At 45.5% G+C, this 144,179-nt stretch overlaps 2 protein-coding genes across 3 annotated transcripts; one reads left to right on the plus strand and one right to left on the minus strand.

The window, feature by feature from the left end:
- Positions 1 to 1,333: 1,333 nt before the first annotated feature.
- On the plus strand, positions 1,334 to 16,182 carry SYT13 (synaptotagmin 13; the record flags this gene model as incomplete). Of its 2 annotated transcripts, none has more annotated exons than XM_080345844.1 (6): positions 1,334 to 1,516; positions 6,690 to 6,912; positions 8,803 to 8,943; positions 10,543 to 10,856; positions 15,479 to 15,608; positions 15,878 to 16,182. In XM_080345844.1, the coding sequence occupies 6 exons, from the start codon at positions 1,334 to 1,336 to the stop codon at positions 16,180 to 16,182; spliced, it is 1,296 nt and encodes a 431-aa protein (XP_080201970.1). The 2 variants fall into 2 exon arrangements, with proteins under 2 accessions (XP_080201970.1, XP_080201971.1); XM_080345845.1 differs by having other exon boundaries at positions 8,809 to 8,943.
- Positions 16,183 to 33,431: 17,249 nt separating this feature from the next.
- PRDM11 (PR/SET domain 11) lies at positions 33,432 to 59,184 on the minus strand (the record flags this gene model as incomplete). The annotated part of the gene is made up of 7 exons (XM_080345681.1): positions 33,432 to 35,596; positions 36,428 to 37,078; positions 40,117 to 40,304; positions 56,201 to 56,268; positions 57,232 to 57,494; positions 58,388 to 58,491; positions 59,069 to 59,184. 7 exons carry the CDS (start codon positions 59,182 to 59,184, stop codon positions 33,432 to 33,434), a joined length of 3,555 nt encoding a protein of 1,184 aa, XP_080201807.1.
- Positions 59,185 to 144,179: the final 84,995 nt, after the last annotated feature.

A 144,179-nucleotide genomic window follows, 5' to 3' on the forward strand; every position in this document is an offset into this window, starting at 1 on the left:
ATCATAAAAACTGGATTTCTAAACATTTCTGTGTACATAGTTGATTTTTTTTCCTGATCCAGAGGCATCGACTCTATTCCAAAACAGAAAGACAAAGAAACTCCCAGTAGAACTGGGTATTTTTTCCAGAGCCTTATAAGGAATATTTTGCTTCTTGCTTGCTAGTTGCACTCTGGACCAGATAGATAATGACCCAGCATTGTAATAATCTTCTGGTCTACTAGGTACTCCTTGTGAAGTATTTGGGAAACAGTTGTACGTGTCACAGGAAACACATCAAAGGATGGAATTTATTCTCTTCCTCAAGTTGGGCAGTTTGAGAAATAACACAAAAATAAATGAGTCAGGGAAAGTTAATCACTCCATCACCTCCAGAGAGAACTGAGATGGATGTGTAGCCCTTCAGGTCTATTCATGTAGGTTCTTCTACTCTGCTCACCAGCCCACTGCCTGACACCGGTGTAGTAAGCAGTGTGACTAATACCAAGCATATGTTGTTTGCTCTCTCAGCCTCTCCAGAGGAAGCAGCATATATGCCAGTGTGTCTTGTTTGATAGGATTTTCTGCTGTCTTTTAAAATAGAACTGCTGCTCTGTGTTGATGCTACAGAAAGCGGCCCCAAAGGGTTCAGACCCTGCACTTTGAGGGGAACCTGGTGAGAAGTGGGACGGTGCTTAATTCTTGCATGTGTTTGTTCCCCAGCCTCTGAAGGATTGCCAAGTTTTGCCTGACTTACACACAGGCTTTATTTTGACTATAGTGCTATTGTATGTATAATGCTACTACGACAGGGATTCTCAGGCCAGCACTTTCTGGCAACTGATATCTTTGCCTTAAGACAGCAAAAATCAGCCTCTCGAGTAAATTAGCAAGGTAGCCCTCAGAAATATTGCTAGAGAGTTGATCAAACATTTTGGATGCACTTTCTGTGAGTTAGCTAGCAAGGCCCAGCCCCTTCTGCTGACGTCTTTCCTCTCTATCACACATCAGACTTTTCCCAGTGGAGCTGGAGAACAGGCTTCAATGAAAACTGCCTGTTTACAGCTATATGGAGATTGCAGGCACCACAACCACTCTTTCCTCTATCTGACTTGGAGCAGAAACCCCATCATCAGGACAGAGAGGTAGCCTTGTTGCCTAGCAAAGGTGGGATGATTTATCTCTGCCTCTAGATTGGTCCCTTTTTCTTCGCTGCACGAGAGAATTGTTTTCAGACTTCCAAGGAGAATGAAACCAGGCTAGAAATCAGCGTGGATGTGTGAGAGCTGCTCTCTCAGGCAGAAGAAGGAGTCACAGGGTTTCTGTGCTTTTTGTTCCTGTGCAGTGCAGGACAATGGTTCTATCTGCCCCAGTTATAGCCCTGGGGGCTACCTTAGGGACTGCAACTAGCATCCTTGCCCTCTGCGGTCTCACCTGCTTCTGCAAATGCAAGCAACCTGGGAAAGGACTCTCAGAAAAGGACCAAGAGGAGGACACAGAAAATACTAAGCCCAGTGTGCTTCAGCCAGTCCAGCAAGTAAGACACAGTCTCTTAATTTACTCTGTGATTTTTCTTTAAATGAAGAGGGTGGGAATGCGACTTGCCTGTTTGGCTAATCAGCATGTGATTTATGCTGCCTATTTATCTGCTTACAGTGTTCAGAATGTAACAACATGTTAATGGGAGGAGGATTGCAGGAAAAAGAGAGACAGGAGCTGGGTGACCCACAGAATTACTGGAGCAGGAGACAGCTGCCACATTGCCAAAGAGAAAGCTGCTAGTTGCAAAAATAAGGGAGGAGGACTGGAAATGCTGCTTAGCTGTCAAGCTAGATCACAAGGGAAATAATTTCCTGAGGAGAGAAGACTGGACTTTACCAGGTGGCATGCAGCATTGTAAAGAGGAGATGACTCCTGCTGGGATCTCCTATAACAGCTGTTTCTCTAACTCTATTCAGATATCTTATGGTTCATACAGGATAGTTCCCTGTCAACAGCTGGTTTCTTGTAAAAACCATCCCTCCTCCTTCCTGCCCCTCTGAGGAGATTAATTATCTGTGAAGTTAAAATGAGTCATTGAAATGATAATAAAATGCAAGTGAGAATCTAGAGTGTGATGACCAGACAATCTCATCACACTGTGAATTGCTTTTTCACTTACTGTAAGAGCAATGTGGAGTATGGATAATGTCAGGCATCCCTGTGTGGTCTGTCTTCCTTGCTATCATCAAAAAAACCCTGATTTACTCCTGAGCTCATTGCAAGAGAGAACAAGAAGAACTACAGAAACCTTCTAATATACTTATTAATGGGAAGACCTCCTTTAAAGGGAAATGTTTGACTTATTTCTTTGGTTGACTACAATCTTTAGCATGAGCTGCAGCACTGTCCAGTCTCTGAAAGTATTACCTGTTGGTTGTTGCTCTTGATGTTTGTATATGCCTACATCCTTTTTGCTTTCATCTAGCCATTCAATCAAATGTTATGCCACAGCAGCCTGTTCCAAAGGCCAGTGATCCATTGTGTAAGTCTTTATTTGTCTTTTAATTATCTGAGCTGCCTATTAGTTTTGTATTATAAAGAGTGTAGCAGGAGTCCTAACTGAACTTCTCTGTGATGTTTACATTTATATATTCAGTCTCTCTCTGGCTAACACTGTTAGGGTCATTAGTGGAAAAGAGCCCCTGTACCCTCATGCTCCTGTTGCAGTTTGTTCTCAGGAAAGATGACCAAATCTACCAATTGTATTGTGAGATCTGGTGCAGATACACAGAATGACATTACCAGAGCTTCTGGTTGCTGGAGGATGGCTCCACTGACCATGGATGAACATCTACACTGAATTTAGGACTTCTCAAGAGATTGCTGCTAATTCTAAGTGTTCATCCATGAGCACGGTGAATCCCTCCTAGTACCTGTTTGTATTTTGCTAGGATGATTTTCACCTGCTGTCCTGTTTGATAGCTTTGTCATGTCCTTTCCAGGCTCCTTTTTTTATTTTCTAACCCATAGAGAGGATTTGCCAACTCCTCTGAGTTTTGCTGAGTTTTTCCAAGTTTACTGTTAAAATGAATGAGAAGTATATCACTTTGACAGTCATGTCACTTTGCATAGCATTTTTTCTAGCTGTTGTCCAGAACAACCCTACCCATAGATAACCTCACCATCAGTCCATTTTTACAAGATGCTTTTTGTTGTTGTAATCTTAAGGCTCACAAACTTCCCAAATATTTACCTGAACTCCATCCTTGGACTGGACATTTTTTTTTTTATACAGCCTTTAGTGAAATTTTGGAAAAGTGTTAATCTGTCCTGGAGCTTTTCCTCCAGGGTGTCACCCTACTTGCATGACTGAAATAAGCACTAAGTGACCCTGAAGTCCAAATAAGCTTCCAGTACCCAGCAGCTATTAGGTTATGGTCCTCACAATATTTCTGCATTCATCAAGCTTTGCTGTGACTTAATCTGGTATTTGACCAACAGGGGATCAAATTATTCAACCTGGCCTCAGTGTATCACTGTTACCTGACTGATTGTATTCTTTTAGCATTGTAGACTTTCTCGTTATAAGTATTATTTCTAATGTTACTGGGTTTGGGTGTTTTTTGAAAGAAATAGAGCCAAATTACAGCAGCTGAATGAACATTCTGTCACAGAAAGTGCAAAATGTTCTTAGTTTGCATATTCCGTATGTTTAACAATTCTTTCCAATTAAAATAGTTTTCTTGCCAGGAACATGTTTTCTCATATGCTGTCACTGATTCAGAATCAGTCTATATACCTTGAAGGAATTAATCTCAAATTGAGTTCTGAGCTTGTGAAGTTTTATCATCTCTGTCTGTGTTTATAAATTGACCTGTTGGGACTTTTTTCTGATTACATTAGTACACTGTTTGTCCTAGCCAGTGCTTGGCATACTTAATTATTGAAGCCTGTCAGGGCCACTGATTCTGATAAACAGAGATGACAAAAGAAAGATGAAGCAAGACTGCATTTTATTGACTTGGCATGTCTCCCATGACAGTGATGCTTGTATTTGCGATAGACAGAGGCTCCCCATGGACACGCCCTGTATACGTGAGAAGGAAGTGTTCAAACACAAAGATATATCTGCAGATCACTTAAAACCCACTGTATATCTGCAAAGTCTCAGAAAAGCATGCAGAATGAACATTACTGAATGCATCCAGCAGTGGCAACAATCTGGTGCATTGTTTGAGTGACACTGAGCAGGGACCCAGAAGAATCAGTTGCAACCTCCTTGCTACTTTCATTTTTTTTTTACTTTCACATGTTTTATGCACAACTATCTGAAGTCTTCTGCTCACCTCTTTAAGATACTGCTGCTGGTTTGCAAAGGGAACTTCCGTAGGGCACTGCTATGAACTAGATCAGCAGACAGCACTGGGGAACAGAGCTGGCAGCAAAAATAATAAACAGAGGCAGATGCAGTTGGAAGAGGGGGTGGGCTAGTCCCACTGTGCTTGCATATGTCTCTCATCTCTAATTCTGTAGAGCAGACAGACAAGAGGAATATTTAGACCCAGTGAAGCTCTATTTGCTGTGTGCTGATGGATTTCCTGGCTAAATGTCTGGCTTTTAGCAAGTGCAAGAAAAGATTCTACTAACAGCAACTCAGCTTTGTATGGTGTTTTTCTTCCCCAAGGATCCCAAAGTGCTTCATGTGCTAGCAGCACACAGCAATGCAGGCACACTGCCCTGGTGTGACAGTCAGTGACTGGTAGGACAACAGCCTTATACAAGAGAGAAGGAGCAGCAGAGACTGAGCAGCATGGCAGGCACTGTGTGCATGTCAGGAGTAACAAAACAGAACAAAAGCAACCTCATTTTTCAAACTGTTGTGTAGTGACTCCTATTCACTTTGTCGGTCTGCATTAATTTTAGAAGAAAGGAAAACTGCATTTAAGGTTTGGATGAGTAACTTCAAATTTCCTATATATTTTAGGACTGATGAGGCTCACGTCCCTAAAAGCGGGATCTCGCTTACAGACCCGCGCCATACGTCTTACATAATATCTGAACTCAGCTAAATTCTAGGTGGGGATCTGCACACAGTGATGTCTTTCTTTCTCAACCCACTTCTCTTTCAAAGCCCCTAAATTTAGACAAGACAAAATGCTGTGTTATGTAGTGCGCTTCTTAAACACTGATGCTGCCTTGGGAAGATGGAGTCGCTGACCTATTTAGTTCTTTACCACTACCAAGTGCATATAACCATAGTGCTATGATCTCTGTAAGCAGAGGATGACTAAAGAGCTCAAAGTCCAAGACTGCTCTCTTTCTTCAGCTCTCTTTCTGGAGGAATAGGTATGCTCCCTCAGGACACGTGAACTGGAACCACAAAGTCCCAATGCAGACAAGTGCTTCAGGGCATCATCTACATTCATTATTAACAGGAAACAATGAGACTAATGAAAAACTTTAATTACAATTACAAACATTTTCTGGCTCACCCTTGATCTGAACTTAACACAAAACAGGTTGGCAGGCAGCGAGGTTGGAGAGAATCCCACTGCACAATAATCAACCAGAATGGCAGTTTTACTTCTACTTTTTGTCTTTCATGTTCTGGAAACATTAATAAAATCTGTTGCAAGGGCTGGGGTCATTTAATAGTCAGCTCTTGTTCTTTCCTATTGATGAATCCAAATATAAAAGAATCAAGAATTATTTCAGTTGTAAGTAGACAGGATCTTTTCTTGGGACACAAGGAAAAGAGGAGTGTTGTATTCCACTAAAATATTTTTCATTGTTTTGGGAGAACAGTAATGCCTTTGTGACAAACTTTGCTTGGGCTGCCTGAGCATTATACAGTCTTTCAGGTTCTTCTGCTCATTCCATGTTAATGATTCAGCAGGGGATCAAATGTTAACATCAAACTTAGTATAATAAAGGGGAAATGTGTGTTTGAGGGTCAGGTGGAGCCAGGAGATAGTCCAAGAGGCTGAGATGACCAGTGAATCAACTACTTTTGGTTTGCCATTGCAGGGCTTATTTGTTCAACCAGTTCTCCGTTGTCTTGTTACACCATGGTCATACTAGCACAAAATGGCTGCATGAGCCACATCTTTTCTTTTCCAATGCTTACTACATACTCACATAAAATGTTATTAAACCTGTGGATAGCTATACCCTCTTGATCTTGGGTTTGACTTCAAACATCAGGGTAAAAAATACCATACCTCAATCACAGCAAAATGAACTTCATGGTTGATTTCTATGCTAGGAGAAAACAGACTTAGAAAAGAAGGATTAACTGGTACAGGAACAGAGGAATAATCAAACAATAAGGGCATATATTTTTTTCATGGCAACCAAACATCTGTAGAGGCATAAATCTGAAAAGATATATACCAGGTAGAAGGGTGTCAGCTTTGACAAGAAAATCTCTGAACATGCAGGCAATGGTTTCTAAAACCCAAGAAACACAGGTTGGCAGGCAGCGAGGTTGGAGAGAATCCCACTGCACAATAATCAACCAGAATGGCAGTTTTACTTCTACTTTTTGTCTTTCATGTTCTGGAAACATTAATAAAATCTGTTGCAAGAATGGTAAGAAAAAATCTGTTGCAAGATGGTAAGAATGATCAGAGGCACTGTATTTTCTCCCTTTGTCTCAGCTCATTTAACATTAAGAGAATCTGAAGAATTAGTCTAATTAGTGCAAATAACAACCTTTTAATTTTCAGTTCAACGTTAAGAAAACTGCAGAGCCAGTCCAGCCTCGAGCACTCCTGAAGTTTCCCAACATTTATGGCCCCAAACCAGTAGTAACTTCACCTGAAATCGTTAACTACACACAATACTCCCTGAAGACAACAGAAGAACCAGATGCTGGAAAACATACTGGTTTGGATGAGAGCAGGATGAAGATACAAGTCAATGAAGAGCTGTTTGTTCTCCCTCAAAACGGTAGGAGTATTTGGTCTTCAAACCAATAACTGCTTTTCTAGGTGTAGATCAGCAATAGTTCTGAGCATAATGTGGTTGTAGTTAGATAAATAAATGTGAAAATGGATATATAGGATTCTTTTCACTGTCTTATAACTGGCATTATAAGTGAGTTCTGTCTTCAATGCATGTGTTTAACAGAAAGTAGTCATGGAGTTCATCATGACATTCAGATAACAAAGCTGTAGTTGTGTCTGGTTGATTTTTTTCTTTTTTTTACCTAAACATCTTTTATTTTGAAGAATCCGTCTCACTGGAGGCAGGTAGAAAAACATGTATTTAGTGTAGTTTTACTGAAAGTGGTTGACAGACTATGGCTGAAATATCTGGCCAGAACTAGGCAGAGTATCTCCTCCAGGACAAATGCTACCTGTCCAGTAACTGTCCTTGTCAGGGACTTGCAGCAGGGGTTGCATCTTCTGCTTCATTTTCCCTACTGCTTTTTTTCCAACAGTTTGGTGAAATGGTCTTGGCTTGTTGTAATGTGCAGTGAAACCAAAGGCTGACACCTCAGACATTTTTGCCAAACGCACTTCTTGTTTTCCAGCCAGCCCAAAGGGTAACATGCCAAAGCCTGGAACAGAAGATTCCTGGAGCCTGGGAGAAAATGCAATGATAATTATATACATCTGGCAGCATGTTTGAGTTGCTTCCATACTGATTTTTACCTTCACAGCTGCCTTTTAACTCTTCTGGTTACCACATTAATAAAACCTTCCTGAAGGTTTGCCAGACACATCATGCCATCTGTTATATTTTTTTTTCAGGGAACTCTTTCTAGTTTTTTTAAATTAGTTGAGATTATATTTTTTTCCTTTTGGGAGAACAGTTGCTACATTCACCCTTCCACCCTGAGACTTGTGAGTATGGAAAAGAAAGTACCATGGGAAGCAGCTTGATTGGAGGAAGAGACTGTCTGTGCCACATCCTTATGTGTCAGGGAGAAGATTATAGGGTGGAGAGGCTGAAGGATGGTGGCTGCATGTAGGCTAAAGCTTAATATAAGTGTGTTGATCTAAGAGCCTCTCTGTAGTGCTAGTGGCACAAGCAAGTTTGCTTCCTGCTGTGACTGATTTCAGAGCTCAAGTGTTACTGAAAATAAAGCAAGAATTGTTGCATTCGCCTTTTGGTGTCACATTGAACTGGTCTGGACTGTGGCTGAGATTTTTAGGAGGAAATGTGCTGGTGCCACTACTGCTTTCTGTGTGAGTCAGAACTGACCTTGCAGATAGCAGCTTCTGATGAGAAAAAGCTGTGGCTTCTCTTTTAGCCTTGCAGCTTGCTTTATTTCAGTATGAAATAAGTGCTAAGCTTCAAAATCACATGTGGAGAAACTGCCTCACAGCTTCTTATGCTCATTATCTTCAACCTGGTCAAGCACTATGAAAGTTGACATCTTCTGCATGACAAAGATTGTATTGTTGAAATTTAAAAGAGATCTGAACCAATGCAGAGTTGCATGGCAGTTCAAAAGCAGATTAAAGTTCTCATTCCAAGGAACACAGGATTTAATTCACCAACACACGTTAAAAATTATATGAAATAAACTTACAAGTAATGAGTGTAGTTTAGACACCTTGGCCTAGGCATAAGGTGAAAGAGCAAGTGCGTGAACCATCTTAGAGTACAAAGAGATAAAGAGCAGAAAGCTTGTCCAAGTGCTGTAGAAAGAGCTGAAAGTGAGAAGACAGAGCAAAAAGGATATATGTTGATGGAGGAAGAAGGAACACAAATTATATTCCTCCATACAGGGTGCAGGAATAGTAAGTCATTTAGAAAAGTCAAGTCAAGGCAGGGTGGATTTGTTCTCCTTGGAAGGTGAAGACTTGCTTGCTAAAGGGGTTATTTCAGTTCCAGGTGTGGTAAAGGATGTGTGTGTCACGGAGCACTTGAACCCCGAGAGGGCAGCGAGCTGTAACCAGGCCCCTGAGCTGCACTACTCCCTCACATATGATCGACAAAAAGCTGAGCTGCGTGTGACCCTTCTAGAAGGTAAGGGGGAGAGGTCTTCCACTGGTGGTTCTCCATCTGGATGGTACAAGGCATCCACTGATTTTATAGAGAGGTCCCTTCCTGCCTTTAAAATCAACATGCGACCCCAGGATCACTGGATGTTTCATTGGTTCTGGGCTTGCAGAATAGAAATATCTGTTAAAGTAACTGTGCAAGACATGGCTTGGGAACAATTGTTTGCACAGCTCAAAAGCCAAAGCCAGGAACCGGGATGGGCTCCTTCAGTCCCAAACATGGTGCAAAGCAACCTCTTTCTTTTTTATCTTTTTTTCCTTTGAAGGCAGGGCTATCTCCCTTCTCTCTATAACCTTCATTCTTCAACTTGACCCACTCCCTACTGTCTCTGCCTCAAGTCAAGGGCTGAGCTGGAGATATATTATCTTGTTGGCCACTAAGGAAGGTCCCTGTGGCTGCATCTGGCCAGGCAGCCAGGCTCTGTGTCACTCTCTGAAGTGGGAACTGACAACTGTAACAGCTTCTCTGCTCAGGGCTGGAGCACCATCAGTTCCTCTGGGAAAGTAAAATAAGCTGACTGAATAATTCATGCACAGTGCAGATCTCTGTGGAAGCCTAATCAAATCACACCCTCTGAAGCGAGAATTGAAGGGGTGCTAAATGGCAGCTGCTGCTGTGGGCTGTCTGCCAGCAGCAAGCCACAGCTCCCTTCCAGGTTGGACACCCGTGACTGTGGGATGCTACCCTGGCTCTCCTGCACACGTGCTCCTCCATGGGTGCCCCACTACCACACAGGCAGGACCCAGCTCTGCTCCGCAGCTCTGCTCCCGCAAGAAACCAGGAGACCCCTGTGAATCATGGGACCTGGAAGCTCAGGAGCAGCTGTCCTTGGAGTGGCTGCAGCAAGGACTTCAGTTTTGCCCACAAAGCCGTTCTGTTTCATGACCCCTCAGAGGAAGGCATGCTCCTCTTCCTGTGGAGATGGCAGCACAATTCTGATGATGCAACTGGAGTATGAAATGCAATTCACACTCTAGACTTTTCAACATAAAAGGGATATAAAATCAGGGGCGAATGTCTCTTGACACAGATCTTTTGGGCTGTGGGATGGCTCCTGAAGAAGTCATTTACCAGAGGCTGGACAAGCAGCATGTAAACCCCATATCCACGCTGGCTTGCAGGGGTGGATGTGTGCCAGCAGGGAGGTCTCTCCCATCTCTTATGTCTGTGACTGGCCATCCTGCTTTTAAAGCCTTTGTAAGAAGCTTTCTTTGTATGCTAAGGTAAAAGTAAATGAGAGCTGCCCATCCCTGTGCCATACGGTGTCTCATCTCATTGCTGTTCTTTATCTTCCAACAGAGCATGTTTCCTTAAACTCAGCTGCTGGGCTCCCAAACACTAACAGGTCCTTCTGCAGTGGCAGAAAGACAAGGACAATGTGCAGCATGAGGAAAATACCAGAGTATGGGCTCATGGGTTAATCTGCCCCATGCAAGCAGGAACAGAGGTCAATGTCTATGTAGCTGTTTTATTTTATGACTCTCATGAAATAAGCAATTAAGCCACAGATATTTCAAGACTGTGTTTTATGAAAGGTCCTTACAATCAATCTTTCTTTTCCAGCTATGCATGGCAGAATGAGTGGGGACCAAGATGCTGGCTGCCATTGCTACATACTGGGCACACTGGTGAGCAAGTCTGGTATTGCTGAGGCCCAGACAGAGCTGAAGAAGAAGATGCTTCACACCCTCTGGGAGGAGGTCCTGAGGTTCCCATTAACAGAAGAGGAGATGCCAGAGGGGACACTGACTCTTACACTGAGAAACTGCGACAAGTTCTCCAGACACAGCATTGTGGGGGAACTCAAACTGGGCCTTGCTAACATGGAGGAGTCCTTTGGGGTGGCCCAGTGGGAAAGGCTAAAGACCCCAGAGAAGGTATGGACTGAGTTTGTGTCTGCAGTACAGAAACTCTAATGATTAATTGTTCAGACAAGAGAAGCCCTCTTCCAAGACGGCTGCATGTCAGTGGGTGGCTTTATTTGTTTGGAGCCAGGTTTAGAGAGGTGATGTGTGACTGCAGAGGTCACTTGGCACTGCTCTTCGTTGGTCTGTAGCTAATCATTTCAGAAAGCAATCAAAGGCCCATCAACCCAGCCCTTCCATCTACAGCTCCTGGCAGTTAAGACGTGTCTAAACTCCCTCTCCTCGCTCAATTACATGACAATCAGACACTGATATCTGTAATTCAAAGCCTATATCTAGAATAAGTTCTAGAAGTGCATGAGGTCCTGCGAATTAGCGATGCAGGACAGTAGTGGCAAGAGCTGAAAAAACAGAGAGTGCCTACAGAGCAGGACAGAGGGACTCTGCAGAGCTGGCTGTGGGTAGGGCATACAGTGGCACCTCAGTGAGCTTTAAGCTAGGAGTGAAATACATTGTTGGGAATGAAATGTTCGACTGAAGACCACTTATCCTTACTGGGATCAATACAGCAGTACTATTCATTCTTGGAGATGTCAAAATATGACTAATTTCACTGGTTTGGTTTATTTAAACATCAAAACAGCCCTCTCCTTCCTTATCCACCCCTTCCTGTCTGCACAGGCAGGGAAAATAGAAGGAAGGACCCCAACGGTATTCAATGCAGGTACAGGGCACTAAATGTGCACTCAATTGTTGCACATTTCTTCAGGAGCGTTTTCCCTGCCATGAACTAGATTATTCTTCTAGCAGCAGCAATACACTTAACAACATGGCAGTAGGGCACTGCCGTTGTTGCTACTACATCGCTACAAACAGGTACCTATTGTATTCTGGTGTGGTAGGGGGTGAGCAATGCAAAACAACAACAGCATTGTCACTAAGCATGCTGAAATAAATGATTGCGTGTCACTGTCAGGGGTGAGGGCTCTCCACTGAGTTGGCCAAATACAGAGTACAGAGTTAGCATTTCTAATTTCCAATAATGCTAATTTATCTGATTGCCGTTTGAATGCTAATTGGGCTGGCCACTCTAAAAAAATTCTGGCAGAGAGAAAGGCAGCAGAAATAAATGGGTGATCTGAATTAGCTTAATAAACTTCAAGCACAAAGCTAAATATTTGTCTAATAGCTGTAAATTGAACTGAGTTCCCAGTTCACTGCTGCATAAAAAAATATGTCCAAAAGTAATTATTCCAAGATAATGATTTAAATTCCTAAACTGAGATAGATGGAGGCCCCGCATCCCCCTAATCTACTGTAGTATCTGCTTTGCAAGCGATACCCAAGGAACAGCCTGTTCACAGCAATGGTCAGTTATCACTCAGTACACCTGATGCAGTCCTGACACACTGGGTACTCTGCCGTTGTCCAGTTTCACAACCGTGCATATAAGCAGGGCAGCATTCATTTCTTCTGCATGCTAACAGCACAAGGTTAACACTAACAGTACTGCTGAACAGTGCCCCAGTTTGAGCTGAGGATGTGCAGTGAAAGCTGAATTTGCGTCATCTGGGACCTGAGAGAGCCAACCGTTACACAGATAGCTTATATACAGATCCTGAATCATTCATAGAGAAGCAGAGAGGGAGAGAGTGAGGAAGAGCTGATCAAAAGAAAAAAAAAAAAAAAAAAGAGGAGCTATTTTTGACAGCATCCATCCAGGAACAAAGTTACTGGTCTTTGTTTAAAGTCTGACATTTCCTTGAAAAGCCACAAGTGGCAGAAATGTCATTCCTGCCTTCCCAGTAAGTCTCCCACACATAAGGGAAGGAACTCAGAGAGCAGCTTACAGCTAACCAGATAATGTAATTAGTATTCAGGAATTCATGAAGTCCTGGGAGCAATGCAGAGTGTAGATACTGCAGACTGATATCCTTATCTTGTCTTCCTTCCCTCCAACTGCTTTGCTAATGACAGTGATAATAGTGGCTTCTTGCACAGCACCTTCCCTTTTGTGATTTCACAGTGCCCTGCACACGTAATTCATTGATGACCCCCTGATGCTTTTTATCCTTATCGGGCAGAAAGGAAGACTAAAGCTCTGGTTGTTATGTGAATTTGCAAGGTTGCAGCACAAAGTGCAGGTTAGGGATTTAATAGGAAAAAGAAAACAAACAAAAACTCCAACAAAGACCCAAACAAAACCCAGAAGGAGGAGCAAGGAAAAGTACCTCTGGCTTGGTCTCTTCATGCAAAACTCCAGCAGACACCAACCATTGTAGGTTTCGGGTTTATGTGAATACTGGCTGGTCAAAAACTTGATCAGAATATTAGGGGCTAGAAGGCCATAAACACAAGATGTGACGTGTGCACAATGTGTGCGTGTGTGTATTCCCGTTTACAGAGCCTTGCCACCCCAATCTCCACTTTATCTATTCATGCCTGGAGCTACAGGAAACAAATTCTAGCCAAGAGCTATAGAGTGGGACCTGGTAAACTGTAGAATGGATAAATAAATAAAAGCAGCTTATAACTTGCCTGAACTATGCTTTAGTATTGAGGCAGTATTTGTACTTGTCCCTCCATGTACAAACACTTATTCTTTTGTAGTCGACTTACAGTCATTTGGATTTGCCTCTGTTTTTATGTGTGGGAATTTTTAACATCCACTTAGATTTAGGATAGGATTTATGTAAGACAAATGTGTACGAGCCCTTTGTTGCTACCTGAGTGCATGAAAAAAATATTTACTTGGGTTGCTTTGGGATTGAATTTCAGGCTTCCTTGCTAATGGCCTCCCACCTGATTTGTGCATGACAAATAAGTCATTCAAACCAGACAGCGATGACAGCCATGTTTTCTGGAGACTCAATCAGCTCATACGGAGCACACAGGGGCCTGTCCTTGCCTGTTGCAAGTAACTGGGTGAAAACTTAATTTGAAATATTTATGGCTCACTCAGAAGCAAGAGTGCAGAGCACAGAAATGGCCTGGAGAAGGGCTGTCTGTCCTAAAGCGTGTAGATCATGCTAAGGAGTCCAAAGGGAGTCTGTTGAATTGACATTGGCTTTCGGGGACTCTTCTGGGTCATTAACCTCGCACTAAACCAGATTTCTGTCACAATCACCTACTCGCTGAGAGAATAACTGCTCCCCTTTTGGCACTCGCCGCAGGCTGGCAGCTCTGCACACACCAGTGGGGACTTTCTCTCCTTACCACCCACTCCCAGGAGGAAATGGCAACTGCTCTCCCAGGGGAGAGCGACGGGCCCTGTGCTCCTGTCCCTCTGCTTCCCAGGTGCTTGTCCATGGCAAGAGGGAAGGAAGGGGAGAAAGGTCAGGAGGCTAAGAGTCCCATCACTAATGGGAAGAAAGGAAGGGAAGGGAAGGGAAGGGAAGGGAAGGGAAGGGAAGGGAAGGGAAGGGAATGGGAAAAGAAGAGAAAAGAAAAGAAAGGAAAAGAAAAGAAAAGAAAGGAAAAGAAAAGAAAAGAAAAGAAAAGAAAAGAAAAGAAAAGAAAAGAAAAGAAAAGAAAAAGAAAAAAAAGAAAAAAAAGAAAAGAAAAGAAAAGAAAAGAAAGAAAAGAAAAGAAAAGAAAAGAAAAGAAAAGAAGAAAAAAGAAAATAAAGAAAAAATAAAAGAGAAAGGAAGAAAAGAAAGAAAAGAGAAAAAGTGTGGCCTGCTGAAGTGAGGCCCTGATGGCTCAGAGCATTTGCCCCAGAGGAAACCCTACAGGGGTGGCAGGGAGAGCTGCTCGCAGGCCTGAGGGAAGACAGGCTAGGAAGGAAGAGAAAACGCCAGGCGTGGGGCCATGACTACCTCCCTATGGGACCTGTTGAGCACTGGAACAGGCTCTCCAGGGAGGTGTCACAGCCCCAACCCTGGCAGTGTTCAAGAAGAGACTGGACAACGCTCTCAGACACATGGAGTGAACTGTGGGGTTGTCATATGCAGGGACAGGAGTTGGACTCGATGATCCTTGTGGATCCCTTTCAACTCAGGACATTCTGTAAAGTGCTGTGCCAAGCTCATGGAGGATTTCAGGCTGACTGGGTTTTTCCCATATCAGCCAAGTGTATCAGAGAAGGTTCAACTCCAGCTCCAGGGTCTGTCTGTGTGGCACAGACCCGAGAATCACCTACTCTTTCCCAGGGAGCCCTACACTCCTGCCAGGCAGCGTGGACTGGGTGGGATCCACGTCTGATCAGAGCCTCCTTACAGATAGAGCAGCTGAAATGCAGAGTGAATTATGAAAAGCAGGAATGGAAGCAGGAGATATAAAAAATAACCTCTCAGTAAAGGGATATCTGACTACTTGCATGTAGTTCAGCCTCAAATCCTCCTCTTCTGACTAAATATTACACTAAAAGGAGATGCTGGGAAGCAGTTACTCTCCAGCGAGAAAAGCAAGCAGTAACTGACATGATCAAGGACTCATGAGTGGAGGAGTCCTCTCAGACATCTTTGCCAGGTTCATTCTCATCCAGTGTAACTGGAAATATCTCCTGTACAAAGACAGTGACACAGCTTGGTTGGTTCACAACTGTCCACTCATCACCTTGTACTGTTTAGTTTTCCTAATGTTACAGCCAAGATTGTATAAAAAATTAACCCTTCCTGTGTCTCCATTTCCAGGAGCCATCTACAGGCCATGGAGAGGTTCTGCTCTCTATCAGCTACCTGCCAGCAGCTAACCGCCTGCTGGTGGTGATTATTAAGGCTAAAAATCTCCATTCCAAGCAGCTGAAAGATCTACTTGGCAATGGTGAGTAGAATAGCAAGAAAACAGAGATTCTTGTTTCCGCTATTATGTAAATCTAGAAATAAAGTGGAAAGGGTGGTTTTCAGCAGAAAAAAATAGATGTTTGGCTTAGAAAGCCAAAGAGATTTGAATAATTTCTAAAAAGTGAAAAACAACCCCCCAGGATCAATGTTTCTTATGTTCTCTCAGTCTGATGGCACCAGTTAAAATTCTCTTGCACATATTTTGTTACATGCTCATTAATATGGTGCCTCTCTCAACTTCCTACACAGATGTTTCTGTCAAGGTGACACTGAGGCATCAGTCCTTGAAGCTGAAGAAGAAGCAGACCAAACGTGCAAAACACAAGATCAACCCTGTGTGGAATGAGATGATCATGTTTGAGGTGCCTCATGAGCTCCTGCGTGCTTCCAGTGTGGAGCTGGAAATGCTGAGCCAGGATGGTGCTGGGCAGAGCCACGTGCTCGGCAAGTGCAGCCTGGGCTTGCACATCACGGGCACGGAGAGAAACCACTGGGAAGAAATGCTGAGGAACCCCAGGAGACAGATAGCCATGTGGCACCAGCTCCACATGTAGGCTCATCATGATTACTGCTAAACAGATTTCCACCAGGCCTCTGAGCCTGAAGGAATAAGCTGCATTTCACCTTCCATCTTCCTCTCCACAAAGTTGCTTGGCACAGCATTCTTCTTACACCACGTTCTCTGATTTTCCTGCTTCATCCTAGCCAGGGAAACGGTCTGGAAAACGTGTTTAAAGGACAATCACCCACCTCAAGTGGTTCTCAGAAACAAGGGATTTGGTTGTCTGGATGATTTGAATTGGTTTTATTAGCCTGCCCAGTGTAATTTCTGAGAGGTCCCTGTATCTGTGGAGAAGCAGAGGGGAGCAAAGGTATCATGGAAATGTAAGCCACTCCTTGACATCTAGCACTGTCATCCAAGTCCCTTGATGAGTGCTGGCTCCATAATCACAAACATGTGGCAGATGTTTTACCAGTCACTGTTTTTGATAATACTTCACAAAGCTGTGAGAAATGTCACTGCATCAGTATGAGAGAGTGAAGCCAGCATGCAGTAGATGGATACCTAGAGAAAGATACAGAACTAAGGGAGAAAACAGAGGAAGAAGAGAGAATGAAACAGTCAACACTATCATCCTGTGTAGCCTTTGAAGCAAACACTGCCGAACAAGAAATCAAATATCTTCCTTCACTTTTATTTCCTGGAATGTTTGATACCTTGTATTCAGGATTCATGAAACTGTGTTTCAGGATCCTTTAGCAGAATACCTATATCTTTCTGCAGTGTCATCCAGGAAGACCCTAAACATGGATAAAAGTTATCGGTGATGTTATTTCCAAAAACCTGGAGCAAATCTTTCTGCATACTGCCATCTTTTCTGTTGGGGATTTTGAGCTAGAAAATTTCAAATACTTCAGTTATATTCCAGGCAACATCTAAGTCTAGACAAAAGAAGTGGGATCATTTCATACCTTAGCAGTTGATTGATGGTTTTGGTTTGACAGTTAACTATCGCACTCAAATCCTCATACCAGCATTAGTCAAAGACTACTGTTTAGAACTGCCATGCATTTCATCACTTCCAGACAGAAGGAATTCACTGACCAGACAGACTCTCCAGGGCTTGTTTTTTTGTGTGCGCTTTCAAGACTCGACATAGCTTAAATGTTACTGTTTACTGCCCTTTTTTTTTGTCTATATGGATTGAAAGTCTGGCATTGGCAGTGTTGATTTTATGACCCCCATACGCACACTGCCTGTCCTACCACTTTATTTCAAGTAGTAGACACAGTGTTAAAGGACTTGCATGGGGATAAGATATCACAAAATCTAAAACCAGAACCATATATTTTATAACACTGAAAAACTCAGAGTTCATTTCTGCAGGGTCAGATTGATACTTGTTTAAATCAGAATATGAAGCTAGGCTTTATCTAGCATCCATCCTATTTTGATGACTTAGTCAAAAGAGTCTAATAGACTGTCAAATGAAGGCTGCCAAACTGATGGCACAGGAAAACCACCAGAAACAGTATCTGGAAACTGGCTGATGTGCCAGGCACAGAGAGCTCTGAACAGGGGAATGAATTTCAGCTGGAAGCCCATCATTAGTGGTGGCTGGTGCTGTAGTGGGATTGATGCTGATTAACATCTTCATAAGTGACCTGGACAATGGGGCAGAGATGCCCTCAGCAAGTTTGCAGATGACACAAAACTAGGAGTAGTGGTTGATACACCATGCGGTTGTGCGGCCATTCAGATGGATGTGGAAAAATGGGCTGACCTGAACCTTCTGAAGTTCAACAAGAAGAAGTGCAAAGTCCTGCACCTGGGGAGGAACAAGCCCATGCACCATTGCAGGGCTGAGGGCTGCCCATCTGGCAAGTGGCTTTGCAGAAAAGGACCAGAGTGCCCTGGTGGACATCAAGTTGAACATGAGCCAGAAATGTGCTCTTGCAGCAATGAATGCCAACAGTGTCTTGGGTTGCCTCAGGAAAAGCATTGCCAGCAGGTCAAGGGGAGGTGATCTTTCCTCTCTACTCAGCACCAGTGAGGGCATATCTGGCATGCTGTGTCTAGTTCTGGGCTCCGCAGTGCAAGAAAGATACGGACTTACTGAAGAGAGTGCAGCGAATGGCCATAAAAATGGTTAAGGGACTGGAGCATCTTCTGTAAGAGGACAGGCTGAAAGAGCTGGAACCGTTCAGCCTGGTCGAGAGAAGGGTCAGGGTGGAACTTATCAGTATGTATAAACACCTGATCTGGGAGAAAAGAAGATGGAGCCAGACTCTTCTCACTGGTGTCCAGTGACAGGACAAGAGGCAAGGGCACAAACAGCAATATAGGAAATTCCATATGAGCACATTAAAAAAACAAAGGAAAAAAAAAAGCTTTTTTTACTGTGAGGATGGTCAAAAACTGGAACCGGTTGCCAAGAGAGATTGAGAGTCCCCCTCCTTGGAGCCGCTCAAAATCTGATGGGATACAGAGCTGAACAACCTGCTGTAGTTTATCCCACTTTGAGCAGGGGTGGGTTTGGACAAGATGAACTCGAGAGGTCCCTTCCATCCTCAGCAATGCTGTGATTCTGTGAAGAGACTGACAAGGCTGATGTACACTGAAAACTCTGCTATCTTGACACTGCTATTCCCTTTATAGGTGGTATAGCCAGGAGTTACAGGATCACTTTGAATAGAGTGATAAATCCAGCTTTGACCACACAAGCAAACAAACAGAAAAACAAAGTATGTCAATGAATCTTATACCCAATGTTTTAATCTCTGATATTGCTTCAACTGGCTAAAGGGGATTTAAACAAAAAGAAATTTGACTTCCTGTTTTGCTCTATGGGCTTTTGTTTATTAACAAAAAGCCATAGGATACTGTGAATTAAATTGACACAGGGTTTTAGTTGATAGTGAATTCTTAATAGCTGCTGTGTTCATGATCTACCTGTAGATATTCCTATAGATTTGGAATCATTATTTCCATTTAAGTGCAAAATTCGTTGTGATATTTGCCTAATACATATAGATTCCTGGCAGTGTTAGGATTCTTTTTTTTTTTAGAGTAACTATAAGAAGGATAACTTCATGGTATGATGCTACTTGGCTGGCACCGGAAAGCCTGAAGGGCCAAATATTTGCCTTGCTGCCAAGAGATTTCTCTAGTTCTGCCTCCTGCTTATTTTAATGAGCCTTTTATAATGTCTTGGTGACTGACTGTAAACAGCACTATCTGCCTCTGCCCCTGGTGATTTTGGCACACCCTGTAATTAGATAGCAATCCTATAGCATCTAAAGGAATAGCCTCTCGCAATCTGATTTTGCTGTGACAAAATAATGTCCTCTTTTACAGCAGAAAAATACCTGTATACACATTACTTAACCACAAATCTGTCTTACGTGTGAAGTGGTGCCATTAGTGTTAAAGGAGGGTGTTGTTCCCTCCTTTGCTGCAATGGGATTTAAATGGGGAAGAGAGGAAGAGGGAAAATGCATGCATCTTTCCCGGCTGGATCATTTTTGGTGTCTGGCATTTCAGCCTGGAAAGAATGTCTCTCGCATTCAGTGCAGCCCGAACAAAGGCTGCCAGGTGGTTATTTAACGAGGCAGCCATTTGCTGAGCAGGGGCTGAAAGCAGGCGCAGTTAAGGGTGCTGGCTGTCCTGAACAGGAGGAATGCTGCGTACGTGTGGTACCGGAGGGGCTGGGACGCTCAGACTGGGCCCTTTTGAACTCTCTGAATAGGAGCTGTTTGTCATCGCATTCCAGCTCTGCCCTTATCCCTCTCAACCTCCTGTATCACCTGTTTAGCAATGCCTGTGTGCCACTCAGCCCCAGTACCCCAAGGGCTGGAGGTGCTACACTGGCCCAAGCAGACAAGCTGCAGGGGGCTGTTGTAGGGGACGACAACATCATGAATACAAACGCAGAGTATCTGGAAATGCTCAGTGCCATCAAATCAAACAGCTTCAGCAACACAAGCTGTTAAAGTATTGCTTAAGCACAATAAGGCCAGAGAACCCAGCCGGGCAGCTCCATGGTTTGCAGCTCCTGAAGCTGTAAATACAGGAGCAGTAGCAAGCAACACTAACACAAATTAAAGGGTGCTGCTTATAAGCTGCATCATAAGAAGCAAAAAAAGCCTAGTTATGGTAATTAATGTTCTTTAGGTATGTGTGTGACCACAAATAGCCATTAGAGTCCCCAGTGGCTATTCAGTGGTTGCACTGATTATTATGTCTGCTATAACCCATTAATGTGAAGCTGGAAGCTAAGAGACTGTAGGGAGGCCAGAGAAAACAAAACAAAACAAAACCACAACAAACAAACAAAAACCACAAACAAAACAACAACAACAAAAGCGCAAAAAAACGGGGGCTGGTGGCAGTCTACCTGATCAGAATGAACAATCCTTTTCACAAAGGGCCAGAGAGCTGTGAGTTTAAGGACAAAGATTTACTGTTTCTCATCCAGTGACAAAAGCCAAACAACATGACTACTGTAGATCAGAATGAGAAATGCAGCTCCTATATTGCATCCAGCATTGCCTGGGAGAGGTGCTTTCCTGCTGTGGCCTCTATTCAGAAGAGGGGACTGAGAGGCCAGAGGAAATAATTTGTGACTTCATTAAGGAGTTACCTGCTTGAAAAATAGATCGTAGCCATACGTTGCTTTGCCTTGACCTGCCCTCAGAGCTAGATCTTCCCAAATAAATGATCTAGTTTGATTTTCAGCATTTTGTGCTGCAGTAGAAGAGATTAAAAAAAACACAGATCATCGGTAGTCACTGAAGCAGCTCTGGGATGTTATAGACTCATTACTACCCTTCGTCCCCTTCTCCATTTATAACAGGGAAGTGGTTGCAGCTGGTCTCCTGTAAGGGTAACACTTTTTCAGTGCACAATTTTCCCCTCACTTCTTGTCTCAAATATCCTCCATTGAATGGTGATAGGAACCATGTTTGCTTTGCAAAGAGGTAATACATCAGAAAAGAATGGAAAATTCCCTTCAACAGGTCTGGGAAAATTTTCAGGCTCGACTAGTCTCCCAGGCATTATTGCGCTTTCAACATCTTGAACACAAGTACCTCGCATTTTGCTGGCGTCTGTCATCAGTATTATCTGGCAGTAGTGTCCAAAGACACCTTTTTTTTTTTTTTCCAGAATGGAGGACATAATATTTTGGGCTCTACAAATATAGCCCAAGGTTTGCCAAAATTCTGCTGATGTCTAAGATAAGCTGAGCATGATGACATTTAGTGAGATATGGGAGATAATGTGGCTTGGACCACACTTCCTGCACTCTTTTGAAGGTCTGATTGAACTGAAGGACAGAGCTTTGGCAGTATTACTTATATGTTTCAGAATTTAACTAAGTATCAAAATATATTTGGTTCATTTACCGAAAGGTTAGCATGATGAGTAAATACTAATACTTGACACTTTATATTGTTTTTTCTGTTGCTAATAATCAAATCGCACAAGAATAGTAGCGAAGTGAAATAGTGTTTTGTGGCCTTCCAGCATGAGAAGGCTTTTCTGCTTACTTGGTCCTTCAGTGTTCCGGTGTGTTTATTGTACAGAGCAAGATATTGTTTGTCAAGACTCTATATTGTTTGCACAGTCCAAAGCACAAAGACAGAGCATGAGGCTCAGCCATTGTGTCTAATGTTACAGCACAATATGTAAATCACTGCAAGTAAATAATTCCAAACTATATCAACAGCGTGTCTACATTGCTTACTCTAGGGTAAGTCCCCTCTGCTTGCAGTTTCTGACAGGGGTATAAAGTGCTGGGGTGAGTCAACAGAACGTCCTCTGAAGAGTGTTGTCAAGGGATGGGAGTACAATGAGAAGGGGAGCAGTCAGCAATGGAGTCCTACCCTGGTCAAGCACAGGCTCTTTACTGGCTATTTTCAGCAAGGTGGCAGCTCAATAAAGCTGTAAAGGCTTTCTTCCAGCTGCCAGGGGCTTAGGGAATAGGATCTGGGAATCAGGTTCCTCCCAGATACTGGCTCCATCTCTGAAACAAAACTAAGAAGTTAATTCGAATTCAGAATTTCTGCTGATCTTAGTACTTTAAAGGTGATGCTGATGATATTCTGTAAACAGTGCATCTGTAAGAAGGAATACCTACTTAGCTGACCTAATACCGTCACTGGAATTAGCTAGTTCCTAACAAGACATAGAGATCAAAAACTGCACATGAAAGTAAGAGAAACCAGATTGGGGGGCAGGAGTGGGAAGTATTTACCACATTGACAGTTTGGGGGCACTTGCTTACCCATCACAAGGGTAAACAACAAAGTGAGTCTGCCGGGGCCACAGGCTGCTGCTGGCTTTACAAAGAGAGTTGCTGCCAGCCTGTCAGCTGCACAGCCAGGCTGATGCTACTGAAGCATTCACCATAGAGGTGGGGGGAAAGAAGATGTACTTTTGCTGCATAGGGAGTCAAATATGGATGGTGCATTTGCCAGGGACAATCCTTCCCTCCCAGAATCACTCAGTGATTCCCACGCCAGTACATTGAAAAGCAGCAATAGCTGCCACAGAATCATTTTTCTCTTAACCCTGCTATTCATTGTCACTTTGGGTTTATGAGAAGCTTTTTTCCTCCGAGGTATTTAAAATTTCAAATGGAACTGGCCCATAATCCTCTATCCGTTAGGAGAGAGTGGCACCTAATCCATCAGTTGTGTTGCAGCTATTATCAATAGCTGGAGGTTTGCAGCCGGTTCCTCTGCTTCCCTGAACTCTTAGTGACTGCTGAATCTGGGATAAACACAGCAAAGAAAGGGCTTCAAGATGCCCCTGAGAAGACAGCTCAGACCTAAAACCCACCTGCTACCCAGTTTTCCAGTACAACTCTCCCAAGCAACTTGAGTTCCCGTGGTGGCTAGGAGCACAGCTCTGTAAACCCTGTCCCTACCACTCATGGCTCTCTGTCCTGTCCCTGTCCTGTCAACTGTGTCACCTCTATACTGCTCTCCCACTCTGCACATCTTTGAGGGGCCACCAGCCTCCCCAGAAATGGGGTGATTGAAAGCAGTGCAGACAGCACACTTGCTTTTCCCCTTGGATCAAAACAACTTCAAACGGGGGACTTCTGAGAGCTGAAAAGTCTGGTTAGCGCATATGCTGTTCTGTGGGACCCTTTGATTATCCTTCAGATATTTTTAGAGTCCCTTGTAAATGAGCTGCGGCTCTGTTCATGTGGCAACAGCGCTGCAAGAAGCAGCCTCTGGTCCCCTGTGCTCACCACTCTGTGCCATGGTGGAGCCAGACCCAACGGCACCACCCCAGCCCTCCACTGTAAACACCCTGTGTGGACACCTGCTTAGACCCACTGATTTGCATGGCTACCCATGTTTCCCTCCTCACCTCAGGAGAGGCAGACAGGGAATCAGCCCCCAAGGGACATAAAGAACCCCCTCTGGTTATACTTGCGAGGTCTCAGCATCGCAGGCACCACAGTCCTCCCATTTCTAGGAAGGAATAACACATGATGGTTTTTTGCTAAATCGGGTTTTAAGTGCCAGCTGCTGACAACAGCCGTCTCTGTGGAGCGTGTTCAGGACACCAGCAGAGCTGGGGAAGAGCACACCAGGCTTTAATGCTATGACAACCATCACAGACTAATTTTTCAATTTCCTTTTCACTCATATTGACATGAAAGTCAGTGGTCCTAAAAATGAAAAGCACCTTTAGCCCTAGATCAGATAAATTCATGCAAGCTTCCCCTCCTGATACCGGCTCCAATCGTGCACTCGGCTTGAAGGGATCTTGCTTTTAAGTCCTTGGACTGAAGTCATCAACAAGGAGGCTGATCACTGCCAACAGCAGTGGTCAAGTGTCCACAGCACAAAACCACTTACAGTAAATTAATTACAAATCAGCAATGAATTTCGCATGCTGATCTTACTCTTTACACACGGTTTAGCTGCTCAAAGTGAAGCATCGTCCTGCTTTGTGTGCTTGTAACTGACTCGCAAAGGCAAAACTGCAGAGGTGAGATTTCTACTGCTGGCTGCTGGGTGCTCCACAAACCTGGAGCCTGTTAAGTTGGACCTAAGCCCTGACAACCACCAGGATTTTGTTGGGCTTGCTCACTGCTCAAAAAAGAAGTTATTGTAAATCACTACAGTGAAGGCTGCCAGAAAATGGCAAATTGTTTGTAATACTTGGACAGCTCATTGACTTTGAGGAAGTCACTAAAAACAACCTTTTCTATTGGATCACTAATTTTGGGTTATTATAATTTCTGAGTCTGGAAATTGCCTCTTGCTTCCAGCCTCTGTGGTTACTGTCCCTGGCTAAAATCGTGGGGTATTCACTCTGAAACTAAAGCTTCTGCACAGCCCATCACCCACAGGGACTGACATGTCTGCATGCTCCCCCAGGTCCAGAGCTCTCTAAGCCCAAATCTCCCTCAAGGCCAGAATTTCCACGCAAGTTTCCTTTCATTCTGGGAATGTAGCACTTGCCAGAACAGTCACCACTGGGACACAGCTGGGCACCAGGTTAAAGTCCAAGATTATGAGCATCCAAACCTATGAGCATCCACATGAAAATGGAACCTTAAAGGGGGAGCAAAAAACTTTTATACTACATGCATCAATTACATTAAACTTTTGCTAGAGGGCTAAACTGCTTGCCCACTTCAAGTAACACTGGCTTATCTGCTCATATTCATTCCCAGGTATCCACACCCAGGATCCATTGGAAAACCGAGGTCCTTCCAGACCGAGTTAAATAAAATAGGCAGTCCTGTTTATGAGAGCTTTCACCTCTGCATATTGAAACTCAGCAATACTATCAGTATCAATACTTGCAGTACGTACTGCCACATACAGGATCCATACAGTGGCTGCACAGCTTCCTCCTGTGTTGTCTGGTTCCTGCCATTGACACACAGACACATTTACAGCTGAGCAAGCAACAGTTTGAGCTGGAAAGGTGGTGTTTGTTTTTTTTTTCTGCCTATGTTTCTCTTTAGCTGTGGTTGGCCTAAACCTTTGCAATGCCCTGCTCGCACTGGCATGCAAACCTGAACTGCAGCGGAAGAAGGTTGGCCCATGGTCCCTGCTGTGCCTTGGCTGTGGGGTGCTGCAGCCAGGCTGAGCCCGAGGAAGCAACAGAATCTATGATTCTGTGAAGCAGTGTTTTCAGCCTTGATAGGTGTTTGGTCATAAAACACAACTCAGAGCCCAGTGCTAACCCTTGGACACTTGCACTTGTTTCAGAGGTTGGCTCTCTCAGTCACGCTGATTTAGCAGATGTAGGAACCTCTGTGTACAAAATTACTCCTATTTCACGGAACTGTTTTAAAATCGCACCTTTAGTTAATCCACCCAGACTCAACCAAAACTTTCACAGCAAAGAAAAATCCAAAGTTAAAACAGCCTTTTCTTTTAAGGGTAGTAAAAGTTCAGCTTCCTCTAGGTTTTGGAACACAGAGAGCTCAGGAAAAGACTCTCTCTTTCAAACCAATCCAGGCACACACGCAATTTTGTCCATGTGTATTAGAAGCACAGCTCCTCATAGCGAGGCCAGTGATACTGCTGCTGTACTTGACTTGAAGGGAGCACAGAGGCTGCAAGGACACCCACTCTGCGCCCCTACCCAAGCACAGCATGTGCTGCCAGACTGATCAAGGGCAGCCACAGGCTCCTAGGAGGCAGCAACCCCTCCTCTGAGCTGCTGCAGCCTCAGCACAGCACTGGTGTAACCCAGAACATGCTGAAGTGATGAAGCTCCACCACAGGACACGCTGGACCTGCTCATGGAGGTGTGGGCATTGAAGGGCTGCAGCTGCAGCCAGTACGAGAAGGGAGGGAGCGAGTCACCCAGAAGGGAGAGCTGTCAGCACCTCAGGGGGCTGCGAGTGACCCTGCTGGATAAATCAGCACTGGACCCACTCCTTCCAGTTGTGAGCTGGGGAAGGAGTGCATCAACTTAGATGCCCTGGCTCTGGGAAAATGATGTTAACCCTTTAAGAACAACATAAAGAATTAGCAACCCAACTTGATAAATTTAATTTTTTTTTATTAACAATCATTTTACATTACAAGGATAATATGACAAAAGGAAGGTTGTCGTGTACATACTATGATATATCAACATAGCTCTATTCGTATCCAGTGTCCTAGGTCCTTTCACACAGGTACTATAAAGCATAGTCTGTAAAGTAATAACATTTTAATGTTCTCCAAAAGAGTGATATTAACATATTAATACATATGTAGTAATAGACATCTAGATATTTTTCTCTCATTTTGTGTGTGTGTGTGTGTGTGTGGTGGGTGAGTGGGTGAGAGATCGCTTGAAACAGTTCAGCAGGGCTGTGCTTGTATCTGGATATGGAGAGGTCTGAGAAAATCTCGTTTTCTGGAAGTAGAAATGCATTTTTGCCAACAGTCGGGTGAGTCTATGAGGATGCCATGACTGGCAGAAAACTCTGTAGCCCTCCTATAGCAATTGGGATATTACAGCATATGAGACATGGTTCCCCCACATAGCCCAGCGAGCTTATTCGACATGAGGTGCAGTGCATGGGAGCCCCTCGCCAGGTGACAGCACCACCGGCACGGGCGGTGAGGCCACGGGCTGAGCCTACGCAAGTGTCAGTGGCATCCAAAGGAGGGGGCTGGGAGCGAGGAAACCATCTCTGAGGTTTGTGAGGAACACGTGCCGGGGAGCTCCCCGCTGGCGCTGCGTGCCCGAGGCTGCAGCAGCACCGGGAGCCACCGGCGGGTGGGTTGCGGCTGAGGTGGATTACCAGTTGTGTGGAGGAGAGGCCTGGGAGAGGGCGCTGAGGTGTGTGACAGGGCTTGGGGGGAGCTTGCACAGCATCTGCTCATGCAAAACCAGTGTAACGAGTCATTCGGCTGTCAGAATTACAACTCACCCTCCTCCTGATCGAAGCCAACCATTAAAACGAATGGCGAGGAGCACAGTTATTGCCAGGCCTGGCGTGGAGCTGCAAAGCCAAACTTCCATGTCGCCCCTTTGACCCTCATGGGGAAGCAGCACAGTGACCCACCACTGGCTGCCAGCCTGGCCAGAGGCACTTCTCGGGTCCCTCCCGTGTGCCAGCCAAGGGCTTTACCCAGCAGCAGGGTCAGTGTCCTTCAGCAGCTGTGCAAAGGGAGGGAGGGATGGAGGGACAAGGCAGTTGTCCATCCTGCAGGCATCAGCACTCAGGGAAGGCTGATCCATTGCCCAAATCCACCCCTAATCGCAGCATGGAAATGCCTATCATGCAAAAATAAGTGTCTCTTTGCACGGGCAAGGCAAGAAGGCTGCACCCTTCAGTCAGGCAAGGTCAGCACGCCACATGTTGGGGCCCAAAGGCCCCACACCGTCCAACCGTATCTTCCACGCAATCACATCATTCCCTTTCCTCCAGAAAAACCATCTGGGCCCCCGGCCAGGCAGGCTGCTCACCAGCTGAGGGGCGGTTGCGAGACCTGAGAGAGTGAAGCAGCTCCTGCAGCAGAGCAACAGCCAGCCCGACCCGACAGAGCTGCACGTGCCTCCCCAGTGGGGCTTGCACGCTCCTATCCTTATCAATCCAAATTCACAGTCTCCGCTCACTCACACTGCTCCAGCTCTGTACGCCATCCCTGCCACCTCCAACTGCGTGGCAGTGACCTTCCCTCCGCTCAGTAACGCCTTTGCACTCCTGCTGCCATCACCCAGCGCCATGGCTGTCGCCGACCGATGCTGCGAGTGAACCCACGCTCTTGCTGGGTGCTGCACAAGCACCTGCTGGCACAGGGTCTCCCTGGCAGCATGCCAGCGACAGCCAAGGAACACAGGTGGAACAGCAGAAAGCACCAGTACCCACAGTTGCCAAATGCATCCGTGCAGAGAGAAAAGTGCATATGAGGGTGGGTTACATATCTGTCCAAGTGTGAACACACAGGACCTCAGGCAGAGGTTTACTCAGGAGAAGACAAGGACACTTGAGCATTTTCCCCCACCAAGACATTCCTCTATTACACAGACCTTACTTAGCACTTGGTTAACATGCCAGCAAGGAAACTCCTTGCCCTAACCACAACAAAGCCCCTCTCCATAGAGTGCTATACACATAAATGTAGGCCTCAGTGTATGGCTAAAACTATCCCAAAGTCCAAAGTCTTCAGTGTTACGTGCCTTGTGCCAGAACACAGGGCCAGCCTTACACAAGGGTGGTTGAGTCTATCTCTATATTATATCTTTATATCTATCGAAAACATAGAAATATATAAATATATAAGATTTTATTTATAGATATATAAGCATGTGATTTTTAATCTTTTGTACTGTGTGTATATGTACTGGGATGTGCGTATATACAATATATAGACCATATGCATATGTACTGTATACATACACTAGCTTACATGCACACACATCATATGTGTCTCCAATTGAGACAGGAATTGCATAGGCATTACTGCGTTGAATATAATGGCCGGGGGAGCAACGTACCATTTCTCTGCTTTTAAGACCTCTTTCGACAGGGCTGAGAGGGGAATATGCAAAAGCAGATGCTGCTTATTTGCAAGTCAGCTGTCTAGGTTGTCTTACCCACTGGTTAAACAGCAATCCTCATGAAATAAGAAAGAAATGGGACCCCGAAGACCCTGCGGGCCACCTGGTTGAGTTTGTGCTGTAAGAAAGAGATGGACTGAGTCTGAATCATGTCTGAGGAGTCCTATCAGCAAAAGCGCGACCAGCACAGGGGACATCACCATGCTCAGCTTGAGACCCAAGGCAGACGACACACCAGGACCCTGCCCACCGCGTCTCCTCATAACCTCCTGTGGTTCCCATGTGCTTTTGCTGGTATGGGAAGAGCTTTGGTCTCTTGTGAGGATTATCCCTGCTGAGTTCGGTCTCGTGGCTGGAGGCCCCGGACCCCTGCAGCCACTGGCAAGCCCTGCAGAAGGACATGTCTCCCATGTGCTTCACGGATTTCTGCTTCACAGCAGGGTAAGAGAGGCAAGGAGCCTGGGCAGAAAGTGGGGAGGGGAAATTGACAACGAAAAAGCCCATGGGCTAGAAATACAAACCCCAAGAGTCTGAAGAAGTGTGCGTTGTTCACAGGCAGATGCCATAGCTAAGATATGGGAGGAAGGAGAGAATAAAGAGCTCATTTCAGAAAAACTAAATCCTTCTCTCTTTGCAGCCAAATCAGTTCAAGATGCTGTGAGCAACACATTCAAAACAACCTCTTCTTGCTTGCTCAGCACAGCAGGAAAGGCATCAACTAAACTCAATGCATGGCAATCTCTGAGCTAAGCCGTTTTCCTTCTGCAGCACGCTGAGCCCTCCCCATGGCCACTGCTGCCCCCTGGCCGGGCCCTGGGGTTTGCAAACAGGGCACAGAAACGCACCTGCTCCCAGGCAAGGCTGGGCAGGCGGGGCACTGGGAAGCCAGGGGCACTTTGCATTGGTATTCCTCCCTATCTTGCTCGTGCTGGCAGTCACGTTTCCATCCACAGACCATCCATGGGAGTAACAGCTACAGATCTGAGATAGGCAGGTAAACCTAGAGGAAAAGCTTGCAAAGCACCTGTGTTGGTCTAGAACAATACTGTGTTTATTTTCTGACGTGAGGGAAACGGGGAATTGTGTTGGGGGAGCTGGGCTGGGCCAGGACGGCTGCTCCACCAAGCGCTCGTTTCCCTCCATGACCCACGCAAGACGTCTCTGACCTTTCCCATCGTGGGCGTCTGCAATATCCCACGCAGGGACCCGCGCTTCCTACCGACACCACTCACAGGTCCATGCAGAGTTACTTGCAGAAGAAACAAGTGCCTTCCCTTTGCTAGATGACTGCCTGAAGATACAAAACACCACTCACAGCATGTTTCACTGTGCTATCAGGAATAAGAGCAGCCAGGGAAAGATGTCACTGATAAAGGCAGGATTTGCAAACGAACCAAAGGAAAGGAGTGGCAAATTAGAGGACTAATTTCTGAACAAGTCTCTAGTAGCTCTTACCTTGCCAACAAGGCGAAGCACCATTTTCTCCCCAGTGGCAAAAGTCAAGAGGCTCAGAGCAGGAGTTGTTAACAGGCCCCTGCTGCTCCTGTCTGCAAAGGTGTCTGGAGACTGTCCACAGGTGTCTCTTGCCTCCGCGCAGCCCAAGCGCTCTGACAGGCCTCCGTGACAGGGCCACGTGCCAAGGAGCTGTCACTGCTGCAACAGAAGGGCACATGATTTTTTTGCCAAAACAAAGAGCTATGGAGTTGAGCAAAGAGAAAATAATTACCAAAAAAGAAAAAAAGAAGAAGGAAGCTGTCTTTACAGCCTTTCCAACAGCCACAGCAGCTTGCATCAAATATCTTTGTTACTTTTGCTCCTACTGTCACATGCATGCTTGGCAAGGAAGACTCTACCTCACCTGCCCATTCCCCTCCGGTGCGTCAGTTCACTGCTTCTCTCCAACATCTACCTTCGCCTTGCCCATCTCCAGGTCAGAGACTAACGGAGCAGCAATTCTTCTACCATTTTAATCTTTTTTTATCTCCTCAAATTTTATCCAAGGAGGGTGCCTGCCGCCTCCCTGGCCGGGAGCAGCTCTGTGAGCTTTGTGGCAGCACCCTGAGCAGAGCTGACTCATCAGGCCTGGCGGGATACAGGCACCTCGTGTGGAGAGATCCCTGTTTTATGGTCAAGCAAACAACCTTCCAAGTCTGCACAGCTGGTGGAGAGGTTCCAGTTTAATTTTTACTTTTCTAGATGAATGGGTCAATTTTATCACCTAATTTATTGGGAAAGACTGGAAAAAAATGCAAACAAAGCCATTATTTTGCTTGCTAGGTGTTGCATATCAATGCCCCGGCACAATGCCCTGAGCTAGCTCATGATGTTTCCGTGAAGACCGCAGGGAGAAGCAACCCCACCAGCGTTTCGGCAGCAGGCGGGTGGCCTTGGTGCAGCCTGTGTGCTGCACTTGCCATCTGAGGTAGGGCAAAGGGGCAGGGAGTAAGTGCTGCAGAGGGTACCCCGCCTGCCCAGCCCTCACCGATACATTCGCGGGGTCTGCTCTGCTCCCCTCGGACCATCTGGCCAAAAAGCCTTGTTTTACGGCAAAGGGGGCAGAGTCAGGACGCAAAGACTGATCACCACTAGTGCTTTGGATGGGCTCAGTCCCTCCCCAGTCCCACAGGGACAGAGGGGAGACACTTCCAAAACTCTGGTCAATACCAGTCTAGCTGTTCCCATGGGGTCCAAAAGCGGAGCCGGTGTACAGCGGCTAGGCTGCACGCCTCTGCCCAGCGCCGGCTGCGTAGGGCAAAGGGGTTAGCGGGAGGTGAGTGAGGCCCAGGCAGAAGTGCGTGTTTTCCTGGAGAAGACAGTGCGTGAACCCTGGCAGTGGAAGTGACTCCGAGAGAGATCGGTTCCAAACATGCTACATCTCCATTGAAAACAAACAAAAAAGTTTAAAAAATAAAATAATATTATATATATAGATATTTATATAAATGAAAAGCTATCAACTAGCAGCAACGGTTCTAGAGATATCTTAGCACCAAGACCAAGGGCAAGGGTATAACAGGAGAAAGGAAAGGTTCAGTGTTGCTGATACCACCATCATGTTTCCAAACAACACAGCTTGGCACAAAGCTCATCCCTCTGAGAAGTTAGAACATGTTGGCTCAGATACCTTCTGGACAACAGGTTCTCACTTCCACGATGGTCTGGTCAGGTTGGTGCTGTCCATGCCACATCAGCGGGGCAAGGCACTAGCATCTGTGGAGTTTTTGCACCTTTTTTTGCGTGTTTTTTTTTTCTTTTTTTTTTTTTTCCTTTTTTTTTTTTTGGTTGCCTTTTTTTTTTCTTCTAACCTGAAGTGATATTGTGTGAATGGCTGGAGCTCATTTACTTTAAAAGAATAAAACAAAGAAGAACCCCAAGCCCACAGAACAATCTCTTTGTGATGGAAGGTGCAAGTCCCCCATTCACATGTCAGCTGGACTCCACATCCCTTCAAGAAAGGAAGAAATATTTTGCAGGAAGAAGCCAAGCATCCCTTCTTCCTGCTGTCATCAGTCTGCTGTGCTGTGGAACATGTTACCTTGGTCAGAAGAGAATACATGAACCTTTATAGGACATCATCACATGAATAAAATCCAAGATAATCTTGCATTGATAGCTCCTGCCACCAAACCGCAGCAGGGTTTTTTTTTTCAGTCATTCCAATCAAAACAAAACAAAACAAAAAACCCACAACAATCTAGGATTATAAAGACATAGTATAAATAATGTAAATTAGAATATAATTTTTTAAGCCTTTGAATCTCCACCCAGAGAGGGCTCTTGACTCATTGGCTGTCTAGCTTCCACAGCAGCCCTGGTTTTGAATGAATAGTTGTATATATATATATATATTTATCTCCTACAATATAAAAATATAAATGCAAAAATTTCCCCCTGCCTTCTCTATTTTGCTATTTTATAGTCTGCACATGACATCATGTTACAATATACGGATGATAGACTGGTACTACGGTTATCATAAAAGGAGCTGAAAGCCAAGTATTACTCTACAGCCCAGAAGTAAGGAAAACTGAGAAAAGGGGCATCACAGTTTAGTGGAGGCATTTGTTTCTAAATCAGAAGAAAACCCCAAAATCATGCCCCCAGCCCTCCCCTCCTGCCAGTAAGCTCTGTGAGTGAAGAAAACCCCCACTTGAGCAAAGGGAACTGAGTAGAGCTGGAGAGACAGGGGCAACAGAAACGCACGGGATGCTCTGTCGGGAATCAGAAATGTGACGGTCGTCAACAAAAGGTTCAAATGGCTCAATAACTGGACTGAACAATGGAAAGAGAGGCAGAGATTAAAACTGAGGGAAAAAGAAAATAACAAAAACCAACCAACAAACAAACAACCCCAAAACAAAACAACACAGAAAACAACCCAGCAAACCAACAACACACATACAAAGGAAACTGCCGAGAGGATGAGGCTGACAAAGACCCGTCGTCTAGCTTATAGATCATTAGGTTTGAACATGTAGAGTATGGCCCCAGCACATGCTTCTAAAGAATGAAATGTTGCCACCTACACTGCAGCTGCCATGGTTGGAGACACCAGTGAATGTCTAAACATTGTCTCAATCTTTAAAATTCTGCTTAGCTTCTATCAGACGCACATCGTCTTAACTTTTAAATTTTCAGTGTGGGTTTTTCCTTAATATATATAATATATATATATATATATTTTATATAATATATCAAAGTTTAGAGTATAGATTTAAAAAAATTATTCAACAGCTTTCTGATCTGAGGCATTCCTTCCTAAATATCCGGGTAGAACTCAGAGCCGTGGTCCATGCTCTGCAACATCGGCTTCTGATCAAGAGACGACATCCTGCTCAGCATTTCGGCTGACAGTGCGTAACTATTGCCTGACTTCTCTTCGAACCAACTATCTAGTGCTCTCTTGCAATCAAAGTTGGCAATGGGTGGCCCGTTCACGGCAATTGTCAAAAGATCACTGAGCTGCTCCAGCGTGAGTCGGGAGCGGTGGTTTTTGCGCACTCTTTGCAGGGCGGTGCGCCCCTTCTCACAGCAGGCTGATGAGGTGGGAAGGACCTTGAGGATCTGAACTATTTTATTTAGGAGGGGGAATCTCTGTTTGTATTTACAAATGTGACTGAGCAAGTCTTTAAAACCATTTTTGGTATAATAATCCACCTTGAGTTCTCGCCACTCCATCAGCAGACTCCCTCGGGTGTCCATCCCCTCTCTGCAAACCTCTCTGGAAAATGATGGGACCGTCTCCAGGTGTTCATATATTTGTACCATATCCTCCTTCCCATAGCTCATGAGCTCATCAGTGCTTCTGGGCCAAGCTGCAAGATCAAATACCTGGCAGGCCTTCACAAATGTCCTGCTACGGGAATCAAACCTTTGGGCTAGGATCACCTGGGTCTTCTGGCAGATCTTTTCTCTGATCGACTGGAATTTGGCTTCAGCCACCCGTAGGTTTTTCACAGCAATGCCATTAAAGCTTTCACGGAAGTTTTCCTCAAATTCCTGTAAGTACTCCCCAGGCGAGTCTGCTAGCCGGCTGATCTCCTGGATGGCCTCCTCTATTTTATCGTCCACCTGTGACACAAGAAGGTACTCCCCTTGGAAGACGTAGGCAAGGCGTGACAGCACAGCAATCACATCCAGCAGGAAGTAGATGAGTTTAATCGACTGGTAGTCCATCAAGAACTGCAGGAGGGCCAAGGCAATGGCGGAAGCATCCGCCCGTTGGGTCTGTCCACTGACGTCTTTGAGGTGGGCCACAACCTCAAGATAGTCCTTGATTAGAGCATTGAGCACATTCTGCTCCCCAATGATCCACTTCACTGCTCGAATGTCTCCCAGGAACTCAGTCTCCTCACACAGAGTGGCAGCAGTGACCCTCAACTCGCACATGAGTCGGGGAGAGTAACGATAGAAACTGAGCAGTTGCTTCAAATTGTTTTCCAGCTCCTCCAGGCACGGCAGTTCCTTCCCACTGATAGCATCCAAAATTTCCAAGTGAGGCCTGTGCACCATAAAGGGCAGGCAGAGAAGCCAGGGCAAGGTCTTTCTGATTGTCATGAACAAGTTGGCTCTCAGGCTAGCAGTAATATTAGCACCATCAACTCCCAAGCCAATAGTTGGCTTCTCATCCTGCAGTCGTATTCCCAGGCTGGAAAAAGCTCTGTCTAACGCTTGGAGGTAACTATCTGTTGTAGAAAAGCCCAGTTCCTGAAGAGACAGGAATTCAGTTGCCGGAGGCCCATCACTGCTTGTGTACTGTACATAAACCGCAACTGTGTCTGCAAGCAAGTCATCGCTCTGCCCATCCAGAATGATGCTGAGGAAGGGAGACTGTCGGATGCGTTCAACCAGGTCCTCTCGAAGAGCCTGGGCGATATGGTGGATTAGGATTTGGCAGTCTCCCTCATTCATATATTGATCCACCACCTTGAGTTCACACTTTCTCAGTAGTTCTGCCAGAGGCCGAAAGTCATAGTAGGGCCTTCCCTCCAGGGCCAAGTGGTAGGCTGTATTGAAGAGCAGGGTCATATTTCGGCACATCTCTTCTGTCTTCTCTGGGTGCATCCTGAGCTTGTAAAGCTGCAGGCACTTCTTGTGGAGGTTGCTCTGGCTGTGAAGCTTTATTGTGTGTATCTTGAACTGCTTTGAGCCAATGATGAAGGCTGAAGTCCGAGAGGATTGCACTGTGTACTGCCTACAAACGTGGCACCACATTTCATTCAATGTTGGAGAGTACCGCAGAAACCAAAACTTTTTAAGCCACTCTTGCTTGAACCGCCGTATCCTTCGGCCCGTTGCAGAAGACATCTTGGAAGGTTCGTCTGTAGCAGCAATCATGTCATTGGACACCGATTCATCCGCAGAATCCACCTCTTGGTCATCGTCCTCCATGATGGTGGGAACTGAGATGATGCTTTCTGAAGCTGTAAGAAGAAAAAAGAAAAAAAATATGGTATTTACAAAGTTGCTGAGCTAGAGAAGGATCCTACTGGTGACAGTAGAGCATTGCTTGACAAGCTGGCCACAACCTGCCCTCTCCTGCCCACAAGGCACTATGGGTAGAATTGGAATAATGGCTTTGAAGAGAAAATAAAGCAATGTTTCTTGCATATGAACTTTGTCTCCAACATGCCACAATGGACAGCAAGAGAGGACACTACATCCTGGCCATTTGCACAATACACAATGTGACACAAATATTCCATTTGGTGAAGGCTCCTGGCTGCTTGACAGCATGTTCCTGGAGGAAATGAAACATCTTCAGAAAGGGACACATGGTTGTGTTAAGGCAGTGGAGCAAACAGAGAGGGCTTTCCAACAAGGAACACAGCAGGACATAATTTCATACACAAAGAGCGCACATTTCAGTGTTACCACAGTCATTCAGACTTTCTTGGTAGCATGTGAGGCACTGTGGAGGGGCTTCCGCTGAAAGAGAATGCATCAAAAATACAGAAAACAAACTGTCTGCAATGGAATGTCTTTTTTATTGGCAGTGCATTATCAGTTACAATGGCAACAAAGAGAACAAGTTGTCATACAGAGTCTTTCCCAGACAGTGTTTTCCACTGTGATCATGGCTGTGTCAGTTCCTGACCCACCCGGCCACAAAACCTGACAATAAACCTTCCACAGAACCACATGTTCACCTGAATACTCAGAGCAAAATGCTTTAGATGGGTACACAGCACACAGGCATCTCACTACTCTCCTTAGGCAGGGTCTGGAGAATGCCGTTACTCGGCAAGGCTTACCTGTGGGGTCCGAGAACTCTTGGAGCTCAGGTACCTGGGGCGGTAGCACGGGTGGCTCAGGTAACTTCCCAGATCTCAGCATGTCTAACTCGGCCTGCAGCTCCCGGATCTTCTTCTTCAGCCGTATGCAGTTGGGGCAGAAGGAGGTGGTGGGGATTTCATGGGAGTCACCTTGTGCAGAAGCCAGTGACAGCTCAGTTGGGCTGTCTGCTTTGAGTGACAGGGGTTCTTCTTCCTCATCTTCAAGGATGCCCACATCTTTGGCTAAGCTGAAAGAGGAACCATGGGGGAGCTTCCATTCCCCCTCACTCCGGATTCTGCTGAGGTTCAGGGAGCCATCCTGCATGGCACTGCCACACCTCTCAAAGATGTCTTCAGCCTGGTATTTAGATGCTTTTCTAATGGAATGCGGCGTACTCGTTGCTAACTGGTTCTCTTCAAATTTGGCGGACTCCAAGGAAGCCTCCAGGACATCCTTGAAGATGAGGTCAATCTTTTTTTTCTTTGTTTGTGAATGGGATTCCACCTCATCACAGCTGCGCTTGTAGGGACTCTTCCCTTGCTTTAATGGGGTGAGCTGGAGTGGCCCCCTTGCATCTTCTTGATTTTCCACATTCTTTTCTGACTTTTCCCTCTGCAACTTTTTATCTCCTGGAAAGGAAAATGAGGGGTGGGGATTATCACCGGGAACCGAGCAACATCCCTCAATCTAAAACTCAAACAAAAAAAGAACCAAAATGCAGGCTGTATCCCTGCAGGTCTGCACATCATGTTACAAACCAGGGAACTGACACAACTCAATGGAAACCAAGGCTCACGAGAGGAGGAGCCCTGCTAATGGGCACGTCAGCAAAAACAGAGGTAGTCCTGGGTAGCCACAGCGGAGTAGGACCCTCACATTTTTAAGAGAAGAGAAACTACAGGCAGCTTGTTTAACCTAAAGATATAACCAACCTACAATGTGAATGACTATGAGGTGATTGATTGATCACAGTGGAACCTAATGCCCAGAGCCCAAGCGCCGTTTCGGCTGGCTGGAAGACCTGCCTGTGCCTGTTTTGACTTGGTAAAAGGTATCAGGTTTACAGCAGTGCAGTGAGAGATTTGGACCGTTTCATGACAACCCCAGCGTCTGTGCACAACACAGCACAAAGTTTCAAGCCCCTTTACTCTCCTTCAGTTTGGAGGCTGCTCCAAGTAAAAGCAACTTGCACTCTTAAACCCCAAGGTACTCATTGTTAACTGAGCTACAATGGGTGAAAGCCCTCGAAGGATGGGACATCTAGCTTGTCCCGGTGGAGTCTAAGAGTGTGGCCATTCAGTGATTAAAAAAAGAAAAACAATAACAAAAGCAACCTCATACAAATTATTAATTGCTTAAAATAAAGGGAAGAGCCAGATTTCCTTACCTGGAAATTCAAAAGACGATAGGTTTGGCTCAATTTCCATCATTCTTCTATCTTGTAAATAACTTCAAGCATTGATGGCTTCCCAAACAAGACGCTGCTTTATGCTGATTTTTGGTTTTGTTTGCTTTTAAAGTGCATTCATGCTTTCATAAGAGTTATGGAGCAAAAGCTACCTCTAAGGAGAGTAATGCTAAGAATGCAGAAAAGATGCAAGACTCAGAACAGCTAGAGTAAGGCACCGTAAAAAAAGGCTGGCCCAAATGGCAGTGGGTTTTGATGTTGGCTGGCAACCCTAGCCACTTCTTGAGTGAATCCATAACAACAGATCTCATTGTCAACAAATTGCCAAGAATTTCTATGGGCAAAGTTTTGAGTCTCTGTCCTAATATTTCCCCTGTTATGCACTATAACGACTACTGGCAGAAGTGGGAATTTAGAGAATGGATTCTTCTTCTTCTTTGGTTGTTTTTGCCCCCAACTGAGTGGTTCACCTCTATGGAGAAGCTAGAAATGACAAGACAGTCCCTCAAATTATTGGTCTCAACTCCATTGACGAGGTGGGTCAGAAACAAAAGCTAGACACCATGTTATTCTTCTGTGAGTTAATAAATCATGCCACTTCACTCGACAGGCTCCTCTGCAGGGAATTTGAAACCTTTTAAATAGAAAGTGACTCAACAGATTTAGGTGCCGCTCCCTGACTGCCTCCCAGTGCCCTCCGAGCTGAGGTCGTGTTGCCTTGCAAATCTAGCAATAGTCCAAGGGAGGCTCCTTGTTACAATGTCTCCGCGCTGCTTTTGCGAATGCAGGCTGAGCCCAGTTTGCTGCAGGATGAGTTCACCAAGACGCCAGGGGGTTCCTAGGATGACCTCTGCAGCCACGTGGGATTCTCCCTGAGCGTGCAGTAGTCTCTGGTGGGTCCTGAGGAGCCCAGAGGCAGATCTTCACCACATTCATGGCACAGAGCAGGCTGTGAGTTACCATTTCAGCTGACAAAAAACATGACACCACCACTAAAGGCATGTCTGTATGGCAGGGCAATCGTTCGTGGCCTTGATGTCCCTCTAGAGCAGCTGCTCCAAGGGCATAGTCTTTCTCTTGCTGTACTTTCAGAAAGGGCTAAGCCATCTGGACAACTAATGTGTGCATGGGATGCACCGGCATCACTGCAGTCTGTACCTAATCACTCAGTAATGTTTATTAACATAAAAAAGCACATTCATGCCAATGTTAATTCAGAAGTGGGAATTGCCCAAGTACAGTCATCAAGATTTAACACTGCAAGTGCATAATAACTCCAAGGTGATGGAGGATAACCAGCTTTTTCAGGACATCTTGTCCACCCCATGATTAAAGAGGAGACACCTTTTACCAAGTCAAGGCAGCAACAGCAGCTGTGTAATAATATACATGGGAATCTTGATTAGAAAGTTATATTTAGTGTGGCTGCTCCTCTGAGGCCCTGCCATTCTGTGGCCAAGCCTGGAAAGAAATGCCCCTAATTAACTTCAGGTCTCAGTATTGTGTAGATGAACAGATGCATTAAGAATTTTTGCCTTCCTCTAAAGCTTCCTGTATTGCTGACATTACACTGACCTAAAGAACCGCTGGGTTTGTTCCAGCACAGCTACTCTTAAGATAACAATTTTTATCCAGGGAAGAATCAGTCTGACAAGTACAAAGCCTCCTGTACGTTGTACGCTAAGGAGTCTCTAGCTGATGTCGCGCTGATCCCAAATTATCTTTCTGAAGAAAGAGGAGATAAATTAGGCGAGGAAAATGGACATACAAACACACCGAGGAAATCTCTCTTTCATATGCACACAAAACCAGCCAGAGCTCCCTCAAACAGGCTGCTCACAGGAGCCAGAGAAAGCAGTATGTTCAGAAGAAAAACCTAATGCCTGTCTGTGGGACCACCAGCCTGGCAATCTTCAGGCCAGGGAGTCTCGTGACAGAGAAGCTCTGTGATCCCTGGGCTTTGCATCAGGCCCTTGCAGCACACCCACGATATGACACGACACAACACGACACAACACGACATGACACAACACGGCACAAATCTTTCTTTTATGATCTCCATGACAGCGGTTATATTCTTCTTCTTGTACATCCATCCATCCATGTCATGCAGAGTTCTCACCCAGAGGTGCTCTGCTTCCAGAAATGCAGCTCTCCTCTCACAGCCTGGGCATCACCTACTTCACCCACCACACTCGGTCCAACAAGTGTGGCAGCCCAAGGGCATCGGGGGAGAGGGTGGAAAGGGAGGGGACTCACCGCTTGTGAGATTTCTGTTGATGGTCTCCTGGGACATACAATGCAACCGCTTCATGTAATCCTCACTGTACCAGACCCGCAGCTTCTCCCCAGGGTGGATGTCACGGCAGGCACGGAAGTAAATCCTCTCGCTGTGCTGGAAGGCCATCAGGTTCTGCTCCCTCTCCTCCCGAGAGATGATCACGTACCTGAGGGCAAGGTGACAAGGCAGGCATGAAACACAAACGTTTCTCCTGTGCCTGCCCTTGCACCAGAATGACAAGCATGAGGAAGCCAGAATGACCTTCAGAGAGAGACATCAACACAGCCAGACTGGAAAGCATGGAGCTGTAAGTAATGGTGTGCAAATTGCCAGAGGTACAGGACAAAGAGCATGGACATCCAGGGAACACTAAGACAGTGGGTCCATTTCTGCTGTGGAAGGAATGACAGCAATGTGCATCCATTCTGAAGGACTATCTCTGCCAGTAATGGTGACACAAACACTCATGGGCACAACTCTTTTTGCCTAGAGATGGAAACAAGGATTTCTGGATTCCCCACCATCACTTCACATTCCAGGGCCTCCTCGTTTATTCTCAGGAGCATCCAGAGTGTGGCAGGGTCCCTCCGTCTGTCTCTTTCCCGAAACCACCATCCTTCTTTTTAGCATAAATCAGATTGCCTTGCTTCTCTCCTCTCAGACAAGCACAAGTGAGATAATCAGGGCAGAAACAGGGACATCTAATGTGCATGGGGGTATTATATGGTTGTCCAAAAGGAAACTAAGGACTGGAAGGTTTTGCACTTTGGCTTTCAGCAGGGTGTGACATAAAAATACAAACAGACCTGCATGTCTCAGGAAAGCCCAGCACCATGTTGTGGGGATCTCATGGCAGTGCTGACAGAACGACTGCTTTCTGAGCACGGGGTTCATTTTCCCAGTTTAAAACAGCTAAATTTCAGCTCAACAGAAATGCATTAATTCACAATCCAAACAACTGTCCTTCTGTGCAACCTGGAAAGACAGAGATCTATAGCTAGGATGGTATCATTTGCTCGCACACTCCCTGTGCTCTTGCTAGAGGACATGGAAAAGGTTTTGTAATACTGGTTCCAGCTGCCACCAACATGAGCTTGTCACACCCACCCAGGACCAGGAGGAGTCCCTGTCACAGTATGTACAGACCCGAGAGCAGATATGAAGAGTTCGCAGCTAAAAGCTTTTTCTTCTCCTGTGCCATTTGCCTCTAGTATTCAGCACTCCCTGCCACAGCAACATTAATGAAGATGAGCTGCATATGGCTCCTCTGACATCTGCTGCCACTAGGCCTTGCCTAACATTCCCTTTTAGTTCATGAGTATTTCTTCATCTTAAGAAATCTGTCAGTTTTTCCCTGAATGCTCTCCCCTTCTCCAGCCATGTGCATGCACAGATAAAAGCCCACCCACATGTGACCTCACTAACCCACACTTCTAAGGCCACAATCTTGGTGAAATTCCCTGCAAAACACAGAAAACAAGTCTGCAGTGGCTCAGACGGCCCATAGCTCCAGCAATTCTGGTTTTAATGTTAAGCAACTCTGCATCTGCCTGCACTAAGCTGTATTTTTCCTAACGTGTGCTAACCAGCATGTTCCACAATCTTCAGTAATTATTTAAACAGCAGGCTCTGGCATTGCCAAAATTAGCAAAACATTGGCTTTTGTTAACCCTTATTCTACTTTTGATCACAAAACAAAAGAACTTTTAAATGATCATTTTGTGTATTTGAGAAGGAATGGAAGCCTGGACGAGCGTGGTAGGAAGGAGGTCCTGGAACAGCAAACAGCTAGTGCTGCCAGGCTGTCACTTCTGGGTGTAAGTGATCACTCCACAAAATGTGTATCAGACATTCAGTCACGAAAGACACAACCCCTGAGATAAAGCAATATGCTGTGGTCTGTCTGATGCCCAGCAGCACAGGACATCCTAGAAGATGCTCACCCCAGTCCAAACAAATGCTTGGATGCTTCCTAGCGCCAGTTAAGGAGAGCCCCTGTGGCCACTCTCCACCCTGCTGCCCAAACATCAGCTGGAACAATGATGAGATCTGGCTGCCCCTGCCAAGGAGCCCAGTTAACTGCAGAGATTTATCACCCCCCAAGTCACTCATAGCCTCTTAACACAATATACAGGACTCTCACCCCCACAGCCAGAGGCCCTGACGAATTCATGGGCCAGCAACAGTACTGTCCAGTGCATCCACCAACTGCATTTGACAGTGAGATTTAGAAAATTCTCTAAACCACAGTTTTGTGTGGGAAGGGAAAGCCTGGTTAACTATTCCCACCAGGGCTCACTTTAATTACATAGTATTTTATTAAACATAAGCATGCTTTTCCTGTTTGCTCTGCTGCCTGTAAACCCTTCCAAGTTCCTGCCTGAGACTGTCCTTGAGCTCTGCGTGGCAGGGAGCGGGGAGGAGAGCGCAGGCTGGAGGGTGCGAGCTGCAGCACTGCTGCAGCCATGCAACACCCTGCAGCCCTGCCACTCTCTGCTGACCTTCAACACGCTGCAGCCCTGCAATACGGCTGCAGCCCTGCAGCATGCTGCTCGCTCGCTCCCATCCAGCCTCCTGCAGCATCCAGCGCTGCTGATCTCGCCAAGAGTTATGAAGAAAGCCCTTAACAGACAGTTGTGGAATAACACAGTCACAAACACTTTCCTTACAGCTGGTGGTTTATGCTCTGAGAGGAAGTTTACATCTGTGATACTTCCCTGAGGTAACGTAAATGGGGATGAGATCATCAACACAAATGAACCGCTTTCAAACCAGCACTGCCCAGCCACAGCTTCAAGGGCAGAAATGACACAGGTTATGAAGGACTGTGTAAACCCCAAATTCCACCTGTTGGTCTAAGACACCTCATGCTGCTGCACACCACAGGTTAGAGGCAGGTGCTCTCGCAAGGACAGAGTCAGTCTCTCCACAGAAGAGCAGCCTGCTTGGGGAGGCAGGGGCACAAACTGCCAGCCGAGAAGGGAGACTGTACAAGTCTGCCTTCCTGAGTAACCCTTCCTGCAAAGGCTGGGAAAGCAGCCAGTCCCCCTGTTGATGCCAAACACTCAAGCTGAGCTGAGGCAAGGCAGCCACCTCCGTTCAGATGCTGAAGACAGGCACAGCTAGGCTGGCACAGCAAGGCTGTCACAAGTCCTGCACACAGACAGGCACGGCCCTGCTTGCACAGCAGGCTTCCCAGGGACCGCCATCCCCTGAGGAACAGCAGGGTTAGGACCACCTTTGGGGCAGAGCCAGCCACCCAGAGCCGCTCCTGTTCTTGCAGACAGGCACTGCCATCAGTGGCAAATAGGACATTTCATGACCTGCTTGGTCCCTGGGATGAGCCAGGCTCAAGAACTCCCCAGACTCTGCCCAGGCTACTCAGGACTTGCTGTTGCACCAATGGAGACCATTTATGACACATCTGCAGTTATTGGGGCTTAGATCAACCCCTTGCATAGGCACGGCTCCTTGTTCCACAGGGCCACCTTTCTCATAGCCTTTCTAGCTAGCAGCAAAAAAACATCCTTGTCTCCCTTTCTTCTAAGCCACAGCCCACTCAGGACACCAAATTGCTAAGTTTTGGAAAAAACATCACGGTATTTTTTGGCAGCCAGGACCACTCCTCCCCAGGAGGTGAACGGAGCAGCCAGGAAAGACAATAGGGAGGAAGGAGAGCCCCACAGCTGGTGGATCAGGTTTATGTCACTCCTCCTGCCCACCCTCAGATTTGCCCCATGCCTCCCCGCTGCCCCTGGGGGTGCTCCACTGATGCCCCGCCAGGGCAGAGCACCGCAGGGAAAAGGCCGCTGGCTCCCCCAAATCCAAGTCAGGCGCAGAGGCAAGGCAGGAGATCCCGTGCCAGAGAGCCGCCACTAGCCCAGGCAGATGCCACGGGGTGCCATATCCACAAACCCTGCCCCAGCTCCCCAACACCCAGTGCCTCCAGGAGACCTCGCATCTGTGACAGGCTTGTTACCAGTTCAGCCAAAAATTCTCTGAGAGAAACAAATGACTCAACAACAACTGTGTTAAGAGTTATATATTTATTGTATTCTTAACAAAAATACTTTTTAAGATAATTTTTCGGCATGTGCAGGACATGGAGATACTGGGGTTGAACACAGCAGTTTGCCTTGACAGAAGCACTTACTTCAACAGCCAGTTAACATGATGGGTGCAAGAGGAAGCATCCTTTGTGAGCCAGTACAGAAAAACCACTCCACTGAGGGGCCTACACAGGGCAGGAGATACGGCCGCAGATCTGGGCCAATCTGTAATAGTTCACAGAGGAAACTGGGAGACATTAGGTGGTTAATAGTGCAAGGTCTGTTCTCCTGACCAGAGCCCAGCCTTTGGGGGTTTGCATTGAAGGCTGCGCATCCTGTGTCAGGACAACGGGGTTCTCTCTCTAAATGCATCTATCTGGGCAAACTGATGGCAGCAACAAGGGCAACTCCCTCCAGTGCCCAGCATCCATGGGAGTCTTCTCCTCTGCAGACCTGAGGGTTCCTGGAATAGATCCACCCAGACATCAGAGGAGCTAATCCTATCAGTACATCCATGGGAGAACATCAGTAGGGACCAAATATTATAAAAATATAAAATACTATTTCTGGTATATAGCAGCAGTACTGTATTGACTCAGAAAGCCTTTAAAACATATCACCATTTTTTCAGTTCTCTGTGATTCACAAATTAGATCAACTTCTACCAGATTTCCCAAGCTTCCCTTCAACTGAAGGGAGACCGTGGCTTTTGCAGAATACAAATCTAACAATAGAAGTAAAATGACATTCTCATAAAAAGGTGAGCAAGTACTGCCCTGGTCTTGCACCAGCACTACGAGGAACATATTCTGAATGAAACCAGTGTGGTCATTCCTCAGAAAGTTTTTTCTCCTTGCCAGACCTCTACTTCCTTGCTCAAGGGCCTTTTACCACATCACTGAAAATAAATTACTTGAATAAGAATTACAGAACAATTAAAAAGAAAAAAGGGAAAGCACATCAGGAACGCCTGACACAGCAGACATACAGTGAGCTTTCCAGAAGAGAAGCTAGTGCACTATACTTTCAAAGGACAGGCCAGATAGATTAAAGAAGATCCTTCAAGATCACATAAACCAAGCTATCTTTATGCTATACTGCGCTGTGTTCAATTCCCGCTGAAGTATATACAACTTTTTGGCCAAGTCTGTAGCCCGGACATGGCATGATGACAGGCATTCATATTAACTTGAGTATTTTGCTGTAACCCACCTCCACATGCAACGGAACAGCCCAGAGAGCAGCAGCGTGCTATCTGTGCATTGGCCCTTTTCCCTGCTGAAGAATGACATGATAATGGTCCAGATTTTTCCAGAGATGGGGGCAGCATGCTAAGTGCAGATGTGCAAATCAAGCAAAAGACAGACATATCGTAAAATAGCTGCCATGTGTATGTTATCACCACCTGAGGCAACACTATTAAAGCAGAGTTTCAGAATCAGGGTTGTACATGGAAAGCTTCTGCAGCATTAAAGCAATTCAAACATTACAACACAGTTCTTTCTTGTGTCTGTATGTGGAAAGAAAGCAGTACAAAACCACTATGTCTAGGATTTTAACCTATATAGATGTGAATTTAGATTGTAAACTCTTCACGATAGGAGAACACAGTACAGATCCCACGCTCAATACCACTGAGTAAGTGCAAAGTGACTGTACTGGACCTGACAGAGTTACAGTGATACAAAACCAAACTGTTCCCAAGGTAAGAAGGCCCTATATTTTTCCTTGTTTCTGTGCAGTCTCACATTTTGAAGAGGGCGAGGTGGTTCAAAACTGAACATTATAACATGCAAGAAAATAATATAATACAATTCTCTTTAAATGTTGTCATATTAAGAAGTAACCGTATTTTAACAGCAATTGTGAAGGATAGGTAGGGGTTTCAGACTCGAGCAGCCGAAGATTAAACTCTTTGTGCATGTGATACTGCTGGATCAAGGCAAGTGCCATAGCAGCCCTTCTTAGAGTCTAAAACCACACAGTGCTCAGATCTGTCCTGAGCATCAGCCCTTCCTCCCTTCCCTGTGCAAGCTCTGCTTTTACATCACTCTTCCCAAACCTGTGTGAGAGTCACCGCGAGCCCAGGACTGCCCATTATTGCTGAACATAAGATAAAAACAATGAGCCACTAAAGTCTTCAGAGTCATAAGGATGTATTTATGCACAATGCATATACTAATTTGCAGGAAGATGACAGGAAGGCAGTAGCTGGGTAAATTTGTGGGTTGATTGCAACGGGAGCTCTGTAGTACAGTGTCTCGGTAAATAAGATTTCACAGGCATGGGAAGAGAGCAAGATAATGCTTCCTATTGCATCTCTTAGCTTACAGAGCATGCAAAGCATGGGGAAGACAGTGCAAATTCCTAATCTCTATTAATAGAAAGATGTTCTACATCCCAAGCTCTGTAAGATTTGAGATTCCTCTTTGCCACTGCAGATGGCCAGCCCTACTATTCAGCTGCCATAGTTCATACTGGTCTGTTAGCTAGCAAAGGGATGGACGGGTTAGGGCGTCTGTTGACCTGCCCTGCAGAGTACTGATACACATGGAGATGCCATGTGAGCATGCAGCAGCTCAGGAAGGGGCACCCTTCTTTATAGGAAGCAGGTTAAAAATGGTGCTTTCTCTTTCGTGACCTGGTAGTCCGTGCAGGAGGAGTCTGTTTTGGTGGGTTTTGGTTAGACTCTGCAATGGGCTCAGGGGGCTGTTTTGAGCAAGCTGCTTGCAGAAGAGACCCCTGCATGACACTAGGATCCTGTATCCTATGGAAAGCCTGGACCCCATCACGGATTTCTGACAGAGTCTGGCACATCTGGCTGACCTGGCTGGTGAGGTCAGCCATCCTCTGACTGATGACATGCATGCTGTCTGCCATGTCCCTGTGAATGGCCACCAGCTCCTTGCAGAACTGCCTGAACAGGTCTGTTTGCTGCACGTGGGAATGGAGAAGCTGGCGATCGAAGCTGGAGAGGGGTGGGCTCCTTGTGCGGGGATGCGGGGGTCTGCAGGACGAGGTGGTGCGTGGGGATGGACGGCGCAGTTCCTGCCTTTGGCTGGTAGCTTCTGAGTGCTCTGATGAGGATGAAGTGTGGAAGAAGGAGGGCCCAGAGAGCTGGCTGCCTCCTGCACTGGCCCTCTGCAGCGCTGAGAAGCGGTGTGCCCGAGAAGTGCCTGGCATCTCTTCATCTTCGTCAGCTTAAACAGAAGAGAAATCATGAATTATTAACATGAAATCCTTTACAACTCTGACTTGTGTTTCATGGTATCTCAAAGCACATGGAAAAAGGGTTTTTCCCTCCTCTGAGTCTGCCAGTTGAGACAAGCCTGTAGCTCCTGATACATCACTCAACATGCACGTGCAGCAACATCAGAATATGAGTGACAAGTTTAGCCGTGAGAGGCCTGAAGAGCAGGCAAACTCAGTCAGCGCAGGAGGGGTCCAAGCTGCCATGGTATCGTGTACACAGCATTGTTCATTACTAGAAGATGAATTAATTTCAGAGAGTAGCAATGACTCTCCTTCCCCAAAACCACAACTAGCTAGAACACTCCAACGTTTTGGAGGGACAAAGGCTTCCCGTCTTTGGTTCAGTCTCAGAACACCCTGACACATTTGGTTCCTCATGCCAAAACCCTGCTCCCATGTCATTTCTTACACCCTCCACACTGAGAAAAGCATAGACACAGTCTTTGCTGCTTGCAAGGTCTATACTGCAAGGCAACTACATGGCTTGGCATCACTAAGAGAACCAGGCACTCAGGCATAGCAGCAACAGGATCCTATATTAATCAAGCATGTACACTCGATACAAAACCAAAACCAAAGCAAAACTCACTGTAAAAGTTCTCATTAGTCTGATATATATCTAGTGATGTGCCAGTTCACAGGTACAGGCACATCAAGTGTCAGAAGGGATGATACTTCACATGTTGCTGCTGCCTGCTATCTCCTTGCACAAGCTATATTCATTTTACCTCTGAACTAGCACAACTGGCTTCCAAGATAAATGCAAAGAATGATCAAGTCCCACTTTGTCAGTTCTTGAAGATTTTTGTCCTTGTCTTCCCACTAACACTACTTCAGATACAAGATAAGACCTATGAAGCAATAGTTGGCTCACTTCCGAAGAAGTTATCCCCTTTTTCTCTCCTTGGTATCCCTAAAAGCTCACAGACCAAGTTGTACATCCATAGAAGAAAACCGTATGTACACAACTGAGGAAAGAACCTGCAAAAAAGTAGCTTGTGGTTTAGCACTGGAAGGTGTCTGTGAGTTGTGGTGTAAGACGATTAACTGAGAAAGCACGAAAAGTAGTTATTTAAAAAACAGTGAAGAAGGGAATAATTATCATCTACTTTTTTCACAGCACTTGTGCTGAGCCTTCAGACCACTAGTGAGAAACCATCAGTAGCCTGGCCTCAGAGGATAAACACCAGTGATCACTAAGCCCCCTCAACAGTCCTCTTGGAAGACGGATACCATGCAGTGATCCATTAGTGACTGACACATGGCTCTCAGCTTGACAGCATTGCTGCTTTTATTGGGGTGCATGCAAGATGAAGAACTCCTAATCCTTTACAAACACTTCTTCACAGACTGGAGGTAGTTGCACTTCAACTACAGACATTCCCTCACTTGTAGGCTTAGTTCAGTCTTGGGACTCATTAGGAAAGTGGAATCTGAACAATGTCTACCCTTAGAAGACAGTATGGAAAAGGACTAGATAAACAGATGAAGATGATCTTAACTTGCAAACAGCTTTTCCACAATTCATCTCAATATCCTATGCTCACCAGAGCAGGCTACCTTGAAACCCAACACAGCAGTAGGACCTGGTTTGACAAGCAATCCAGCATCTCACAAAACACACAATGCTCTTCTGGTGTCAAATTGAGATAGGCAAGCATAAGACAAAGAGGTGTTAAGGCAGCGATACTTACAGCTTGTTGACGGGCTGTCAACCACGTCCAGTTCCGCTCTCTGGAAGCCGTGCATCTGGTGTGATGAATGCAGCGTCGACTCGATGGCTCTCTCGTGGGCAGTCAGGACAATGGCCGAGGGCCGCCCCGTGCTGCCGGGGCTGGAGAGGGACCTCTGCATGAATGCCAGTTTGTCCTTGGTCCTTCTCTTCATGTCGTCCCATCTGTGCTTAATGTCTTTGACAGATCTGGGGACTTGGCTGACTGATGTGATTTGCCTGGCTATGCCTTCCCAGATCTTGTCCCTGTCAGCATGGGACAGACGCATTGTCTGCCTCCCAAACAGCATGGCTTCATTTCGGGTCACCTCAGTGACCAGAATGTCCAGTTCTTCTTTGGAAAACTTGGGCTTCCTCTTTCGTTCAGCCATGTTCCTTGGGTTGAACATCCCACAGAGCACAATTGGGTAAAAGGAATTCAGCGCAAAGCATGCCTATGCATCCAACCTCTTGGCCAGTGTGACACTGGGGCAGAGGAGTTCGGTGGGATCCAGCTCCCCCCACCCGCAACAACCTCTCAGTTTTCCTCAATTGCACCAGGAAAAGGCAGCCTTTTTGTTTTTAAGAGACAATTTTCAAGCTTAAGAAAAAAAACCAGCAAGTAGTGTGCGGAAGCCTTCTTGGCTTTACAGTTAAAATGAAATTTTACACTTCATCTGATGCCCTGACTTACGTATGAGAATTTCAGTACAGCCTCACATCACTTGCTGCAGCTTGTGCACAGAAAAAAGCTTGAGAACTCGCAGTCACGTTGATGAATTAGCTTCTAAGGTGACATTGCTCGAAAAAGGGTTCTTGAGGAAATTCAGAGGCCTGAAACATATCTTATTGTTCTGCCTAGCACAAAATGCAATGGAAACTTTTACACCACCCTTTCTGTTAAAACTTGCAGGATGCCATGCAGAGGCTACATCCAATTGGATATTTTCAAGGGAGGGAGATTTCAACCAGACTCATGGGCAACTTCTGCAAATCTTTTTTCCTAAGAAAAAGTCTTTTCTTCAGCACAAGGGGTAATGTGCGTCCAGTGTTTGCTTCACAGCAAGCTTGTTTTACCCAGAAATGGTTGCCATTTCCTATTGTTCTCAAAAGGAATGAGGCCACCCACTTGCTTTTCCTGGCGAGGCTTCGCTGTCACTGCTGCTGACAGGAGCCTGCTCCCAGTTTCTGATGTTTCAAATAAAAAACTCACAGCCTCAGCCCATTGAGAAGAAGAGGCAGCCATCCTGAGAACAAGCAGCTTTGTTCGAAGAGGGGTGTGTGTGTATGTGTTTATTTTTCCAGACATAGCCAAAGGAAACTTCAAAAATAAACAAAACTTTAGTCCTAAACAGGGCTTTTCACTGAGGGGGGGGGGAACAAACAAGGCAGTAGGTCTACTCAACAGGGAAAGAGAAAAACTGCGTGAACATCCAGTTTTTCACATAAACACAGTGCGATTGCGGGCAGGGGAATAATCTGCAGCCTGGGCAATGGACACCTGCGTACAAGCACGCAGAACAGCACAGAAGAGATCAGAGGCCACAGAGGAGCAGAACTCCTGTGAAAACTTAGTGTATGCCTTGATTTGCACTATAGCAGAGTGAAATGCCATAACAGTTATTCTAGTGCTACATTTTACAAAAACCTGCTTTTACACGTCTTCAAACAATTAAAAACATGGATGTTGGAAACTTTTTTAAAAAGGTCAACCTTTTTGGTGCCCATGTCATGTAGTGCTTAATATTTTAAAGGAAGCTCTCAGGTAGAAGTCTACATCAGCATGGAGTTATGGTAGAGAACACAATACTCATCTGAGGCAGAAGACTTCAGTGTTAATATAAACCACCCCAAAAATCTGGCACTACAGCCTAGAATTAAGATTTAAAAAGGATATTAAGATGTAACGTAGAGGAAATAAGACATCTTAATGGTTAGGACACCTAAGAACTGTAACTGAAGTGACTCTGTGGGAGGGAAAACCTATTGCCTTCCCAATGTGTTAGTTTTCTTTCTGCTTATGGTCCCAAATTAAATGAAACCAAAGATGTTATCAACTAGTAATACTAGCATTAAAGTTAGCATCTTTGCAATGTTAGGGGAACAAACTCTGGCTGGGATAGCTCAGACATTCCTCTTTTAAAGAACTACATTTAATGCTCATCTGAATGGCCTGTCTCTCAGAGGCAGACTTTAGTCACCTCAAAACACTTTCTGAAAAGCTGGTATAAGTAAAGGCCTCAGCATTATTCCCCCCTGCCCCACGTTTGCGATGTCCCTGCTGGCACCTCTCAGTTGCTGCCGCAGCCCAGCAGAAGAGACATGGTTTGGGGTGCTCTCATGTGAAAGGTGCTTGTGGGCTGCAGACTAAGAAAAACCTACAGAAAGACAGTGTGACCCTTGTCTGATGTCATTCCAGTTTCTCCTTAATGCTGTTACACTGCTGTTTAATCAATCTCCCTGACACTGCTGCCCTCCATTGGGGTGTCAGAAGCTGTTAACTTTGGTCAAAGCTGGAAGAACCAGGAGGAAATGCTGCTCAAATCCAGGCCACATACAGCTAAGTGCATAGATGCATTTCACTGGGACAAACATACATGTATCCCCGAGTTCCTCTTTTGGTGAAGCTTCATTTGTGGCTGGATAGAAGGAGCATTTAGGGAAGATGGTAATGAAATGATGAAGAGCCAGCAAAGCACTTGCTACACTGACCTGAGTCTAAAAAAAAAAAAACAACCACCCAAACTTAAAAGGAAAAAGGAGTTCTCCCAGCTGAACACTGGAAGGAGGGAAAAGGCTACATGGAATATTGAGAAAGGGAACATTTACGGTTTGATTTTTACCACATTCAGCAAAACAGGACGTCATGTATATTCTATGCAGGTACCCTGGACTGCACAGTACCATCAGTACCTCCGTGTGGTGGAAACAAACCTCCACTGAGAAGCTGCTCTAGTAAAAAGGAGTAACAGTATTTTGCCAAGTGACCCCGGGTAGAGGTGAGCTTGCAGAGCAGAAGTCTCTCCAGAGCTGCTCAGAGACACCACGGGGTCAGGAAACCTGCGCCCCTTCTTTGTTGAAGCCACAGCTGCTGTCACCAGCTAAGCTGCACCGATGGGAAATTGGAGCCCTTTTTCCAGTACACAGGACAAACTGTGGCAGATCTGGATATAGAGATTTTAAGGTTTCTCCTCATTTGCTCCAGCATGACTTGGGTCAAAACTATTTAAGATAACTTAAGTATTCCAACAGCAAACTCACCATGCAAAGAGTAATGAGTTCTGGCCAGTTTTAATCACGAATTCAATTAATGTTAGGTTCCCAGCAGGCACATTAACTTCCTCCTTATAAAAATGCAGACAGTATTACTGTCAGAGATCTTCTTCTCCTCATGCATTTCCTCTAGCACGCAGGATGCCTGTAGGAGCAGCCACTGATATTTGGAAGTTCCTCTCTGGGGATGCTGTGTGGGTTTTAGCAAGCCCCAGAGGAGCCACTGCTGTAGGTCTGAGAATTCATATCTCAGCCCAGGTCAATCTGAAAGTGCAAGACCGTACAGCTACTTCTTTAAAAACAAACGTGACATTGTAAACTATGTGAACAGTGGGCACTTAATGATCATCCCACAAAGATATCAGCTGACTCCACTTTTCTTAGCCTCTAAGAAGCAAGCATATAACCACTTCAGACCCTGGGGAAATTTTTTTTATAGGGATCACAGTCCTGAAGTACTTTAGGATCCCTTTGCTCTGCAAAATTTTGGTCTGTACTGAATAAGAACATTTGTTCCACTTGCTGCAAGGTAACAGAGAACTGTTTATAAAGTTCAACGAAATGACTTGTACATATGCTGGAGGCTTTCACTCCCTCTGAACACATGGGCAGCCACAGTAACTCTGATGGTTTTTGGCTTTTTTTTTTTTAGGTTGTTTGGGTTTTTTTTTTCTTAGTTTTTGTTTTCAAAAGGTCTTGTAAAGTTGAAACACCAGCTCAGTACTTAAAAGATCTACTGATATAAGTTGGTTCTCCTTTGAGGAGGATATTGGAATGCCTGACCAGAACTCCCTTCCAAGCTGCATTATTGTATGAAGATAAATTGCAGGCATCTCCATTATAAGGAGACACAGGAAGACATACAAACAGTCTTGCTCCCCGTGACTCTTTGTTATCATGTCTGGAGAGGAAAGGGGGCAGAGAGGATGGCAGAGGAAAAAAAGTTATGAAGTCTTGCACCAGCCTTTTCACATGGGCTGAGGGAAAGGATTAATTTGAACTGTGCCAAAAGCCTGAGAACTCACGTACTCACATGTAAGAAGGGACACAGACTACAAATGCCAAAACTAGCCTGGAAACCCCACACATGAGGCACTTCACTTCAACAATTCCGTCGGGCACCACCAGTTTGCTGGTGGTTCCTATCCTGCATCTCAGCGTGGGCCAAGTGATATACACACAGAGGGATTTTTCCTGAACTTTCTGAATTACCTTCATTTTTTGTTCAGATCCTTGAGAATTTCCTCAAACATAACCAGGAACAACAACTGATTCTGTGCAATCTTTCAGAAGCCCCAAGAACTCCCATTAGCAGCAGTTTATGGTTTGCGCCTGAGAAAGCACCAATTTCACTTAAGGTTTGCTATGATCCATGGTAATCAATCACCCTGAGCTCTCAGATAAATTAAAAAAGAGGAAGAGGTTTGCAAACACCTCTGCAGGTCAAAGCCATGGAGTTTCATAAAGCACTGGAAACAACAGCGCTCTGCTCCGGACAGAGATGAAAAGTACATTATCCCTGTGCCAATAGCCAACTTAGGAGAACATGCTCCCAGCATCAGGAGTTTGTCTTGACTGACTGACAAGGCAAAGGGCAAGAGGATGTCACCACTGCCATGCCATCTGCTACGCTTTGTACTCCTTCCTCCTTGTCAGCCACTGCCCTGGGTAAACAGCCACTTGAAATTAAACCAGCAAGTGCTGCAGTGTACACATTGTCCTCAGTGGGAACATGAAAATGGACTTGGATGTGGTAGTCAAACAACAAAAATAATAGCCAGATCTACAAGAAGAGAGGAGTCAGCCCAAGCTGCCCTCCCCATGCCATACCCACCTACCCAGAGGGTGAGTAGATCTGCTTTGCAAAGAACTCCATCTGTGAGTGATGGCAAAGAGCACCATCTGAAAAACAAAAAGAGCGCTGTCTACAGCGTCCTGCAAGTGCAGGTTCCCTGAGTCATCTCAGTGACAGGCAATGTCCTAGCACAGGATATCAAGTGCACCTCTGTTTGAAAGCTGCTAACGAACGAATCCAAGTCTTTTTGAGGACTACCGTCTCCATTTGAACTGTCAGTCAGATTCTACATAATACTGCTATTAGAAGCAATTTTCAAGAGTAAAAACAGAAAGATCAGTAAGACTGGTATAGCCTGCACAGGTCCTTTGATACATCCTTCCCCACAAGTCACAAGCATTGCCTTTCCACAAAACTGTAACCTCCTCGCCTTTCATGGCTGTACAGAATGGCCTAGACCAAACCCATCTCAAGACTTACCCACAGCAAATACAAGTTTAGGCAAGAACATTCTTTTCTTTGGTGCTGGGACCATAAGTAGTGCCCATTTAAATTCAGATATCAAACCTACATTTATGGCACTAGGAAGAAGAGTTCATCATAAGATTTTTGCTTTCCAAAACTGTGGTTTTGCCCAGTTCCACTGTCATCCAGATCACATAAACATCCAGACCTAAGCAGAAAAATCTTACTCCGATTTTTCAACTTTGCAGTTTTTACTTCAAGACATATGTCCCTGCACCTACCTGTCCACTGTACCACTGCTTCTTTTTGGAATATCAACTCCAGCCTCAGCTCAGGTCTAGCATTTTCTCTCATTCAGTAGCGAACAACTGTAACAGCTGGAATTCTTACCGAAAAATGAGATCCTTTGCTGAACTTTATGAACAGTAAGTGTCAGAACAGCTGCTATCCATGTGAAGACTCAAACGAAGCAAAAGTTGTGCAACCAGCTTTGACCAGCTACGTCAGCCTTGCATCTAACTATACTTCATGCTCTCTCTTCCCTTAGTGAGTGACAACTCAAAATCCTAGGCAACCAGGCCAATGAACTGGTTAATTCCCACGCTGCTTCGCTCTGGTATGAAATGCCTCCTTGACGACAACTGCTTCCAAAATTCTCACCTGAAAGTAGGACTGGTCCTAATGTGGGATGGGCCACATTATGCAGCCATGTCCCATTCTGGTGACTCACCATACGCACCAGGCACTTCAGTGCTTTGCCTCCACCTCAGTAGTCTGCAAGAGTGACCTATATTTTGCACACACATGCCAATACTTGAAGCATCGTATCAATGGCTGAACATGCTCCCTTCCTGCTGCAGTTAACCAGCCAGAGCCAGCCACACTCCCGTTCAGTACTGACTGGTATTTGGGTTCTGCTCCACTGAGTCCCAGGGCCGGCAGAGGGAGCGCAAGCCCATTCACAATTTCTGCATTTGGAGCTGCAGCAACTGACTTCATGTTTCTCCTAACACAATAAAGCTGACACAACCAATGGCAGCCACCTCAGACAACCATTTCAAGTGAAGCCCAAAAAGGTGAAAAAAAAAAAAAAGCACCTCTTTCAATGCCTGTTAAATGGGAAAGGACAAAAAACTCCAAACAAAATAAGATGTTAACTTTGGGATAACACAAAGCATTTTGCAAATATCTGAACATAAAGGAAAAAAAAAATCAGGGAGTGAGATCTGTCAGTGTTTGTAAGAGTGGATAAATAGGATCATCTTTATAATTTGTCCTCATTCCAGAAAACAGCCATCCTCCAGACACACATCCTTGTTTTAGTTCCTTTCATTGAATCAGACTCCAAAGGATTCTCTTCACAATAAATACTGAAAGAGCACAAGCACACCCTTTACAGAAGGGATTGTGGCATTTTGGTTTGTTTTTCTGTCACACAAAGTAACAAGGAGTGTTTGATGGCCTCTCTCTGGAAGACAAGAGCCCCAAAAGGGAAGGCAGAAGAGAACTGGACTCACCTCATCCAGTTTGCTTTGGTTTCATCTGTCCCATTGATGGATTTGTAGCGGTTGTTCTTATCAACAATCTGTGGAACAAGAGAAGGGATGCAGCAGATCAGCTAGCTGGTCCAGACAGGAGGTCTATGAATCTCAAATCACCACTTCAGTTCCAGCCTTAAGTCAGGACATGAAACTCTATGCAATGAATCTCAGTTCTCCTAGTACTACAGGCTGCTGCCCAGAATACATGTATGGAGGTGACTCTGCACTGACTAGGAAGCATTTTCCTATGTAGAAGTATCTGTAACACAGAACCGTGGATGCAGTGGACAAAACTGCTAACACTCGTGAGATGTAAAAGATTAGCTAGCTTCTCTTTCAGGACAGGGCTGAGACACACATTTATTTTACAGACAGAAAAGTGTGAGCAGCATTTTCTATCAACAGCTCTCAATTTTTTTCCCACCTATAACTCAAGTCTTCCATGTCATTTTTCCTAATAATTAATATCTATTGATCTACTGACATCTCTATATCATAGGCTAAGGCCCGTAGTACTGGGGTAAAAAATACGGGTTTTGGTACTGGAGTCTGCACACGGATCAGCTCCTGATGGACTGGATCTCCTCTTTCCTGGCTTCTTGGGCTACCTGTTCTGCTCAAGCAGGCTGGGACAGAGTGCTGCAGGCCCCTGAAAGAGCTTTGCAATCTCTAGATACAGTCCTTCCTCTGTCTTCAAAGTGACAACCAGAGCAGAGAAAGGTACTGGAGGAGCCCTCGAGGTTGAGTAGGGAATGAAAGAACATGGCGAGAGGGAGAGGAGAAGCAAGCTCTGCTTCCCCTAGCTGTGAAATTAACTGAGATGCCATGACACCTGGTCTCCTTTCACATATCTATACCTTTAAGCCACTGATTATTATGGCAGGTCAGAGTTTGACTACTGCAAAGGAACTTAAGAGAAGGGGAAAGACACAGCTAAGGCCTGCAAGTCCCCCAGCTCTGAGCTGCATGGCTGAGGCTTTGCTTCGTTGAGGAGACACATCACTCACCAGCCACGAGAAGAATCCTGCGGACTTGTCCTGGCTAGAGATCTGCCCCTCGTACGGCCCGAAGATGTGACCTTTGGGGATCACCTCGTTCATACAGCGCACGTCGTTCTCACCGTTGGGCTCCTTCACCACCTCCATTCCAGGTGGAATGGTCAGCGCTGCCCGGTCAGGGATGCCAACGGGTACTGGGGTGTCAGACACGAACACTGGGGGGCCATGGTTCGGGCACTCATCTACGAAGTACTCCTGGCAGGACTCACAGACTGTGGGTGAGAGGGAAGCAGGGGTTAGGCTGGGCAGACGTGATGCCCATACAAGCTCACACAGCTCGTAGGACACACAGCACTCAGGACAGCATGCCTCAGCTCCTCCTCCTCCTCCCCCAGCCTGGCCGAGCCCCTTCTCCAAAGCTTCCACACACGCAGATGCTTCACTGCCTGCTCACTTGCTTTCACCACGTCTCTCAACATGGGCTCTGTCCCAACCCACAGCTGCCCAACTAACATCTGTGCTTGTGCAAGCCCTGGTGCCCTACACAGATTCACCACCAACACCTACATGCACAGGGAAAGGCGCCATCACTGTCTGCAGAGACAGAGGCTGGGGGCCCTTGCACATCCCCGGGGTAGCAGAGGTGCCCCCTAGCCACAAGGTTTGATGCGGCATACACCAGAGGGGAACTGAAACAAATGTCCCCAAAAACAAATACCCTCGTCAAACAGCCCTCATTCTGTGCTTTGGAGAGATAGAGCATCACCAGGCACTTGCCCTGTGGCCAGACAGGGATTCAGGACTACAGTTTGGTATTTTGTAGGTATGCCAACGTTACTGGCACCAGCTTTCTTTCCCAGAGTATGAGGGAAGGGAAAGATTTAGCATCCATGTAATGCTCCCTTTGCAGTTTCTGAATTCAAGCTTTTAACTCTTGGGATTTTTTCCATGTGTATTTTCTTGTTTCCAGCGCAGTTCTGACCAACCTCCCTACCATTGCACAGCCCCATGATGGACAAACTACTTTGTTCAACAGCTTCCCTAAGAAATGTGCCAATCTTTTCAGAAGAGCACACACATCCCAAACCATCAGGATGTCAACTAAGAAAGACCAAAGTCTACACCAGCTGCGGCATTGCTTTTCCCTCACTCACAAGACACTTACACCAGAAATCCACTTGCTGAAAGCTCTTGGTCATGATCAAATCCCGTTTCCCTTTCAGTTTCCTGGGCTCCACCTCCATGGATGGTGGGTCAGGCCTTCCAGAGCTGGGGAGAGAACAACGGAAAGATGACATTAACCTACCAAGATGTTGGAACTGCACACAGAAAGGAACAGAGGCAACAGGGTCTGAAAAACTGTCTAAGTTCCCATACCTGTAGCAGAGAAATGGTTCAACCTGCCATCCACCCTGCCAAAAGGTGGTACCTGAGATGGCTTAAGACTAAAGCCTACAGCAGCTTCTGGCTTCAGCTAGAGCATCTCCATGCATGGCACACACCTGGCACATCCCACAACAGGCAGGAGAGTGGCCAAGATGAATCCCACCCGCAGAGAGGCAGCACCGCTCTGCTGCAGCCCGGGTAATGTGCTGCTCAGAGGCACAGGACAACTCTCAACGCACACAGCACCGCGAGGCCTGATGTGAACCACCACACCCAGCAGACGTGCCTAGCATGTGAATTAGTTGACGATCCCTGTCATATACCTCAAGGCAAACCTCACAAGGGAGGGTTTTAATAACTTTGATAGGTTCATATGCATCCCTCAAAACCAACTTGAAGCTGTGGTGGGAAGTGGAGAGAAGAGGGTTAAAGCACATCAAACTGAAGCTCGGCTGCATACCAAGGCTGTCCATACTCCTGTTCCCGGCGTGGAGAGCAAGCCTCTGTTTTTATCGTCACCATCTCCCCTAGGGAAGCCTGGGTCTGGATCAAACAGTCCTTCAAGTTTTCACTCATGTTCTGAAAAAAAATGAAGGAAGGGAGGAGAAAAATGAGCGGACAGGAAATCACAACCTTCTTCCCCCAGGAACCACAGCCTTCCTCCCCCAGCTCAGGACAGAGGCAGTAGACCAGGCTCCTCCCAGCACCAAGAGTCGCCATCAGATGCTGGGGCACCTACACATGCACACAGCTGGAAACTCCTTCTCAAGCCAGGGAGGAAATAGCATTTCAGTCGCAGGTCAGGACAAGAGTGTGAGACACCACAAAGCAACCTGAGGCACAGGGAATCTGAAGTATGCTCCACAGCGCACATTAAAATTGTTGCGTGTGGAATTTAAGACTGATGGGTGGGATGCATTATGGGAACATGGAGCACCACTACCTCAAAGCAGGTCTTTAGGGACAGAAGGACAACAAAGAGGAATGCAGGTCGTATCAGGAAACAGGATCTGTCTACAAATATAATATATGCAGTCTCCATCTGGGAACAACGCACAGTGTACTACACCCCGGCAGATGGAGCTTTCCGTGTGCTTCGCACACCTACGACAAATAGGTAAGTGCCTACAGCACCCTGCAGGACTCCACCAAAATTGCATAAGTCATGCTCTCAACCTTCCTGTCCTTTGTGATGACCAGAACTGAGCTACCACCACCCTTCTGGCACACAAGCCACTGCAATGAGAATGCTTCTTCCTCAACTCAACACAAGAGCCAGGAACCACTTAACGATGTCTAAGGACAGCAAGCTCCAAAATGTAACACTTGCCTCCTCCTCCCATCGTGGGATGGTGGAAGAAAAAATATTGATACGGTGAGTGATGACAATTCAGAACTGGTTTAATTAAGATTTTTGGAACAACCACTAAGCTTCAGAGCAACCCAGCTTGGGCCAGGAATAAAGCAGAGCAACTCATCTCTTGACTGCATTCGTCTTTAAGACTTCCTCCAAGGCACCATACCAAATGGGCCAGGCTTCACAGCTGCTCTCCCCAAAGTCCCCTGTGATCCCCTTTCCACGTCTGCTGCCACACGGCACACTCTGTGATGCTGCATGCGGCAGTGCCCAACTCAATGGCCTCAGCAGCTGAGCAGACTCCTCTCAGGGAGCTGGTGGAAGAGCCTGTCCCCATTGCAACTCGGCGCTGGACATCCAGAAATTTGTGTTCTGAGGTTACAAACCCATGAAGACAGGAATTTTCTTATTCCACATGTGCTTGTACGGGACTGAGCACCATGTAAGTCTGGTCTGCACTTGTGCGCTGTTTACAGAAAGAAGGAACGCTATTCCCAGTCTCTGTGGCTCCTCTTTGTGCCGAGGGACAAATGATTAATTTTGCCAGCCCAACTTATCACATGTCAGTGTGCAGCCTGAAAGAACTTTATCAAACCTGTATCAAGAAAGCACTAGTTAATATTCATATAGTGCTCTGAGAGCAAAGCCTCAGCACAAGTACAACTAGATGCATGCAAACGTATGCACTCCTAAGCCTTTACAAGATGCCTAAAACAAGATGCATTTTCTTTCAGAATTACCAACAGCCAGACAGAAGGGAAATGATATTAAGGAGAAGGCAAGACACATGATTTTGGCAGGTGAAGTTCCTGGTCTGTGCTCTCCAGAGCAAGAGGGAAGCTCTCCGATTGTGTCCCCATACACTGGCCGGGGCTGCGGGCAGGGGCTACCCACCCTTCCCAGAGGAGAAAGAAAGGTCTTTCCTGACAAGTCTGCAGTAAAACAGCTCAGGAGGAAAAAGCAGCAGCTGGGTGAGGGCTAAAATGTTAAAAACCAAGAAGAGACAGGTGTTGCCCCCCAGCTGGTTAGCTGTGGGGCCTGCGCTGGCACAAAGAGGCAGATGCGAGCTGTGGGGTAGGTGATCTCTGTCAGAAAACCCACCCGTTTGGGAAGCCTGGCATACAAGGCACCTGGAGTTTCAATGTCCACAACCCCCAAGTCCTCAGCAGGAAAAGATGCAGACATCTGTCTCTGAAGAGACAATGGCTTTTCCTTTCCCGCTCTTCCCTCCTGGAGAATGAGAGCTTGTGATGGTGCAGTCTGACCTCCTGCACAAAGCCCGCCACTGCGCTTCCTTCAGTGAGCTCCTGGTTAAACTACAGTGCACCTCCAGCAAGAAAGAAAAACAAAACAAAACACAAGAAGAAATCCAGCTTTTATTTTACACACTGAGCTCCTCATTTTACTGTATGGCACATTTTGCAGTGCTCCCCTCTCACGGTCCTCCCTGAACTCCCTCCAACTTATCAGCAACATTCCTGCGCAGCACCGGCTGCAGCATTCGTGTGCAGACAGGAGCAGCACCTTGCACCGAGACAGACCCCCTCCTGTCCCTGCTCAGGATTTCCACGTTTGTGTCCAAGTACGGCATTTACTTTCTGGCCACCATACCCAACTAGGGTTTCATGTTCAGTGCTACGGTGCCATAAGAGCCCCAGCTCCTGCAGCAGCTCCCAGGCCACCAAAGACCCCACACCAGCCCTCCGACCTGCTCTGTGATGAGGTGACCACTTCAAGACATTCACATGACTCTTTGTTGTCTCATCCAGCGTACACAAAATCACAGCTCCACCACTAACTTGCCTCTTCTCATGACTTGTGACTTGCCCAGACTTTGTGCCACAAACATCATCCAAATTAACTTTTGTATCTTCTTCCAGGACACCAACAATCTTAGAATCATAGAATCATTTAGGTCAAGATCACCTAGTCCAACTGTAAATCTAACACTGCCAAGTCCAGTACTAAACCATGTCCCTGAGTACCATACCTACGCTTCTTTTAAACAGCTCTAGGGATGGTGACTCAACCACTTCCCTGGGCAGCCTGTTCCAGTGCTTTATAATCCTTTCAGTGAAGAAATTTTTCCTAATATCCAATCTAAACCTCCCTTGGCACAACTTGAGGCTGTTTCCTCTCATCCTATCAGTTATTACTTGGGAGAAGTGACCAACACCCACCTCTTGATTAGCATCAAGCAAAAAAACCAGGTCCCAACTAACACTACCAGCAATGGCTCTCCTTTTGTTGTCACACTGTGACCTCTCATTTAGTCATGTTTTTGTTTATTTATAGGATCATAGAATAGTTTGGGTTGGAAGAGACCTTCAAAGGTCATGTAGCCCAACTCCCCTGCAATGAGTAGGGACATCTTCAACTAGATCAGATTGCTCAGAGCCCCATACAGCCTGGCCTTGAATGTTTCCAGAGATAGGGCATCTATCACCTCTCTGGACTACCTGGGCCAGTGTTTCATGACTCTCTTCGTTTCTTCCTCATGTCTAGACTGAATCTCTCCTTCTTTAGTTTTAAACCATTACCCCGTGTCCTGTTGTAACAGGCCATGCTGAAAAGTCTCTCTGCATCTTTCTTACAGGCCCCTTTTAAGTACTGAAAGGCTGCAATAAGGTCTCTCTGGAGCCTTCTCTTCTCCTGACTGAACAACCCCAACTCTCTCAGCCTGTCCTCATAGCAGAGGTGTTCCATCCTTCTCATCATCTTGGTGGCCTTCTCTGGACCCTCCCCAACAATGTGTCATACATTGAATCACTCTAGCTGCTTATTCCCATGACCTGTAACACAACTTCAGTGCATTAAACAAGACATACCAACACTTTTACCTTTATCAAGCAAAATTACAGCAACATCAGAAAAATCACACCATGTTAGAAAAGACCTATTAAAAAAAAATCTGTACAGACTGATTATTACAATTAACATCCCTATAAATGATGATCAATCCAATCTCAATCAGCTATTGAATTATTTTACTGGAAGCTAGCACCAGACTTCAGGTAGCTTAATATTCTAGTTTGTTCAGATTAGACTTGATCCTAGCTGACTTGTTTATGACTAAGACACAACATTTATTTCAGTCTAACTTGTTACGTACACTTTTATTTTTTTTTTAATAGTATTTATGGCCCAGGGAGCGCTGCTCAGCCAGCCCTTTTAAAATCCCTGGAAGCAAGTTAGCCAGAACAGCAAAGTTAGAGCTGTACTGCTGTAGTAGCTGCTGTTTGGTAACTTCCCAAGCTACTACAACAGAGCATTATGCTGTTGTTGTAACTGATATCATAATCTCGTTTTTCCACTAGCTAGAGGACTCTCTTAGTTTCTGATGTATTTAAAGCTGCTTTTAATTCTTCCTAATTTGATTGCCAATTAGTTTCTCTTTCTTGCCCTTTCTCCTCCCCCTTTAGTTTTCCACAACTACAAGAGTCTAGTTCACATTCTGCACTTTTCACTCTTTTTTTTTTGGTCAATTTTTATAGTTATGTCTGTTCTAAATATGAAGATCCTCTGAAGATTTCAGATGATGTGGAGAAGCACCATGTAACCATAAGCAGAGCAGGCTCCTTGGTTACTGCTGAAGGTATTCCCAGAGGACACCCAGCCCCCCATGTGAGTGTCCCTGTGGTCATCAGGACAATCCCAGGGTGAGAAGGATGCTGTGAAGATCCAGGTTCTGTCTGCACAAAACATCAAGTCCTTTGGACAGCAAAGGCAGTTGTAGTATGAGGCACAATGGCCCTCAGCAGGCCTTGGACACCTGCGTGACTGCTCCAAATCCAAAGAGGAACCCCCAGGTTCACAGGCAGTGCCACACAGCCTCTCCTGTTTTCTTTACAAAGTGGGAAAGGACCTGTCATGTTTCTGTATGACACATGTTAAGATCTCCAGTGGCTTTATCATGTTGCTCACAATCAGGGAAGCTGAAAACACAAGAACATCTAAGCTGTTAATCTCTAATGCAGGAAAAAAACATCCAAATGGGGTTAAGCATGAACGAACCTGTGAATTCCTGTCCTCAAGTATGCCGTCTTTATCACTGCCCTTCTTGCAGTTATTAGCTAACAGCCACAGACTCTTATCTGTGTGGATCAGTCTCCAAACAGAGCTTTAATTTTACGTTTTACTGGCACGTTTCCCAGATTGGGACATTCTTGCATGTGAAACAGCCATATAGGAATCCATGCCCTCCTCAGCACACAGCTCCCTCACTTAGTTTCTCACTGTCGGCCTCCTGGAGGTCATCCTCTCTTCTTTTAAGAAAGATCTTGCATAGCTTGTACCACATTTTAAAGTGCAGGCCCATGGTGAAAGATGGACTTGAATTCACATGCTTTTTCTACAGTTGCATATTATTACCAGAAATAGTAATCTAGAACAGTTGGTTACTGATGAGCCGAGGAGGGGGAATAAAGCACAGCATTCAAGGCTCTGAGCTCCCCCCAAAAACAGCCACAAAAGACCAAGGCTGACTGTTTTCCCTGAGGTAAATTCACTTAGGAAGGTCCTCAGCCATGCCAGCCACTTCAGGTCACTTTATGAAGTACCGGCTGGCTACGCAGCTCACGCTTTCACCCCAAACAAACACCGAGCGATCCCACAAAATAAAAGGGAGAATCAGTTCGCTCAGAGGAGGACTGCTGTCCACAGATGGACACTAACCCCATGTTCCACTGAGAAAATTGCTTTTGCCTGGACAGTTGCCACAGAACTGGTTTAACCTTCCCCCCTGAAGTACAATGTTCCCAGGGGCAAAACTGTCCTCTGCCTGGCATGTCCTGGCATGGCAAAGGCTGGTGGAAGGGCAAGACCTGATGACCTGCCTCCCAGCTTGATGCAAGCCCAGGGCTCTTCCCCGACAGCCGCAGAGCAGGGCTGAATGCAGCCTGCACAGCTGGAGACAAGCTGGGCCAGTCACAAATACAAACCTAATTAGTGAAAATTACAGGGCATGGACAATGCAGGATTTGAGCAGAGACTGGGCTGCGACTAAGACTTGTTGAAATCATTGCCAACTACTTCACTACGGTTGGTAGCCACAAATTCACCAGAAGTATGAAATATTTTCTTTTAGTTTCGCATTCTTAAAATGCTGAAGGTCAGGACTACAGGAAAGATACCTGGAAGCACCACAAGTTTTGCTGCAGCTTTCTGCAGAAGCTTGGAGAGTAAGCTTCAAAACCATGAGACTTAAACTCATTTTACAGCTGAGAGTTCCCAGTGGTTTCCAGAACTTGCTCAAGACCAGCAACTGAGACAACAAACAGCATCTGGGTGCCACAACACCAAGCTCCCGGTGTCATCCCAACCCCGAAAACGCTGGGGACAGGGAAATTCCCATTTGCCAATCTGAAACTCCTCCTGTCATTTCAAATAGATAAGAGATGTGTTCACACCGTCACTCTTGCATGGTTCATTGGAAAAAACATGGCATCAAAACTTGCCATTATCTACTTCAGGATGGATCTTTTGAGGTCCCTTCCAATCCCTAACATTCTGTGTGATTCTGTGATGTGTTCCAGAGGGGAAGTAGGAAAAGAACCCCTGAAACAATCCCTGAACTAGACTTAAGTTTGTCTTATGGTGGCTTCTAGTCAAGGTAGATGATTTGACACAAAATTCTGCATCATAGGCAGTTCAGAGCATTTGCCCTTTCTTGATCCAAGAATAGGAAGGCAGCATCATGGATCAGCACAAATCTCTGCTAATTGGATATTATTTGGTGAAACTTCTCTACATTAAGTGTTGAGTAAGGACATACTTGTACAGCGGGATGCTACCCAAGTAAAGCTCCCATGAAGCCTGAACCTCCCAAACAGTGCGGTACACCATCAAGCCTTGGCAGCTATTGACTGCAGCTGAAAGAGTAAGCAAATTACTTGTGTTTTGAAAACACATTAAAAATAATTCCCTTGAACCAGAAATTTCTAATTTTTGCTGTATTTGGCTCTCTGTATTGATCTCACAGATTCATAGTTTAAGAGTGGAAAGGAGAATTAGGTCAACCTGATCCCCTGTACATCATGTGCCCTCACCTTTTGCCTACAAACAGGACAAAATCTCCATTTGAGTCTAACCACACTACGAGAAGCCAGTACTTCATCAGAAGTTCATTTCAACTGTTAATCCCCATCACGGATAAGTTATATGTGAATCTCCCTAGTTCTGGGCACCAGTCAGCAGTTCTTTCAAAGGGCCCTGCAGCCTGGTGGGAAAGGCTGCAATAACCAGCGTGTTGGGACGCTGCTTTGAGCAAATGGAAAGAATTGCTTCCCAGGTTAATGGCTGTAATAAACCTCACCATCTTTGGTCAGAACTGCCAGTAGCACTTCTTTGCCTTTGGCTTCTTCAATGTAAATATATACCTACATTTATGAAGTTAAAATAAACAGGCACAAAACCCCAGTACTAAAACAAGATGCTACTCCACCAATGCTTTTCTCCCCAAGGACAGAATAAGAGTACAACCAAGTGGGAGGTGTAAGCCTAGTTCCTTAAGGCACTACTGAAAGGTGTTTGGATAGAAATAGTGATAAGCACTGAATAAAAACACATACATAGGAGCGCTCCGGATGTGTACCCATGCAGCATTTCCTCAGCTTTCCAATAATTTTCATCATTCTGTGTAACTCTTCCAATTTTCTCTACATTATTTTAAGATGTTGGCACCAGAAAGCCACACTGATACAAGACTGCATCTGAAATAAACGTAAGGGTTACAGACATAAAACTACCTCATCACCCTGATTCATTACCTCCCCGTTTGTGTGTCCAAAATCACAGCTGTCTTTTCCAGCCCAGACCTGGCACAGAAAGCTCCCCAAACCTGCCTGCCCCTTCTGACCCCCCCATCTGGGACACAGCCCTCCCTTTGCAGATCACGTTCAGGACATGCCTTTCCAGGTTCACAACTCTTCACTTGTCTGCACAAAAATGATTTTGTTTCAGTGGGTCCATTTACCAAACAAACTATATTTCTCTGTCCTGCCCCTATCAATAGCTACAATTCACAAAACTTGTTTCATCTACACATTTTGCCAGCTCTGAGTTACGCTTTCTTCTGCATCATTGAGTAAGTGTCAGGCAGAATTGGCTTTTCTCTTCCCGTCATTTGAAGGGAAGGGTCATCGAGTCTACTTCTTTGAAAACACAGTCTCCACATATCATGTTGCAGAGACTCTTCTGTAAAATGATCAAGCTCTAGCTTAAAATAGCTATATTATTTGCTCCCTCGTCTCAGGCAGCAATGCCAGGGCCTCGATCTTTGGGAAAACTATTTTCTGCATTCATGTTAAAGTTAATCCACAAATGGTTGATTTATTAGCGTGCTAATACTGTCCTTTAGCTTAAAGTATCCTTCATCCTCCTTACTGTTTATACTGCCACTGCAGTTTATTTATTGGACGTTGACTCTCTATCAATCACTACCTTCACTTCCTAAGCCACTCGTATTTTATTGATATTCTTTGGCATTACATATTAATTGGGTTCTCATGCCCTGAGTTATCTGCCTTATATACCTAAATACAGAACACCTACAGATCTTTCTTTAAACCAACAGTAAGCTTCTCAAAGGACAACATCAGACTTGTTTGGAAGTACAAGACACTTTCCATAACATCAGGTTTCAAGCAGGAACTACTTTATACCCAGGACTGGTATCATGCTACCCAACCTATCATTTCCTTGGCCATCCACTTGGCCATTTTCAGAACTGTTCCAAAGCGATCACTCTTCCAGTCTCCCGGATTTGCTGTGATGCGCCAAGACTGATTAAAAATGAACGTCAGCAAGCTAGAGACCTCCTCTTGTTTATCTAGCACTCACTTAGTTTCAAAGGAATGTGCTTTCTCCTAAGCACAGCTGCCAGCAAAACTTTGCTTATACTGCAGGACCCAGGCTATGCAACTCCCATGCGGGTCCCTGGATCCCTGCTTATGGAGCTCAACTTCTGGACAATCAGCTTATCCTTTCCTTGCTGCTGGCCCAGAGGGCAGCCTTGATTGCAAGCAAGCACACACAACTCAACAAAGGGAAGCTATGTCTGGGTCTGGAAAACTCAAGTTTTTCATCATGCGGATGCTCTTCTAGAAAGCAGAGATGTGAATTTACTGCCTGAACGACCTCCTACTTCCCTCTGCAGACAAGCAAAAAGGCTGGAGTGAGGAAGCGCTCAGCAGGCTGGGCCACCGCAGTGCTCCCACTCTTCTGCTGTGCTGAGAGAGGGAAAAGATGCTGGAGTGCCTTTAATGCTTTTTAAGGCAGGAGCAGGAAATTCAAGGCGCCCCGGTCAGGTCCCCACAGTCTCGCTGTGCGCCTGGGACCCGCCACACGGCACAGGGCACACACTTGCGCAGGCTGGCCAGCCTAAAAACCTCCGTGGGTGAGCGACACCGGTGATTCACGTATTTGAAACTACGGACGTAAAAAGGGAAAGGGAAGGGAAGGCGTGGGGGTGGGCAGGAAGCAAACCCCAGACACTACTTTCTAAATAGCAGATGTGGCTATTCTGGCTAGCAAACTTCCACTTTAATTTCTAACCCACAGAGATGGGAAATGATTCATGAAAAATCAACAGGATAAAATTAGCTGGAAGGCAGAGAGATAATTCATGCAACCCAACCGTCACGGGCTGAAGTGCCAGCACTACCAGCACTGCCTGGCATTTCAGCCTCCGGTGCCCTTCAGTGACTGGCACCCAGCCAGCAATCAGCTTCACGTATATTTCCTCAGTGTCTAAATTAGACCCTCTGGAGAGCACATCCATCTTTTAACGACATGGCCTTTCACTCAACACTCTTCTAGAAGTTCTAGCTTTGACTTTTTTTTTTCCTAGTAAAAATAAAAAAGGCTACCTGCAGTATTCTGCCTTTTTCTTCCACTGTTAAATGTTTAGTGGTGTTAGAGGGGATGAACGGACAGAACGGACAGGCTTGCACACACATCTGTAGGCCACGGCCAAGCTATGCATGAAATTCAAACTGCCCCATGGAGTGAGAAAGCTCCATGAATTTCACCAGAACACCTTTTTCCTGCACAAAGCCAACAGCACACTTAATGGTGACAGCCAAAGGCTGGTCTGCTTTTATACACACTGTGATTTTTTTAAGACTGTCCTTAAATTCCAGCACATAAAAAGCACAACTTCACCCTTGATACAGTCATACAACATCCCTCCAAGTGACCTCTGGACTTCCAGAAGGCACCTGGCTGCTGAGCAATGCCCCTTCCCACCACCCAACTCAAAAGCTTCAGGAATCAAACACCAAATAGTAAGGGCTCTGTGGCACAAACACCTGTAGGAAGGTAGTCTCAGCTGCAGGGGGACCCTCATTCAGATGGGATCTGTGGGTACAGATACCAAATAAAGATGAATCCTGCTTTGGTACCATCTGTCTAGTTGGTGCCTGTTGATTTCTGTTGGGAGATGTTACATGATGGCTCCTCTATGTCTGTTACAGTGGTTTCACTCTACTTGGGCTTACAAGTGGCTCCTTTCTCTTCATTTGTTCAGCAATAAGCGAAATACTTGTGGAGGGAAACGAGCAGGTAGGAGCAAATCATACTTTCATTTGCTCCCAAAATTCTAACAAACTAGCTCAGTCCTTTAAAAGCACTAACAAACACCCCAGGCAGAACAAGACAAATCAACTGTCCCACAAAATGCAGAGGAAGCAAAAGCAAGAGACATATTTATTTCCCCTCATTTGTACCCTCTTGCAGGCCATTAGGGAGATAAGATCTCACAGTACAACAGACATTATTCAGGGCTGGTAAATCTGTCTACAGGTTAGGGGCTCATGTTACACCACTTGGATGAGTACCGGTTGAGCATGGGTCACAACGACCCCCTTTTCCCTCGGCAGGCAGCAGTCCAGATACTCCCAATGTCAGATCTGCCAAGAAATCAGATATCCGTGTGCTGAATTCACCACCATTTGATCTGCACGTTCCCTTCCACACAGAAAGCGGGGTGGTCAGATCTCGTATATCGTAACAGAGCTAACTACAAAAAAATTTCCAGAAGGGGTCAAGCACTTCTGGTCTTTCAACCCCTGCTCCTCAAGTGCATCTTCTACATAAAGGCATTGGGTTCCACAGAAATACCTGGTCTTCTACACGACAGACATTTTAAAAATGCTGATTAGCAGAAGTATGGAAAGAGCCCAAGAACTCATTCGATTCCAGTTCCAGAAGAAGAGGGAGCATGTCACGGTGACTTAATGTATGCAAGTCACTGAGAGACTACAAAAGTTCACTGACTACCCCAAAAGAATTTAAAAGCAACATTTCAACACCTGACCACAGAATGAGACCTAGTTGAAAAAAAAAAACAAAACACAAAAAACCAAAAACACACAAAAAAACCACAAACACACCCAAAAACACAAACACACCCAAACACACCAAGAAAATCCACAAAAAAAAACCAAAACCAAAACCAATGCAAACAAATCAACCAAAAACAATCCCAAAAAAGCCCACAAAAAACCCCAACAAAACCAACCAGTCACCAGAGTTAAGTCCATCAGACCTTAAGAACGTATGTTAGCATCTGATTTACGTGGTACTAGCTCTTAACACATGCAGGAGACATTGTAAGTGGATCCATCCTCATGGAGGTACCGCCTTTCCAAGAGCAATGCAGCGCTAGCTGGTGGGATTCTGCACTGAGAGTCAGGTACCGCTGCACCCATCCAGCGGACTGTCACCATATACATGATTTACGAAAAATTTCTCAAGGAAGAAAGCAACTTACATGCATACCATACATAAGTTCGTTCTCTTCCCGGTCATGAAGGAAAGAGAAATCCAGTAATTAAAAAGCTTCTATTCTTCAGAAGTTTATTGATCTCATTTGAGCTCAAAAAAGACAATCTGCATGCCTATGTGTGTTACACATGACAACTCTAGAAGGTATTTTATTGTTCACAAAACTATGTTCATGTCTCAACAGTATTGATTTTTCCTTCAGTCAGTTTCCAAGTGTTTTCACTAATTTCCTCTGAAGGGATAAAAGGACTAGACTCTGCAAACTGTGGCATATTTAGCATTCACATTAGCCTTTCCAAGCAAAAGGTCTCCAATTTAAAGAAAGCAGCAGGCCACGTGAAGTGTTCCAGCAGTCTCAGAAGAAATTAAAAACCAAAAAACAACCAAACAGCAAAACCTCCTGATATACACAGACACAACCAAGTCAAGGTTTATCCAAATGAAAGGTGTAAAGAGGAACATGCCAGGAGTGGAAAGGTAATCCAAACCAAATTTACAACATCTTTCAAGGAAGATGCTGTGTACACATAGTCTGTTCAGCTGTTTGAGTCTGCAGTTGAAGGACCACATTTAACCCCACTCAGGATATTGTGATACAGTTTATATGATACATTCTCGAACTAAAGCTTCATTGTACTAAAAAGGAATGTACTGGGCAATATTTTACATCGGTTATCAGCCTGGAAACAGCTGATGTCCCGACACCAGCTCCAATTACCAGCCTCTAACACTCTGAAAGCGTGTCCGTGGGGCCACGGGCGCTGTGTGCCCACAGCACCCAGATCCACACTCAGGAGCCTGTGGCCAGCATTCCCATCATGCAGGGACAACCTGGCTGGGGCACCTGGACAGAATGCTCAGAGCATCAGCTCTTGCTGTGCAAGGTGGGAGCACCACTGGCTCTCATGGGTAGCTAATTAAAGCAATTCCAGAGCTGCTGCACGAGGTAACCCCCCATATCACCTCCCATTCACTTTCACAACTCTGTGCTCATGCATCATCCCCAGTACCCACGGTCAAGCGTTCACCAGCAAAAGCTGGCCCCCAGCTGACAGTGGCACAGGTCTGGCGGAGCCCCTGGCAGTGCCAGTCCCGGCAGGGCTCAACGCCAACACTTATTTTGGAATGGCAGATCCTCCTCTGGGACAAGTCACTACAGTCAGTGTAAAACTAGCCTGGCTGCAAAGCCAGAGCCTCAGGAGGGGAGAAGAAAAGGGGCAGAGAAACTAAGCCATTTATCAGGGCGTGCTCAATTTGGATGACTTTTCTTACAGATACCCTTCTGATGGGCCCCTTATTGATGGCTGTCCGGGACCGAGGGACTGCACTGGAACAGCCTTCTGCAGTACGCATTACTGAGCTCTCTGGAGGCTGCCAGTTTCTGCTGCTCAAACCTTAAATTATATCTATAATGTTTTTACCTTCTGACTGCAGAGGAACTGTTCCGAGTCTGAAACACCAGTGTGCTGCTTGTCTGCCTTGCAGAGTGAGGAGGCCTTTGAACGACAGCTCTCACAGATACGAGCTGTCCTGCTCACACAAGTGGACCAACGACCAGGGTGCACAGCAAGGAAGTTTAAGTGTCGGTATTTTTAATTGCTTGACTGTCTCTCAGCAGAAACAGAGGTTCTTGCTATTATTTGCAGGGTTTGGGATGAAAGGAGGAAAAATGCCAGCGCTAGTACCACCTTCACTGACTAGCTGAAGTCCGAAGCCTACACGGTGAGGACAGTGACTAGACCTCTGAAAACCCACACTGTGTCACTCTAGATGACAAGTCAACATTTACCCCCTTCGCCTCCGCTTATTTTCCCTCCTTGCTCTCAATCCTCATAGCCTTTTCTATTAGTAATGTAGTGCCTATCATGCGGTGGGAATTTTACAGAAAAACTTCTCTAACTTGGGATGCTTGTGTTGCCCTCCTTACCAGGTTTCTTCTTCATCCACCTTGGCTGCTGATACCCTCCAAAGAAGCCACAGGACTTCTTTGTGTCTTCCATCAGTCTTTGTTTGGCCTCTTTTACCTGTAAACTTCCTCCCTTTCTGAAGCATTTTTCCCTCACCTTCTTCGAAGGTAGTACACAGGGTTACAAACCTGTCTCTCACCTTGTCCTCTCTGCTGTTCCTTTGGGAGGGTGGACTTGCTAGTGGAATCCACTTGCATGGACAAGTTTAATTAGCAGGGATTCCTGAAAAGCAACATTTCACTACACAGCTTTAGAAGGATCATTGGTCTAGAAGCTTTATTTAAAAACACTTTCAGTAGCAGAGAAGAGGGCACAAGGAGAACAGAAGAGCCACAAACATGACAGCAAGGGGCGAGATGCAGAGCAGCAAAGCCAGCATCCCACGGCAGGGCTGCCCAGCGGCAGGCCAGGAGGAATTCTGCTGCTTTCCCAATGCCAGCTGATACTGCACACGCCAAACCCCTGACACTGGATATGCCTGTACCCCAAGCTACTCTCAGCGCTTGGGACTGAAGGACTTGTGCTCAGGTGAGAGCCCAGATCAGAGAACCAAACACTGATTCGAGAAGACAAGCCAAGCACACCCAGATGCCTGTCCAACTGACTCCCGATTTCTTAAAATGCCAGAAAGCTGCAATCCAAACTGAAGAATAAAAGTGATGTTTGCTTGTTTTGGCTTTCTTAGGAAAACCAGTTGTTCGCGGGTCTCAGATACAGACTATCCCAATACAAAGCAGGCACCAAAAATTCCTACCTGCCCTCACACCACTGGGAGCAAGAGTCATTACTTCTTACAGCCTTGTATCTTCAGATCACATTTGAGAAGCTTATTTCTTCCTTCTGAAGGTCCCCCAGTTAATCTACGGTATTATTATTTGAATGTCAAGCAAAAAAACTCAAAAACATTTTGTCTTTGGGACTATGTTTAGTCCCTCTATTCACACGCATGCCAACAACACTGGATTGGCAATAACAATTTTAAATATGCTACTCCAAAAATGTTGTCAATATTAGGCATTATTAAAAGAGCTCTGGAAATGCTTAGTAGCAAACCAGCAAGAGAAAGGCTCCGCTAACAGCAAATTAAGAGTAAAAAGACAGGTAAAAGCACGTACTTCTTTTGCACAAATGGACATGGGGGGAAAAAACTCAAAAAAACACAGCTCTGTTTGAGAATCAGCATGAGACAGAAGTTCCAACAAGAAAAAAAAAAACCTAAAAAAAACCCCAAACAAAACAACAAAAAAACCCCCACCACCAAAAGGATAAAGTATACATGGTACTCTTTATCAAAGATCAAAGACCTCTCTTGCCCGGGCTTGTAATTTTTTCCCTCAATATACATTCTTTATTCTGATTCCTGACTCAGAGCAGCAACTTCCACTCACTGCAATGCTTGTGGCCCCCTGATCACAAAGCCAGCCTGCTGCAGCAGAGGAGATCTCCCACTTCAGGGTCCTCTTGCAGTGTTCTTGGACAATCCTACCCATTTCAGGTAAGTCCATCACTTTCCAGCAAGGAATACAAACAAACAGCCTGCTCACATCCCATCCCAGTAAGACTGACCTTGCCTCAGTACATCAAAAATAAGGTTACAGACAGGTCCTTGCTTTTGTCCTTATTATTTGAAGTCAGGTATTATCCTCAGAATAATCCTTCGCCTTAAACTGTGAAAGAAAAGTGCAAGTAATTTCTACCAGTGGCCACTAAGGCTCACAATGACAGCCCCCCATAAACCGGCCCAGAAAGCACTGTGCGTCACGCGTGGTTCACACAGATGCTAGAGGAGCAATAGCCCACTCTCCCGAAACCAGCCAGCTCTGCAAGGCCAGAACCGACCTTGGAGCTGCAGGACCTCCCTCACATCCCTCAGCCAGCCAGAAGGAGCAGCAGCTTTAGACACAACTCCCAGGCAGGAGGGAACAGCGGGTTCCCCTGGTCCTGCTACTCCACACTGGAGCAGGATCGGTCAACTCAGCATCCAGCCAAGAGCCAGCGCAACCTTCAGCATCTCTCACGGCTACCTCAAATCCTGCCAGTGAGCGGTTCCAGCTAACCAGCCCTTCCCTCGCTAACATGGTCCTTCCACCAGCCACATCAACAGTGCCGACACTTCAGCTCTTTGCAGACTGCAAGTGATTCAAGAGCCTGACGTTGCTCAGCCCCGCGCTGAACTATTGTTTTTAGAGCAGGAGCACCTTTGGTCAAAGCGCTCCTTGCAAGAAGCAACCAGCCATCATCTGAATACTTTCGTTTCCCATTGAAGCTTGCACTTGAAAGCAAAAAATACGCTGTCCTCATCAGGGATGTGTGTCTATTGTGGGGTTTATACACAATACATTAGAAAGTTGAAACAGTCATTTCCCTTTCCATTTTCATTGCTTATAATCTTGGTGATTGCACAAACGGAAATTTAGGGGACATGAAGCCCAACCCGGGCAGTGTGCTCACGCTCTTGCTGGTCTTGTGGGGAGTCAAACCTCACCAGCAGGACCAGATCCAGAGGGCTGCTGGATATTTGGGGCTGGGGCTCCTTCGCTGCTCAGTAAAACACTGTGTACACCTGCAGTGCTGGAAAATAACCCTTTCTTGTGGTCAGGTCAGTATTTTTTTCTTTAAGCTGGTTCTGCCAGTTCTCCTCCCGTTAATGAGAAGCATTAATCACTGGAAAAAGAGCAAGCAACATCGAGCCAACAGTTTTGCCCACGGGCCAGCTTTTTTTTTTTCATGAGATCCAAAACGGGACACTGGAAACATCTTCCTTTTCCCTTTGGAATACACCAAGGGATAGATGAATGCGGTTAAAATGAAACGTATATAAACAGCACTCTTCTGGAGCATTTGCAAAGAAGCGGGAAAGACTCGGCAACTTTAAAAAATAAATAAATGGGAAAAGGTCGCAAATATGCAACTGGTGAAGTTTTTCCACGCGAATAAAGTATTCTGGCTATGCTGTGCAAGGGCAAGTTTTCCGGTGCACTCCGCGACAGCCCCGGGGGATGTTGTGGGCACGACGCCTGCAAGCGGGACGAAGCAACCGCGGGGTTCCCGCCGCCCCGGGCTTCGCCGCGCCCCGCTCCGCCGCTACAGCGGCGGAGCGGGGCGCGGCGAAGCCCGGGGCGGCGGGAACCCCGCGATAGACGTTGCCCGGCCCCGCTGAACAAGCGCCCGGTGCCGCGTCCCACCAGCTCCCGCCGCCCCCGGGGAGAGCCCCGCGCCGCCCCGCCCCCGCGTTCCAATGTGGCGCGCGCCCGCCCGCCCCCGCCGCCGATTGGCCGGCGGCCGCGTCACTCGGCGGCCCCGCTAACGGCCGCGCTGAGGGAGGAGGGGGGACAAGGAGGGGATGGGCGGGAGCGGGGCGGCGGGGACAGGCCGGGCCCAGCGCCGCCCGCCCCGTAGGGGAAAGGGGGGGGAGGGCGCTACCTGTGCCCGCGGGTCGCCGCCGCCGCCCCGCCCGCTGCGGGCGCCCCTCAGGCGGGCACCCCTCGGCCGGACCCTCTTCGTCGCCGGCCTCGGGCTGGAGCGGTTCTCCCCCCGCCCACGCACTTCGCAGCCATTTTCGTGGCCACCTTGGCTACCAGCGGGGCTGACTCACCTCGGCGCTGTGGGCGCGGGGGGCCCGCCTCGGCGTCCGGGGGCCCGCTCCGCCGCGGGAGGGGAGGGAGGGGGGAGAGCCCGGTTGGCTGCGCCCTCCCTCCCCGCCGGCCCCGCTGGCTAGTCCCAGGCGAGGACAGGTCCCGGGGCCGGGCCGGGCTCGGCGGAGGCGGCGGCGGCTCCCTCCCTCCCGGCCGTGACCACCATCTTATTAGCACAGGAAATGACATGGAGAACGGAAGAGAGGGGCGTTCGGGGGCCGAGCCCGGGGACCCCCCGAACCGGGGGGAGGCGCCGCCGGCCCGGCCCGGCTCTCCCGGGGCCGTGGTGCTCCCTCCTTCCCTCCAAATACCCGGGCTGGAAAGAGAGGAGGTGGGGGGAAATAAAAACCAAACCCCAAAAGCTGCACAAAGCGGAGAAAAAAAAAAAAGAAAAAAAAACATAAGAAGCCGAGCGAACCCAAACCGGCCCCGGTTCCCACCTCCTGCTCCGGAGCCTGAGAGTTCCGCGCGGAGCCGGTGGCGACCTGCGCCCGCCGCCGGCCAGGGGCTCGGGGGGGCTCTTAGGGACAACACCGGCCCGGGCGGCCCGCGGGGGGAGCCGCTCGCAGCCGCTGGGCTCCCCCCGGGCGCTGCCGCGGCCACCACCTGCCGCCGGCCGGCAGCCGCCGCGGCGCCCCGCGGAGCGGGACCGACCGTCCGCCCGCGCTGTCGGGAGCGCCCGCCTCTGGGGGACGGCGGTGAGACCTGCCCCTGCCCCTGCCCCTGCCCGGGGACGTGCCCCCACCGGCCGGGGGAAGGGGCTGAGTGGCCCTGGGACGAGCCCCTCTACCAGCGGCAGCACCCCGGCGGTGCGCGTCTTTGATCGCCCTTGTGCGAGCAAAAAGTGGGTGTGAAGACGCGGTGTTTCCCTGGCGCTCAGAGCTCGATCGTATTTCAAATTACACCCTACCCTGCAAAAGCAGCCCACCCAACAGCAGCAGCAACAACAAACCTTACCCCTGAGCTCTGTGCAGAAATTACAGGCAACATGACGGATGACAAAAAGTAGGCATAATTTAATAAACAGAGGAAGCATGTCTCACCAATAAAACAAATTCAAAATAAAACCATCTGCGAGCATTAAAATTGAAACAAAGCAAAGTGTTTAGCTGCTTTGCTAAAAGAGGCACAGTAGGGGGTAAAGAGAGGGATGGATAAATAGCCATAATTTTCCAGTTCCTTTGGTTGACAATGGGCTTGTATGCAAACAGGGCTGTGGTGACAATGTGCATGCTTGGATACTTGGACTACTTCCCTTTTTCTGAAGCCCTGAGAAATACCCTTTTCTGCAGTCCCAAGAAATGAAATTCTTTCCTAATATCCTCCACCCTGAGGTGTCTGCCATAAAAGGATGGAGCGGAGAAAAATCAGTAAGAACACAAAGTAGAAAGGGATGTAGCCCAAGCAAAACAGAGGCCCACTTCTGCCATGCTGGAGCTGGTTTTGCTGCCATCACTGAAAGTTTAAGGGGTGAGAGGACTTCATGATAGGGTCTTGATATATCACTTAAGTCAGCAAAAGGTAATATGGCTGGCAAAACAACGAAGAAGGTAGACAACTTGGGTTCAAACCAAGCTCACTTTGCAAAGGCAGCCGGTGTGGCACAGATGATTATTCTGAAGTTCAAATGAGTGTAATTCGTCAGCTCTCCAGCTGTGGTATGCTTTTTGTTCCTTATTTCTAACCTCTCAGGAGACAATTCCTACTCGGAAGGTAAGCATGCTGTGTAATTTTACCCTGTCCAGTAACCATAGATAGATGGACTTTGAGGCACTTGCACTTGCCTGGGCAAGACATACCATGAGCTGTCAGCACCTTCAGACTCCTCAGAAATATTAGAGATCCAAATAGAGCTGCCCTAGTTTGCAGTTTCTGTGTGTGTGCTGAAATGTGTTAGAACCCTGGGCTGGCAGCAAGTGCGACAATGGGCTTGTAAATATGATTGATGAATGAACCAAGAGAAAAAATAGTAATTAAAAACCCAATAAAAGCCATGGAAGTAATACAAATGCACACTGAATGCCATGCTAATTTGGAGTAATAGTTTTGTTGTAGCTATTGGAGACTAACACTGTAAGAGCAGGCTCAAAGGGAGACATAAAGCTTTTATTTATAAAGAAAATTAAATATGTAAGTGCAATATAAATAACAGCTATTATGTCTGCTTGCAAACATGAGCATGTTAATTTATTGGGAGAGAATTGCCTTGTCTTAATGTGTGCCTGTTGTCTCTATACATTTAATAGTCAAGCGATAAAATCCTTGTGAAGAAGATTTTGTGTCTGTTCTCTCTAGAAACTAGTTACGGAAGGAACACAGTGCAAACTTGTACTCTTTCTCCAAAAATCTTACCTCTGGGGCTTGGAAAGACTCCCTCTTCCTTAGCAAACTGCTCCCTCACTTAGTAAGAAGACATAGGATTAATTTTTTGTAATGAGTGCTTCAGCACTTTCTTCTTGTGGGGCTCACTAGTGTTCAGCCCCCACCCCATCACCCACAGCAACTCCCCTCTGTCGAGCTCTCAGAAAAAACTTTACGAATGGCAACTTCAGTTAGCAATGCGGTAATTAGGTGTCGACTTTCCAATATTAGACTGTCAAATCTGTTCCTCCACAAAATGCTGGATGGTCTCCCAGAGAGGCAAAAGGGTGTTTCTACTGACACTGAGATTTTAGCCAATGGTATAAAAAATGATGCATTGCAAAAGTGGATAAAACAGAATCCAGCTTGTCGACAACTACGTTTAAATGGTCTTCAGAGATCAGGATGCTGGGCGTCGGCAGGTACCTCTGCCAACTGTAAAGTCTGATCCCTGCAGCAGAAGCAACTGGATGTGTTTCGCGCAATGAACATGTAATTACCTGAAAACGCTCGGTGGCTGAAGCGCAGCAGTGCAAAGAGGGAGGAAGTCAGGACCTGTGCTGCATGGGGGTGGTGGGGGCTGCCTCACCTGGGGCTGTCTCCAACAGGGTTCTCAAGGAAGGGTAGGAAAGCGCCCAGGCTCTTCTGCAAGCCGAGATGCACAGCAGCCATCAAATTGCTGAATATTCTCTTGTTTAAGATTGTCAACATCCTACATAACCACATCAATACCAAGAGGCTGGTGTCTGCTTCCCAGGCTTTGAGGAATGAGCTGCTTGGGCCAGACTGCCTCTTCCTCCAGGAAAGATCGCTCCTTGCAAGCAGAAGGGAAAAACCCACTGGCATTACCCAGACAACACCTTTCCTGCACACAGAAAGGATTCAAATCTGCAGGATCGTCGCACCGATGCTCCCAATCATTGTGAAGTTAGCTGGCTCTTAAGTCTGTTAACCACTTTTTTAGCATCAAAAGCACTGTTTAGAAGCCACACCAAAATTAGGGACATTTCTGTTCCATATAGATGGGCTGTTGGATGGCGAATTGGAATATAGATTTTTCCCTTTGAAAATCTGAAAACATCCCACCGAAAAAAAAAAAAAAAAAAAAGAAAAAGGAAATTGCATGACTGAGAAGGAAGCTTGGCCAGAAACCCACAGTTACAAATGACTGGAGCAGGGTGGGACAAGCCCTGAAAGAGGCACAGGGGAAGAGCTCTTTGAAGAGCCTGTAACTGCAGAGCTGCAGCTTGCGTTTATTTCTGCCATACAATAGAAGCATCAATGACCTTTACCCAGTAGTGCTGTGTCTTTTTCCTCATCGTGCTATATAAGTCTTTCACCATTATCGGTAGAAGAAAATGAATGCTTTAGCAAAGCAGTGCTCTCCGCACATTTTATGGACGTCACTGGATTAAGCCTGAGGAACCGTCTCCCAAGGAGGCTGAGTTCTGTTGGAATGCAAGAAACTTCTGGGTGCAACCTTCTCTCCTTTTCTGTCTTCTCTGGGCGCTGACAGTTGTGCTACTGCCTGCCAAGCTGGTTTTGAGGTAACCTGAGCCTACTCACCCCCTGGACACAGAAGCTCTGGTGCTAACAAGGAAAAGGGACAGTGGGGAGGGTGGGACAATCCTGCCTGGGGTTTAGATCAGGTATGGACTCTGGGAATGCTGCAGAGGGAATTTGAGGGTATGGCTTGGTGATAAAGGTGCATGGTGAAGCCAGTGGGTAGAGTGACAGGCACAGTCCCTTAGGTTGGTGCTGTTGCCCTGAGGCGGCCGACTAACCCAGCAGAAAACTAGCCAGAACCAGTAAAGAGGTGGTGGGAGCGTGCTGTCAGTGGACAGGAGGAAAACCAGACCTCTTCCACAGCAACAACAAGCCACTGGCTCAGCCTCAGTGTCCGCATCTCTGGGGCAGCTCTGGCTTTGGGAGCTCCTGCTCTGTGGTGGGTGGCTGCTGCCCAGGCTGCCCAGGCTGCCCAGCCCTGCTGACAAAGCTGTTTGCAGGCCATGAACTGGAGCAGACAGCTGAACCCAGTTAAAAATAATCCACCAAAAAAAGAAGAAAGCTGCTTAGTTATCGTAGTATTGGTGCATGCATGTGGATTGCCTTTTACCCAGATCAGCACCCGTGTCTCAGGCTGCAGGGATGGCGGTAGGAATGAGTATTCAAACCACAGCCAGAAATGCAGAGATGAGATGACCTGCCCAAGACCAGTCCTGAAATCTTTTGAACTAGATGAGGCACGTACAAATAATACCTTTTTCAAACACTGGGGTTTAAGAATTTTTGCTGGTGTGTTTTTAACAAATAATCAGAACTGCTTTTCCGTATGAAATGGTCTCTCTGTAGCTGGCCCAAAGACTGGAGGCTGAAGAATGTCTCCGCTCACAAGCACTTCAAAACTCAGTGGTTTGTTTCTAGGCATCTGTCACATGTTTTGGCAGTCCATAGGAATGTGCACTTCTGTATATCACAGGCAGCTACCCTATCTTGAGCCAAATAACTTGTGTTTAACTATAAAGCTGTCTTTAAGAAAGACACCGAGTTCTGACCTGAAGAAATTGAGAGAGAAAGAATTTCTCCTCCCCCTCCTCATTCTGAACATGGGCTTGAATTCCCTGTATGGATTTGGCTGCATCCACCTTCTAGACCACTGGTTCTTCTAATGTTTTTCTTTATACTTAGATACATTCTTGATATCTTCTTCTTGGTAAGATACATCTGTGCTGTAGTCTAGTAAACCCAAAATATTTATTTCTGGATAAGCTAACAACTTGATTTATTTAAACATCTCAACAAAAGACTTTTTTGCCAGACCTTATATTGTTTTCCTGGTTTTCCTGTGAACCCTGCTCTGTGTTTCAACATCCCTTTTAAAATATGGTTGCCTGAACTGCCCCTGGCAGCGTGGGGTCCACCTAACAAAACATACACATATATACACACATTTCTTCCTTACTGCTACACTTTCAGATCACCCTAGTATTTTGTCCTGTCATGGCACTGCAAGTTGCCCATGCACTGTTTGTCCTTTTGTCCTTTCCAGAGCTGCTGTTACCCAGGGGATGTTCCATCACTTCGTGGGAATGGCTTGTGCCTGCATCGCCGTGATGGCACTGCCCGCAAAACCCCTTTCTGGGAAAGGGCCCATGCTTCTGGCATCAAGCACTCTCAGATCAGATAGCGTAGCACCTCCTCTTCCCTAGCTCACTGATCTTAATGTCACCTCTGAATTTTATCAGCAGTAACTTTAACTTTCTGGTCACTGATTGAAATACTGAATAGGTTAGATGTAAATATTCCTTTTTGGAAAATGCTGCCCTATAACTTTTTCTGGTTTTGGGGATTCTCCACTGACATTTTAGTTTTGAGATCCAAAAGGAAACGCTTCTTAATCTAGTTAATGGGTGCATTATTAATACAAATCATGCTATTATATATTGATTAAAATGTCACCCGGACTAAGTTAGCAGTTTTCTGTAATCCTGATAAAATGCACATTATTCCTACCCTGGGGGGTTTCTTGGTACAAACTCCTTGCATTGGCTTCCGAGCAGGAGAGAAAATAGTTCTTCTCTTATACACTGTTCAGGATACACTAAATTTGAGTGCGTATCCCAGCTGCTCTGAAGACGCTGCTTCCATGCAGAGAGTGTAGCAGTGCCTTGCCTGACCCAGCCAACTGCCTGGGCTCAGCCCCACGTGTGACCGCAGGTCCAGCTCAGTGCTGGCCGCTGTTTGACAGCACACTGAGCCCACGTTTGCTTCCCTCCAACTGCACCCTGAGCGCTAGGACCCCAGTATCCTCTGCTCCTCTGCCCTATGGGACCAGCACATCACTGAGAAGAGAGCCAGGAACGCTTCCAGCTCCCTGCTGAGATCCACGGCATCGTCTGTGGTGTGTGGGGAACTCCAGATGCTGCTGTGTCCTTTGCTCGGCTGCATATCCTCTCCCGGGGATATTTATCAGTTCATTACTAGTTGTTTATCACAGTACCTTTGAGGCTGAGCTCCTGAGCAGGGAACAGAATTTGCAAGTAGTTGTTGTTGCTCCAGCCCAAGTCTTGCAGTACATGTAGTAGTTTTGTGCCACATCGACCTTTGCTGAACCCTCTACCTGCTCTTCTTACCAAGGAGTCACAGCTACTCCCTGCTGCTTTTGGGAAGGCTGAGTGAAGGCTTGCTTCATCATGAGAGGATGGCCCTTGTCAGGCAGCTCTTGCATTTTGTCTTTAAGACAGCCAGACTGAATGCCTCCTGCACACATCATTTATTAGTATTTCATTTTATTGGGGGGTGAGCGCCTTACACTTCCACAAATGCTAACGTGGTACATTGCAGACGGTCTGTGCTACAATTATCTATTAGCTGTATGTTAACCTTAACAGGCTGTGTTATTAAAATAAGTAAATTCAACTGCACAACCAGAGCAGAGAGCTCCAAAGGAAACAGTTCCAGCAGATTTTTGCAGGCAGAGGTTCCGCCATTCACTGCTGCTCCAGCATATTATGTTACCAGCACTACACCATGAGAACACGATCTATAAATCTCAGAATTCTCTTCCAAATTAGAGACGTGTAGATCAAATTTAGCTCTGAAATAAAGCTTTATTTAAAGTAATCAAATACATCTACATCAAATAAATACTTCTGTGTGGTTTCTGAGTCCTGGAGAAAATAAGGGATTTTTGTAGCAAGTAATTTGTCTCCTGCTTTTTTGCAGTCCAAACCATTTCATATTGTTCTAATGCATCAGAGTCTGAAAATGATTGTGACTGGAAGCTAATAATAAACAAAAAGCAAAATGACTGTCCAGACCTTATTGTCTGTAATGAGAAGAAAATTGAATATAATTATAAACCTTTGATTTTTTTACTAATCTCAGCTGCTGATAATGGTGTAATTGAAGATAATCAAATTGCTTTGTAAAAAGAGCATTCACTTAGCAGGCAACACATTGCACTTAACTACAGTACTGAAGAATGCAAGAGTAAAACAGCCTTTAATTTTGCATTAAAAACAGGATCTGAAGAAAAACAGTAGTAGGGAACTACAGTGTTGCCAACTCTCATGACACTTGGTATTTTCCCTAAAGCTTCTGATTACATGGGTTTCTCAGCTTTCATTTTAAAAATAGTGCTTTCTTCTCCTCTGGCTAAGAGGACAGAAAGCCTGAGCTTAGGTACAAAATATTTAAAGATTCCTAAGACAGAAGTAAATAAAAGGCAGCCACCTTTTTATTATTACTTTAAATGCTATGATTTTAGAGATAGTTGTGGCTGCTCAGGGGCTAGCTTTTTTCTTCTGAACTCTCCAGGCTAGAAGGGCTCCTGCCTAATGACTGTGTTTAAGTCAAGAACCACCTATCTGTGTTCTGCATTTGAGTAGCATCTGGGTCACCTCACAGTCTCTACATCTTCCATTAAAACATGTAGTAATAACAACTATACAAGTAACAATAGTGGCTATGGTGAAGGGTATTTTAAAAGCAAAACAAACTTGTTTATCAAAAGCATGAACACGAAAAGTACAGAACCCGTTCAATGTGAATAACTCAGTGAAAAATGTCCCACTGAGAGGAAAACAGTGTTTCCATGGGTAAGACTTGCATGGATATTTCAAACCCCATATTTTCTGAAAAATGAGAAAATATTATTTTATATATTATATTATTTTCTAATTTTCTTTGCTTTTTCTTTTTTAGCACTTGAGCTTCATTTTTAGGTGTGTTTCACATTGTATAAGAAGGAGGAAAATGCCAACTTGATTTTTTAATTTTTTTTTTCAGTGTAAAATATCATGGTTTTGCCAAGTGAAAGCTTTAGTTTCCCCAAAGGCTGAATGCTATTTTCTTTTGGCTAGTAACATTTTAAATGACTTGCTTATCAAAGAACAGGCAGTTTGGCTAATAGGAAGCAACAAAATTGTTTTTAATAGCTATTTCAGTAAAAGTAGATACAAACTGAAGATGAAATTAGTAAAAGCTCTGGAATTTTTCTTTTATTGTTTTGAAATTAAGCCAGCTTCAACATTAGAAAAAAAAAATCACCTAAATGGGTTTTCATGTTTTGATCAATTCTAAGAATATGTGGGCAAAGAAATGCTTTGAAAGTACGGGGTAGATTCAGTGGATTTTCCTAGGAATGTTTTTATTTTATTTCAAATTTCTACTATTAGTTTCATCCAGACTTGTCTGAAAATTGTTTGTCTGATTTTTTTTATAACTAGCTTTTCAAGTGGGAGGAAAAAATAAATTGGAGGTGGGTTTTATTTGTTTGGTTTTGTGGTTATTTTTTGTTTGTTTGTGAGTGGGTGGTTTTTTGTTGTTGTTGGCTTTTTTGTTTGTTTATTTTTCCAAATTTACTTTGTGAGTATGGTAGTACATTGCGTATATTCCCTTTCCTTGTTGCCCCAGTACCAGCATTTAGACAACTTCCCCTGTTTCTGTGGGTCTTTGGGTCTCTCATACTTTAAAGAACTGAGAAAATGCCCAAGCCAGCCCACAAACCTTTGTAGGTATAAGCCTCAATGGGCTTCAAATTATTTTTCCCAAACTGTCCGATGCCAAAGGTTTTGAACACCCTTCTCATGGACCTGCCACATTGGGTCTCTGGTATTGATGAACTGAAGACTCCCCACTAGGGCCACAGATCCAACTCCATCCCCACCATGGAGCCAAGGCCCATGGCACGATCCTGATACCTGTTGGTTGCATTAACTATCACTTTTTTGCGTGGAGTGCTCCACCCCGGCTCTTGCGCCTTCCTGCTGGGTGGCTGGGGATGTGGGCTGGCTCCTCCCCAGCACAACCCACGCAGTCTCCGGGGCCAGACCGCAAATGCCCGTCGCTCGCTCTCTCCCGCCCCGGGCACTCACAGCACCGCGGGGCCCAGCTTTGCTGCAGTCAGCCCTGCCTCTTTCAAGTCCTTACCCCCAGGACTATGTTGCTTATTTTCTGTATTTTTCTCACTTTCCCAACCTGCGAGACTTTCCTGTCTCACATTGAGCTGCTGGGCGGTTGCCTGCGGTTTGCTGCCGCGTTCCGCCCTGGCTCCCCTGCCACGACGGCTGTGGGTGAGGATTGCGGGGGTTCAGCAGTGCTGAAGTGTGAGCAACAAAAATCAGCCTGGTTTGGGGGTTATTTTACACAAAAAAAAAGTCTTGTAACTTGCATTGCTCCTTGTCCTCTGCTCCAGAGGCCTTATCATGGCCTTTAAAGGGGGCTTAGAAAGATGGGGAGAGATTTTTTTACCAGCACCTGTAGTGACAGGATAAGGGGTAACTGTTTTAAAGAGGGTAGATTTAGATTAGATATAAGGAAGAAATTCTTCACCATGAGAGTGTAGTTATTTTGAAGCTGATTTTAGTACCTTTGTACTACAACACAGTAATTTCTATGCGATTTGCCTTAGGAGCATCTAATATGATTTCCTGTGTACCACAGGCTCTGAAGTGCTCCTTCTTGTTTTAAAAACAGGAGATTATGAACTGTATTTCATCAGACATAGTGCCAAAATATGGCTGGCCTGTCCTATCTCACATTTTAAGTTGCATGGGTTTATCTGTTAATCTTTACTACTGTGAGTTTTGGGCAACCCCGTTATCCGTAGGGATATAGATCCATGATGTACTTGGCTTTTCTTTGCCAATCTGTGTTTCTCAGCTTTACAGTTCTCACAGTTTGTGCTGTCTGGAGCTCTGTTATTGCACTGTTTCTCCAGCAAGGGGCATGGGAGATCTTCAGCTGAAGCCGACTGGATTCTTGGCAAAGCTATTTCTTGAAATCCAGAGACTGCTTGTTTCTGTGCCTCTCTGAGCCACTTAGAAACACTGAATCAAAACAATACTCAAGATTGCTTATCAGGCTGTTCACTAATGCTACCCCTACGCTATTGTTTATACCAGTTTGGGTGTAAGCCTGGAGGATTTAGACTAGATGTGAAAATAAAGTATTCCTCCTTCATTACTGTTTATGGATTTACAGGCTTTCTGGGTACTTTTGGTAGCATAACACAACCCATTTTGTAAGTGTGCATCTTAAAGCACAATTTCACAGGTGCTGGTACTGAAAGATGATACCTTTCCTCTCCTGTTCTGAGCAGCAACCTGGCTTCTGTAGCCTCAGAGCAGACATAGTCCCTCTCAAAGCGGTGTCAGTGAGCACTACAAAAGCCCTGGACTTTCCCAGTCTGAGCAAAATTTCATGGGAGGTTTGTTTTAGTTTTCCCTTTCTTCATGTCCTTCCAGGTCCCCAGTGATGCACTTGCCCTGGAAAGAATCATGACCAAGTCCAAGGACAGATGCATTACCTGCTTGCTGGTTGCCTTCACGTGCACCATCAACAAAGCATAGTGTGCATAGCTCAAGCCTGAATGATGTTGCAGGGGTGATGAGTGATGGGAGAACTGCAAAATGGCCAAACCTGTCTCTACCATGCAGTTTGAAGCACCAGGCTGAGTGGCAGAGGAAGGTGCTGCCTCAGCTGCTCTAAGAAGTTTGTTGGTGTGGGGTAGGCATTGCTGAGTGAGGGCTCACCCAGGACCTGCAGAGCAAACGAGATCCAGGCTGCTAAATTCCTGCATTTCTGCTGCCAGCTGTAGTATCCAAGGCGTGGTATCCAAGACATGGTATAATCACCCAAATTCTGATCCACGGTACCATGAAAGAGTCTGTGCAGTGGAAAGCAGAAGGATCCAGCCAACAGCAGAGCTAGTGGGTCTGTAGTTGTGACTGGGCTATCACTTCACATTTCCCAGTGTAAATATCACCAGCCCTTTAGAAGGGTGGAGGGAGATTTCCTGTTATGATGCTTTTTTCATTTATCCTATTCAAACTTGGTTGCACCTGATAAGGAGAACAAAAAATCTTTTAGAAACCCCTAGGCCTAATGTAGCAAGACTAGGTATAATGTAACAGAAACTTAGCTGAGAAACAATAGCTCTGTAGAGACTGGACATGAGGCAAAGCGGGATGTCCTTGGCTTGCAAGCTGGGAAAGCAGAATGTTCCACTAAATTAAGGAAGAGCTACATGACTTTTTCTGAGTAGCAGCACAATGCGATCACAGCCTCATGATAAAATAGCTTGTACCAACTGGTGGCTCCTCTGTAGCCCCAAAAAGGGCAAATTTCTGAGCAACTGCTGAGAGAGGAGAGACCATGCAAACAATACGTATGGCAAGAAAATAAGGAACGTTGGAAGCATTGTGGCTGATGAAGCTTTAGCTCCCCAGGGGTCAGACCAATTGCCAGAGTTAAGTGGGACACATTTCTCACTCTACTGGAGCTTCTGAAACAGAGGGATTTGTGTTGTTTACTGAGATTCATGCGTTGGGCACTGGCACTGCTATAGATTCCGTAACTGCTTGCATTTAATCTTACCGTCAAAAGCTGACAAAGCTTTTTCCTAGGCCTGTGTTTATCTCTCTGCCTGCAGAAGCTGATTTAACGAATAGATATGGCAGCCCCCATACCCAGGAGGGAGCACAAAACTGCATTCAGCAGGAAAAAACTATATTTGGAGCTTGACAAGAGCAAGTATCAAAATAAATAGGAAGTGTTCACTTACCTAAAAGAACTCAATGCATCTTCTCTGGCAGTGACACACATGCACACAGAGACAGATGATTTCCTTGCACCCCTCCCAGTGTGTAGGAAACTTGAGGTTTTCTCTTTTCTTTGCATTAGCATACCTCTACATGGAGCCTTTTCAGGTGTCTAGGTTTTCCGCTGTTAGCAAAAGCTACTCCTGACATCATGGAAAATAAGGAGAGAACTATCTTTCTCATGTCCCAGTACACAACCTCTGTCTCTTCCGTGGCAGAATCCATAGTAGCCATATGGTCGTGGGGATGCAACACAAACAGTAGAGGCAGGCAAGGGTTAATCACACCTGTTTGGAATTTCAGGCTAGACAGTGAAACTGAGGGTAGTCTGTTTACCTGTATTTACCTTTGGTTTAACCAGTGGGCCCAGGTCCAGGAGTTTCAGTTTGTGAGTGAACATGCAAGGTCAAATACTTGTGAGAAAGGTGGCTGGGAGAAGAAAAGGGTCCTGTGGAAGGGCAGAGACTCCCAAGTGTCTTGAGAAACAACCAGTCTCGAAATCCAGAGGAAGTCTTAATATGGAAGGAAGATGTGACACCCAGTTTCTGGCTGTTCCCAGAGGTGCTTGTGCGCAGGCTGCTCTCCAGCCAGTAGAGACTTTTCACATTGATGTGGGCTGCTGAGGCTTTACTTCATAAAAGAGAACCAAAATCTCAATGTGTCACTGTGCCCCTGTCCTTCCTAGGACACAGACTGCTTCTCCCACTGGGTCAGGTCGTGCAATTCTTAAAAAGAGCTGCCTTCTTCAGATTCGCCTTAGGAACATCTTGAAACAAGGAGGTCTTTTTTTGAAGAGCTGCTCTGGCAGAAAAATTGCCAGCTTTTCAGCTACCCACGTTTCCCAGTAATTGCGGGTCTGGCCAGTATCTTGCACACACGCACACAGGATTACCAGCAAGGGCACTTGCTTGGCAGGATCATGCCTGTGCATCAAAGGCTGCATTTTCCCTCTGGTCACAGCAGCACTCTGGAACTCCATAGTTCATGCTCCCAACATGCTGATCGAAAATATTGTTTTTCAGAGTGCAGACTTTTCTTTGTCAGTGTAACCAAAATTTACCTGTGTAAATATGCAGTCATCTTCTTTATTTATCAGCCTGCCAGCCAGTGGGAGCCGAGAAGGTTGCAGGGACTGAATTTAGGTTCCCTTCTGGATCACTGATGGAGTATGGGAGAGCAGCATGTCAGGAATGCACTTCTGCAAAACCTCTTGAGATAGCAGACATCACGTTGATGACTCCTGGTTGCTGAAAATGCTTTGAGGTCTATCAGTTAGTGAGTTGGCAATGCAAGAAATAGCAGCTCCTGTGATGGCATATAGTTTAGCCAGTTTAGCAACAGGCACTGTTCCAGGACAGAAGTGTGTTTGTGATTCTCCCTCCTCCAAATAGCTTCAGAGACAAAGACAACATCATAGTATCTGTAATCTCTCCTCAGTACCCTGCTCTGTGCAATAATAACCCAGCCCACGCCTCTCCTCCTTCTCCTTCTCTTTCTCCTTCTCCTTCTCCTTCTCCTTCTCCTTCTCCTTCTCCTTCTCCTTCTCCTTCTCCTTCTCCTTCCTCTCTTCTCGCTGTCCCTTTTATACTTTAGAAGAGCTAATGCAATGACACCTCCCTGAGAGTTTGCAGGCAAATCTCAGTTTCCCAAAATTTTATTAAAAATTGATGTTAACTATCTGGAGAAGTCCACAGAGAACTTTTAGAAAGCTTTTGAGCTTTATCTAGGTGTCCTGATTTAGAAATGTCTATCTCTAGTAATGGATATTCAACAGCTTTTGTTGTTAACAGAGAACAGAGTACAATAACATATTAATCTCATAGGATACTAGTATGCCACCTAGTTTATTTCAGAATAAAAATGATAAATATTTATTGGATACTGCTGGGTTTGATGTGGGTTTCTTTTGTTGGTTTTGGTTTTGTTTTGTTTGGTTGTTTTTTTTTTTTTGTGCAGGAATATTAGATATACCATTATCTTAATCTGATAAAAGATCTATAACAATTTTAGGATTTCTTTTGTTCTCAGAACAATTTTATCTGCATTATCCATCTCAATACTGTTGAGTCATAGATTTTTCACCGCTTCTTCCAGCTCCCCTTAGAGCCTTTTCATCCCTTTTAAATGTATTTTCACAGGTACTCGCAGACTCCCTATATACATATTACTGAAATTGTCTGCCTGTAGAGCTCTTCTCAGTCAGGATATTTTTAAAGGAACAAATATTGTGTCATTACTGTAAAGCTATGGTACCTTTTGTAATATCAAAGGAAGGTGTGCTTTTTTTCTGAAACTGCTACTTTTCCCTTGTTCATCATTTGTTCCTCATAATTACTTTTCTTGGAGGGATAACCTGTTTTCAAATTATTGGGTAAGGACTGTAGTCTGTATGCCCGCTACAAAAGTAACATGCTTCCGATCACATATAATTTTAAAGCCCATAAACTTTCATCCCCTTGGTTAAATTAATCTGTGTTTCTCAGAACAAGGCTTCTCATTTCAGGGATACAGAGAGCACAAGGTGCCGGGCTGGAGCCTGCCATGCCCACTTCCTGCCATCCAGGTTTAAAGCCAGATGCAGGAGCAAGGGCAGAGCCTTCCTGTGGCAGCGATGCTTCTTGGAGGTTTGGGAACAAGTTATGCAGGGTAAGGAATAACTCTTCAAAACTCCCCATCACTGTGGTGGTCAAGTCCTTGGCATATGCCACTGCCTGTGGCCACCAGCTGCAGGCAGGCAGAGCTTTTACTGCGTTCTTTGCGGGTGGAGGAATGAGTCACAGACAAAGTGATGTAGCCAAAATCACAGAGGAAATCTACAGCAAGACTTTTCCCTGTTTCAACTGAGTTCCAGGTCCTCGGCTGCATAAATGTCCTCCCCAAAGTGGCATGTGTGAGCAGATATCCATACCTGTGGGTACCCACCACTGCAAGGGGACCAGAAATATGCAACTACATCACAAGCCTCATGTTTCGGCAATTAAATAAAATTATCTTTTCACTCTTATGGCAAGAGGATCTGTGCTTTCTCACCCTGCCAGTACAAAGCCTAGTGAATATGATGAAGTCCTGGGTGGCTGGTTTTGTCACAGCACTAAAATGTGGGATGATTATTATCTTGGGAAGAGAGGAGGAGGCCTAAAGGAGGTGTCTGAATTATTCAGCTTTCTATAATGGAAAGAGAGCCATTCTTTTCTGTTCCACAGTCACCCACTGGAATGATGATGGGATTAAAATCAAAATAAATTTTGGCCTTTACAGTTCCCTCCTCTTTGAGAGACAGAGGCTTGGATATGCTACATGAAGGAGCTTGCTAATATATGACCCAAATTAACATTTGTTATGCTCAAGGACTGTTTAGCTTTCTCCCTGTGGTCTGCAGGCACATGGAAGTCCATGGTTTGTTCCTGTGGGACCCTTGAAAGGAAGAAAAGGGAAACAGCCAAGGCAGTGACTAAATTTTCCGTGCAGCTCTTTACCCTGGCAACTGAAGAGATTTGGGAGCCACAGATCAAGGCTGGTGGAAAAGCATGAAACACTGTGTGGAAAGCACTGAAAAATGGCCCTTTCTTTAAGGATTTAAAGAACTGTAAGGAGGAGCCAGTCTGGAGAATGATACCATTTGCTTCTGAGGAGTGGGGGGAAGGTTATCTTTGATGTGATCCCCTTTCATCAACAGTAAAGGGATTTAAAAGCAGTTTCACCCTGCCTGTACTGAATGAAACTCTTGCAGAAGGTGGAATATAGGGGAGATATTTATTGCTGCTGGTGGCCTGGAGACTAATGAAGGGGATGGGGTTCCAGCAGGAAGCAACTCATAGAAATACCACAGCAGTAGCAGCAATGCACTTTGCCCCCTACTGAGCAGTTTTCAGCCTGAAGAAGCTCAGAGTAATTTGCTGAGCTGGGCTGATCCACAAGAACATCACTACCATGGCTGGGCGCTGGGACAGACTTCAGCAGGACTGCTCACCAGCGGCTGCCTGAACAAAGACTCGGCGTCCTGAAGGTAGTGAGAGAGACACCGGCGCTGTTTCATCCTCTGCAGCCAGAGCACATCAGAGATGCCAACTAACAACCCCTGACAGGTTCAGAGCAGAGCATGAGTTAGATCTCACACGCGGCTGACATGAGAAGTAGAAGCAAAATGTGGTTTCTTGTTCTCGAATTCTCAGTGGACAATTAATGCTTGTGAGAAATATAACAAGCCCTTTGATGACTCATTGTTCCAGATCTTTCTTGTGATATTCAAAGCAGTCCAGGGGATTTATCCGCACAGCTATCATTAAAACTGCTGCATGAGACACGACCACGCTCCCAGGTCACTTTGAAACTTTCAGGCCTTGATTCATCCAAAAACCAGAACTCCCCAGTAGGGCAGCCCACAGCGAGGGGGTGCTGCGAGAGGAGCACTGCTGGCGGTGGTCCTCACCCCTGTCTCGCCTCGCTGCGCTTGGGGACAGCTCATCAAAGCGCCAATTCTGTCTCCCCCTACTGTGCCAGTGGGATGTAACCAGCTCTGTACCCAGTAGTGTCTGACAGCAAAGTTCAGTGTTGGTGCCAGCAGTGGAGGGTGTGAGCGCCTGCCAGTGCCTCCCACCTCATTACCGCAGGTCTGACAAGACAGAAGATGGTGTGCCCTCGGATGGGTGATGGACCCTGTCTGCGGGGGTGCGTGTGCCCACAGCTGGCAGCCTCTTCATTTCAGCTTCCTCTGGGATCTACATTTCTTTGTTTTCTTCTCTTCCTTCCAGGCAGGAATGTGCCATCTCTCCTTGCTGCTATCTTAATATTTCCCTGACCACATCTGAATCACAGTGTCCTTAGGAACCTCTTGACTCTATAAGCTGCAGGGTTCATTAAGTCATTGTTAACAAAGCTAATTAAGAGGCAGTGCCCCATGGTGGGCAGCACACACCTTCCTCAAGCTGCAGGGAGGCTCTGAGCTCCTTCTGTCCAAAGCAGCAATTGCCTGTGTGTGTGTTGTATTAGACTGTGGCAAAGGAGTTACATATCTGCAGGATCTCATGGTGTTGAACAGATCACACAGAGGCAAACAGAGCAGCCTCTGGTCCACAAAGGATTTCTTTCCCAGCTAACCGCCTTTGCTTGTAATCTCTACAAGCACTGGGTTTATCAGTTATGTGTCATATCAATCCGGCAGCCAACAGCAGTCCCATTGCTTTGCTCCCAGCATGGGAAGGGCTGATATGTATCTTCAGAACCTCCTCCTTGGACATGCCAGATTAAACTTCATGGGCAGAGGCCACACTGATGCGAGGGAAGGGAGAAAGAGGGCTGCTGCCTCAACACTGAGACATATTGCATCAAAAGGATGCTGCTAACCTGGACTGAGCCTAGAGAGCAGCTGCAAAAGTATTTCAGGGGTGGACATATGAAGTGAGAAGAAGAGAGGTGAAGTTACAAGACTTGTGTAAGCTATGGCTGAGTACCAGTACAGCATCCATCAGCCTTTGGGACAGCAGGGAAGCGGGGAGAGCATCTAGCTGAATTGAAGGGGAACCTCCATCTGGAAATGACAGCAGACTAAAGCAGGGAAGTACAGGGAAGACTCAGGACAGGGATGCTGGATGTGTGGTTGTGAGACACTATCACAGGGATAAGGTGGGAAGCCATATTTCAAGTAAGACTGAAAAAGTATCAGAAAAACTGAGCTACAAGACATAATCTCCCCCTGGCTTTTCTCAGGAAAATGTCCCAGAAGGCACCTGTTAGGGGTGTTTCGTTTTCACCCCCTGACAAAGGGACATTGTATGTTGATACAGTAGGTTTCATCTGAGGAAGCTAGATGGAAGTTCTTCCGTTCCCAGCCAACACATAAAATATAATGCAGGTTAGTTCTCTAAACCTCCGGGGTCCCAGGCAGCCCCTGACTGCTCCCATCAGGAGCTGAATGCAGAGGATGCCCCTGGACAGGCTAGGACTTTGGAAATAATGTATCCCTCAACCCGCGCTGACAATCTCATTGGCCTTGGGTACACTTAGGGACTGCTCCCCAGTGCCCTTGTGTGCCTCACCTCCCATTGCAGCTCAGGGCGTATGGAGTTTGCAAGATACAGTCTCTGCCCTACCTTGAGTTTGTTTTTGAAGTCAATCAGTTTTCCCACATGATTGGGGTGAAGGCAGTGGCATTTTATCATGTGGTGATTTCAGAAACAGATGTATATGCTTTTAGCATCAGGCAGATAACCAAAATAAATCAAGCCCTGACAAGCTTGTGATTATATTTTCATCTAGCCGCACTTAATAGCCACCACCAGATGCTTCTTCGTATTTAACAACTCTCTGCCTGATGGTCTCTCTCCTACATGTGCTCTTGCATCCACTCCAGCACCTTCAGTGTCTGCACATCTCCCTGGGGAAAAGCAAGAGTGTGTATGGATGACCCATGGCGGCTGGGGCAAGCATTCCTCTTCAGGGGTGCCAGTTGTCCTCCCTCTGCAAGTGCCAGCACCTCTGGGTAGGAACAGTAAAGCTTGCTTTTGTAACCGCTGAGCAAGGTAACAGCTTCTTCAGGGCGAGCACTATTCCAAAGCAACATCTTAGCAAGTGCTGATGGAGCTATAAATACAGCTGGCAGCACTTGTTAGTCTTGTCTGCATGACTGTCTTGGTTTTCAGCTGGGACAGAGTTAATTTTCTTCCTAGTAGCTGGTATAGTGCTGTGTTTTGGATTTTGTATGAGAATAATGTTGATAATACACTGATGTTTCAGTTGTTCCTGAGCAATCAAGGACTTTTCAGCTTCTCATACTGTCCTGCCAATGAGCAGGCACGAAGTGCACAAAAGCTTGGGAGGAGACACAGCCAGGGCAGACGACCCCAACTGACCAAAGGGATATTCCATACTATATGATGTCATGCTTAGTATATAAAGCTGGAAGAAGGAAGGAGGACATTCAGAGTTATGAGGTTTGTATTCCCAAGTCACCGTTAGATGTGATGGAGCCCGGCTGTCCTGGCAATGGCTGAACACCTGCCTGCCCATGGGAATGGTGAATGAATCTCTTGCTTTGCTTTGCTTGCATACATGTCTTTTGCTTTACTTATTAACCTGTCTTTTCCTCAACCCATCAGTTTTCTCACTTTTACTCTTCTGATTCTCTCCTCCATCCCACTGGACTGGAGAGTGAGAAAGCGACTGTGTGGTGCACAGTTTCTGGCTGGGTTTACACCATGACAATGACTTTTTTTTTTTTTTTCTGTAGAGATTTAGGCTTAGTAGTAAAAAAATAGAAGAAAATTAAAAAATAAGTCTATCTTTATTAAAAAATATATATATATATATTTGAGGAGAAGAGAATAACAAAAAGAAGTTTATATTTTGTTCTATTTCAGCCCAAGCAGTTACAATTACTCTGCTAATTTTCCCTCTGGTACCATCCAGATCTAACCTGCTATTCTGTCCCCTGGCCCAGCAGCCTGCCTCTGTTGCTTGCAGGAACAACTGTAGGAAACAGGCTTAGGGGAACAGGGCTTTTGCCCCATGGCTATTGATAGCCTGGTGTCTTCTTTACTGGTCCCCAAGGGCCACACAGCAATAACTCAGCAAATCCAGAGAGTGGTGGCAGGGTAGGGTTGGACATCTCCGCACTGAGCTTGGCTTTTGTTTCCCTTTGAATGAAGTGCGATCATCTACAGTGGAAACAATGGAGGGCGATGTGGAGATGTGGAGGGCGGAGGAGGTGTGAAGGGAGGTGTTGCACCACTTGGTGCTTTGAGGCTCACACCCTGCCCGGGAGGAAGGTGCACAGTTCCTCCACATCCTCCTCAGGCACCCATCACTAGAGGAGGTGTGTGCAGCAGTGCTCGTGCTGCAGGACTGCTCCTGCTCCCATGCAGGGCTGCAGTAGAACACTGCGAGAGGCTCTACTCCCTCAGGGGAGCTAGGCTTGCTCTCCACACAGAGACACTGACCAAGTGTGGTGCAAAGGGCTCAGATGGGAACTGGGACAAGAAACAAAGCTGGGCCACGGCTTGTTCTGAGAGCAGAAGTAAGTTACAGGCGAGGTGGGTGAAGCGTGAAGACTCTTCCTGCAGCTTGACCTTCTTTTGGTGTCTTCAGGGAGAGCTGATGCTCTTTTTGCCTGTTATTAAACTATGTTGCTATGGGAAACTCTGTGGCCTCTCCTTAGAGGCAAAGCTGCTGAGGCAGAGCTGGGAGCTAATGCCATATGGGAGGAAATCTCATTCGGCTCCAGGGGCTTCCTCCTTCCTGCCCCCTGGCAGGCCTCAGTTCCCCAGGGGCTGCTGATGTTCCCCAGAGGCAGACCCCCCTCTCCCTGGCTCCCCCCTTCCTGTAGCTTACACAGAGTCCTGAAAACCCCTGTCTGCTGAAAAATGACATTTAAGGTGTAGCAAACTCAGCTCTTCTGCCCCTGACACATCTGCTTTCCTACATGGTTATACTGTGCACGGACCACTGCATATATACGTGTGCCACGGCTCCTACGGTCCACTGTGCATCCACACACACCTGCACACATACACACACAAAATGGCTCATTAATTTCTCTTTAAAATCCTGTGAAAGAAATTTACTTTCATCTGAAAGTTTTCCAGATCTAGTTTATAGAGGGTGCAGTCACTCCCATGCATTATTGGTGGTGGGGAAAACTCCAAACTGCTGCTTTCCACCCAAAACCTACTGAGTGAAACATGGACTCTTCAGAAAAAAATCCCTAAAATACCTCAGCAAAACCCCAAAAGCCCAAGCAATTCTATCTTTGAGCATAATGTGATGAACATTTTTAGAAACTCTTGGAGATCCACTATGTCTAGCATGAGTTATTCCTTACCTGGAAGTTGATACAGGATGCATGAGATTTAATATTCACCTTCTGCTAGTCATTATTCTCCAGTTTAAACATTTCAAGCATACAATAAGTGAGACCAAAAAAACATTTACTGACCAGTTACACATCCGCAGTCACGAACAGTGATGTGTGGAACTAAAACAATCTGAACTGAAATGATGAGCTTGAAATTGTTCAGCCAAACACTTATGCCGGATACTGTTATTCTCAGAAATGAGAACAGGTCTGAACTGAAACTGCTTTATCCAATGTTCACATGCTTAACCATCTGCCTTTGGGTTAAAGTATAGAAGCACAGATGTGCATCAGATACTAGGGGCTTGTCTGCTCTGATGGATGATACCTCTTGTATTTATGTGTTTGCAGTTTATTACAGCCTGCGTGCTCTGGCTGGGCAAGTGCCTGCTCCCTCATGCTGGTGATTGCATTCTGTGTCCAATGGAGATCTCCGGGTGAGGGGAGAAATGAACTGAGAGAAGGTACAGACGTGCAGTGGTGTGGAGGAGGTGAGTGGAAAGGGAAGGAAAGGAGCTGCTGCATGGGCAGAGGTGAGGAGATTGCCGAGATGAGCAGGGAGAAGATCCACCACTCAGGTCTGGAAGAGGCCGACCTTTTATGAAGACTGTAAGGAGAAGGTGTGGAGTTTGCTGCTACTTGTCACTACTTTGACCTTTACTAAGCTTCCTTCTCTCTTTGCATTTTTGTTTCCAGTCTGTGTCAGCTCTGGTTATTTTTATCTCCAGCACTGCAGAGTTGTTCCCTGCCATGTGGAAAGCCCGTCACCGCCACACACAGTGCTTCTGGTCCTGCCCAGGTGGGTAGTGTGGAGGCTGCCAGCCCTCCAAAACATGATTCTTCTGCAGGAATTTTGCTGCAATTCCTCCTAGACCTGCTCCTGCCACATGATTTGCCTTAACTACCTCCAAAAGAGACAGATGTTTGGAGCTATGATCTAGCCCCGGAACGTTATTCCCCTGCTTTGCTTTCAGAGAATAGAATCCCTACACATTACCTTGTCTGCACCTCTTTACATTGCATTGCCTGCAGTTATGTCTTTATCTGCAGCTCTTGCTGGGTGATGAATATAATCCCTTAACCTAATCAGGGAATCTGTACACAATTAAAACATGGAAACAAGCACCTGATAAAGGGATGGGTAGCTACTTTTTTTCTTAAGAACATGGTGACACATTGAGCCACAGGCAGTAAACAGCTGGTGGGGTTTGGGGTCAATGAACATCTCAGGACATGGCAGGGAGACGAAAGAAGTTTAAGCTGTCAGCAGCACAGTGAGGAGAGGACCCCTTTCTTATCTCCTCTCACCCAAGCTGCCAGAACACCCAAAAAGAAAAGCAAAGGACACTGGATCAAAACCTCATGTTTATTTTCTCAGTGTGGGAACTCCTAAGAAAATAGCTTTATCCCAGCAGCTGTGAGGGGGGATCCTCAGGGCAGTATTTATGCAGCAGTAATATCTAGACCTTCACAGGAGGGGAAATATAATGCACTCAAATAAAAGTCTATGCCTTCAATTGTTCACTTCTGAACACAAAATAATGGAGCAGATATGATGCTGGGCTGAAATGCTGGATGATGTTTCAAGAGCCATTTGTAGAAGAGAGATGAGGATTATTGACATTGATGCCTGCAATCTCACAAGTGTCACAAGGCCAGAAGCCAGCAGCTGGGTTGTCTGCCTCAAAAATAAATTAAGTTACACTCAGGTAGAGAGACCAGAAGACTTCTTTAGATTTCCTGCTTTTGTAGGTGACACTAAGTGCAAGAACACAACTTTCTTGTGTTCCAGGAAATGTCTGTGGATGTCAAGGACCTAAATTAAAAATGCCAGTATGTTCCTGCTTTGAAGCTCTACACCAGCCCAGCCATCACACCTGAGCACCTGGCAGGTCTGACTACAGCTCTATCAAGGTATGTGGCTCCTCTTTCCTGAAAGCACCCAGAGTGTTTTCTTTGTATGGGACCTTTTTAGTTTTATTTTCTGATATGTGTTTGGAGTAGTCCTTGAAGTCTTGGCTCAGAACCAGCTGTTTCGTCTCTTTGGCAAGCAGGTGGTACAGCGGGGATCTTTATTCAGGAGGGCTGGGCTCACAGAGGTGTCTTCCCAGTGTCTGCTCCCAGTCCCACCTGCAGTGGGAGGCTCTTTTGCTGTTGCTGTTTTCCTGTAACACAGAACAGGGATGTTTTCCCCACCACCCTTGTCTCCTTGGCTTGGCTATAGGACACACCAGCCTGCTGCAGATGTGAAGGAAAGCAGAAGAGGGAAGGTTATGGACTCCTGATCCTCTGGGTTATCAAGAAACTGAAAACATGATGGAGATGGAATAAGCTGGGAAAACATTATAGTGTCACTAATTGGCACAGATACATCTTCAAAACCTTAAACAACCAAATGGGCTTACAGGTGAACAGTCTTGATGGGAAAGGATCTTCTACAGCATTTTCCAAATTAATAAATCACCACAGTGAAAGATTTTCTTTGACTGGCAGACTCTCTGTAGCTTTGTTTGTTGTTTTAAATTCAGTCTCTTCCATCCTTAGCTTCTTTACCACTTTTTCTTTTTCTTTTTTTTTTTTTTTCTTATTCAGATCTTCAGGAAATGAAGCTAATATTTAATTCCATCTGCCAGCTTGTTTTTCTACAAAGCAGTGTCTGAGAAGAATAATTGTAATTGTATCCTGACCTGCCTGGCAAAAGATCTGACCCTCTCCCTCCACAAACAGAAAATTTTTGACTTGTTTCTTTGAGGAAGAATATGTGCAAAGCTAGATGAAACCAGGTAAGAGAATGAGTCCATGAGGAAGCTAATATTCCCATTTCACCAGGGCTTTTTAATAAATAAATAGAGCAATTAATAATTAATAGACATAAACTTGAAGTCCTTACTCTAGGCAAAATTCTCCTTCAATGAGCATTTTGCTCAAGCACAATGTAGGTCAGAAATTCGGATCTGGCGTTAAGTAGATGTTAATAAGTAATAATAGTGGGCTGATTTTCTCCCCTCACAAAAGAAACGTTAGCTGGAAGAGCCATGTGGAGAGTAGAAGTCTGTATTGTTCTCTGAGTCTTGTCCAATGCTGGGGAAAGGAGGAGGCTAATGCATGGTCTGTGCCTTTCTTACACACATCTCTGGTTCAATAGGCAGCAATAAAGACATCCAGGGAAGGGCACCACAAGGCCTCCTGAGACCTGCTTTGTATGGGGCAGGGAGATGGTCTGTAGAAGAGCTTTCTGTGTGATAGAAACTGGATTCACTACTAATCCCATCCACGAAAACAATTTACAAACTATCCTGAGGGATTTCTTTGCTTACTGCCTAAAATGATGACTAACAGCTTCAGACTAAAAGCCACACTACCGTTTGGCAGACCTGGAGCATTCGCATTACTGACATCAAAGCTTCAAAATGTGAATGGTGTGATTCAGTAGGTTTTGAGGGACCCGTGCTCACTGCCACTTTCGCCTTATGTGCATTTCTTCCATTTTTACTTTGGAGAGATGACACTGCAATCCTAGGAGAAAAAATATACAAAACTGAGTCAGAAAGAGAATTTGAACCATCAGTACTTGGATTTTTTTTTCCCATTGTTAATTTTCTCTCGTTCTGGATTTTCCTCTGCTTACCACCTAAACTGTCATCCAAGCAACCCATGCTTCTTCTGTTTGGATTTCATTCTCCTGGCTTTTCTAACGTCTACATGATGCTTCTCCCCAAACTCTCCAGCCATGCTCAGCCTTGTCTCCTGTCCATACCTTGCTGCCCATTCCCTGCCATGGTCCCATTTTATGCCATTGCAAATTCCCAATCCTCTAGGGCTTCTAACACTTCTGTTTGTCCCACTAATCAAGAACCACAACATAGGCTGTCTGTCCTCTTTGCTGGTAATGCTGGTCTAAATGCTTTGCTTGTCTGCTTCTTGCAGATATACAAAGGTTTCCAGATCTCTTGAGATATATACACAACTACTTTCCTAAGCTAAGCCAGGAGCCTTAATATCCTTCAGATGGTCTCCTACAAATCACATTTCTTGCTGTTTGGAAAGACAGTAAGTGAACAGAAAGACCAAGCAACATGCTGATGACAAAGATGTCTCTTTAATCAGTGGAGGTGAAAGGGGACTCAAAGCAACTTCATATAGAATTGAACAGGTAAATGGCAACAAAAGAAATTCAGTGTTGTTTTGTTTTGTTTTTCCTTAAAGGCTCGGTGCAGGAAGGCACTTCAACTCTTTGTACACTGAAAAAGTTTCAACATTAGGTCCGTCAGATAAGGAAAATACCAAGGTGTCATTGCAGACAATTGAAAAACGCCTTTTTGACCTCAATCAGCAAAACTAACTGTGGCAGGCTGTAAGAGGAATGGCATAGAGGAATATACTGAAACATGCTTGTGACCTACATGCTGAAAGGCATATAGTGCTGATGTATATTTGTTTAAAAAATGACCCAGAATTTGCCCCAGGGATGTCTCAGTTTGTGTTCTTTGAAGAAGGCTGTAAAAGTGCTTTCATTTCATAAAGTATGGAGCATAAAGTAGCTCTCTGAACTTCATAAACCCTTTAAAGAAGTCAAGTGGGCTGTCATTTTATAGCAGGTGCTTTTCCCACCTCTTGCTTGGCCAGGAGTGATTCTGCAGCATTGTTTTCTCACCAGCCACAGCTGGGCAGAGGTGGTGGCCAAGACAAGTGGGGAGAGGGGAACAAGTCCTCCACGCACGCAGCCCTACGACCTGGCAGGCTCAGAGCACTGGTCTACCTCCATCATGGGAATGACAGATAAGTATCCTCAGTCCAAGATATCAGCCGACAAATGACATCACGAAGGGAGAATATGCAACAGTGATATCCTTTTCTCCAGCAGAGTGACTCATTCAGCCATGTCTGCCAGCTGGGGCTCATTAACTGCTTTAGACATTGAGGAGGCAAAGTCATCTGTGATTTGCTGAGAAAATATTAATTGCAAAAAAAGATAATCACAGAAAGGCAATTCACATCATGAAATGACTGTTTTGAGAAAGTGGCAGCTCTAGTGCTGGGGCAAGTGGATAATGCAGAAAGCGACAGGTATTACAGTACATTAAGCAATTAAAAACACTCTCCCGGCTGAGCCGTATTCATGAACTGAGCAGCCTGTGAATCCCTCGCCCCAAGTGCGTTTGAGATTTCAGCTCCATGACATACTTGCTGCTACATAAAGAGTCTCTGACGCTGGGCTGCAGCAGGGATGGTTCAGCTTTCAAGCAGAGCCGGGGCTCTCCAGAGCTGCTCCAGGACCCACTGGGGTTAGGTGGGCTCAGCCCCGCACTGGCTGATCCCCCTGCCCTCAGCTGCAGGGGCACAGCCATGTCCCCTCCTGTGCACACAGGCTCTTGCCATGGCTGTTTACAGGGCAGTCCCGCTTGCCACACTGTGGGGATGGTACTGAGGAGTGGCCGGCCGGGATGTGGCAGCTGACCGGGGAGGCTGTGAGGGACGCCCAACAGAAGCTGGCTTGGCCTCTGCAGGGGCTGCACCCTGGCTAGCGGGCTCTGCGCCACATGGCCAGCATGAGCCTCTGGGGCAATGGAGAGAGAGTAACCAGCATTTACTGCAGCACAGCCAGGATGTCTGTCGGTTTTGCTATTTGAACCTTATTCATAATCTTCAGAGAGAAAACCAAAGCAGTTATATACACTGAGGCCTTTTAGAGAGGAGAAGGAGAGGGAGAGGGAGAGGGAGAGGGAGAGGGAGAGGGAGAGGGAGAGGGAGAGGGAGAGGGAGGGAAGTCCTCTGCCTGAGTGAAGACAATCCCTGCCATGAAACCAGGCATCTGTGTCCCCTTTGGTCAGAGCTGAGAAGTGCTTTTCTCTTCACAGAACCATGTAGTAGCAGGACACAGCCAGGGTCTTCACCTACAGGCAGTGGCTAGGAGGCATCCATAGGGGTGCAGAAGTCCTCTGCTAACAGCCTGTGTGTAGTTGTGTGGGTGTCTGTAGCTCATCTTCCCTGTATGGAGCCATGACATTTTTCTGCAGAAAGCTGACAGCTGAGGATGAAGCTAGTTAAATCAAAACAAAGTAGTAAGCAGGGAAGATGTTAACACATAATATCAATATGAATACCTCTGTCATCTGGTCTTGAAGTATCTCTCAGATTAGTCTAGTTAGTCTCTCTTTCTCATATCTCTCCACTTGAAAGCTGCCACCTCTCCTGCACACCATCAGGGTTTCCTTCCAGCCCAGCAGCCTCCCTCTCTCATCAGCCAGAAGAACTGACAAGGAGTCACACAAAATGTTCTCTCCTGCAGGGTGAGAAGCAAAGCACCCTACAACTCAAAACTTTCAGGGCCAATGCTTACAAACCCTGACATGAACGTCTGCTGTAGGATGACACAGCTGGGAAATGCACAAAAAGAGTGCTCTGAAGTTATTTTTTGTATTATAGTAACAATTCCAAGTGCAGTGAGACTGGTCATGATAGCAGGAAGCCTAATCCAGAAGGCTTTATACCAGGGACTCAAGAGTGACAAAGGGGCAGGTTTACAGCGAATTGAGGTGACTTCAGGGTCACAGAGTAGGTGAAACCATTCTAATCCAGCAGCAGAATTCAGATTTCCCAAATCCCATTCTGGTACCTCAGCCTTTGTCACACAGAATACACTTGGGTTTTGTTAATAAAAATTATTCTTGTTGCACATGGAAGACAGAGACTGTGAAACTGAATAGAAGCTGATTCTGATGAGAATGTCCCAGCAGAACAATCAGTGCTATTTATAAAAAATGCACTCGTTGCAGTGTATAATTAGAAGCTTTGCCTTCCACACACAAATTTGAGATAATGACTCTGAAAGAAAGTGAAGTGAATCCAAACGGAAAAATTTCTGTCCTGAAACTCACTTGCTAAAAACTCCTTCAGCTTTTCACCAAAGTCCTATCTAGAGTATTTTCTCTCCGTGCCCCAGCTAAATGACTAGTGGGCTGGGGAGGTGAAAGCATCACAAAGTGTTACTGAAGGTTTAGTAGCCAAGAACATGGTTTAAGTAGGTGGAAGTAAAACCTGTGGGAATTTGGATGCCTGATTTGTGTTTGTCACACCCTTTTCAAGGCCTTGGGATGGATGGTAAAAGAGTTTGGGGCTCAAGTGATTTTCTCTTCCCTCCTTCCAGTTTTGGGTGATGATATGGAAACAGAGTGTACTATCAGCAAGTTTGCTGATAACACCAAACTAGGAGGAGTGGCTGACATGCCAGAAGGCTGTGCTGCCATCCAGCAAGACCTGGACAGGATGGAGAGTTGAGCGGGGAATAATTAATGAAATATAACAAGGGAAAGTGTCGAGTCTTGCATCTGGTTCCAGTATAAGTTGGGGAATGACCTATTAGAGAGCAGTGTAGAAGAAAGGGACCTGGGGGTCCTGCTGAACAACGGGATGACCATGAGCCAGCACTGTGCCCTTGTGGCCAGGAAGGCCAATGGCATCCTGGGCTGTATTAGAAAGGGGGTGGTTAGTAGTTGAGAGAGGTCCTCCTTCTCCTCTACTCTGCCCTGGTGAGACCACACCTGGAATATTGTGTCCAGTTCTGGGCCCCTCAGTTCAAGAAGGACAGGGAACTGCTGGAGAGAGTCCAGCACAGAGCAACGAAGATGATTAAGGGAGTGGAACATCTCCTTTATGAGGGAGCTGGGTCTCTTTAGCTTGGAGAAGAGGAGACTGAGGAGCAACCTCATTAATATTTATAAATATGTAAAGGGTGAGTGTCACGACGATGGAGCCAGGCTCTTCTCAGTGATAACCAACAGTAGGACAAGAGGTAATGGGTTCAAACTGGAACACAACAGGTTCCACTTATATTTGAGAAGAACCTTCTTCTCAGTGAGGGTGACAGAGCACTGGAACAGGCTGCCCAGGGGGGTTGTGGAGTCTCCTACACTGGAGACATTCCTGTGTAACCTCATCTAGGTGTTCCTACTCCGGCAGGGGGATTGGACTAGATGATCTTTGGAGGTCCCTTCCAATCCCTAACATTCTGTGATTCTGTGATAATCGCAGATCACCTTTGGAAGTCCCACCTGTTGGTGACAAAGGGTTGAACACAGACCTGCCTGGAACAGAGGAGGCTTCTATAGCTGGAGATTGAGACTTCTGAGTTGGAGCAAAATGTATTTTCACAATTTATTGTGGAAAGGCAAGGCCCAGCTGTTCTATTTTCTAACCATAGAAATGCATTTAATTAACAGTTACATTTAAAAATTTTAAAATACTTTGCTTCCATAATGTAAACACATATCATAGTATAGATAAAAACGTAACATCATTCTTAATAAACTTTCCTATGTGCTGCTATATGTGCTCACAATTAAAAAAAAAAATAGCTGAAACTTTTTAAAAAACCAGCAAAGTACTTTAACAAAATCAAAACAAAATGAAATCAGAAAGTTGCTTATGAAACTCTTTTGGTCAACATTTTTCTTAAAACTGACATGAAATATTCCCACAAGATATCTCAGTTTTCATGAAGCAGAGTTTTCTGATGATGTGCTGTCAACACTGCTTGTCCATCTACAGCTCAGAGGGAAGCCCAGGTAGTGCTGCCAGCCTTGCTGCCAGTGAGGAACCTCCTCAGTGGTTGTCAGACATTTTGGGAGATGTCTGGGCCCTGGACCAAGGGAAAAAGGGGAGCCAAAGACGTGGCCCAGCATGACCCTGTGCAGGGAGGTGTCCCACCAGCACCATGGCTGGGACCAACGCCAGGGGCTCTGGGAACAGCCACCCTGATGTGTAGAAGCAGAGTTTAATTAAATCATGACAGATGGCAGAGCTCTTGGAGTCCAAACACCAACTATTTCTCAGTCTAGGTAGAAAGCAGCCCATCAAAGGTTGTGAGATCTTGTGTGTGGGTATGAGGATTCCTGACTGCATTGATTTGCCATGTGAGCTCTCTCTTTATGAAGCATAAATTCATAATAATTAAATTATTTTCATATATACATCATTGTTATAAAGTAATCAAGAACTGTTTTAAAAGCACTGAAGAGAATATTCACAGTTTCCCTACAGGGCACCTCTTTTTTTACTCCTATTTTGCAGAGAGATGAAACGAAGTGCTATTGATCAGGATAAGTATCTAGTTTGGAGATTAGACAAATGGCCAGATGTAGAGCTAGGAACAGAAACCAGGAAACTTATTTTTCACACTCTGTGTCACTGTGTCATTCAGTCTCCTCATAGCTAAAATGGAAATAATAAAATCACCACAGAAGCGTTGTGAGTTTTCAGTTGTGAGATGCTTTGGGAGGTTGCAAGGAAGACATTTCTTTCCCTCATGCTCAGGTTCACATTGAGGTTCTCCAATGATCACAGCGGATGAGAATGTACCCTCCAGTCTCTTGGCCTAAGGAAATGTGTCATTTTCATTTCTGACTCTCACTGGGTGCCATGAACTCCTGCCAGCCGGGAGGCTACCTTTAGTGAGCGTTTCACGCATCCTTTGGGTGAGGGATGGCAGAATCCCTCCTGCATGCCAGGTACATGCCACCAGGCTGGCCTCTTCTGCTGACCTGGTGATGCCTTTCCTCCCTAGCTCTGCTTACCACCTGGAGACAGCACAAGGAGCCAGGCAGTGGCACTCCCTCAGTAGCTCTCTCTGAAATCAGAATATGCACCACTGCTGGGAGATGTGTTTACTCCTGATCTCTCAGCCATTGCTATAGCATCGCAGCAAATACGGTTCCCACAAGATTTTAGAAAAATATCCTAATCCTTATAATCTTTATTTTTTTTAAAGCTCTCCCTTGTTGCTTATCATATGGTTCAGATTATAGGATTTTCTGTTTACTTCATTGCTAGTTGTTGTTCCTCGAAGTTCGTTCCTTCTACCTCTGCTTTCTAGGACCACAAGATTGTGGTTAGGATTGAGTGATAAATGCTTTAAAAGTGCTTCCAACCACATCGGCTGAAATTTGTCAGGCTAAATTCTGACCAGAAGAGATACAGGCCAAAATGGCAGGACTGGGAATATGGATCGGCCTGATCCAAGCAGGAGGCACCATCACTGCAGCCTTCTCCTGACCCTGGTGAGACGCCATCTAGAATATTGTGTCCAGTTCTGGGCCCCTCAGTTCAGGAAGGACAGGGAACTGCTGGAGAGGGTCCAGCATAGGGCAACAAAGATGATTAAGGGAGTGGAGCACCTCCCTTATGAGGAAAGGCTGAGGGAGAGGGAGCTGGGTCTCTTTAGCTTGGAGGAGACTGAGAGGTGACCTTATTAATGTTTATAAATATATAAAGGGTGAGTGCCACGAGGATGGACCCAGGCTCTTCTCGGTGGCAAACAGTGATAAGACAAGGGGTAATGGCATCAAGCTGGAACACAAGAGGTTCCACTTAAATTTGAGAAAAAACTTCTCAGTAAAGGTGACAGAGCACTGGAACAGGCTGCCCAGGGGGGCTGTGGAGTCTCCTTCTCTGGAGACATTCAAAACCCACCTGGACATGTTCCTGTGCGACCTCACCTAGGCGTTCCTGCTCCAGCAGGGGGATTGGACTAGATGATCTTTTGAGGTCCCTTCCAATCCCAAACATACTGTGATACTGTGTGATACTGGATGTAGGTAAGCACCTTGCTCACAGGACAACAATGATGGTGTAACCTCTGTGTCTGTAGGTGGGCTCCACTTCCAGTCTGGGACCTTTCACCATGCTCATTTCACCAGAAGGAAGAGGCTGTGGATAGAACTGGGGAGTCACTCATAACCTTCAGCATGACATGACTTGTTTGGCTTAGCATGGATAATTCCTTAGGCAGCTGGTGATTAATAGGACCTACTTGCAGCTGGGACCCTTAATGCAGTTCACTTCTCAAAGAAATGCTGTAATGGAGCAGAACGGGCAGTAACGAAACTGTGAACGACCCCAAAGTAGAGCTTCTTTTTCTCTCCCTTTAATTGCAAGGCTAATGTTCCACATAAATATCTAGCAGCTGGTTGTTTGTGTATGTCATTTTGAAAGCCTGCCTAAAAAACAAGAGAGAGTACAGCTGGGAGTCAAAAAAGCTTTCAGAGGAGATAAGGCACTTTGCCACCAGCACTTTGGGTGGGGGCATTCTGACAACAACATGATTTTGAAACATGAAGTGCACAGAGTATAAAGTTTTTCCAGAATTTAAATATTTATTAAACATATGTACCAGAGGCAGCCACAAGACATCAGGTTTAAAAGAGTGTTCCTGATCTAAAAGGTAAATACTGATGGTATATAATGCTCTCTGGTTCCACATGAGGAGAAATCTGCCAGGTACTGCTAAGTGAAAAAAACAAAAACCTCTGAAATGAGCTGGGTAGTAACTGCCTAATGCCAAAGGACAGAGCACAGATTTCTTTCCTCCATTCTCTTTATTATTCGTAATTAACTTTTAGCTCAAAGCTCTGGGTACAGAGCCACCCTCTGGGAAGCTACTGGAGGATGACATTTTAAAGAAAGAAGGGATCCAAGCTAGCCCCTGAAATGCACGGTCTCTGCTTCTGTAGGTAGTTCCTCTGATTCCTTATGCAAATGTATGGATAAATATCCAATTATCTGTATTTGACAGACAGCCATATCTGTATGAATAGAAACAAGCAGCTGTGTGCTCATCTCAGACTCCAGCATTTAAAGACTGTCTCCTGCCTCAAGGAAGTTGGCATTCAAGAGGAGAGATGTTCCAGATATTAGCTGGAAAGTCACAAAAGTTCATGTAAGACACCTCATAGAGAACTGGTTTTCCTGGAAACAGGTGAGTGGAGGATTAGTGAATGGTCTGACCCACATAGGACACTGAGGAGTAAAGGGCAATGTGCTGTGGGTGTGAAACAGCAAGTGCATGTGCTGGTCTGTTGGGAATTTTTACAAATGCAGACTATGTGGCTGTATAATGAAAATAAGAAAGAAATGTAAAAATAATCCAAAGTAAGAATTAATTCAGAGACATAAAAGGGAATCCTTGCCATGGAAGAAAGTCTTACATTAGTTAAACACGGAGATTAGGTTTTAGGAAGGGCTTAGCCACTGCAGATGAGAACTTCTGCAGGGACACAGGTCGGAGGAACTCAGCTTCAATGTGAGACCCATGATTATTAAGATTATTGATCTCAATCAATAATGTAAAGTATTGAACTCCAGATAAGCTAATTAAATATGTTCCTGCTATCCTACCTTGGTCTAAATAAGGTGAAGACTATGCCAGCAAGCTTGGTCTTTTGACCTTTTTCTAGTGGAAAATCCTGGCTCATCTCTGTCTCTTATCTCTAGTGTTTGTCCATCACCTAAATTCCACTTAGCTTAACTATAGTAAGGATGACGTAAGATGCCTGTTATAGTTATTCATGCTAAGCCACTGCTCATATTCATACCGTCACAAATCAATAGGCCTGGACATTATCCACACAAGTGTGTTAAGAAAGCTGGTTGACATTGTTTTGTGGCTGCTCTCCATAATATTTGAAAGGTCATGGAGATCGAGGGATGTGACAGAGGACTGGAAGAAGGCTGATGTCACCCCCATCTACAAGAAGGTCTTAAAGAAGGATCCAAGAAATTATAGGCCCATCAGTGTTACTTCGGTCCCTGGGAAAGTTACAGAATAAATCCTCCTGGGAACTATTACAAGTTACAAGAAGCAAGCGATTAGGAAAAGCCACCAGGGGCAAATCATGCCTGACAAATGCCATAGCCTTCTAGACAAAGTAATCTTCTTGGCTGATGTGGGGCAAGTGGCGGATGTTGTCTACCTGGATTTCTCCAAGGCTTTTGATACTGTTTCCCACAGCCTCCTCCAAGAGAAACTGAGTGTTACAGTCTAGACAAGTGGTCTCTATGGTAGGTGGGCAACAGGCTGACAGGCGGTACCTGAAGGGTGGTCAGTGGTTCCTTTTCAAACTGGCAACTTGACATGAGTGGGGTATCCCAGGGATCGATATTGAGCCCAACACTGTTTAATATTTTCGTAAGTGATCTGGATGATGGAATCAAGTGTAGCCTGATGATATTTGCTGATGACACCAAACTGAGTGGGGAAGTGGACACTTTGGAAGGGAGAGCTTTCTGCAGGATGACCTTGATAGGCTGGAAGAGTGGGCTAACAAGAACCTTATGAAGTTCAACAAGGACAAGTGTAAGGTCTTTCACCTTGGAAAACATAATCCAGGAGTGCATCACAGGCTGAGATCTACCCGAATGGGGAGCAGCTCTATGGAAAGGGACCTGGGAGTCCTGGTGGACAACAAGCTCAATATGAGTGAACAGTGTCCTGGTGCAGCAAAGAAGGCCAATGAGATGCTGGGTAGCATCAACAAGGGCATCACCAGTTGAGGACAAAGAAGTCATTATGCCACTGTACTCAACATTTGTCCAGCTACACCTGGAATACTGTGTCAGATTTGGTCTCTGCTATATAAAAAAGATGTGGCCAGGCTGGAGATGGTACAGAGGACGGCCACAAAGATGATCAAAGGACTGGGAAGCCGCTAAATGAGGAAAGGCTGAGAGAACTGGGCTTGTTCAGCCTTGAGAAAAGAAGGCTCAGGGGAGACCTCATCACCATGTTCCAGTATTTAAAGGGCAGCTACAAAGAACAGGGAGATTCCCTTTTCAGGAGTCACATGGAAAGGAAGAGGGGTAATGGGTACAAGTTACTCCTGGGGAGATTCTGATTGAGTGCAAGAGGAGAATTTTTTATGATGAGAACAATCAGACATTGGAATAATCTCCCCAGGGAAGTCGTGGATTACCCAGCATTGGACACTTCTAAGATTCAGCTGGACAGGGTGGTGGGCCATCTTGTCTAGACTGTGCTTTTGCCAAGAAAGGTTGGACCAGATGATCTTTGAGGTCACTTCCAACCTGATATTCTAGGATTCTATGATAATATTCCATTTCTAGTGATTATAAACCTTTTCCTCTATAATACAAAGCTGCGTTCAATCTTTTTTTTTTTTTTTTTTTTTCAGTCCTACTAAAAGAATTAAATGAAACAATGGGACATCACGTGAGACACAGGACATGATCAGTCACCAACACCAGTGCCAGGGCAAAGAAAAGTCTGGGAGATGGTAACTTGAAGAGGTGAGAGTGGGTGGGGAGAGTTTCACACCACATCTTTCCAAGCAAGGGCTTTGCTCCTCAGGTGCAAGTCCCTGTCATGTCTGCTTCTCAGTGCCATGGGGCTTCATTTCATGCTCTGTGGAGAGGCAGGTTCAGGGCTTGGTCCAACAGTGATGAAGTGCAGGTGCTGCTGCCCTTGTTCAGTGTGGAGGACAAAGCTGGGGGCACAAGAAGAGGTCACACTTTCAGAGGGACCCACAATGTGGGGGCTCCTAGCAAATGTAGCTTCACTGGACTTCACTTTCAGGATGACTGTATTCAGCCCTTTCTGCCAAATACATCTCTTTTAAGTTATCTCCAAAGTGGATAAATTCATAGACATTTTCCTAATCCTCTGGAGTGTTAAACTCAGAAAGCTGAACAGACTTAGAGCATCCCAAGCTGACTTCTGAGATCCAGTTATTGGCAGGATTTAGTTTCCTTTTGGATTTGTGAAACATAAAAAAATTAGATGGTGTCCCCTCCCCCTCCATTTTGAAATGTTTGCCAAATGTGTCCTGCAAACACATCAACCTGGACACTCTCAACACTGACAGTCTCTAACTGTGCTGATTAATGACTTTCAAATACTTGCACTGTGGGAATGTGGGAGTGCTATTATTTTTCTTCCCAGGCAAGCATGATACTCACATCACTCACCCCTCCTTCCAGGGTTTTTGGGATAGCTGTGAGAATGTGCCCTGCACAAATAGATACATGACATTTTCTCTAGACAAGCTTTTCTTTATATTCTTTCTTCAAATATTTGTGGGAAGTAGATAAACACATCAGGAATGCCATGGTAGGGAATTAACTCTTTTCAGAGGAAAATGCTATCACAGAGATACTGCAACTCTTCCCCTGAGCCTCTGCTCCACCCTGCCCTGCTCACCTGAGCCTTTGGGCACATACCAGGATAGAAAGCTGGGCTGCTGGCCATGAGCAATAAACTCTTTCATATCTAGGTTGCCATCTCCAGTCTCAAGACATGACAAAGTGGTTCTGATCAGATAATGATTTGCTGTCATCACCCAGCAAAGGATGAGTGTTTGAATCACTAACATCAAGACAGCATGGATGCTATGGGTAGGACAAGAAATTTGGTTTCTCCAGGGTCCCTCTATAATGAGTTAAGAAAAGCTCATTGAAGAGGGCCATCAGGTGCCTTCAGCTTCATGGCTAGCATCTTACTGGACATTTACTGGCAAGAGCAAAAATCTTTTATACCCATGGATCTCTTCTAGGCATGACCATTGTAGAGATGGTCTTCAGTACTTCCTACGACAGTTCTATCTGTGCTGGGAATAGAAAACTTCCAGTCAAGAGAGCTTCAAGAAGAAAATTTGATCTAACACATGACAATAATCCACTTCCTATTCTTGAAAACTCAGTAATAGGAGCTACATTAGTGTCCCTCTTTGAACCTTCTCATGCTATCTTTAGTAAGGTTTTCTGAATTTCATGGCTAACACATTCCTTCGTGGCCTTTTATTTTCACTCCGGCTGGGCAGATCTTTGAAGGATTCTCAAGAGCCATTCAGTACTTATAAAAGAAATAAAACTTCTCCGAGGAAAGTAAGGTACCATCCTTCAGCTGGGCAGGAAGGGATTTGGCCTTTAGTTGCCAAAAGCAGTCTCACAACTAATGTCAGTATGCAGGCAGTTTCATTTGGGTTAGCCGAGCGTGCAGTGGAAGTTTCCAGACATGCGGAGACATCCAAGGTAGATGAATTGAGATGAACAAGCCTTTCTCAAATGGGAATAGGAAGGAACAGCCAGAGAAGGTAGTGAATTAAGTTGGCAAGCTGCTCTGCCAGACTTGTCTCAGGTCAAGCTTGTGCAGATCTGAAAAGATCACTGTTCTTTCTCCAGTTCAGGTGTTACAAAGCTCCCAGAGTTTCAAAGTTTCCATTCTCAGAAGCTGTGATTGCTCAAGCCTATGAAAGTATACGGGTGCTAGTGTTGTCCAGCTCTAGCTCCTTCATATCTGTGATCAAATAGTGGATTTATGCCTGCTGGGTACTATTCATCATTCCAGCTCTTTTCCAGAAATGATGTGGCTGAGCCAGAGTATCCCCAGCAGACCCAGGTTAGCAGCTGATTGCTGGGTTTTAAATGGCCTTGAACAAGGCTCCATCATTCAGGTATTTTTTTCCAATGGAAAATGAGTTGGAGACCACTCACACATCTCACAGAACAGCTGCTTTTCTTCAGTCTTGGATTCTCCTGTGACCATGAGTACCCTGCCAAACATTTTCATTTTGCTTTTTCACTAGACTAAATGCAGACCTGTCTGACAGTCATTACTCTAGGCCCTCTCTCCTTTCCGAGTCCTTTCCTATGAAAGGAGAATTGAATGTGGAAGTGCCCATAAGTTCATCACAAAGAAGTCAGCATGACACTGTCCTGTCCCATTTCCAGTTAGAGGGAAGGACATGAGGGTTTCGTGAGCAGAGATCTTCCGTACATGTTGAGAAGTCCAAGGAAGCATGGCTTTATTTGTCCAACATTTAAAGGTATAAAGCTAAAAGCCTGACAATTAGAATGCATTTTGCCTGGTAAGCATCACTGGAGTGATGAAAGAACCATTTGTGCCAAGCAGTCCCAAACTGACTGCATTAAACAACACAGAAACTTCTCTGTGAAACCATTAGCCTGTGGGTGAAAACTATTGAAGTCTGATTTATTTATTTTCTGTCATAGGTGGCCTTTCAAATCTCACTGCCATTCAGTTTACCAGCAGTAGCACCTCTGCACTAGAAAATAAACTGAGGTACCTGTTTATACAGTAAAAGTTCAGAGTGGAAAACAATAACCCATCGAACTGCATCATGGTTTTCTCCAACCTCAGGAACAGCTAGAAAGGTTTCACAGTCAAGAATTAATCTGACACGTTTTTCTGATGCATCCAAGGTCTGACTTGAATTCAGGTTTTGCATTCATGGCTTGACAAAAAAGTGGTTGTACTAAACAATCTGCCTGTTTCAGTAACTTGTGTAGATAGGATGTGAGAAGCTCACAGGTAAATGTTACAGAAAGCCCAAAGTGATGTTTGTACAGCTATTCTTAGCAGAGATTTTATTGACCCAACATCATCTGTGTTTCTTAAAATGCCAGTTCTGGTAAAAAGTGCTGGACTGACAACTGTGGGGACTTGAGGTTTGTTTATTCACTGAACCAAGAGAAAAATCATCAGCAGAGAATGTTTCCTTCCCAGCAGTCCCTGCCAACTTTATTTTTATTACCTAACACTCATACTGAAGCACTGTTTAGGAGCCCCAAACAGTTTACACTCCCTCTGCTGAGTACTGTAAAAATAGCAAACCTCTTCCATTCTAACAAACAGGACCAGGAGTAAAGCACCCCTCACTCCTCTGGGACTCACAATGTAGCTGCAGCTACATACTATGGATTTTTTTCTGTCCAGACCAAGACCTGCAAATTCATTTCATGCAGGGAACAGTATGAACATCTGGCACCAGCTAATCACTCACCGCCTACTTAGGCTGCTGTCAAAATCCTGTTTTAGTAGGAACCTGACCTAAAGCTGTAGCAGGTTTCTACATGGTACATATGTGTAAATCAAGACAAAATGAACAGCAGCAGAAGGAAAACTAAGAGAAGGGGATAGTTGCTAGAGACAGTGCATTACTGAGACACCTGTTTGCCATAGGGGCAGCAGTATAAGACAAACTTGTGAAAATAATATTCGATGGCCAGGGCTGAAGCTGAAGAAACTGACAAGATCTTGTTTCTGGGGGAACTCCAGTGAAAGGAGATGGCATCCCCATTTGGAGTCCATCCAGTTCAGCACTCAGTGACAAGTGCAGCCCTTCAGCATAGATCACTCTAATTGCATGCTATTTACTGTGTAATTGCCCTATAAACAGACACACACATACAGCATAAGAAGAGAATTGGGATCTATAATTATATGCAATTAGCAACATTCATTGCTCTCTGCTCTACTTATCCCTAATGAATGGCCTGTGCAAACAGCAGGCTTCATACTGGGACAAATTTATATGTGACATGGGCAAAGGTAGCACCAGAGATTAGCACTACTTGTCATGGAGTGAGGAAATGGAGGAGTATTGCAGTCTAGCATGAGTGCATAAGCAGGTCCACAAGCCCTGGGATGGGTAGATGAACAGACCATGGCAAAAGGATTCAAAGCGCTCAGGCTCTACTTTTGGACCTGGCAGTGTGGTTTCAGGAAAATATTTTTGGTAGCTTTATGCATCAGCTACAAGACAAGGCTGGCATCCTCATCTTGTTTGAAATTGAGGTGGAACATACAGAAGAACAAATTTATGAAGGAAATACCATTATTTCAAGAATCCACAAGTGGCCCTCATATGTGAGAGTCTAGTAAATACTCTGAAATCTTAGTGGATGCAAAAGAATTAGAGGGATATGACTTAAAGGTGTTAGTACTGTACCTGATGAGAGCAGCACTGGCTGAAGAGGCGTGAATGTGTGACTGAGGAGCTTCTCCAAAGCTGGAAATTTTAGGGTTAGGCAAAGCCAGATGTATCTGAGGTGTTGACAGAAGACCATAGGGGAACAGGGACAGCCTCATCACATCAGGCTTATAAAACAAAGCAATTAAATGTTGGAAAACTGTATTATTGGGTGCAAATCAAGTCCTTCTGTGCCTGACAGATGGAGAAAATTGAGTTTTCTGTCCCTAGTAGCTAGGGTTCTAGGAAACAGAGTTGTACCCAGAGTGAATCAAAATTGTCTGCAAGGCACTCCAGCAGATCTGTCATTTGCTAAATAGTGATGATAGTGGTGAAAAAATACCCATGTGCTAAAGAAATCTGCTGAAAAGGGAAACCGCCCAGCTGGGCTTCCACTCCTGTGAATTCAGGCTGTGGTATTATCTGGGAGGCTGCCTTCCTGCTGGCAAATGTTAGCCAGTACCTTCTGGAAGAGAAAAAAGCAGAACATTTTTTATGGCCCAGCCCTCCTGGGGAGGTGTATCCTCCCAGGAGGAATTCAGCAGCTTAGCTTAGAATTGCTCTTTTTATCTCTTCCATTTTTCTCTTGCATTCCCAGCAATGCAGGTCAATTCTTCTGGCCTCCTTAGGCCCATCCTTGCAGAGTTCAGTCTCTTTTCCTCCCAGAAGACCACATCCCCCTCTGGACTTCACCACATGGGTGAGGGCAGAGCCGCTGTGGGCAGGCTGCCCAGGGTGGCTGTGCTGCTGCTGCCTCAAAGAGACAACACTCAGCCTTGCTGCCACCTGCACCTAGAGGGGTGCTTTGTGCCAGAGGCAGAGAAGCCTTGTATGTGCAATTTGTTTTGAGGAAGAAAATCTCTAGGAATTAAACATGAATTTCTGTTCCCTTTTGTTTGCTGACAATCTCATCTTGGCAGGGTCAGCATCCCTTCCCACACACAGCCTGTGTCAGCTCAGGCTTCTCCTCTTTGTACTCAGCTGGTTAGTGCTCTTCCCACTGGCTGCCCTGATGTGAGGGGGCTTGTTTAATGAAATCTCCGATCTAATGGCAGATTTCCCTGACACAGGCTCTCTCTTACTTGGCCCCAGGAGATTTAAGAATACGCAGAGGAATTTCTCCACCTATGCAGAGCAGAGTGTAAATCATGGGTGGGTGGGCAGCAGGCTCTAGAGGCTTTGGAAGACAGTAAAGCATCTCCAAGGAGAAAAGCAGCTTTGACCTACCCTGAGGACCCATCGTTCTGCTCCCTTTCAGAAAATGCTAACAGAGGCTGCTTCTGGTTCATCCCCTTTCCAGCAAGTGCTTGCCTTTTTGGACCTTTATTTCCATGAGATTGCCTGAATTTTTCTGTGCTGTACAGAGAAAGTTTCATTCGGGTATCAGCCTCACATTCCCGTCACACAGCTCTTCTCCACATTTTGGCTCCTCTTAACTCAGAAGAGCCCCACACCCTCTGCTGCTGCCCTGGACCACTCCATGGGCTGCCCAGCCCCATGGAGCACAGTATCACAGCAGGGCAGGCTCCTGCCTAAGTACCGTCCTGGCAGCCCAGCAGGGACAGCCATTGGCTCTCTCTGTGCGGAGGAGCTTGGCACAAAGGGACACTGGCCAGGCATAAGCCTATTGACCTGGAGCAGCCTGATGTTGGCCTTGCTTTAGCTGGAGAGTTCAGCACTGGGTAATCACAGCAACTTAGGCACAGCCTCTATGCCCAGCAAATGCTATATTTAATGTGAATAAAATAATTACAGGCATTGTACTCACTGTAGTTAGAAAGGAAGAAGACTGCACCTTTGGTGTATGTTACCACTAAGGAGCAGTGTTTTCTTTAAATTCTTTTTCTTGCTCTAGAGCAGGGGTGTCAAACTCATTTTCACTGGTGGCCACATCAGCCTGCCGTTTGCCTTCAAAGGATCGAATGTAAGTTTAGGACTGTATAAATGTAACTATTCCTACATTTATATAGTCCTAAAATTACATTCAGGTCTTTGAAGGCAACCGCCAGGCTGATGTGGCCACCGGTGAAAATGAGTTTGACACCCCTGCTAGACTGTGTAGACTTTTTGGAACTAGTCATGGCAAGAGAGGAGAGGAGAGGAGAGGAGAATTTGAATCAAATTCTACATTGGGCCCCAGCAGCACTCTGGGGCCAGAGCCTCCTCCCCACCCTGCTGCCAGCTGGGTCTCTGCTTGGGGCTAGAGAGAACAAGAAGCAGGGGTGCATCTCATGACTGCCTAAGAGTCCTCTTCACCAGCAGGATCCTTCTGCCAGCATGAGGAAGAGAAGCAGTCTGTTTTTATGTTTGGCTTTGTAGCAACAGAAGGACCCAGAGACAGAGAGACCTATGATGACATTTTTAAGCCCTCCATCAATGACCAGCAGCCTCAGCAAGTTAAACTCCTATTTAAATTGACAGCAGACACTGAACTGGCTCATGATGATCAGTTTGTTGCAGCTTGTGTATATGAGGGATGGATTCACCTGAACACATCTGTGGGTTGCAGATGGAGTGAACACTTTGCCAAACTTCAGGAGACCTTGGGAGGTTGGCTGTATGCACAGAAGGAGCAACAAATTCAGGAGCTTTTGCAAAATAGCACCCACGATAACAAGCTCTTTTCCATGTTTTTTCTAGGGCTGTGCAACTCTCAGCATATGAAGAACAAAGCTACCCTGTAAATGCTAATAACATCCAGCAGGAAGGCTAATTCAATAGAGCATGGAATAAGTGCATGTAAGGGGGAGAGGAGGGGCATGAAGAGATTCTGCACAATTTTTGAACCTGGGCAGATCAGATGTGCTGAAGCAGCTCGTTGCATCCAGGAGGATGCAGCAGCTGAGCGGATGATTAATGAGGCCCCAGCTTGTCTGTGCTGAACACTCTGAGAAGGAGTGGGCAGGGATATGTCTGTGGAAGCTGGGGTGGAGGTGCAGGGAGTCAGCCTTAAAATTTGGCACCATTTGGCAGCTTGCTGTTTGCTCAGCCTTGGCAATTCCTCCTTGTTCAGGTTACTATGAGTATGGACAAGAGGACTGCAACCACTGATTTTGGAAGTCTCTTAGATCAAGAATTTTTATCACTAAAATTATTTCTGGATTTTAAAAAGAGAATACATTTCACAGTAGCTCATAATGGACCTGTCAACAAACAGATTATTTCTCATGCTCATTGAAAAACAGTGGTGACAAAAACCGGTGAGCTGGCTAAGTTGAAAGGAAGATGAAAGATTTTAACATAATATAGCATTGACCTTGAGGATAGAAGAGCAAGAAATGTGCCCTGGCAAGTTCATAGGGCATAAGGAAAAGGAGAGAGAGCATGCTGACCAAAGCAGTTCAATGGTGATGGGAGAACCATAGCAACAGAAGCAGATCTAGGCAATAAAGCAAGGCCTGCCCGGGTGAGGTCTCTCAGGGCAGGGAGATGACCAAACAGGACTGAACCAAGCCCAGGCAAAGAAAATCTGCCTGAAATCAGCTGACACTTGCTTCAGAAAATGGTCTGGTGGAGGTCAAAGCAACCTCTTAACTCAGTGCACAGAAACCCTGACATGACTGGTTTTCTCAGAGCCAGAGCTGTTCTTAGGCCCAGCAAAAGTTATAGCAGCATTAATAATCACAATGCTTGGCTCTAGCCCTAATGTCCACTTAAATGCATCCTGTTCTGCAAGATGCTGGGTCCTGCTTACCTGTGCCATTTTATTGTCCAGTTTCTTATGCAAGTAATCTGATTAGACTATGGCAGATAAGAAACACACAGTATTTCTCTGCCACAATGATAATTAGTTTTCTCATATGATTTTGAAATAATTCATACACTCTTTTCTCCTCTATATTTATAGATGCCAGGCTTTTAAACCCAGAAGGCATAGGGTAATTCTTAATTCAACTTGACCACCTGTTGAAGCAGGCTGTCCAGACTGTCTTACCAACAATCTTAGTTTCAGACCAGCAACATCTGTTTGAGATCTGCTGCCTCTAACTGTTTTCTTTTTTCTCCTAGTCAGAGTCTACTGCAAGAACTGATACAACGAGCAGGTGCAGATTAGAGCATACTCAAGCCATCAACAGACTGTGGGCCTTTGCAGGTTTAACACTATTGAAAGGCTTCCTTGCCTGGTGACTCTCCTGGTTCCCATCAGTTCTGCTTTCCACCATCATCTCAACCAAGAACTTGCCATAAATAAACTCAGGACTGCAGTAACAAACTGCTCAGCAAACAATATGCTTAATGTGAGGTGTTTTACTGTTAAGAAGGCTTCAACGCATTGGTAATGATGCTAACCTTGTGATCTTTGTCAGGGACTACCTTTGGATGGAGGCTGGAGGTATCGTAGGTAATGGCACAGGTGTCTTCTACTTTCTGCCATGAAGGTTACTACAGATTTCCATTCCCACCTCCATGTCCAAAGAGGATACGGTATTTTGGTCTTGCAGGAGGACTGTAAGAACTAAATCATTGAAGTTTCTGAAAAGCTGATCCACAGTGCTGATGAGCACATACATACATCCAGCAGGAATTTAGACACATGGGGTAAAACCTTGGTCCTCTCTGAAAACAGGGTCAAAACTGCTCCATGACTTCAGGGCATCCAGGTTTTCTCCTTTGGTGCAAGCAGGATACACAGCCTTTAGTTTCAACCAGAGGTAAGTCTGGCTCTCTTACAAGGACAAATGGGAAGATTGATAGACCCAGTGTAGGTATTGAGTACCAGAACGTGGTATTGGTAGATTGTAAAAAATTTGGTGAGCACAGGATTTAATTGTATTTGCCTCTCTGTTGCTAGCAGTCTTCACCCCACTGTGTGAAATAAGATAGTACTGATGCTGTTCATCTGCAGTGGCAGCAATCTTTCCCCAGCTATGCAGGCTGGCACTGTAATTATGAACACTGCTTTTTTTACACTATGCTCTGAGAGCTCACAATCACTAACCACTGGTGCTTACTTTTCTTCCGTTCCTTTCTTTAATGAGGAATTAGCCTATACAATGGTGGACCCATGGTGAATATAATTTTTCAGGTGGATACCTATGTCATAACATTCAATTATTATAAAAGCTGCATTAACTGAGTTAAATTATTAGGAAATATTTCCTGGTGTATGAAGTGGCAGCTGTCCTGGGTAGAGGGTAATTTTCCATGCTCACGGAAAGCATATGGAAATGCAGCATAGGTCCTCCCTGGAGAAATATCACTGGCGGTCTCTACTCAACCTCTTAGACAAGCTCTCAGGCTTAACGAGTAATCTTAAGTCTACATATGCCAGCATGCAAAAAAGCCTCAAAACGTGAATCTGGGGCTAGGACCCTGACCTTTGGGAAATGCTGGCACAGGTCCCCCAAGTGCTGGCTCCCTATGCAAAAGTATGTGAATATAGGAGGAATCAGGATTTGAGTCCTGATCTTGCTTTGTCAGTGTGAAAGACATTCAGACAAACAACCACAGACACTTTGTGTTTCACAGTGTCAAACTAGATAACATGGCCCTCTTCTTCCTCTTGCTGCCCCACCATATTGCACATGCAACCAACAAAGCTAGTTGCAACAAACATGCGAGTATGACAGTTTCACTTGGATCTAATTCAGATTCTGCAACAATGATGTAGAATAATTTTGTGGACTCTTTTTTTCCTGTGGGCTTTTGGCTTCGTAGTTTTATGCATGTATTTGATCTCTTCTACTCTTGAAATACTGTCCGAAAGTATAAGAGACGTTAGTGTAAAGATAGATGGGAGATCTGAAATGTGTTATCAACACTGCCTTGTCACCCACCATCTGGGTAAACTAACATGTAATAGAAATGTAAGTTCAAGCCAAAAATCTGTTTAAATTATTCCAGATTTGCCTCTCTGATTCTTACAGACAAGGCCGTATGGCAATAACTACACAAACAGAGTAGTTTAGTTTCTCTTTTTATAAACAGACTGCACAGGGGTGTTCCAGAGCCAGTAGGTCAAGTTTCCTGAGTTTAGAAACCTGAGCAGAGAAGATGACTCTCAAGGGTCCCTTTCTGTTCTTGTCCGAGCAGTGAGGCTGAGATAGGCCACTGGGTTGCAATATTAACACACTGTGCCCAACTTCAGACTTTGAAGGTCTCTCAGAAGTTTCAGTTAGCAGGGGAAGAAGAGGTCGTCCTGTGCTACATAGGCACAAAGCATCATCTCCTCCTCTGAACTACAGTGACTGCCCAAACGCTTGTAGGTACTGTTCAAGAGCTCGCACGATCCTGAGATCTTGGCTTGCTCATCAGTCACATTTGCCTGTGGTACTGGCATGAGGCACAAGGGATGCCAGCTGCGGAACTCACTGCAGCGGGTGCTGATCTCTGGGGAATTTCCTCCTATAGACCTTATATTTAGCTATATAGAGAGAACAATGCAAACCATTTTACTGGGCACTTTCTTGGTCACTTAGCTGGATGCCATCTGTCTGGAGAGATGAAGACCACCCAAGGTAGCACAATATTTTAAACAACACTTGCATATTTCTTTGTGCTGGGTGCCTGCATTGTACTGGGCATACTGCAGTGGTGGGCCCTGACTCCATCCTGCAGTTGCATTCTTTCATGTTGTTGGGACATGGGTTGGATTGGCTGTGGGTGCAATCGAGGCAGGCTTACACCGAGCCCTCAGCAGCATCTCACTCACCTGCTGCTTAATCTGTAATAGCACCCATTAGTGCTTTCCAGTCTCTGGGAAGTGAGGAGGGTGATCTCAATAGAGAAAGCCCTTCCAACCCAAATTATCCTCTGGCACTCTAAGATCATGCCGGGATGACATGGCTTTTGAAAGAACTGAGATTATTCCCAATGTATGCTGGGCAAAGTGCTGGGGAAAACAAACAAACAAACAAAAATATAGGCACCTAAATTTACATTCCTAACCTTTAGGTAAATAAAAGTGACCAAAAGTCCCAAACCCACTGAGGTAAATGGGCTATCTTTTCTTTTAAACACATCACTTACTTTTCACTGCTCACCTTGGTCTTTAATTTGATATATTCTTCTGGTTTTTTCTTGTAACTTAATAGTGAGGAAATACAATTTATTCAGAGGAGGTGAGCAGAGAGAAAGGCTTTTCCATAAAGCATCAAGTGTAGAGCTGTTTAAAGACTTAAAACATATATAGTAATTTAAAACAAACAAACAAACAACCCACAAACAAAAAAACAAACCAATGAGAAAACCACAATCAAAAAACCATAACAGCACCACCATCCCCAAACACACAACTCACAGACAAGAATTATAAATCCTACACAAGTATCCAAACAGCCCAGTGCTTACAGCATTTGTGTCAGGTATGGGTAAACCAGAGTTAAGACCTTTACTCTTTCTAGTTCATTTTACGGCCAATGTTTGTAAATATATTTGTTTTGGCATAGAATAGACTGAGTGCAAGCCAAGATCAGATGTCTGCTAGGGGATCTGGGTCTGAAGGACAGCTGGAGGAAAAGGCCAGGTTTGTTGTCTAGCCTTCATCCAGAGGCACACTCATTTGAATCCTGTACCAGACATAGTTGGAATAAAATGACAGATCTGAGCCCATAAACCCAAGAACTGAAGAAAATTCAGTTACACTGGCAAAGCATTAGTTTCCCTGAAACAAGCACATACTCTGGCCAACAGAATTTCGTTAGCTGTATAAGATGGAGAGTCTTTTCAGAACAGCTCAGGGTACAATTCTCAAGTGGAAATGAAATATTTTAATGCATTTTGTTCATATATTTTTGAGAAAGGGTCCTACGTTTTTCCTTTGTGTCAGATTTTTGCCTGCTCTTTTCCTTCCCTGCTGCAGCCTGCAAAGATGCGCCGTCATGGTTTCCTCTCTGCTGTGGAGGTGAAGCAGGGGCTGGGGCTGGGGCTCTGCCAGCAGGTCACACAGACACAGCAGGTGCTGTTGCAATTCAGCTGTGGACTGAAGCAAAGGTTGGGTGTCCTGCCTTGTCAGGAGTCATTCCTGGGGGCCTTTCTGTAACAGCAGATGTATAGAAGGCAGGAAAACCACTGTCCTTTCTTTGCAGGCTAAACAACTCGTTTCTGTACAGCCTGGAACAAAACTCTGCAAGAGCATCACTTGAGAGCCTGCACAAGTGCCATTCCTGTCACAGTGCTGAATTCTTCAACAATAATAAAGTAATGAACAGAACCGTTACTAACCCTTACATGTTTAGTGGAGCCAAAATAGAAAACTGACAGGGAAACAAATGTTCTTTTCAGACTTCTGAAGGAGCACTACAGGCAGTGGGGAGCAAACAGCAATATTACAGGCTAATAACAATGCTACTTGAGGACTCCTTTAAAGTAATAAATATGTTTTTAATAAGACTATTTCCTCATTTTGGGAGCTCTGGGTTTGCATGCAGATATAATTTTATATGCAGAGTGTGGCTGTGAGGGTGCAGCTGAAATATCTGGGGACTATACAGATGGGAAGGGCTGGATATGTAGGGGAACAGCCTCCCCTTAGAAGGGATTTATTCTGAATTCTTGCCCAAAGATAAGTAAGAGCAGAAAAGCTGCCCATCTCCCAGCCCCTTCCCCATTCTCTGCCTTCCCCAAAGGCGAATGTGTGCTTTGACAGGGCAGACCATCAGCAACCTGGCTGTGCCTCCCAAATCATGCTGTGGGGTACAGGCTGTTTCCCACCCAGAGCCTCTGCGGGGGTCGGGGGGGACACCCAGGCTTTGGGACAGCCACGAGGAGTCAGAGAGTGATGCCACAGTGGCAGAGTCTGATGGTCCATCTGCATAGGGCCCCTGCTGCCTGTTTCTCATGGATCTGTAATAAAATTAATAACATGTCACTGCACTGTCAGGTGAGGGAGACAGTGGGGAAGGGCAGGCAGACTTCTGGTATGATTATCTTGTCTTCCCATGCTTTATGCCTTTTAGTAAATAAACCTAATAAGATGCTGGGCAGCAATTCAAACTGTCACGCTTCACACATCAGAATAATTCAGCTAGAAATAGAAAGTGTTCAACCCCCATTAGAGGCAGCGCCCTAAAGAACAGGCTGATTTATCTTTTTTTTGGCTTGTAATTTATTTCAAATCAATTATGCACTGCCAACAGAAGTAGCTTTGTGCCAAGCTGTGATCTGCTTTTCTCTCTAAGACATCCTGACCGTTTTACTTCTTCTCAGACTGCTTGTTGGCAAGTTCCCATTGACAGCAAAGTCTCAAATATGTGAAGAATTCACATGGGGCACTTTGTCCCCAGTATGGCAAGTTAATTCTCTTCACTGCATAAGGTCCTGGATCAGTTCTCCCCAAAGTCCTTTCCTCTCAAGAGTGATGCTAATTATGGCTGGGCTTGTTCTGTCTGTCTCTGAGCAGGAATGTGTTTGGAGTGGAAGGTGACTGTCCCACTGATGCCCATTACCACCAGAGTGACCATGCATGCACTGACCCTTACTCCTTGGCAGAGATCAGAGATTCAGAACTCACAGATTAGCCTCATCTATAACAAAAGAGGTGCCAAGGAATGGAGCAGAAGTGTTGACATCATGGTCCAAACCATGGTGGTGGGAGGCAGGTTTTCATGTTCAGTATACATCCACATGCTCTGACGCCAGGTGGGAAGTTCCTCCAGAGAGAGAGAGATCCTCTCTGCATTGTCAGGCTGCTCCTACCCCGCTGCCTCTGTCGCCGCATTGTCATGGTAATGTGTCTGTTTCAAATGAAAAGTGATCTGGTTTTTTTTGTTACTGAATGAATTCTCTGAGCCAAATTCCATATTGCTTTGCTCCTCATATTGCCACTTGCACAAAAGATGAAACATTTTACACCTAAATTGCATCCTGCTGAGACGGCACAGATAATGTCGGCAAGAGAAAAGCAGGGCAGTTGGATACATTGCTCACATTTAGACAGCATTTTTGAGCTCATGCTTCTGTGAAGCAGAGATGAAGAGCCCCCAATGAACCCCCCTGCAGCTCAGCTCCCTGTCCAGTGTGATGGTTTCTTGCCTACCCCAGCTCTCATTGCACAGTACCCCTTCTGTATCCAAGTTTTCACTAATCAGATCTGCAATTCACAGCCTGTGCCAGAAGTTGCTCACTCCATGCCATTCAAAGTGTTGCTGAATTATTTTGATTCTGTTTTTTTGATCATTTGCAAACACATGGGGGAACAGAACAGGTTTTATTTCCCCCATCGCACATTTCCATCATCTGTCCCATTTTGAAAGCTTGTTGCAGCACACATGGAGATCTTTGTTGGAGGGAGCTGATGGTAGCTGCCATCTCAGGAACCAAGGTGGGCAATAGCCCCTCTGCCAGGCTGAAGCTGGAGGTTTTTTACATTCTTTTTGCATGATGCTGGAGCCTGAAGGGAAAGGCATATCACTAAGAGATTGAGCTAAAGGCCAGCACATCCAGGAATCTGATCCTAATGGGGATCTGAGTAAGTGGAAATGTTAATTGATTCAGTGATTGAGCTGGCTAACATTTCTGTCATTAGCAAGGATGGGCAAGAGATGAATCATTCTCAGTGGCTGGCTCTGCCCCAGGGATGGGGGGCTGCAAAGCCGGTCCCTGGTCACACTGTGGTGACAGGACTGTGCATGTGAATTTACTCAGGTGGACCTGGAAGAGCTGGCATGCTACGTTGAACCATCTCTGCCCTCTGAAGCAAGGGAGGAGGGCTGGTGACAGGGCACTTGTCTGCCCTGGTTGCCCTCCAGAGGGGACAGGAAGGCTCTCCGGAGGGCCTGGCATTTCCCAAGGGAACACAGAGCCCTCGGGTACCTACTGCTCTGGAGGAGGTGACTGCGAGCAGGAGTCTGCGTGCCAGGAGGCACTGAGCCTGCTCTACTTTTGAAGGGTGGTATTTAATTACTTTGCTGAATAATAACATTACCTGTGTGTATCCTTTGCTAACACATCTTTGCCTGCCGTAGAAGACAAAGTGATTCTTAACCACATCAATGGAGCAGTTCAGGTATCAACAGCTCACTGTGTCAGTTACAAACCCTGACAGATTCTCTCTGTGTGTGTTTGTATGCCATTTCACCTGCAGGAGAATGTCAGTATCTTTCCTTTCTAACTTTCTAGCTAGTGTTGCTTCTGCAGAGTCTTTCTGTGAGTTTTACAAACAAACCCAGCTTGTAAAGACCCTTCTGCGCTCTTTCAGCACTAACATGGGCTGTGACCGAGTTTCCTTCCTGGTGCAACAGGACCAGGAGGTGCAGGAATGGAATGCAGAGCCAGCCAAGGTGACTGAGAGTCACTCAGGGCTTCTCACACCAGTGTACATGTGCCTCTGCAGCTGGTGCATGAACACTAGCTCATCTTTCTCAGATTTCATACTGTCATAGAAACATAGAACAGTTTAGGTTGGAAGGGATCTTTAAAGGTCATCTAGTCCAATCCCTTGCAATGAGCAGGGACACCTTCAACTAGATCAGGTTGCTCATGAGCCCCGTCCAGCCTGGCCAAGTATGTCTCCAAGTATGGGGCATCTATTCCAGTGGGAAACCTCTTCCATTTGAAGAATCTGTTCCAGCATTTCACCACCATCATAATTAAACATTTCATCCTTATATCTAGTCTGAATCTACCCCCTTTTAGTTTAGAACCATTACCCCTTGTCCTATCATTCCTCCATACATGTACATAACTAAACCTATATATGTATATATATGTTGTCTATCTATGTCTTACCTGAAGCTCAGGCAAATACTAGTTTGCTTCCAAGCAATTCTTCTGAGAAAGATCTCCACATTTCCTGGGTTTGCAAGAAAGAAGCTAGACCAGAACAATTTCCTCTGGTCTATTAAGCTGTTGTTACACTTAGGCTGAGATGCTATGAAGTTTGCTCATTTTTTTTAGAGCCCTGTCCTATTATAAAAGCCTGCAGGAACTCAGTGTGCAAACAAGCTTGCATTAGTAAAGTGCTCTTTGCAGTAGGTTTCATAATGTTTCAATGTCCATTTCTGATCGAGAAGCTCTTTGCCACCTCTAAATATACTCACAGAGTCATGCTTTCCTCTTCCTTTCTTTTTAGTTCTTCTTGCTGGAAAAAATGAGGAGGTTTGGGTGTTCTGTAATGGAAGAAAAAAAATCATGTTGAATGACCCTTCCCGAGAGGGTCTTATGGTGGGACAGAGTGAAACAGTTACCCTGGAGGGATGACAGGCTCCAGCAGGCTGGGCATTACCGGCACAGCCAGCGGGTCTTGGGCTTATTTGTGTCTCCAGAACTGGTTCGCTGCATGTCTGGGAGCACTGCACAGGCTCCCTGCATCCCCTTCCCCATGCAAAGACACTGCTGACACACAGCCCCATCAGAGAAGCCCGTGGACAGAAGTGAGCAGTGAGAGCTTACTCTGGTGAGGAATGCTGAGCTGCCTGAACGCCCAAGCAGCGCCGAGGTGCTCCTGGGGAGAGGAAAGCCGTGGGCAAGGCACACGTCACTCGCCAGGTCACAGCAGCCTGGTCCCAGCTGATCCCGCAGAGCTGCACAGCTGCAGGCACCGGCGCCTGGAAACTGAGGAACACTGCCTGTATTTAATTCACCTCCAAACTAGAAGAAAGTTCAGCTCCCTCACATATGTATCTTACTTCTATTTAAGGACAGGTCACGGGGTCATGCTGAATCAGGAGATACCATCCCCGATTCAATGACCAGTGACAAAAGCATGATCTGACCATCAAAGAGTGTTTCCAAGAGTGGGAAGGCATTGATTTCTTCCTGATGCAGATGGAAATCAGCCTTGCCTTGAAGAACAATGATGGCCCTATCTCATAATTATTTCCTAATGAATATAATTTCACATGCAAATCTCATCCATACAAAAATTTAATCCTTTTAAAAGATCTGAATAAGTGACAGGGTCTATAATTTCCTGCTGTGGCAACACCGCAGAGTGTCATCAGGCAGTATGGTGGCTTCAGCACCCGCTGGTCTAATTTGCCTGCACACTGCATGAAGCGTTATCAATGTGCTTGTGGGCATTGCTGCAGAAATAGCCAAAGCTGTGAGTCTACCAGGCAAACAGTGAACTTTGCTCCGCAGGCATCTGCAATCTCCAGGACATTTATAAAACAAGCTTTTCTCCAAATAGCCCATTCAGGAAGTAAAATGCAGCTACAAAACCGTAAGCTGGGTGCTTGGAGATCTGTAAAGGGACCCTGATATGTATCAGAGGAGGGGGATGACCACCAGACGTGTGGGAATGGCAGATCAGGCTGATAGGTGCCAGCTGTCAGCCCATGCTGACCTTGGCTTAGCACAGGGATTGCACAGGACCCTTTGCAGACATCCTTTATGCCATCCTTGTCCAGGCTGAGCCTTCCTAGTGGAAAAATATTTATATCCTTCACTAATTGCTGTCCCCATCCCCATCTGACATATTCTAAAAGAGTTCTTTGGGTTGTTTTGAGGAGACCTATGTTTTCACATTCAATGTTTATATCATCACCTTCTTTTACACGTCACTGAGAAGCAGAAAGAGAGGAAAAATAAACCCAAAGATACGAATTTGGGTAGGAATGATCACTGGCCTTCAGCAGCCTCCAGCTGAATGTCGTCAGCTGACAGCACCCTGTGGGCTGCTTCCCATGTTCCTGCTGGAGATGTCCCGGTGGTCTGCTGAGGACTTTGTGGAGGCAGGAGAAGGAGAGAAAGGCAATCTTCAAGGACTTGTTTGCAGCTTTATGTCCACTATCAAGAGGATTGATTTTAGAAGTTGGATTTAATCTTCAAATAGGTTTTGTATTTAGATAGAAAAAAACCCAAAATCATCTTTCTCAAACACTGTAGCACCAGCTGTCTCTAGATATTTGTGTTCTTTTGCTTGGTGACTCCCCTGTTGGATCACAGTGTGTATGAAACAATACAGCTCACAGCTGCACCCTGAGCTCATGCTGAGAAAGACAAGGGAGGGCTCATACCTGAGGGGATTGCTTTGCTAGGGTTAGGAGCCTGCCCAAACTTGGCAGCCTTCAGCTGCCATCTATCAGCATCAAATCTACCAGTACCAGTTTGCTTTCAATTAAAGTACAAGTGGTATTAGTTTGGATACTGCAAAAAGTAAATCTCATCTGTCTCCCAGGAGACTCCTGTAAGTGAAGTAACCCATCCTGCAAAGGCTTTGCCAGTGACAAACAGAGCATGCCCAATGTTGAATTAAAACCAAAACATACAGATTGCCAAGAAAGAGTATCTTGGACTGGGGACAGGAATACAAAAAGAGAGAAAGAAAAACGCAGAGACCAGGATAGGAAGGCGCAAAGCCAGGAGGCAAGTTAATTTAGGAGACGTGAGCTGCTCTGGGCTGTGTGCCTTCTCGCACAGCACTGTGACTGCTGGAGTTAATGCTGGAGCATAAAGCAGGTTCCTGTGCTACTGCTGAGGAAACCTTCAGGCACAAAATGAGACGGGAGAAGGGGACAGTTTGCTTGGAGCTAATATCTAGGATATCTGCGACCAGGTGAAAAGCTGGAAAGTATTCCAGATGGCAGGAGGTGGCAAAGCAGTCTCAGATATTGGGAAACTTCGGATTTGCTGCCAGCCCTGGCCCTTGTAGATCTGTTGATTTATACAAAGTTAAAGCGTGACTGAGCTCTGCTCACTTCAGTGTATTGCCTGGCTTTCTATTAAAAAGCAGCAATTGAGAGGCCAAAGTACAAAGCTTTTTCATGTAAAGGTGATTCATTCAAAATCAACCCAGAATGAGTAACAGCAATAAAATACTGCATCAGAGACCTGTGTGTTAGCCCATGTGAGAACAATTTGGAGGCCAGCATTTCAGCCCCTAACAGATCTGCTTGCAACACAGGGGCACAGGCAGCCTTGTAAAACCAGAACAGGCATTTCTGTGTGGTTTTGTCAGAGAAGGCAGGGCCTAATTTCATACTTTCAAATGTTTTCTTCAAGGCAGAAGGTGAGAATTTTTAAGAACTGCATAGAAAGTCATCTTCCCCACTGGTGTTATGCTTACGTTGTAAATAAAACTACTCTTTCTGAAGGCTACTGCTGGGCTGCCTTTCCTCTCACTGCCTGTCCTCTGGCCTGTCCCTGTCTCTCTCAATGGCATTTATACTCCATGGACCTCAGCATGCAGTCTAAAGGGCAGCATTCCCTGATGTGGCGAGCAGAGAAATAGCTGAGAATCAGAGACAAATTTGATGATTCTTCCATTTCCTGGCCACATTGGTATACTTTCTGTATTCTGCTCTCTCTCTCTCAAAAGCATCAACATGTCTTGGAGGATGCACATTAAGCAGAAACACAACTGCATGGCAGGCACTGGTGGAAGCTATTTTTATGTCAGGCTTAAGAAAAAATGAAAGGAGCCTAAATTTACCATTTTCTTCCTTATCGCAGTTCTTCAGGAAGAATGGTAATTTTACATGGACAAAAGAGAGGAAGAAAGCCTGGGAGAAACAGCTGTTATTTTGCACATATGAATGAAGCATGCATTCAAATCCTGGAGCTACTCTACAGGGGAAGCCAGCCCAGACAGTACACTGAGGTCCTGCGATGCAGGACATGAGTGCAAAAAATACTCGATCATCCTCTGTATTGGAAACTATCTACTTTACAATCTAGAGATGCTTTATGATGACCTTCCCATAGGGTTTATGTCTCCAAAAGTAGTCTTGCTGCTTAACAGCAGAGCAGCCTGTAGGCTCCCAGGGATCTCTGGTTTTCCATCAGAGCACTGAGAGTGGAGCATTAGCCCTGTTTCAGACTATTGCTCCCAGCAGAAAGATGATAGTTTGCCAATCCCCCAAATCACTCTTAGCAGTAGTATTAAGTAAAGCATTAAGTTAAAAAAAAAAAAAATCTCATTGACTTTACTGCAATGCAAGGCCTGATGAATGAGTTACCATATTTAGAGACAGACTCCTGTGGTCTTGCTGCAAGGCACTTGTGCTCCTTGGTTATGTAGCTAGTTACTCCAACTCAAAAAGCCTCAGAGTAAAGTCTTTTCTTCCAATAGCTTCCCAAAGCTGAGTCCTATTATTGTGCCAAGCTTTTTCTACTTACTTACCCTCTTCTAAAGTTCTGGTTGTGCAGAAAGTAACATTCCCTAAACATTTATCCAGCAGGCTTTCTGTGGAGTATATTCCTACCGTTGGGACCACCTGCAAGCCCTGTTCCTGATAACTGAACCACTTAGCCCTTCTGCTCTGCTAATGGTATGCTGCCTGACACAGTTCTGCCATTTTCAGGTAAAAATGCCTGTCCCAGGTGGGTAGATCTCAGCAAATCTTACCTCCTTATGCTCTATAAATAGCCTTTGAAACCTGCTTCTTCCTAGCAAACAGATGGGTAGAATCAAATTTAGTATCTATAAATGGATGGGAGCTTCTGTTGCTCAGTCCTTAGAATTGATTGGTCTGCTTGGGAAACAAACATCCATGTAAAGACGACGGATATCCCAATGCCTGATAGAGACATGGTGATACACGTTTGAGGTTGCTAGGAATGGAAAGTTCTTAAAAAGAGCATGCCAGATTTGGGGGAAACTATAAAATACACAATCAAGGTGTGGAGATGGTTTGCATCTACTCTGGATTGAAATTATAATTTACCTGAAATGATATAATTGTGTCCAAATAACATCACTGCTGTGTGCACTCCAAGTTCCCAACAAGCAGCAAAATCCAACCAAGAAGATGGGCAAATCTCTGTGTGATTATCTTGTGCTGGTCTATATCCTAGACAGTTCCTGTAGAAGTTGATTTAAGACTAGATCTAGGGTCAGTATAACACACATTTTTGTGCAAGGTGTGCAAGGCAGGAAGTGAGTATCTCAAACAGCTCTGGAAAATACATGCTCAGTAGATGCTGAGGGATACGCACCTGTACCTAACTCCTTGTCATTTAGCCATGATTGTTTTAGGTAATGATGTGATGTGATTTGATTGTTTGCAGTTCATATAATTGTAGCACTTGTATCTCCATTGTTCAAAATGCTTCCTTGTGGGAGAGATGGTTCTTGTAAACGACACAATTTATTCTTCCATGACAAATCTTAATAAAAAAAAAAACAACCCTGCTAAATATAGTGTGGCTGGTGGATCTTAAATAACTTGCCACTGTTACATGCTGTACTGGAAGGAATCATTTGTGACACTCAGATTCACCATTTTGGTACATTCACCACTTGAGTATAGGATACATTAGAGCAGGATCAGGCTGCACTGATGTAGAGGGAAAGTTGAATGACAATACTTACAGGCTGTTTGTGAAACAGGTGGGAAAGGGCAAAAATACATGCATCTAGCTCTAGGTAGCTTACTTTAGCTGCAAATCCATGGCATGTACCATCTCTGTCTGGATGCAAAATACTCTCTTGAGACAGTAGCAAATTGTATCCCTAAACCATTTTAGAAGGGAGCATCTGCCCATAAGAACAGGGTAGTAGTTTATGTAGTTACACGTCCTAGTAGTTGCCATGCTGGATAAGGACATCAGTTCATCAAAACCTCTCTAGCCTGCCTCTAATGAAACAATTTTATTTTCCTATGGCATTAAATTGTCAGCTTTGTTTCCCATATCTAATGTCTTTGGAGAAAATTAGTTTAACTCACCATAAAACATCATGTTAATTACAAACAAAATTAAATGTAATATACATTTACTTCATTGCCTTTTGTCCATCAGACTGTGGGTTGCACTGTGTATGGTTCAGAAGTTTGGTTTAGAAAAGCATCTCTGATGCCACAGAACTATGAAAATTAGAGAAGCTTGTTGGAACATGGTTAGACTTTGATCCTTGACAGTGCAGACAGTAGATCTTACCATCTTTATTTCACTTTTTCTGAGCCTGAAACTGACTCTGGGAAATGCCATGTGAGAATGTTCTGGCCAGCTTACTAGTAGTCCGTGCTTCAAACTAAGCTGGGAGTATCAAAAGATCAGACTCCGAAATGAAAGTCAGTACACTTTGTCCTTCCTGTCAGCAAGGTCACCTTCATCTTTTCCCATGAAGGACTTCAGGAGTTGACTCATCCATATTCATAGCTTCACCTGGGAAATTTAGCCCATGGGAACCCTGCAGCTGCAGTTCATGCCCTGTCAACCTGGTGCATCACACATCCTGCTCTGACACATGTTCATTCATTCTTTCACTTCCAGATCATATCCCAAGGTCAGAGTCTGGACATGTCCAACTTACCACATTAGGAACAAACATATTTGTCAACATTTCCCTTTCTGAGGGAGCTTTTCATATGAGAGAAATTCTCAAATTGGAGTTCACTACTTCATACGCTTGATGGGAAGCAGTCTGCTGTTGTTGCATACATCTCCACCTCCCCAGCTGACACACAAGCATTGCTGTCCTTCTGTGGTGAAAGAAGAGGAAACTGTTTATTTACTTGCCTGACACACCGGGTCCACAGACAGACTTGTCAAGGAAAAACTTTTAGCTATATCTGAGGATCCAGAAGTGAAAGAGGTAAGAAGGAGAAGGATGGATCAAGCTACCTGATTCAGAATAAATTTGAGAGCCACAGAGTATCCTCATTTCCCCAATACCAAAATGCTGTCAAGCCACAATGTAGAAGAAACACCCTGTTTTAGTGATAGGTGACATCTTGAAACTAACCTACTAACCAAGCTGATGAACACGTGTTGTCTCTCAATGTAGTAAGACCATTGCACATGTTCTCACCATGCACAAAAGACATGCCAGGTCCTTGGATTTTCATGGTAAGGTATATCTATTTGTGGTTCCTCCAGCATCCTCTCCTGAGCGATTCCTTGGAAAACAGCATGTCAATACTACTAATTTGTTTGAGAGTGTCCTACCATAAATAGTTGCCTTTTTGCTCATGTGATTATCAGGCATCTTCCATGAACCAAGAGGACATCTGGATCAAATGGTCCACAGCCTGTCTTTAACAATATATAAGAAGAAAATTACTCCCCAGTAAAGCTGTTCTAATGTGTCATACGCACAGACTGACAGGAAGGTGAGACATCATTAAGTGCACTGTTCTTTAACCATCTTCACGTTCAAGGGTCCATGTGCCTACTGACTCACCTGTTTGTTTTCTTCCTCCAGCACCTTTTGGACTCTCACCTACTCCAAGATATTGCTGCTCGAGACAGAGATGCCTGGGAAGTCTCTGTTACATTGACAGACTCTGCTGCCTTTCCTCTCATCCACCCTTTCTTGCCCAGGCTGCCTTAAAGGTTCGTACAGTTACGTGCTTTTTGGCAGCCTGTAGCACATGTGGCCCCTTGGTAGAAGGAAACATAGTGGTATTTTGAACTTAAACTGAGTTGACAGCATCAGTGCTTAGACAAGAAAGATGCATGTGGGGAGCAGACCAGGCCACGTGGTGATTCCCAGGGACTTCCATGCTGACAGTATGAGTCACAGCCCCATCCCTTTCCATTGCTCTGGGCACAAACACTACACTCCATGCTGAGTGCTGAACCGTGAGCATCAAAGGGCTTTAACATCTCAGGGCTGAAGCCACGTGCAGGAATGCTGCTGCTATTGCTATAACATCATTTGGGTCTGATTAGACAAGCAATTTATTAAGACACCACCACCTACCTACACAGTATTTTCTACCAGTAATAGGTCAAAATCTTAAATCATGAGGGAATCAGTAAGCAAAATCCCAAGGTTAAAATGGTGATAAGTGAGCTCTGTTTCTTGGCAGATGTATCCAGGCCCTATGCACAAATGTCCCATGATATGTCATGGCCAAATCACAGCCTACTCATCACAATGTTCTCAGAGAAAGAGTTAGATCAAGGAAATACATTTATCCCTTCAGTCCTTCCCTTAAATCAGAGGTGAGAGACACTGCCTGTGCAGTAGGCAGCATCTGTTTCTGCCCTGGGGAGAGAAATAAAAGTGTAATTAGTTCCCCCCAGAGCTCCCAGAACCACTGGCTCCTCAGCAAAGCTGTCAGGCATTGCCAGGGCTGGTATAGCCATCCACAGCATCCCGGAGGAGGGCTTCTCTCTTTGGAGAGGTGATGGCCAGGCTTGGGGAAGCAGCACATGGGCAGAGCCCCAGGCAGGTCCTCCTTCTCAGCCATGTGCAAGCCAGCCCCAAAGCATGGAGAAATACAAAAGGGATAAGGGTACAACTGTCTGCTGCCCTTAGGGTCTGCCACTGTCCCAGTGAACAGCCCTGTGAAGCAGCATTCCCAGGGATGGTAAATAGAGCCAGTTGCACCAGAGGGCTTTGAAGGCAGGTGGAGATGGCCGCTTTCTGCTCTGTTAGGTGAGAGCTAACAGGGAATCCCCTGGGAAAAACTGCGCCTCTGGCCCCAGGTGCTGCATCCACATTTTTCTCCAGATATTTACATTTCCTCGTGTTAATTTCTGGAGCCTATAGCCACGACTGGGAAAGGTGATTAAGAAAGGATAATGTTTTTGCTTACATATTGCAGAATCATTCTCTGTTTCTAAATGCAGTTAGGAGACAACCTCCTCTACTACATAACTTAGTTTTTGCATAATGCTGAAGTTTAAACAAAACATTTTTCCCTAAAACATGAAAGAAACTGGGAGCTACCAAGTACACAACAAGTACAAACCTACTGAAAACAAAATAATTGTATAATTTTTCTTCACATGGCTGACATGTGGCATCAGCATTTGGAACTGGTATTGTCCAGCATAAAGGAAGAGCAGGAATATATGACAGGTCACATACAAGGACTCATCAGCTAATGTAGCCGATTTAGACCGAGGAAAGAAAAAAAAAAAAAAATGTATGTGCTAGAGCACAGCCTTCTTAAATTTGTGCAGATTTCAGTTTCCGAAAAAAAAAATCCAAACAACCCACCCTGTTGGCCATGTTGTTTCCTTCCAGCCTAGCTTGTGGTTTGGCATTTTCTTTCTTTGTGTTTAAAATATTTTCCATGTAGGTTGACAATGGAAAAACCAATTTTGGTAACCATCTTTTCTCACCAGCTAACTCCTGAACGAGCCAGCACAGAGCTCCCACCTTGTACCAGGCTGGCAGCCACTGTGGGAAGCAGGAAGACTTGGGGCTGCAGGACCAGAAACTTTGGAAGTGAAGATGAAGGTTTGTGGCCCTCCAGTAGTGTCTTTGATCACCTGCATGAGGTGGCTGGTGACTGTCTCAGGCTGGGAAAGCTTGCTGCTTGGTTTGTGGTGACAAGGAAACATCTCTTAAAAAGACAGAACATCATGGTGACATCTTCCCGTCTGTCCCTCATTTTGTTCATTGCATTTTTCTGACCCTGTGGGAGAGCTGGCTTGTGGGGCAGCAGCATGACTGATAAAGACCTGGAGGATATCTGTAGCTGTCTCAAAGGGGCCCACACTGCATGCTTAGAAGAATGGCAGTGCATAAGCTCTCGCTGCCATGGAAAAATTAAAAGGACAGAGCAGACTCATCACTTGCGTGATGCCTTGGAAGCTGAACAGAGACCATCATCTTGCTTCTATGGGCCCAGCCAAGTGCAGCTGCATGCCAGCCCCCCAGCTGACACATATTTAGGAACAAGGAAGGAACTATGTAAATACCATCCTCTAGCCCTTTAGGGAGAGGTAAAATAAATCAGAGCACTGACAGCAATGGAGAGGACAACCAAGGCTGGATCATTCTGCTGAGGAGGGTGCTGGTTGGGAGACCTCGGCCACAAGCAGCTCTGTGCCTGGGGACCTCCTGCCTGAGTCCTGCTGCCCGCACACCTTCCCAAGGCAGTCCCAAGAGAGCAGGTGCCCACTGTTCAGCAGCTCAAAACCACCAGCAGCTCCCTCCTCTTGGCAGGGACCACGAGGCAAAAATAAGCCAGGTGGAAGAGACACAGGGCAGTCCTGGTGACTGCAGTAAGTGCTCAGAACACCTGCAGCAATGAGAGGCAGAACTGAAGCAGAACTCACATCAGAGACAGCAGCAAGAAACAGGTACAGGCTGCCACTGCTTGGGGCAGGGGGTTCCTTGTGCTCAGGGAGGGGGACGCTGCAGGGGCTGAGCACAGAGCAAAACTTTGCAGGCAAGCTGCTGCTGCTGCCTGCTCTTTAGAGCCAAGCAATACAGAAAAAGCTACTAGTTTTATTCTCAAAATCATCTGCTGTTAGATATGCTCCTCAGTGTCAACACAACCTGGAACACAGAGAGAAAGGATGAGATGAGCAGGGGACAGGGAAGAGGCCCTGGTGGCCTTGTTAGCTGACAGTCTCAGTAGTGACCACACCCTTCAATTTCTCTCAGCATGATGCTTTACTCATACAGCTATTGCTTTTCGCTTTCCAAATGACATCAGGATGTGAAGCTATTTGGAATGAAGTGAGCAGTGAAACCCACCCCCTCCTACCTCTTTGAGACCAAAAGTGGGGAAAGTTGTGGTTTGTGCTCTTTAATCTCTTTAGGAGGCTTAGCTAGCTGCCTGTTGTAGACTCTTTGCAGGATATATGCATCTGGTGTGTGCAAAGAGGCGAGTGTATCTTTGCAGGAAATACACTTTTCCTCTCCCTCCGCCCCTTTTTTTTAATGATTTCATTCCCAGAGCAAGAAATGGCAGGTGGTTTCACACCACATATGGTCAACTCATAATGTGCATATCCACAGAACTAATATCCTGCTATCAGCAATGTGCTTTCTTCGTGTCAGATTTGGAAAGCGACATAATCCTGGATGAATTGTCAGAGGGAGGCACACAACAGTTTATCTGCCACTCTCCTGCTCTGGCATCACAGTGGTTACGCGCAGCATCGGGCTCCTGCGTGTGTGGGGCTTGTGCTCACAGCATCACTGAGCGCTGAGATTTCTCATACCTTCTGTCAGCTGTCCTAGACCTGGTTTCTGTGCCAGAGCCCAGGGCGGGTGGGGGCAGATATGTGGTGCTTTTCAAGGGGGAGAAATTTTTTTTAAAAACCTGTATTAAAACTGTCAGCCCTCCACAATCCAGTGGTAGAAGCAATGGCTAACACTTCTTTGAGTTCCAATAAAACAGGAGTGCTGTGTAAGCATGTGATCGCTAATCCACGAATTGTTAAAATAAAAGTATTTGTGGGAGATGCTTTGAAGAAGGCATATTTGTGGGAGAGAAGGAAAGGGGTAGACAGCTGTGTCACCCTCACAGCTCTCACATCACAGCAGTAGGGGAAGGTCACTCTCAGAAAAGCATGTGCAGTAGGTACCACTGAGGTAATACACACCAGTGCACCCTTTGCCCGTTTGGAAGGCAGTGGGATGTTGGGAAGACTTGTTGCTCCTAACTCACAGGGAGGCAGCTGAGTGCCCCCTCTGCCACCAGAACTGACCCAGGGCACTGAAGGAACTCTGCTTCTTCCCCTCTGCAGTGCCAGGGCTTGCTGCTGCACTCCAAAAGCACAGTGTTCTGGTTTTGATGGTTTGTTGATCCATCAGTCAGTGCAAATCTGGAGTTTGTCCAGTTTGCATGGTAATTTTTGTTTGACTTGAATAGTCTTGCTGGGAGATAAATTTCTTGCTTGCAGGGCTGTCTGGATCGCTGGAACATATGAGGTTTCTCAGCACCCCCCAGGGCAGTTCCGAGGGAAGAAGCGGAGAAACAGAGCTAACTTAATTAGCTAGCAACTAGCAGCAAATAAACATATCTGACAATGAGCGTTGCCTCCTTTGCCTGCAAATTGTAGAGGAAACAGAGAAGCTGAATTTGCCATTATTCAATTTCTTAATCTGGGAAATATCAGATATATTCTTATTTGATGTTGTAACATTTCTATCTATGAGAAGCAATATTTGTGGATGCACTTTTTGGCTTTACTGGAAATGTTTGGAAATTGCAGGGGTTTGTTTCAATGCAAAAAAAATTAAAATATTTGTGGAAGTGACAATGAATCAAAAACCCCTTCTATTTGGCCAGCTTCTGGAGAACGAAGAGGTAGAATGTGGGTATGGGCTAAGTGGAGAGCTGCTGTAACTCAGCATGGGAAAGGGAATCTGCTACATGTCCACAGAGCCAAACAGATGGAAATATGATTTATATAAAACCCATGGAGCAGAAGTCAAGGAGCAATCTGGAAAAGGGAGGGAAGATCCAGGAGGAGCATTAACTGATAAGCTCTGTTTAGTGCCTTGTAGCTTGAGAGTACTTTGTGAGTCCTAATGAAGACTCACAATGGCCTTCTCAGATGACAGCTATAAATGCCATCCTACAGAGGAGATGTCCTGTTCTGCCTGAAATAACCCCATGCTGTAAAAGCACACATATATATACAACAAACAAAACAGGGAAATGCAGCCCCAGCCAGCAGGAAATCCTCAGATGCATCAGGGGAAGCGGACTGTGCTAGCGAGACGATTCATGCATTATATCACTGAATTCAAGGCAAAATATAACCCAAAGGTTACATATGACAGGGAAAGGCAAATAATATCCTTTTAATAAGCACTGCTGGTGAGCGTGAAGGGACACAGGAAAGCACAGAAAGAACTATGTGCTTGATTTTCACTTTGACTCTTTCACAAACCACAGAGAAATTTTTCTTCATTTTTCTTTTTCCCCATTACAGTTTTGCGGAGGGCACACCTTACCTAGCGTGGCTATCAAACGCAGTGGTCACCAGCGGCTTGGAAAAGCCCTCGGGGGAATTCACCTCTCCTGGGACATGCCCTCATGGCAGGGCCTCTGCCTGTCCCCTGGGAGCACCCTTCCCCGCTCTGTGCCTGCCCCCAGCTGCCGCTGCGCTGCGGTGAGGGAACAGCTGCAGCACCTGCAGCCCCAACACCCACGGGCTGGGCTTTCCCAAACCACCAGCAGCAACGGGGAAGACAGAGGCTCCTTGCTCCTTCTGGCTGCGCAGGTACATGCTTTTTCTCTTCCTGAGCCATCCTGCCCTGGTGCTTCTCCTTTAGCTTTCTAATTCACACACAGGTTAGCCTTTCCTCCTGGTTTATCATCTTCTGGTAGTTTCCATTTCAGTAAACCCTGTCACACTCTTCTGTTTGTTGCCTTTTGCAAGTGGAGGAGCATTTTTCCAGCAGATCCCCTCGCCTGTCAGGTATCACTACCATTGTCTGGATGGCTTCACCGACAGCATATGGTGGAGGCATTTTCTGGACAGCAATCCAAGCACTGAGGAGTGGCTTTTCAGGCAGAGAGGTCCAGGAGCACAAAGATCAGGGAAAAGTATTGCTACTTTCTTCCCACACATTTTGTCTGTAGGTTTGACTCACATCCAGCTGTCTTCCACCTTCTAGCACTGTCAAATTTAATGTAGCCTAGTGTCATCCCTGAAACAGGGCAGACTTGTTATTGTGCTGACAACACACTTCCAGAGAGATGTAATATCCAGCTTTCAGGTAAATAGCCAATAAACTCAGGTCTTTGAACAAATCTCAGATGCTCCAGGCAACAATCCTCAAATAGTGGCACAGATATTCATGGACCACAGATACTCTCTTAAAATTGCAAATTAGGAAAACAGACCCAGAGGGGCAGATTTTCTTCCTTCTTCTGCCATGTTCCACCAGCTGAGCCTCCAGATCAGGTGATGTGTGAACAACTCTTCCCAAATCGCAGTGGACAGCATGTGGCTGAGCTGAAGTGGGTCCATCTGAGGGGCACTGGCAGGCTGCTGCATGTGATGCACAAGGAAAGGCTGAAGGAGTGGGGCTCCTGCAGCCTCGGGATGTGAAGGCTTGGGCGATTTCTCACTGCTGACTTTAGCTACCTTGTGGGGTGAGGCATAGACAGGCTCCTCTCAGGGTAGGGAGAGGATAAGAAGCAATGAGGACAAGTTCCAAAAAAGGGAAATTTTAGCTACATATGAAGAAAAACATTCTTCCCTGTAAAAGTGGTCATGCACCGGAAAGGGTGCCCAAGGAGGATGCAGCATCTCCACCTGTGGAGATACTGAAAGTTCAGCTGGACACAGCCCTGAGTGGCCTGATCTGTCAAGACAGCTGTACCTTCAGGAGGAGGTCAGCTCAGATGACTTTTCCAGGTCCCCACAAATGACCAAAAACCATCCTGTGAGATCCATTGGGGCAAACACACAGTATCACAGTATCACAGTAGACCCTGGACTGGAGTGAAGCCAATGACTGATGGCAAAAACTCCATCTTCTCATTCTAGTTTAATTAGTCATCCAGGCCTACAACAGAAATATTGTAATCTAAGTTCACCAACAAAATAATCTCAAAACCGAACAAGTTTAAAAACAAAAACAAAAACAAACCTCGGGAGACACTAACACAAAGTATCAAGACATCCTTTCTTGTTCTTCCTGTGGTTACAGTTCCAGTGACAGTGAAGAAACCTGAAGATGTCCAAAAGACACAACTTTAGTTACCTTCCCAGGCATTAGTCAGCTGTTTGTGGAAAATCTTAAAATAAAATTTATTTGAAGGTGTGAAGCGTGGAGGAGAGGAGAATTTGTCAAATCTGGTGATGACCCATGGCACCAGACATCTGTGCTGTATAAAATGATTGTTTCTCAAATTCTTGTTGCAAATCAATCCCCAGCGAAGAGAATAGTCAAGGGGTTCTCTTTTCAATTATTTTTTTGCCATGTCTCACCCTCTGATCACCTCTAAAGGGACAGACAGAAGAAGAAGAAAGGATCTTGTCCTGCTTTGTGTGGGAAGCCAAAAGCTCAGTATTGCTTATGGAACATATTTTTGCCTTTCTGAGGAAACATTTCCCAGCCAAATGCTTTTCATATCTTCAACACAATTAAAGGAAAAGGAAGAGGCAGGCTTAATTTGATCAAAATAGTCAGCAGATGCTGGAAGAGAAGAATGGGAAAGGTTGTCATCTGGAGCAAAGGGGAGAGAATAGGCTCTCGTGCGTGGGCACATCTGGAAAGGGCCACAGATCCACAGCATTTCTGTCCAAGCCTGGAGCCACATCAGCTTATCATGTGGAGAGGGACAGGTTACAAGTAGCTCTCACAGGAAGCAAAAAATAATTTCTAAGCCCCAGGGATGAAAGGGATCAACACTCACGTGAAGCCGACTACTCCCTGTAAGAGAATTGACTATATCCAGTGCCCCTTCTTACAATTACACCACCCAACTTCTGTGTGACTGGGAAGGTACTCTCTCTCTACTTTAGTACATGTTCTTCTTGATTATCATTTTCTCTGTAGGCATTCAAGATATTCTGTGCAAGGATAGGAAAGGGCAGGTCTTGACCTAAATGACTTGTAGTCTAACTGTATAAAATAGAAGACAGGAGATGAAATAATTTGGTGAACATCACATAGCCAGGCAGTACTGCAACTGGGCACAGAAGCCAGGTCTCTGGAGTCATAGTGCAAATCCATGCACCCCAAAACAGGTCAACCTACTTTAGGCTTCCTGAAGTACAGCTCCTGTGTTCTTGACCCCCAAAACACACTACATTATACAAGGTTGTGAAAAAAACCCACACCAGCCACAACAAACAACAGCAAAAATCCCCACTTCTTTGGAAAAACAGCTATGATCAGAGAGCATCTGCCCTGGGGTGGTAGGAGAAACCCAGTAGAGATGTATAAACTTTATTAAAATTTTTCTTTGTCATTCTTTCTTAACAGTGACAGAAGTAGCATCACTCAGCAGAGGTCTGCTTGTCTTGTTTAACTAAGCTAACCACAAAACCCCCTTCAAACTTGTAAAAACAGATAACAAGCTTGTATTACTGAGTTCTCATGCATTTGTTTTCCTGTGTAGTAGCCCCCAATGGAGGTTTGGCTGGCAATATCCAAGCTTGCAGAGACAGGCATGTAGCAACTGGGGCTGAGAGTGACAAGGGACACATAGAAGAAAGTATCCTCACCTTGTTAGCATTACCTTGTTAATGAGTAACCCAGCAGGGCCATGTTTTGTACTCTTGTTCTCTTAGACTTCCACTAATTTACATGTGAGTGTTCACATGCACATGCACATACATCTACTGCAATTTTTTTTTGTTGAATTCCCCATCAGCTAGAAAGCACTAGAGCTGCTACTGCCTGTGACTGTCCCCCAGGCACTCTCTCACCCCACCAAAATGATCTAAGCTAAACTTTTGCTCTCCCCAAAAAATAAAACAACATAAAACCCCCACATTTTCCAAGAAAGTACACAGAAGCGTCCCAGCATAAAGAAGCCATTTTTGCAAAGGGCAGATGTGAGAATTTATCTTTATTCAGTGCCATTATACAAAACTTTCTAAATGTAAGTCTTTCACTCTAAGTGAGAAAACAAACACAAATTTTAGCAGAGGTGGTCTTGTTGAGTCTCCTAGTACCTTGGGGTTTGTCATTTCTGTGGCTGAAAGCAGGGAGAGGCAGAGAGAAGGAGAATTCACCATTATTCCTCCTGCTGTTCAGAGAAAAAATCTAAATCAATGAATAGTTCCCCTGCAAACAGTATGTATCATAAGCAAGAAAGACCAGCTATTAAGGAATGTCCTTTGTTAAAACTTGAGCAGAAATCCCACATCACAGAAAATACTTAAATAAGCTCAAACTGGAGTGAGGAGAAATTTTCTGTTCTAACAAAGGAAAAAAGAGGCAAGGACATAGACACCTTATTTT

Source organism: Nesoenas mayeri, assembly GCF_963082525.1.
Source record: "Nesoenas mayeri genome assembly, chromosome: 5".
Lineage (NCBI taxonomy): Eukaryota > Metazoa > Chordata > Aves > Columbiformes > Columbidae > Nesoenas > Nesoenas mayeri.